At 38.6% G+C, this 140,432-nt stretch overlaps 10 protein-coding genes and 1 pseudogene across 20 annotated transcripts in view; 5 read left to right on the forward strand and 6 right to left on the reverse strand.

The window, feature by feature from the left end:
• The first annotated feature begins 1,297 nt into the window (after window positions 1–1,297).
• On the forward strand, window positions 1,298–5,221 carry dsn1 (DSN1 component of MIS12 kinetochore complex). The gene is made up of 11 exons (XM_004559579.4): window positions 1,298–1,412; window positions 1,662–1,698; window positions 1,778–2,051; window positions 2,168–2,241; window positions 2,528–2,600; window positions 2,693–2,774; window positions 2,897–2,953; window positions 3,066–3,137; window positions 3,246–3,393; window positions 3,739–3,826; window positions 3,929–5,221. Exons 1-11 carry the CDS (start codon window positions 1,309–1,311, stop codon window positions 4,009–4,011), a joined length of 1,092 nt encoding a protein of 363 aa, XP_004559636.2. The 5' UTR covers window positions 1,298–1,308; the 3' UTR covers window positions 4,012–5,221.
• Window positions 5,222–6,744: 1,523 nt separating this feature from the next.
• On the forward strand, window positions 6,745–33,644 carry pbx4 (pre-B-cell leukemia transcription factor 4). 4 transcript variants are annotated; one of them, XM_076883278.1, is made up of 10 exons: window positions 6,745–7,683; window positions 9,769–9,882; window positions 11,383–11,456; window positions 24,472–24,716; window positions 25,214–25,404; window positions 25,573–25,708; window positions 25,912–26,068; window positions 27,695–27,792; window positions 29,422–29,508; window positions 30,270–33,644. In XM_076883278.1, the coding sequence occupies exons 1-10, from the start codon at window positions 7,499–7,501 to the stop codon at window positions 30,357–30,359; spliced, it is 1,377 nt and encodes a 458-aa protein (XP_076739393.1). In that variant the 5' UTR covers window positions 6,745–7,498; the 3' UTR covers window positions 30,360–33,644. The 4 variants fall into 4 exon arrangements, with proteins under 4 accessions (XP_076739393.1, XP_012776841.1, XP_076739394.1 ...); XM_012921387.5 differs by lacking the exon at window positions 27,695–27,792 and having other exon boundaries at window positions 6,749–7,683; XM_076883279.1 differs by lacking the exon at window positions 9,769–9,882 and having other exon boundaries at window positions 6,749–7,683.
• Window positions 33,645–33,695: 51 nt separating this feature from the next.
• Window positions 33,696–38,998, reverse strand: lpar2a (lysophosphatidic acid receptor 2a). 2 transcript variants are annotated; one of them, XM_004559580.5, is made up of 5 exons: window positions 38,835–38,998; window positions 37,219–37,490; window positions 36,267–37,013; window positions 35,417–35,679; window positions 33,696–33,914 (listed from the first exon to the last, which is right to left on the reverse strand). In XM_004559580.5, exons 3-5 carry the CDS (start codon window positions 37,009–37,011, stop codon window positions 33,867–33,869), a joined length of 1,056 nt encoding a protein of 351 aa, XP_004559637.1. In that variant the 5' UTR covers window positions 37,012–37,013; window positions 37,219–37,490; window positions 38,835–38,998; the 3' UTR covers window positions 33,696–33,866. The 2 variants fall into 2 exon arrangements, with proteins under 2 accessions (XP_004559637.1, XP_004559638.1); XM_004559581.5 differs by lacking the exon at window positions 37,219–37,490 and having other exon boundaries at window positions 38,835–38,995.
• Window positions 38,999–43,635: 4,637 nt separating this feature from the next.
• On the reverse strand, window positions 43,636–81,203 carry brd4 (bromodomain containing 4). 3 transcript variants are annotated; one of them, XM_024802219.2, is made up of 19 exons: window positions 81,064–81,203; window positions 54,509–54,890; window positions 53,419–53,556; window positions 53,189–53,324; window positions 52,471–52,811; window positions 51,962–52,342; window positions 51,746–51,874; window positions 51,143–51,373; window positions 50,835–51,058; window positions 50,127–50,449; window positions 49,871–49,966; window positions 49,364–49,765; window positions 48,327–49,115; window positions 48,112–48,218; window positions 47,863–48,013; window positions 47,632–47,762; window positions 47,308–47,513; window positions 46,341–46,617; window positions 43,636–46,218 (listed from the first exon to the last, which is right to left on the reverse strand). In XM_024802219.2, the coding sequence occupies exons 2-19, from the start codon at window positions 54,734–54,736 to the stop codon at window positions 46,150–46,152; spliced, it is 4,359 nt and encodes a 1,452-aa protein (XP_024657987.2). In that variant the 5' UTR covers window positions 54,737–54,890; window positions 81,064–81,203; the 3' UTR covers window positions 43,636–46,149. The 3 variants fall into 3 exon arrangements, with proteins under 3 accessions (XP_024657987.2, XP_004559642.3, XP_004559641.3); XM_004559585.4 differs by lacking the exon at window positions 81,064–81,203 and adding an exon at window positions 65,381–66,044 and having other exon boundaries at window positions 47,638–47,762; XM_004559584.4 differs by lacking the exon at window positions 81,064–81,203 and adding an exon at window positions 65,381–66,044.
• Window positions 81,204–82,797: 1,594 nt separating this feature from the next.
• pet100 (PET100 cytochrome c oxidase chaperone) lies at window positions 82,798–85,560 on the forward strand. Its single transcript, XM_004559586.3, has 4 exons — window positions 82,798–82,930; window positions 83,105–83,191; window positions 83,297–83,329; window positions 85,170–85,560. Exons 1-4 carry the CDS (start codon window positions 82,904–82,906, stop codon window positions 85,257–85,259), a joined length of 237 nt encoding a protein of 78 aa, XP_004559643.1. The 5' UTR covers window positions 82,798–82,903; the 3' UTR covers window positions 85,260–85,560.
• Window positions 85,561–87,111: 1,551 nt separating this feature from the next.
• Window positions 87,112–96,089, forward strand: stxbp2 (syntaxin binding protein 2). Of its 2 annotated transcripts, none has more exons than XM_004559588.5 (19): window positions 87,112–87,251; window positions 89,145–89,194; window positions 89,274–89,355; window positions 89,509–89,585; window positions 89,731–89,806; window positions 89,915–90,018; window positions 90,232–90,380; window positions 90,484–90,568; window positions 91,139–91,269; window positions 91,392–91,499; window positions 91,618–91,675; window positions 91,785–91,850; window positions 92,261–92,341; window positions 93,702–93,843; window positions 93,968–94,074; window positions 94,166–94,264; window positions 94,360–94,445; window positions 95,134–95,291; window positions 95,391–96,089. In XM_004559588.5, the coding sequence occupies exons 1-19, from the start codon at window positions 87,215–87,217 to the stop codon at window positions 95,468–95,470; spliced, it is 1,776 nt and encodes a 591-aa protein (XP_004559645.1). In that variant the 5' UTR covers window positions 87,112–87,214; the 3' UTR covers window positions 95,471–96,089. The 2 variants fall into 2 exon arrangements, with proteins under 2 accessions (XP_004559645.1, XP_004559644.1); XM_004559587.5 differs by having other exon boundaries at window positions 87,113–87,251; window positions 95,131–95,291.
• A 106-nt stretch (window positions 96,090–96,195) lies between these two features.
• LOC101485927 (uncharacterized) lies at window positions 96,196–103,527 on the forward strand. Of its 3 annotated transcripts, XM_004559590.4 has the most exons (16): window positions 96,196–97,911; window positions 98,011–98,072; window positions 98,444–98,555; window positions 98,641–98,732; window positions 98,829–98,972; window positions 99,120–99,264; window positions 99,410–99,570; window positions 99,822–99,998; window positions 100,152–100,296; window positions 100,443–100,612; window positions 100,736–100,876; window positions 101,116–101,269; window positions 101,348–101,499; window positions 101,988–102,170; window positions 102,459–102,497; window positions 102,590–103,527. In XM_004559590.4, exons 2-16 carry the CDS (start codon window positions 98,022–98,024, stop codon window positions 103,034–103,036), a joined length of 2,313 nt encoding a protein of 770 aa, XP_004559647.2. In that variant the 5' UTR covers window positions 96,196–97,911; window positions 98,011–98,021; the 3' UTR covers window positions 103,037–103,527. The 3 variants fall into 3 exon arrangements, with proteins under 3 accessions (XP_004559647.2, XP_076739396.1, XP_076739397.1); XM_076883281.1 differs by having other exon boundaries at window positions 96,196–98,072; XM_076883282.1 differs by having other exon boundaries at window positions 96,196–98,072; window positions 98,444–98,972; window positions 99,124–99,264.
• Window positions 103,520–115,012, reverse strand: LOC101485656 (myosin heavy chain, fast skeletal muscle). The gene is made up of 40 exons (XM_014408884.4): window positions 114,961–115,012; window positions 114,619–114,839; window positions 113,815–113,958; window positions 113,573–113,729; window positions 113,455–113,482; window positions 113,255–113,366; window positions 113,078–113,170; window positions 112,926–112,989; window positions 112,730–112,828; window positions 112,177–112,280; window positions 111,957–112,095; window positions 111,558–111,676; window positions 111,299–111,448; window positions 111,044–111,214; window positions 110,641–110,947; window positions 110,214–110,290; window positions 110,033–110,120; window positions 109,826–109,943; window positions 109,588–109,711; window positions 109,366–109,502; window positions 109,010–109,265; window positions 108,505–108,747; window positions 108,187–108,363; window positions 107,945–108,090; window positions 107,763–107,853; window positions 107,288–107,677; window positions 107,061–107,187; window positions 106,781–106,899; window positions 106,312–106,508; window positions 106,028–106,211; window positions 105,780–105,945; window positions 105,565–105,689; window positions 105,177–105,485; window positions 104,900–105,103; window positions 104,641–104,766; window positions 104,354–104,524; window positions 104,134–104,238; window positions 103,953–104,048; window positions 103,729–103,860; window positions 103,520–103,629 (listed from the first exon to the last, which is right to left on the reverse strand). The coding sequence occupies exons 2-40, from the start codon at window positions 114,820–114,822 to the stop codon at window positions 103,609–103,611; spliced, it is 5,820 nt and encodes a 1,939-aa protein (XP_014264370.1). The 5' UTR covers window positions 114,823–114,839; window positions 114,961–115,012; the 3' UTR covers window positions 103,520–103,608.
• Window positions 115,013–119,697: 4,685 nt separating this feature from the next.
• On the reverse strand, window positions 119,698–134,330 carry LOC143412336 (uncharacterized; annotated as a pseudogene). The gene is made up of 13 exons (XR_013098191.1): window positions 134,307–134,330; window positions 133,141–133,527; window positions 132,892–133,057; window positions 124,123–124,247; window positions 123,700–124,008; window positions 123,430–123,626; window positions 123,017–123,149; window positions 122,710–122,880; window positions 122,239–122,343; window positions 122,075–122,163; window positions 121,892–121,972; window positions 119,927–120,006; window positions 119,698–119,761 (listed from the first exon to the last, which is right to left on the reverse strand). The product of XR_013098191.1 is annotated as an uncharacterized LOC143412336 (transcript).
• Window positions 124,432–126,178, reverse strand: LOC106675073 (myosin heavy chain, fast skeletal muscle-like). Its single transcript, XM_014408883.2, has 7 exons — window positions 125,805–126,178; window positions 125,560–125,612; window positions 125,229–125,451; window positions 124,966–125,109; window positions 124,716–124,872; window positions 124,574–124,610; window positions 124,432–124,501 (listed from the first exon to the last, which is right to left on the reverse strand). The coding sequence occupies exons 3-7, from the start codon at window positions 125,430–125,432 to the stop codon at window positions 124,432–124,434; spliced, it is 612 nt and encodes a 203-aa protein (XP_014264369.2). The 5' UTR covers window positions 125,433–125,451; window positions 125,560–125,612; window positions 125,805–126,178.
• Window positions 134,331–138,094: 3,764 nt separating the features above from the next.
• The window catches only part of LOC101468597 (myosin heavy chain, fast skeletal muscle-like), a 13,169-nt gene continuing 10,831 nt past the window's right edge, over window positions 138,095–140,432 (reverse strand). Inside the window, exons 29-36 of the mRNA XM_076882798.1 lie at window positions 139,826–140,005; window positions 139,537–139,740; window positions 139,331–139,456; window positions 139,074–139,244; window positions 138,834–138,938; window positions 138,655–138,750; window positions 138,408–138,539; window positions 138,095–138,218 (exon numbers count right to left, since the gene is read on the reverse strand). Coding sequence (XP_076738913.1) covers window positions 138,201–138,218; window positions 138,408–138,539; window positions 138,655–138,750; window positions 138,834–138,938; window positions 139,074–139,244; window positions 139,331–139,456; window positions 139,537–139,740; window positions 139,826–140,005 — 1,032 coding nt within the window. The 3' untranslated portion in view covers window positions 138,095–138,200. The remainder of the gene's footprint in view (window positions 138,219–138,407; window positions 138,540–138,654; window positions 138,751–138,833; window positions 138,939–139,073; window positions 139,245–139,330; window positions 139,457–139,536; window positions 139,741–139,825; window positions 140,006–140,432) is intronic.

Raw genomic sequence — 140,432 nt, forward strand, 5'->3', positions numbered from 1 at the left:
TAACAAATAGTTCCACTATTTTTTGAAAAGGTCATTTAAAAAAAAGTGAAAAAAATCTTTTGAAATGGTTGAACTTGATTATCACTTGAATTTTTAACATTTCACACTGTTTTGTATATGGATGGTGCATCCAATTTTATATATTTTTGATACATATGTACACTTGACATGAAGGTGACTTGGCAGCTATGAACACATTCCAACCAGGGGCCAGTGAACCTTAAACTCTGCTGTAAACAAATGAAGAGAAAAAAAAATGCTTTCACTGCAACTCTCTAATTTTGACACTATGATAGAGATAGAGATCTAGAAAGATTACTAGGATGTGAATATGCAGATTTGAGTGACCAGTAGGGGAATGCTGGATCCATTATGGTAAAAATTAATTGCAATGAAAAGAGTAAGCACAGAAACTGAAACCTTAACAGGAAAATCTAAAAGTGACATGCAATGTATCATCATAGGTTAGTGGTCTGCTAAAAAGCTTGGGTAAGTGTTTGTGCATGATTGGACAAAGGGAGCACATGAATGACAAGATCTGTGCAATAGAGGTGGTTGCAATATTAATCACTTATACTCCAGTTTAAGTAGGTGGCTTCTGAAATAGAGGAGAATTTTTGGCGTAAATGTCCCAGCAAGAGCTGATTGTCATCCATAGTTATTACTTAACAAAATGAAATGTACTACAGAGTGCTTTTGACAAATAACAAGGGTTTAACTTAAAACTAAAATTGCCAGCAGTCAGGAAATGCCATAAAGGAGATTAAGCAAAAGGCCTAAAATTCAGAGGTCACAAAACACCAGAAAATCATCAGATAATCCAAAAGAAATTCAACCAGGTTTTACAAAAAAGACCAGGTATGGAGCTGATCATTTACATTGGGCAACCCCAGTAGGTCGAGCTTGATCCAAGGAGGTGTCAGAACTTTTATCCTGAATTTCTACATGTCATTACAATATAGGCATATTGTGGAGCCACATATTTTACTTCACTGTGATATTCAATATGTAAAATAAAAAAGAAAGAAAAAGTGACACAACTCTTTGGGAATATGCAAACTACATGTCCTGTGTCTTGTGTTCTACACACAGCCTTTGTACATCCCGTGCACCACACGGCTCCTAATAACCTTACAAAGTTAAACACTTTTCCCGAAAACCATCATATCTCTATTCAAAAGTCAATGTCTGTAACTACACTGAAAGTAAAGGTGGACTGCTTTGTCAACTATGTTTAAATGCTTCGAGGGCATTCGCTATGTTGGCCGCGATCTCGTTTGTATATGTTAATGCAAAACTACATTTCCCATGCTGCTTAGTTCCCTGGAGGGGTGTGGTTTTTTGGGCGCGCTGGGTGAACAACTATTTGAAAGAAAAATGGCGGAAAAGGATTTGGAAGTTGGTCAAGACGGGTACGTATCTTGGTTTATAAAGCCAAACGCAAGCAGTTTATTATAAACAGGAGTTGATGAATTAAGTATTTTTTCTTAAAGGCTTATGGCTGACAGAGGTTTGTTGAACGAAAATCACTGTAGTTTGCCGTTGCTTAGCAAAGTAAAGTTTTCAGCGATACGTAATAGTATTTTTTTTATCCAAATGTATATTATTAATATTTTTGCATATGTGTCGTTGTCTTTTAAATTCGCAAAATATTCTTACAGTTGCGGAAGTGTCGCCTTAGCTGACAGCCAGAGTGAGGTAAGGCATTTTAACTTACATTTAAGCTAACAACGTCACTCGTGCTAAATATAATGTTTTTCAACCTGTGTTTACCAAGGCCAACCCAGGGAAACAGTCTTCGAAAAGATGCTCTCCCACAAGTCCCGGTACATCTCCCCCACCCAAGTCTCCCCGTACCGACATGATATCACCCACAACAGAGACGCCAGATGTGGCAAAAGGGCAACCAGACATAGACGTCCAAGAGGTTCAGCCAGAAAATAGTGATGAGCATACAGGGTCCTCTGTGAGCCCCACTGCACACAGGAAATCCTGGAGGAGGTTTACTATAAGCCGAAGATCTCTCCCTGCCCTTCCCAATCCATATCAGGGTGAGATGTGAGGCTTTATGCCCATTGTAAAGTATGGTCATGGAGTGTTTTTTTTTCTTCTTCCTCTTCATTTTTTCCCCCTGCAATATAAACATTTATCTATGTGTTTACGACAGCTTTGTGTGGAAACATAAGCACATCCTTATCACACCATGAGAGGATCGTGAAATTAATGGAGGCTTCGATGAAGGTATGATCTTAAGAACATTAGCTATAACAAACTGAAAATTTAAATAACTAGGGGCAATGTTATACTGTTCATCTCACTGCTAAAGCTTGTGTGTGTGCTTTTAAACGTACCGCACATTTAGAAAATTGACTGAATAAATGGAGAAATAAAGCCATTTGTGTAAAATCATTCAGCTACAATCACAGTTAACTGGAAAGATCTTGGTTGCATTACTTTAGTGGAGCACATGTAGTGAATTGTCAAGATTCCTCAAGGTTATCCACCTAATCATCTGTTTTATCCCTAGTTGGCAATAGGAAGAACTCAAAATCAGCTTCAGTCAGTGCCAAATGCCTCATTGGAGACTTTTCAAAAACAAGGTTGGTGTTCATTTGATATACATTGGATTTGAGGCTCTTTATTGTATGATACAGAAATATTCTGTCTATTTTCCTGGCCTTTCTTTGCATAGTTGAGCACATCCAGAAAGAGTGGGGTTGCCTGGCCGATACATTACATAATGAAACACATCAACAACCTTCTAGTGCAGCCAGGTATTGTAGTTGTAATTTATGTATCCAGTAATTCACATGGATTATAATTTTTTTATTTTTTCCATACTTACTGATTATTTTCTAGTGTTTTTTTTTTTTTTTTTGCTTCTGTTTGCTTTTAGATCTAGTAACCCCGCAGTGCAAAAAGCCATGGAAAAATACCAAAGAGCCATTAACAGGCATGTTGTTCTTTATGCCCTTATAGCCATTTAAAGAAATTACGGTACCAGTCAGCCACATGGTATTCATTAAAGCAACATAAATTTTTTTCAACTAACTCTTGTGTTTTAGGCTTCAGGCTGAAAGCGAATCTTGGGAGACACTGCTGAACAAACACAGAAACAAAGCAAAGGAACTGGAAATGTGAATATATTTGTTCTTATTGAAGAATTACTATATCACTGACTCATTAATGTTCCATTATTGTCTTCTCAAAACTTTCTTGGTAATCTGCTCCTTTATTCATTTCAGGAAGGTGGAGAATGGCCAGGAGACGGGTGTATCGCTAGAGTCTACATCAGTGGCCCAGTCCTCACAGCACCTTTTCATACAGAGTAAACCTGACTACCAGGCTGTCCTGTGTAAACAACAACCCCTACTTCACACCATGTCCATGATTGTATGTTGGATTATTTTTTTTTTTTTTTTTTTTTTTTTTTTAAATCATCATCACTAGAAAACTTGAAAGCAATGTGAGCTACACATCCTTGATTAACCAGAGTACATGTGCTGGCTTTTGGGCACTTAACATCTAAGTTACAAACTTTAACTCTTATTGCTGCTTATATTTTAGTGTGAGTTTAGTGTGATTATTTGTGATTATTTTAAGAGCATATACATGAACAGTCAAATAGGAAGAGGATCAAATCAAATAAAAACGCCTTAACTTCAGAACTATATTCATCTGTTTTGCAAATGCTATGCAATGAGGTTTTGTTTTTTTCTTCTTCTTCTTTGCCTTTAGATGGACACACAATGTAAGATGGTTAGAGAGCTTCTGTCTATCAAAACACACTCTCAGTTATTGGTGAAAGAAACTAGTGGCCGGCTGGGTAATAGTTTTGTCATTATTTTTTTTTAGCATGCAACTGTTTAGGCATATTAGACAAGGGTTTAATGAACTGACTGACCAATATGATTTCTTTTTCTACCAGCGGCAAAGGCTGGATTTCAGGATCTTTCATCTGACGTGCTCAGGAATCTTATGACAGCACCTTTATCCTCTGCAACTTCATAAGGAAGGAAATCATTAGCAGTCTGGCTTCTGGTGGACCATGGCTTTGTTTGGCTTATATAGTATGCTTGTATGTGTCTCTGTTAATTTGACCAGTATGTGATTTTTCTTGATTTGATGTCTTGTTTCATGACAAAGTCAACTCTAATGTTTTCCAAGTCAAATAAGGCTGTTTCAGTCAGAAGTAGAAATGGTGATGGGCGTTGTTCAGGTAATGCTTGTGCTTGACCAGCAGATGGCAGTAGCTGGCTATATAAAGTTGTGATAAGCTTGGTAAATCGCCAGCGCGGTTTTTACGTCAAGGTTTAATTAAGTACTTCTCACCTGTAAAAACCGGTGACTGCTAAGACTGGCAGATAATAAAAAGTTGTTTGTGAAAGATTGTCACAATCCTGCAAAATAAAGGTTACTGCTTGTTCATCAATTTAAAAAAAAAAAAACTGCAAGAAATCCCCACATCCAGGAGCTGATGACCTGTCTGAGGTGATTTGTATCAAAGTCAAAAACTAATATTGTATTTATTGAGTGAAGAGTAATGGCGTGCATTTGATGTGACAGCTTTTGAAGTGGTTTGACTATTACTATACTATAATTATTCTCACCAATGATAACCGAAAGAATTTGGTAAGTACACATGGTCAGTATAGTATAAATGATGTCAGTAAACTATGCAGAAATGAAATACGTTAGCAGCTTGAATTGACTTGTACTACTGGAAAACCGCAAGCGATTGAATACAGGTGGATTTTCATTTGGGATTATTCAGGGTTCATATGCTCATCCTCAGTCACATTTGCTCTCCTTTCGGTGCCGCATCTATTTCACTTCATCAGTGTCCCCTGACCATTCAGGAGGAGGCCCCTCCCCCACAGTGACTCACCCCCATCTCTTGCGTTTGGCTTGGTCACTGATGCAGAACGAAGCTTTGACATTGTACCAGTCAGTCAAAGCTTTGTTCGCTGTCTCTCCGATGTCTTGGACTCATTTACTCATTAATGTTCATGCTTAATTTGCTTCTCTGATGACTACAGCAAGAAATCCCACCGCCCCCCTTTTGCCAGCATTAAATAAGAGTAAATTACTTCCTCTGCTTTGCAGTTGTGATCTCAAACATGGAGTATGGCGAATTTTCCATCTAAATGTATTCAGGAGAGTGATGCTTGTCCCTGTGCTCTCTAGCATAGGAACAAGCAAAGAGAAGACAAGTGGGGTTGTGACCGTGAGAGCTGTGAGTAAGGGAGGACGGTGCACAGCAGGAGAGATCGATTCTTATTTAGATGAAAATGAGGCTTGATGCTTGTGGGGTGAGAGGAGGGCAGCTTTAGCATCCAAATGAATAGAAGTTTCACAGAAATGATCCTTAAATGAATCACCAACAATAAAACAACCAAAGTTTACAGAGCCAATGACAGCCTTTTTACTGTCAAGGGAGGTCTCTTGACAGTGACGGAAAATGACTTTAGGGGCCAGTTACTTAAAATTGTATGATACACTGCTGCTTTAAAAAACAAAAGAAACTTCAATAACTGGCATGTTAGAAGCGTTTGATTTTGGTGCAATGTCTATTTAAATAATAGGTACTTTAGAGTGTCTTCTTCTATAGAAGAAGACACTCTAAAGTACCTATTATTTAAATTATTCTGTATACAGGCTTCCTTCTTGTTCTTATACTATTATTAGAAGCGACAAGAAAAAGTTCATTAACCCGTTTTATATTTGTTATGTAGTTTAAACCCAAATGTTTATATGGTTAGAGGTGTGGTTGTATCAAAAAGAAAAAGACAACTTTGTAAGAACTGCACTGTGTACAGCCACTGTGTATAACACCTGAACCATGACTTGTACCGCCTGCACATGCAAAGACCAATTACTGTGTAGGTTTACTGTATATTCTATTCTTGTTGTCTCTAACTTTAGATTGATTAGCTACAGATTGTAGTGGATGGATGGTTGGAGAGTCAGCATAAACCACTGCCAGTTTGCTCTATACTCCCTCATGTACACCCATCATCTCTTCTCAGTATAGCAAGGCTGGGTGCAACTCTCCTCCACATCCATTCAGTCAGCCATTCGTCTTGGAAAGCTGTCTCTCTGATGTGAGTGATAAACTACAGCAGAATTGCCCAGTTTGCAAAAAACAAGGACACTTGTTTTCAATCTGCTGTCAACATTTTCATACTGAAAACTGATGGGTTGTTTCATTCATAGGGGGTTCGGGACAGGCGATATTTTAAGCCTGGGCTGTTCTGCTTTGGGATTTAATATTGCAAGTGAAATTGGCATATATATGCGTACATAAAGTTAATTGACTTTTAGGTGCACCTTAATACAGTGTGTGACACCACACACGAGGAACAAATCATTCCTTTAATACACTTAACTTACTCATGGGCAAGAATAGACTGTGGCTTTTTAGTAGCATGCACCAGCATACTTTGCACTTGGTCCAACAAATATAACATGGCACAGTCACTGAGGCGGTAACACCTTATTTATTTGTTTTATTTACAGTGTTATATATATATATATATATATATATATATATATATATATATATATATATATATATATATATATATATATATATCCATCACTATCCCCATCCCTGACATTTAAATGTGCATGATTTTACCCGATATCAGTGAGGGAGAAAAAAAAAGCTTTAACCAATTACAATAGAACAAGCAGTTCTGGTGACGTAAGGGGCTATCAATTTGTAAAGGTCGTGCACGAGGTGAGCTTGGTCACCTGAAGGAATAATCCAGTTCTAGTATCTGGAAGCATGTGCTTTAAATGTAATGTGGCAGTGTAGTGAGGTTATCTATATCATTAGCTTTCGTTCCTGTTGTACTATATGGGCTGCTAATGGACCCACCCGCTAGCTCGCACTCTGTGGTGCTATGAGTTTAATGGTCAAGGCGACTCACACCACTCGCGCAGATAAGAACATCCCACGTACTCGCGCGACATCAACAACAATGGCAAACCGTAGTCTGTTTTGATAGGAGATTTCGGATTGGAGCTACATGATCTGAAACTCTATTAATCCTGTTTTGTTTTTTCTTGAATTGGTGGATTTTATTTTTAATACCCGCGTGTCCGTCCGTGCTTTTATTTTTTCGCTTTACATTTTTTCCGACAATGTGCGAGACGCTGTTGGCAAGCTCACACAGTCTGTGCATGTGTGTCCCTGCTGCTGCTTTTCTGCTGGGCTACAGCTACTAACCTAGCTGCTTTTCAGTCGGTGGTTAGCTAACTTTAGCCTGGCCGCGTTTATTGACTGGAGGGGGGGGAAAGACAAACGAATGTAAAGCGTATTTGTATAGTCTGTTTTATGACAACAGTCCCCAATTATTTGCTGATCGTCACTGTCGGTACCGTAAGCGGTGTTGTATGATTTGTCGTAGAAAATACTTTGCTGGCTAGCTAATAGGCTAGCTATTTGTGTGTATTCTTCGACGGAGGAAAACGGCGAGTTTCCTTTGAAAGTATGGATGACCAGACCAGGATGATGACGGGTCTCACCGGACTAGGTGGACTAGCACAAGCCGATGTTGGTGACCCAGACTCGGTCAGAAAACAACAGTCCCTCGGTCAGCCTCAACAAGACATAGGGGATATCCTACAGCAAATAATGGCCATCACTGACGAAAGCCTGGACGAAGCACAGGCCAGGTAAGACAACCGAAGAGCCATTTTCCACACATGATAGCTAAGCTAAAGTGAGTTGTATGTCTTCGTTTTTAGGTTCATTTGTTTGTGTGAAACATTCACGTAAGGTAATGCGTAATTGCAACATTAATGCAACTTCACGTTACAGTGTATTTTGCAGCTAAAGCAGTAACGTTAAAGTACATTTAGAATATCTCTCGAATAGTCTCATTACAGTGTTGTAGTTTGTTAGAAGCTCTTTGTTACTTCAGATTGGCTTTTTTGTTTTGTTTTTTCAAACTGTAGTTTGTATACATGCCCATATGGTTAAAATAACGTTAGGGGGCTATCGTTAATCTTAACTGGGTAATCAATGAAGTATCAGATTTAAGAACTACCCCATTTCTGGGTCAGTCGTTGCCGTTTAAAACGCACACATAGACACTTTGGTGCAGCCTTACCTGTACTTTCGTTGTATGGAAAAATTGTTTTAAAATAACTTGAAATATACTTTGTAATAACTTTATATGTTTATATATAAAAACCCTCTGCCCACTGCATCTTAGGAAAATTTATGAATCGATGGCGCAGAATTATCAAAAGTAAAAATGGTTTTTAAGATGGTGGATTTTTTGCAAGTTGCCATAGTTAAGTGTAATTATGTCTTCTGGTTATGATGCCAAATCTTTTGTGCATTTTAAACATTACTATTCTAAATTAGGTTAGAATAATTATCAGTATGTATCTGAAATGTTGTTTACATCAAATTAGTGTCAGTAAAATTGGGTATTGAAGTGCAAATGAGTGGATAAATTAAGGTAAAGGATTAGTCAATTTTACAGACTAGCCAAGTGCCGTCTGTGACAGCAATTACTCATTGAAATGATGCATCAAATGATGTTTGTGTTAGAGGTATCTTTTTAAGCATGATTCCTATAGAAATGGTGCGTTGCACTGAGTGACTGACCCACACTCATTTGCCATGTGGCTTGAGGAGCACAAGGTCAGTTTCAAAAGAAGCGTCAGTATTTCAACAATAGGCAATCGTCCACTGCAACACTGTGGCCACAGTGTGATGTGTCATTAGCTAGTGATTTTCCACCCAACATTTGACCACCTGGTTCTCTTAATTAATTCACTCCTCTTTCACTCCCTCCCTCCCTGGTGTTCATCCTTTTCATTGTGTGCTGGGTGCAATCAATTCTCCTATAATGTGTACGCGAGTGCAGCTGTCCGCAAATCGAGTTTCTATTAATGAGATGGTGGTGAGGGGGAGGGATGATGCTGTACTGGCAGCCTATGATCATTGGGATATTACCTTTCTTCACTAAAAGTTTGAAGACTTAATTGGGCTTCACTTCATTAATTCAAACATTTTTACATTCGTTTTTCCTTTTTAAGGTTAAATTTTTTTCCCTTCCTACTTTGTTTCTTCAACTTAGAATTTTTGTTGAAATTTTAAAAAGGTTGAGTCGTTTTCTGTAAGATAATGTCTAAAATGAGTATTTGTATTTAAAAAGCCAAATATAGTTTTGGAAATCATGTAACACAATTATTTTGAGGTGTTAACAGGGTTTTCTGAAAAATAAATTAAAGGTGTGGCTGCTTGCGGAAGTGCCAGAGGTGTCCCTGCCTGTGTGCTTGTATTGATCTAAACTCCTGCTAATAACAGTCTGGCGTTTCTGAGGATAAAACACCTTCAGAACCGTATGCTCAACATTAACTGACAGTCTTGCTTGCAGTTAGTCTGTATTTGTTTGGCTGTTTTCTATTTTACATCTCACGTAACAGACTAAATCATAATCAGATTCAGGCTAACACAGACCATGTTGATACACATAGATTTGTTAATACAGAGCAGATGCCATGGCTGTTATCAACATAATTCTTAACTTTGAAAAAGTTTGCCGCCCACACATCTATCATTCCTTCAGTTATGATCCACTAATTACTGAGGGGGCTCGCATGTGATCATGACGTCCCTGTCATGCAGGGTGGCAGTGTGTTGGGATGGGGAGTGGCCAGGGCAGTGCAAGAACTCGGTGTTGCAGAGTACACTTCCTGCGCACCATCCACCCTCATCCTCTCACCCTGTCGCCATATGTTCAGATACTGGCCAGAGGAATCGCCGGCGCATTGGGGTGGATCAGACGACCCCACAGAGGGAGGGAGAGCAGGGGGGGGCATGGCAGGGGGTGGCCTGCCACTCAACTTCCAGCACAGGTCAGTACAGGACCGCATGAGCACCCCCTTCTCCCCCTCGTGCTCATACCCACCATGCTGAAGGCAGCCCTCCCCCCAACTCAAATCCAGCAGTGACTGAATTGGTGGATAAAATTACACATTTAGTGCTAGACACATACCTTACACATATAACAGCTTGCACAGTGGGTGCACTATTTTCTAGTCCCCTCATTAATACTGCAGTGAAGATTCACAACTGGAATTGGTGTTGAGGTCAGGTGTAGCCAAATCATATTCATATGTGGTTGTTTTGAATGTGTCATCAGTGATGTTGTATGGAAAGAAATGCTTTATTTCTTTATTATAAGGAGGATCATAATTCATTCTCATTATTAACAGACTTCATGTTGACTTTGCTGTTTATCACCTAAATTAACTGTATATTGCTCATGTAATTGCATATCAACATTGTTGCTATTTAAACCCATTTTTACTATAAATGGTAACTGTGGTGATTTGTGGAACTCCCCATTGAGCACATCCAAATGGATTTATTAATTTATAGGTCAAATCTTTAAAAATACACAGGGTGCACAAATTTACAGCCATTATTCCAAGATAATTAAATATTGCAAGAGCACTGAGGGGGGCATTAAGAACACCTCCATGACCATCTCAACTTGATTAACAGGGCACAGTAGTCTATTGCATGCTTACTGTAATTAACATGTTTTTGTTAATTACAGATGCGTGGGGAAAAGAATACAAACTTTTGAACTATAGCTCCATATTCGCTCAGCAACTAACAGACTCACTCTTTCTGTACACTAATTGTACACTGCCAGTAAAAGAGTTTAGATATGAAACAATGGTGTAAAGTCATTTAGGGTCGTAGTAGGATCAGGGCTTTTCTCCATCCTTGCAGTTTTTAATGAGCTGTATGGGTGTGTGTGTGGGTGCATGGATGTTTTTTGGCAGGAAATTCTGTTGCTGAGGTGTTTTGATTATTTGATTACATTGAAGTGTAGAAGTTTTGCCTTATCTCATTTAATTGCCGTTAGCCTGTCTGGCAATAAAGAGAATGCCTTTGATTAAATTAAAATTGCATTTTAATCCTAGTCATCTCTATCAACTCACTGTCTACTATCATGGAACAAGTATTTCTCTAAGAGGAAGAAATTAGATTAGTGTGTATTAACTCTGAAATCTGGTGCTCAGTAATGATGACCTTGAGGTTTGGCATCATTACCTGCCCCATAGTGCAAAGCATTCAAATGACAACATTACTCTTGCTAGTTCGGATTGATGCATCAGGAATGTTTTTTGCACCGACAAATGCATTTGGCTACTGAAAATGCCTTTAAACAATATGACTCTGTCCCGCTGAGTTGCATGGCATTCTTGAAATGCTCTATTCATAATACATACAGCTCCTCTACCTGTTTTATAGAGGAGGACATGGAATGACTTGAGATGGAGGTCTGTTTATTGTAATCCTCCTCGCTCTCTCCCCCTCTTATTCCCTCTTCTCTTTTACAGGAAGCATGCCCTGAACTGTCACAGAATGAAGCCAGCCCTCTTCAGTGTTCTCTGTGAGATCAAAGAGAAGACGGGTAAGTTTCTACTTCACTCCTTACTGTGTTCTCCACTCTGCACAAATTGTAGCAGTGTTGAGATGTAGTGCATCTTTTCCAGATTCCCCAGCACCAAGTTATTGTTATAATGGTGCCATACACAACTGTATTGATAGTATTTATTGTCAGGTATTAAACACACAATGTGTGTGTGTTATGTGTGCTTTAGTGTTGTATGTTCCGGCCTTGTATTTACAGTTTCTTCAACCTATTTTTGGCTACCGTCCAGACTTTGCTCTGACCAGCTGAAACTATTCTTAGTGGATTAGTGCCTTTGAAACTTGAGTCCTGCAGAACCTTTTGCAGAACATGCTAACAACTGTTATCTTACTTATTGGACTGTAACTTGGTTACCACGTTTCATCTGTGGCAACACAGTCACAGTTTTACATTTTGGTAAGTTCCCAGATGATAAACATTTGGGACAAAAAATGGTCTCAGTTGATTTGATGTCAACAATGTTTGTTATATTAAGGCATGGAAAACACCTACAAGTACTACTAGTACAAACCACTATATTGCGTTTAAATAATCAAACCTGTTCCAGATAGAAAGCTTATGCACAGCTGTTCAGAAGCCGGCAGATATGAAAAACTTCACAGGGGTTATTGCTTTACAGTCAAATTGTTATGCCGTTTCAGTACAAAGATTTTCTTCTCTACACCACTATATAAAAACTGCTACACCACACAGTGTAGGGTAATTGTATATTTGGAATAAATTGCTATGCATATAAATGCAGTACTCTTACCCAAACACAACATTAAAAAGCTACTACTGTGACACCATCTTAACAAATAATGCTGACTTTAAAATACACATAATCTGATGCAAATTATTACCTACGTATATGTGTATTCAAAGTAAACACGCTGCTTATTCTCATCTTGTTAGCTATTCCAGTCAGCTATCTGACAGATTTTAGTGTCGTTCAAAGGAGGAGGCCAGGGATGGATGGCAGATTGATGGTTATGTTAGTTTGAATGGTGTGGGTTTTCGAATCTTCTCCCCTTGACTCTCTCTGTCAGTTTCTCTCCCTTCGTGTGTTCTGTATGCTTTTCTCTCTGTCTCTGTCTTTGTGTATCTTTTAACTGTAAGCCTCTGTTGTTCAAATACAATTTGAAAATGCTGCACTGCTGCCTGTTGTGGCCCTCTGTCAATAATGTATTATTGCTCTCCAGTGATTGGAGAAAAGTAAAGGCTAGGCTTGAGTGAGTGGGGCAGGGTACACTGTTTCCCAGGCAACCAGTGGTCTTATTTACCCTAATGCCATTCACTTTGATTTTCACATTTAGTCTCCCTGCAAACTACAGAGAGGGTCTATGAGTACTTGTACAGTAAACTGAGCAGAAAAACAGACCAAGGAATAAGGGTAGGTTAACAATAGATTAATGCTTGAGGTGAATATGGCACCAAAGAGAAATAGAGATCTGTGGCTTTGCCTGTACTCTGCTGGCCATCTGCCACAAAGTGCCCTCCTAACTGCACTGTGTACCTGCTTTGGCATTTCACTGCTACTCAGACCCCCTGTAGGCCCCATTGTCTGCCTCTGGAATGTGAATTGACTTCTCTTCATTGCAGCTTGTGAAAGACTCAGTCAGTAGTCCTTTAGTATCTCCACTGATTTTTCTACAGTGTTTTCTTGCTAACAAACATAGACTTGAGCTGGCACACCCGCATACACACTCTGTCTCCCTTGCACATATACTCGCACACCAAAGAGGGATAAAAGCGAACTCAGTCTTGGGTCTACTCCTACTGCCTCGGTCTTGTCCTCTCCCCCTCCCGCTCTCTGCCTCGCTCCCATTCTTGAAAGAGAAGACTTGCTCTGAACTCGGGGCTTTGATATGGTAATGTAATGGTGGTGGTGGAGGAGGGGAGGTGGGGCATGGGGGATGGGAGGTGAATTCCTTTGAGTGCTGCAGTTGGTTAGATTGTTTTCATTGTAAAGGAAATGTTCTGCGCAAATGCCAGTATCCCCCACCCTCCCACCGCCACCACCCCAAAACACCCCTTATTTTCAACAGTGCATGCGTTGTCCTGAGCTCTCACATTAAACATGACCTCCGTCTGTGTGAAATTTGATTCTTGTTAATACTTTTTTAAAGATACACTTAAAAAAAAGATATTAAAGCACTTGGAAAGAGACTAGAAATTATCAAAGTTGAGAACCAGTGGCTTTGCTTCAACTCAGTTCTGTTCCCCCTTGCTCTCATGGGTATTTGCTGTAAAAATAGCTCTTGGTGCAATGGGACAGCTTATGCCAAAATCTCTCACAAGCTACTGCAGTTCACTCTCAGAAGTTTTTTTTTTTTTTTTTTTTTAAATTCAGTTCGGGCATGTTTCAGGCATTTCTCCTCACTTTTATGCATTCCTTGTGCTTTACACATGACAACAGTGAATCTGTCACTCACTCTGTTTTGATAACCTTCTTAAGTCCCTGTTTTTCAAGCATGAACATTCACGTTGTTTATTTTTGGAAATGTTTTAAATGAAAACAAAAATAGAGTTTCAAGTGAAATTTGAGCTGTATAGTTTTTAGGCTTGGAGACAACACAGCGGTATAATGAGCCTCTCCCTCCTCCCACTCACTTGGACAAGTTCACACTCCAACACTTGCCACTCTTGTTGATAAGCTGTCTGATAAACAACTCTGTGGCATAGTGCCATGAGTTAGTTTGCCACCATTTATAAGAAGCTAACTACCATCCTACCTGGCTAAGACTGAAATTGCTGGCCCCTAATTGTTGGCCCTAATGGATGTGAATCATATGCAAGTATCTATTATCAAATCTTATGGGCCATCAATCCTTTCAGCAACAACAAAAAGGATTTAACATCAAGTTTATTAGCCAGTGTGATGCTAACCTGAGCCGGTTACTCTGGTACGTGCCCAGTTGTGCCAGTATTCAAACAATGCGTTATGGGAACCGGTTAATTGGTGCTTGGCTCTGCCACATTTCCAATCCATTTTCCTGCACATTTAAAAAAACAACAACTTTTTAGTCACTCCATTTTTAGAATAGAGTCTTAATTTTCAGGCATTTTATAACTCATGCCCATGTTTATAATTATTGTTGTTCTTTCCAGAGCTCTTAAGGTATTTAATAAACTGTTAAAGTTGTTCATGCCTTATCTTTTACCTATAACTTATGACACACCAGTGCAGTGTTTGTGCCTCAGTCAGTCATCGGGCGAGAGTCCTTTAATTCATTAATTAAATTATTACCTTCAATTTATTTGCATTATTCAAGGTACTTCTTTGCATTACAATGTCATTTCACAATCCAAATGGACCCACTGACATATTAAGTGAATTATGACCTGTTTGTTGTTGTTGTAAAAACACTGAAACAACACAAGTAAATGTCGCACATAGTTGTTACACGTTTATTTGCCACCGGGCTAAACACCTTATAAACTTGAGAAATCTAACTTTAATTTTAAAAACGTTTTGTTTTGGACCTGGCCATGCATAAAATCTAACAACAGAATGTCACACAGTGGTGTAATCAAGTTGGTAATATTCCCATTATTGTAAAGGAAAATCCCTTTTAGAACCACATGAATGATTTATATGTTTGTATTCTACAGACTGAGTACAGTTCTTCAAAGTCTAGTGAATACCATGCCTCATTAAAGAGACTTAATTATTATTAGTTTTCAGAGAGCCCATTTTTGAACAGCCATAACATTTTATGTGTTGTTAGAAACCTGAGGGAAGCATTTCATTATTTTTTATGAGGAGAAGCATGCATCTTTTAAACTCAAAAGCATTAAGAAGATAAGAAATTGATTGTGACTAAAATGTAATGTAGGTGAAACTACCAAATTTACATTTTCAGTTCTATCATCTGTCCAATCTGAAAAGAGAATAGGTGAACTTCTTTCTCACTTGATCAAAAAAAATCAGTGATTTCTCTTTTAAAAAGTCTGTTTCATAGTTACCTTCACTATGCATTAGTACAGGACTATTAGATGGGCTTTTCAGGAATCTGCTTTGATTTGTGTTGTCCTGCCACTCAATTGTTTTGTTTTTTTCTTTGCCTGGCTCATTTGCAGAAAAGGATGAAAAAAGATAAGGGTGTGTGTTGAGGGGGTGCAGGAGCGATACAGGGAGATTGATGAGGCAGTAAGAGAAGGAGTAATTACTTGGTGTCCATTCCCCAAGCCAGATTGGCAGACGGCTAATATCACACAGACCCCTGGCCCTGACAGACACCCCCACCCCACACGCACATAGCCTAACTCTAACTGGGGAGTCAGAGCTCTCCAACCTTCAGCAGAGGCCTAATGGTGTGCGGGCCAATGGACTTCTCAGTGTATGTTTTCTTTTCTTTTTTCCCCCCTCTGAAGGCCCTTCTGACAGAGTTGTCACCAGTGGGAGTGGTTTCTCTTTGGTGGAAATGAGAATTTTCTCTAGTGGATGTACCCCTTTTTTCTGGGTTGAGTGTGCTTTGTTGTTTTGTTTTAATAACACAATTTACACATTATGGCCAGAACAGTGGGTTTATTGGAAAAGTTGAGACCATTGGACAACACAGATCAAGCATTTCGCCAAATGCTTTGCTGTTAAGACTACTATGTTTAGTTTGTTTTTGTTTGAAGCGAGATAACCGGTAGAACTGCTGCTGAAACGAAACACTTGTAATTACTTCAACATTGGTAACAGGCCATGCTAGTTCCCAGAATCAGTTTTATGCCAAACAAGGTAACCCATCAGTGTTTGTTGAGGATCATTAACAGGGAAGTCTCCTACCTCTCATCTGCCCTCCCTCTCAGCATGCCTGCGCCTTACTTTTCTTTTAGGGTTTGCTCTTAAAGGAAGCTGGCATCTCTTTAATTAAAGATATGTAAATGTGGTCTCAGCTGGATTGCACTAGTTTGGTGGTGGTGGGGTGGGAGAGTGTCAGAGCCCAGTTCCTAATCCTGACTAATTAACAATTAATTACAATTGATGGGTGCCTTCCACCCCTCTGCAGCAGTGCTCATTGCTGTCCCAGACAGTATGTTTGTATATTTCACACCATGTCATAAATGCAGAGGAGAAATAGAAACATCAGGGCTGGTAGAGGGAGGGGCTATGCGTTCCACCCTAGATTAGCAATATGCATTGGGATGCTGCCTTCATTAGTGTAGCTAGTTATTGTACCACTGTTGGTTAATGTATATTAAAGCCATATTCTGGGAACATGATTGGTATGCGCTTCAGTATCAGGTTGTAATGTAGACTAATCTTTGTGCGTGCAGGTTAACAGACTCAATCCATAGTGCTGTAAAACCCATTGCTATATTCTTATCGTGACCAGCCAAACATATTATAGGTACAGTGGTTTTGTTCCTCACAAGGGTGGAACTTTGAACCTGTTCAGACTAACCATGTAGCCTCACTTCGCTCTAGCACCATCTGACTGTGTCATAATGCTTGTTCACTTGTTATAAATGGGCACTGCTCTTCTGATCTATCGCTTAATTGCCACCTAATTTGCATAACAGTGCAAATTAACGACCTCTCAAATGAGCGTTCATTTTTCACAAAGTCTTTAGGAGCTCCTTAAGAGTCTGTGCTAATGAGCACAGGAGGCAGCTGGCCTGATGAGAGTTGACTGGGGAAAGATCCTAGCAGTGCTATAACAAGCCTCCTGCTTAGGTGCTCTTCGTCATCCTCCTCTTCCTCCTGTGACATTTAGAAAATTTTTCTTCCATGTCTGTCTTTTGTTATGTGCAGAAATGCATTGGACTCAGGATATATTAGAGATGTAATTACAGCTGCTCGCTTGTGCTTAATATGCACTTTAAACATTACAGATTTTAGGTATTGTACCTTATTGCCAATAAAATGTTGTCTAGAAAAACATCTTGTATTATTCATTCCTATAACAGCTCAGTTTGGTTACAAACTGTGCTGGAAGTTTAATTCACGCTTTGTCAGATGACTAGCTGTGAGAAAATACCAGTATACCTACTGCATCTCACAGTCTGCTTGTTTAATGTCTGTGTTATCGGCATAAGCTTAAAGCAGAGATGGAACGCACATCCCTCCCCCTGAAATCATAAATATGTACAATAAACAATGTTTTGTGGTGATAGTTGGGTAACAAACCAGACTGACCTCAAAAATTTCGATTATTTCAGCTGTTCAGCATGCAAACATTTGAAGGACTGAAAATTTATCTCTGGATCTCTAAGCATGACTGCTCTGTTATGCCAAAAGTTGGTGAATAGTTGTAATCTTAGTTAGTTTACATGATTATCGATTGTTTTAACAAAGGGATTCCTTGACCTTTATGCTGGTAGGGAGATGGCCAATTAATAACTCATTTGGACAGTGTTGAAATTGGAGTAAAACATGGAAATCTGGAGACCAAAGCAATTACAGACAACTGTTAATGATTCACAGATTCATCTGTAGAAACCTTGTAGATTTTTTTTTCTTCTTCTTCTAAATAGATCTTTTTGATCTCTTCATAATCATTGGATTTTTGGGTAGGAACTAAAATGTACCAGGAAATGCTTGTGCTTGATTAATAACTCAAAACAAAATGAGTGCATTGTGTTGAAAAGCCAAAAAAGCAATAATTAGTCCCAATTTTCTTGTCTTCATAGTCGTTGGAAGCCGTAACATTGATTACATTCAAATTTGTTACATTGTCCAGCTCTGACAGTTGATATTTCAGATTAAGATATATACAATATAAAAATAATTTTTTTACATTTGTAATTGTTGTCACGGAAATTAATTTCATTATTTACCTAAAATACAAATATAGATTTTAGAGAAAGAAAAGCTTTGTTGATCTTTCATTAAGGGACAACACAATTGATATCCTTCAGTGTTTGTGTTGCATTTGTTGTTGTCCTTGTCCAAGCCTCTCTGTTTAGTTAATTAAGGGCTGATTGATGATGTGTTGGACTGAAGTGTTGTTTGCTAAAGGTGTGAATTCTCCAATTCACACCTTCGTAAAACCACAGTGTTTACTTTAAATGCTTACCTCTCAGTGTGTGTTTGTGTCAGTGTGGGGGGCTGTGTGCTACAGGACTCTTGTAAACTACCCAAACAGATGCTGATTAGTGTGAGCTGCTTAAAGTATAAATGGACATATGGATTGGGCTCATTAAAGCCCCATTCAGACATGCACTCCTTTCTATTAATCTGATGGCATCTGAACGTGTCAGTTTCATGTCCGAAGGAGCACCCTGGTCAGTCTGTAAAAGTTGCAATCACAGTTTAGCTAGGGGCTTCTTGCAGAAAGCTTTTTCTTTTTTTTACTTCTTTTAAAATCTAAAAAGATTTTTAAAAATTGATTTTTCATTCCATAAAAACTTAAACTTTGTGCCAGCTGTTAGAGTAACAGAAGAAAACCTGCCATTCATTATTGAAGAAAACCTCATATTATTCTGTATTATATTTCTCACTTCAATGGTTTTAAAATGTAGTTTGTATATCTCTCTCTTTTTTCTTTTTTTTTTCTTTTCTCTTTTCTTATCACCCACACAGAAACATATCTGCGGGTTGCATACACTTAGTTGATTGAACAAACTTAAATCACCATCTCTCTCATTTAAATCTCTTAGTTAAAAAAAACAAAACAATCAGAGTTCAGGTTTAATGTTTGGAAAGCCAGGCCGTACCTGCTAGCATTTACTTATTTTTAATAGCTAAACTTTGGGTTTGAATGGGTGAGGTAAAGAGAGGATTTATACTCCTGTGTAAAATGTGTAGAAAAGTGTAGGTATGTCGCAACTGTAACCTGACTTCACTTCCCTGGAAATGTAACTATACTCACCACGTCCACAGTTTGCACAGGTACAAATACTGGCAATGGCATTGGCCATTTGCCGAGGCTACGCCATAGGCTCTACGTAGCCATCACACCAGGATAAATTAAGTGTAGCAAAACATATTTATGCATTGCTGGCAGCACAACAGGTTGTTGTATGCACAGCCTATGTTTTTAAGTTGTTCAGCTTCCTAAAAAACCTGATTGTTTTGGAGACGAATGGTTTTTATTAACATTTTAATGTTTTCACAACTTATATCTAGCTCTTTGTATTAGCTTCAAATGTAGTTAATTCCTTTTACTTAATCAATAATTTGATTTAAATCCAAACAATTCACAATTTGTCAAAGAAGCCAATGGTGTGATGAATTTTGTTAATATGATCAAAAAGCCAAGTGTAAACTTTCAAACAAACTGGTAAGTTCAACTTCAGTATAAAATGCCAAGACTGAAATATTAATTGTAATAATATTGTTGTAAATAAATCAGGTAGAGCACACTTAATTGAGGAGTAGGTTCAGTTTTGGTCAAGTCTGGTTTTCTTTGGTCAAATATAGCTCTAGTTGCATTAAGCATATCCATGTCTTGTCAAAGGCTGTTGTGGGTTTACTTGAATTTAGTTGTGAAGAAATTTGAGGTAAGTGTAACATATGACCTAATGGGAAAAAATGCCATCACTCACTCGATTACAGGATTAATCCTGTATCTGAAAAAACTTAAAATTACTGAATAGTACAAAACGTTTCCTTTTTAGAAGAATAACTGAATATTTTTGTGTAAAACTACACTTTTCACTTTTGTTTTTTTATACATCGCCCATTTAGCATAAAACTCAGCAGGGAAGTGATTCATTTTTAATGCTAGTTTTACAGTTTGAGTGCCATATTTTTCAACCTGCCTAAGGCACAGTTTTGTTCACACAGGTCTTCTTTTTTCCTTTTTGAGCAACCCATATTTTTACCAAAATTGCATGGTAAATCAAAATGGTTCACACAGAGAAGAGGTTAGGTGTGAATATTGACATTAATCATTATAACCTATGGTTTTGTAATGAAATTGCTTTTGGCATCCAGGTAATTATTTGTCATATTGCATATATGGATCTGGATTTAATTAATAGAAAGTTTGCATTTCATTCCATGGTTTGAAAACTGGTCTCTTAAATAGTACATTTCACTCTTTTTCTGCAGAATGAAAGTCAAACTCATCCAACAAAAGATAATTAGGAGTCTGTTCCAGTTTCATCAAACTTGCATTTACCGTACTGTTGGTTTTTTTTTTTAATAAATAATTTGTGGAAATCAAATCAGTCAACCTGGAGGGTTTTCAGCTGCCGTTTGGTGTCATGCGTAGTTCAAGAAGAAGTTTATTTTTCCCAGAGGTTTTGTTTTTTTTCATCTGATAAAATAGTGAAAGAGTAGTTTAATAGATAGATTGGCCCCACTTCTTATTTCCCTTCACTGTATTTCTATTACGCAGGTGCTATTTTATCACTTGCAGTCAGTTTTAGTCTTTTATACATGGGTTTACCTATCATAACACCAGAGCTGGTGCTGAGATTTGTTTCTGCATTTTTATAAGTCAAATTAGCATATTTATGTAGCAATTTTTTTTTTCATTGTAAAAAAAAAAAAAAGTCTTTCTATGGGCCATTCTCTTTATCTGAATTCCATATAATGAAAGGAAAAACTGATGTTTTCACAGTCCTATCTTTTTTTTCCCTTTCTGGCTCCCTCGCTCTCTGGCACGTCTGTACTCTGGATTCTGTATATTTGTGGCCCCTGTCTCTTTCTCTCCCGCACACATATCTTCTCCTGTGACTCCTTTTTTCAATTCTCCTTGGTTCTCCTTCTACCCTCTCTCCTTACCTTTTTTCCCCCTTTTTTTCCCTTCTCTATCCTCCTCTCTCTCCCGCTCCCTTGCTCTCTCCCAGTGAAAGGCTGAGAATACCCAAGGGAGCTGATGCAATTAAAATGCTAATCCTGTCTGTCTACAGAGAGAGGGAGAAGGAGGGGGGGGGCTGACAGCATGAGGGATTGCGGCTCACATGGAGAACTCGACTGAAATGGAGAACAGGGGGGTGGGGGGCACTGGGGGAGGTGTGTGTGGGGAGGGGGGTGCGCTGAAAGGGAGGGGGGAGGGGACGTGTGTTGGGGAGACGGAGTGAAAAAGGGGATGCTAGCGAGGGAAAAGACAGACAAGGATAAAGCTTGTGCTGTGAGCTGAGCAATGATATACTGATTACGTTTAAGCCTTATCTATGCCTATGTGTGGAAGGCATTACAGTTAATGTACAGCACTATACTACTGGTTAGGTTGTTCACCCTTACCTGCAGCACTTCATATATTGTGTTGTCTGCACAGCACACCATTTCCACATTGGCTGTGCAGAAATGAGAATGATTATGTATGCAGTGAAAGCCCAGCTGGATACCCTGAATATTTCATAGTATGTGTTGCTCGCTTCGTCTCTCAATACCACACCGCCCAGCTTGGCTGGTAACGTGTGCATAATAGTGTGATTTCTAAGATCTTTGAATGCAGCGTATGGGCCTTAAGCAGTCGTACTATTTTTTTATTTTTTATTTTTTAAAGGTGAATTTAAGTATTATTACTTATAGCACTGCTGAGTTTTAGCTTCTCGGTAATAGACCCAGTCGGGTATTGGGATACATTTGATCAAATGGAAACACTGTTTAGGTTCTAATATGCAGCCAGCTTTCAGACCTGAAGACTCTTTGTTGTTTCTAGTTTTCACGAGTTGTATTGGTGGCTTCAGAGTCAAGGACTTTTTAAATTATTCTTTAAAAAGTCTTTATATGTGTCTGTGTCATATGGTGTTCTCTTCTGCGTGGTATCTTAACTCATCTTAACAGATGCTATAATACCACTAGACCACTAGACTGTGCATGAGTGTGATTCTGGATAATCACAGCTTAATTGGAGTAATTAGGGGAATGTAGGGGCATTAGGCTACAGCTGGGGGGCCATAATGAGTGGGGGCAAAAGGGAGGGGGAAAGAGGTGAGAAGCTTCAAGAGCCACAGTTGCCCTCTTAACTGTAGGTCAGTTGTACATCTCTGTAAATGGGCTGTAAAGAACAAAGCATAACTACACATAGTTATGTAGTTATAATCGGCATACATAAAACTTAGGCAACACTAATAATTGCGTAACCATTAATATATTGGATACAAAAAAGATCTTGCCATTGATATGCAATTTGGATATACTTCACATAGCTAAAAATTGTACAGTTCTTTTGTGAATTACAGAAAAGAAAGGAAAAAGAGGAGGGAAAGAGATGGGCGAATCAGGGTCATTAGTTCAGGCGGCTGGGTCTGCTGCATTCCTGAGCCCTGAGATGGGGGAGCAGCAGAGCAGGAATGTGCCTTGGAGAGAGAAGAGACCTAAGCAGAGGGAAAAGAAAAAGGCAAGAAGGAACAAGAAATAAAAAAGTGAAGGGTAGGAAATGGGGAAAGTTGGACACTTGACTACTTACAGCCTTGTAAAATGGTGGAACAGACTCATTTATCAAAAAGAAGTTATGAAAAAGAAAAAAACTCATTTGCTCCATTGCACTTGGAAAATTTAAGCAAAACTGTTTTTGTCCTCATTTCTTCACATCTGTTACCCTACACTACAGCTCCAGTCATTTGTTAGCTTTGACTTCTCCACAGCTGCGGAAAACTTGTTTTTCATTGCGACCCTTAAGGACTCCAAGTAAAGACTCACAGGTCTCATAAGAACTGAACTTTGATACGCTGACAAACTAGAGTAATCCTTAAGGAAGACAAGTGCCTAATGCCACTCAGTTTCCACAGGGATTAATCTCATCATCCATACTCGTAGAATCTGTCTCCCTTAAAATCCCTGTTAACTTTGTCTGTTTTCAATTTTTTCTTTTTCTTATTTCTTTTAGTCTCAAGTTACAAAGATCAACATAAATGTGGTTACAGTACTGGTTTTATATGTGACTATGAATCAATATTTCCAATCATAATGTAAATATGACCTTAAATGTATTTATTTTACTATTGTGCAAAAGCTTAGGTGTGTTAGATTATTAGTAGTAGGGAGGGGGGGGGGGCATCATAATTCCTTAGTTTTTTTTTTTTTTTTTTTTTTTTTTTTTTTTGATGTCCTTAAATGGCTTGATTTCTGTGACCAACAGTCAGAATATTCACTTTAAAGTGATGGGAAACAGAAAATGTATTTTTATTTATTTATTTATTTTTAAATCATTTATGGTCAAAAGATTAAAAGAGAAAAAATTGCTGTCAGAATTTTTTTTCTTTCCTTTTAAAGTCAAATAGGCATTCATAGCTATTTTTTAAATTCAGTCTTTTAATCACAGCAATAAAAAACGATTCTTTAATTCATGCATTGTTATTAATATAATGTATAAGATTTCCCAAAAAATGTAACAGTTTGTAAACGTTCAGCTCGAGACACTAAATTGTGGTGCCAAGTTTCTACTCTTACTTTTTGAAGTTGAATGATTGAGAGGCAAAAAAAAAAAAGGGGGGCAAGTGAAATTGAATTTAGTTAAGTGTTAAAAGCTCCAGGCTCTGAAGAAAAGATGGTTGTCTGGAGTTAAAACTTTTCTGTAACAAAGGTGTCTTTAAGGGAGTATGTGTTTGTGCACATGTGTGAGGGGGAGAGAGAGAGATGAGAGCATGGCTGCAGGCTGACAGAGGTCCTGGTATAATACAGTGGTGGAGAGCAGCGACTGATAACTATACTTATGGCCACTGGGGCTCATAGTGACAGCACATGCACTCCTATTACTGGTCCCATGCCTCATGCCCTTATCTCTGGCAGTGTGCCACTGAGGGACCACACTGCCCTCTGCTGTTGGTTTAGAGGAAGTTCAGGCTTATTGAGAATTCAGTCAGGCATTCATAGCAATGACTCAGGGGAGAAACTTGTGACTGGGTTTTGACAGTACTCCACTTCTTTGAATTTTAGCAGTGATTTATTGTCTTTCTGTGCATTCCTATAAGCCACAGCAGTATACCTTCGCTTGGAAAATTGTATGGTCTGTCTTTTTCTCTGCGTGTGTGTGTATGTTTTGGTTTTTTGTTTTTGTTGTTTGTTTTTTAACCAACAGGTTTTCTTAGATCTAGATGAGTAGTTTAGCAGGTGTTTTCTCAGACAGGTAAATGCTAACCTTATCTGCCTAAATCACATTGTCTCTCTCTTTTTTTCCAGTTCTGAGTATACGAGGTGTGCAGGAGGAGGACCCCCCAGATCCTCAGATCATGCGGCTGGACAATATGTTGCTAGCGGAGGGTGTGTCAGGACCAGAAAAGGGCGGCGGATCGGCTGCAGCGGCTGCAGCTGCAGCGGCAGCCGGAGGCTCCCCCACCGACAGCAGCATCGAACACTCTGACTACAGAGCCAAGCTTGCCCAGATCCGCCAGATATATCATTCCGAGCTGGAGAAGTATGAGCAGGTTTGTGCTGAATGCACATCGGGGACATGCATATGTGACACATTCCTTGCTTGTACAAAAAAACATTTTGGCAACCCTTGACCGTAAGATGAAAAGTGACTTTGTTTGTTGTTTGGTCAAACACAAGATAACTGGAAAAACAAGATACATTTGTGAAACTGCTCAACAGGGCTAGTGATGTGTAATAGACAAAAAGTACAATGGACAAAAGAAGTGTCCAGTTTATTTTCTAGTGCACTGGGAAATTATATATTTTAGGTCCACATGGAAAAAAATGTACAGGAATTAAAACTGGAACAAAGTATCTAATATTTGTTTTAAAAGAATGTATTTGTTTAATAATTTCTATTATCAGATGCTATATTGTTATTCAGAGTAGTCTGAAAGCAGATGCTTCAAAACGATCCCACTGGCACTGGGCAGAATTTGTGCTTTGTCCTTCTTTTGACAATAGTATTCAACTGCTCTCTCTCCCCCTTCCTCTCTCTTTGTTCCAGGCCTGTAGTGAGTTCACCAACCATGTAATGAACCTGCTGAGAGAGCAGTCTCGCACACGGCCCATCTCTCCCAAGGAGATTGAGCGCATGGTGGCCATAATCCACCGCAAGTTCAGCTCCATTCAGATGCAGCTCAAACAGAGCACCTGTGAGGCTGTGATGATTTTGCGCTCACGCTTCCTTGATGCCAGGTCTGTCTGTGTGGGTCTACATGATATGTTTATCATCTGTGTGTTGACTGGCTGGTTACCTTCCTGTGGGCAGAAATGATCTGAGCACTTAGAAATGATTGTTTTATCAGATGCACATTCCAAAGATACTGGTCATTATCTTGCTGTCTCTCTTTCTCTGTCTCTCAGACGTAAGAGGCGTAACTTTAACAAGCAAGCTACGGAGGTGCTGAACGAGTATTTCTACTCCCACCTTTCTAATCCTTATCCAAGTGAGGAAGCCAAGGAGGAACTTGCCAAGAAGTGTGGGATCACTGTGTCTCAGGTGAGTTGCCAACATAACTGTCATCCGGTATAGAGTAGAGATTATATAGTTGTTGAATCCAGGATTTTAGCCAGTTCATTTTTTTTTTTTTTATATATAAGTAAAATAAGACTGAATAACTAAACAATTGTGGGGTGGGGGTGCCAACAGATGAGATGCACGGCAGATAAAATAAATGCAAATGACATCTGTCTGGTCCTCAGGTCTCTAATTGGTTTGGCAACAAGAGAATACGCTACAAGAAGAATATTGGTAAGTTTCAGGAGGAAGCGAACCTCTACGCAGTTAAAACAGCGGTGGATGCGGCCAATGTGTCGGCGCAGGCCAGCCAGGCTAATTCTCCGGCAACGCCCAACTCAGGTACCGCATGCTCCATTTCTTCTACCCACATAGGCTTCACCTTTCTTGTTAACAAGCTTCTCTTCCTTTTGTATAAGCTTTTGTCCTTGCATAACTGGACCACAGGATGAGTGTATAGTGGACTGACATAATGGTTCACAGGAAAATTCACAATGCAAACTGCAAATAAGCTCTCACTCAGCTACCACGCTAAGTGTTTGTAGTTCTCTGAAATGATCTCATAGAAAGAAGGATGTATGCTGGTACATATTACATTAGTTATAATAATCAGTATTGAGGCAGTAACATAGTATGCACTTTTACATTCTGAAACAGAAAATTGCATGTACCATTTGGAAAATTTGGGCACATACCTTCAGCTTGTTTATTTTTTTAAAGAACCTTGCTTATCCAAATATTTTACAAGAAACTATATGCTTATATTTTCTGAGCAGTTCCTTCACCAATCTGTTTAAGTAATTATATTTTGTCATTCAAACATAAATTACCTTTTAATGGAATGAGCCACAGTACTTACAGGATATTATGCTCTGTAAGCAATATTGAAATGACATAATGCATTATGTTATGCATTATGTCATAATGCATTATTACCCCAGTTGCTGTATTTTTTTATAGTTTTGTATTTTTTAATGATATGTTCTATATGTAGATATGGGACTGCATCCATACACACATGTAAAATGTAGATGGTACATTTCGTAACTCTAGTAGTGACAGCACTAAACTGTAGCTTATAAAATGCGGCTCTGAGCGCTCACCTGTCTGAAGTGTTGTACAAAATTTTATGTGCAAGATTCTCAATTAATATCTACAGTCTGTCATTGTGACTTTGTGTATTCAGACCTGTGCTATGTTGAATGTTTTACTTTCATAGTTAATGTACGTACAGAGATCCTGACATGATAATACTTACATTGCGACTTTAAAGTTACAGGGATGTAGAGCATATTAGAAAGGATACTTGATGTTGTTGATACACTGACACAAATGGTCCCCCATAATTAATTCGTTTTTTTTCTTGAACTGTTTTTGGAGTGGTCTACAAAAATCTTTAAAATTATATATGCAAGCAGCTTAAGTGGACCTTTTTAGGTAGAGGCTCTGGTTCATTTAATCGCTTCCCTTCTTGGGGCTTCTGTGTACTGAAACATACATTTTCCTTTTGAATTTTAGCTTTTTGGCTTAATTTCGTCTTAATTTCATCTAATAAGACACAGGATAAATGCAGCTGTCTGTGCCATCATTTCCAGAGCTTTAAATTTCAGGCCATCTGGACTAAAACGCAATCCTGGAGTTTTCACATTGAAACTGAGTCAGCTACATTTTCAAAAGGCCCCGTTGTAGTGGTGTGGAAATACCAGTTTAGTGCAGGCATTACACATGGAGATAACAAAACCGACTTATTTCAAAACAAAAAGGTATTTGTGTTGATGTTTTGCTGTTTCACCAGTTAGTGGACACTGAAGCATATTCTGCGCAGAATCTTCCTTTAGGTTTTATAAATATGAGAAAATAGTAACAATGACCCTGATTTTCAAAGCGTTGTCCCTGAGCAATGGTAACCTTTTGAGTCCATTACAACGTGGTGAGGCTGATTGGCTATTGGATATACATTGCCTGCAGGGTCACCAGGGTCATTCAGCTTATCTCACACAAGCGACACCTACCTTGGCCTACGTTCCCTCAACGGGGAGGGTCTCAACATCGCCCCCTCTCTACAGGTATGCACTGAGGACAGCTGTGGAGTTGGCAGTTGCCCTCAATGCTGTTAACCTAGCCACCCCACTTCCCCAGATATCTTCCCTTAGGCTAGCTCCTTTTGACCTCTCCTCATTTCCTCCCCTTGGCTTTGTCTTTATCACCACTGACTCCTGCTCCACACAGACCTATGTAGAGGAAACCTTGAGGAGCATTTGCCTTTACTCATGAGAATGTAGGCAATGTAGTTTGTGTCATATGTTAAATAAATGTTCAGCAAGCATAGGACCCGGTTCAATATGGAAACGTCTGTGTGGGGTCATCGGGGTTCTTCACAAAGTTGTCTTCATGCAGCTGGTATATTCCTACAAACCAGGTCTGGGGATTGATCCTGTAGTCCCTCTGGTTAATCATCTGTTTCTCTATGTCTAGGTTGTCCTATATTTCAAAGTGTGTCACAGTATCCTGCCTTTTTCAGTCCTTGTTTTCCCCCAAGTGTTCCAAAAATCCTGTGTCTTTATATAAAACCCATTTCCAAAAACACTGGGTCACTATGTAAAATGTAAACAAAACAGAATGCAGATATCAGCAGACAATTTAAGCCTTATATTTAATTGAGAATTGTACAAAACCAGCAAGCCAGATGCTGAAACGGAGACACAGGGCATGTTTGTGACTATTGCATCACCTCTTCTCCAGTTACTGTAATTTTGAAAAGGAATTGTTTACCCATTTTTGCTTGCTTTAGTATTTCAGTTGCTCAACATTTCAGGGTGTTCTTTATTTTACTTTTTTGTTTGTTCTCTGCCAGATATTTTCAATGGGTAACAGATCTGGATTGCGGGCAGGGCAGGTCAGCATCTGGACTCTTTTATTATGGAGCCAAGCTGTAGTAATTCATGCACAATGTAGCTTGGCACCGTCTTTCCAAAATAAGCAAGGCTTTCCTTGAAAAGGATGTTGCTTAGATCGAAGCACATGTTGCTCCAAACATGCACATATCCTGTTAAGGGACCTGTTGCCAATTAAATTTATTGGTTTGTGGTTTTCTTGTCATTTTACTGCATTTTGTTACCACGTGTCAATAAAAATCCAAATTATAGTATATGATATGTAATCTTCATTCAACTTTCACTTGTATAGAATTTTAGTTATTGCAAATCATTGCATTCTGTTTTATTTGCATTTTATACAGAATCCTAGCATTTGGAAAAGGTGTTGAATTCATAGGAGTAATGTGCACCATACTCACGTAGATGCAGAAGAGATTTTATTAAAGTGAATTGTTCTTGTTACTTGTCTGTGAAAAGAATTGTCATTTTGTTGTTTTGGATGGATCCACAGATTTCTTCTGTTAAGCACCAGTATAAGAGGAGGTAAAGCACTGCATTTTGGCTTCAGCTGCAGTCTTTCATTCAGACCATAAGTGGTTTAATGGAGAGTCATGAAGCTGATTGGTGAGCTGCAAATTTTAGTGCTCGCACTGAAACAGGGTAGTAGATGAGCTGTATTTTTGAGTAGTGCAGTCTGGCTCTGATGCCTACAGGAGAGGTTTGTGGATGCTGTAACTTCACTGGTCAGTCTGTGGAAAAAATATTTGTCTAATTGTGCTAAACTGTGTGTGTGTGTTTTAAATGTTTTGTCTCTGACAGGTGGATACCCTGCACCCTGCTACACACCTGACGGGCGGCTATGAGGAGTTGTCAGGTAGTGGCCTCTACACCCCTCATCGCCTGGATGTGAGTACCAACTTAAACTCATGTGGTGTAGCTGATCAATAAGTATTTGGGATGCCTGAATACTGCTCTGTACAGTGCTCTTAAAGTATAGAACATTTTAATTGTGTTGAAATTGTCAACTTTTTAAAGGTCGATGAAATCCAAGCACTTTCGCTGAGTTTCAGTTCATTTAGCTTTTGACTTGGTTACTTAAGAAAATGACTAAATATATGAATGTAAGAAGAAAAATAAACTTTGCTTCATGCAGGAAAAGTAACAGCAGAGAAAGAGAGAAATTTTGCTTTGCCCTCCAGTTTAAATTAAATGTGGGGTTGTATGTGCCAGGATTTATTGATTTCTGCAAATGTGTGTGTGGAGAGTTCTTTTCAGTTTTGAACTTGTACATAAACTAAATGTTTTACAAATCAGTGTGTTCTGTTTTGATGTTGTGCACCTATTGTTTTTTTTTTTTTAGAAACAGGTTGGTAACTTTACTTCTATTACTTCAGTAATACCCACTGCAAGTTAAAACATGCTAAAACATGAGTTACTGTAAACATGTTCTGGAGTTACGCCTCTGGATTTGAGCACCTTCACTTAGTACATTCAGAAAACCAGGAAGAAGCAGTACTGTGTTTTAACAAAGTGGTTCCCTATTATTTGAACCATTTTGTCTTGCGGATGCATCCTTTGATTACTAAGCACAAATGTAGCTGATTAAGACTGTTATTTATTAAAACCTCCCTTCTCATGTAGAATCCTTCCTCTGTTGCTTTTTGCAGGCTAACAGCTGGCAGGACACCACCAACCTCCCCTCGGTTACCTCCCCTCCCGGTCCTCCTGGCAGTGTCCACTCCGACACCTCCAACTGATCTGTTGGCTCTTCCTGCCATCACTTCAGTCCCACCGCAGTTTGCTCTGACTACCATCTTCAGTCCCTCTTTTATTTTTTTTATTTTTTATTTTTTTCTCTTCACTACTTTCTTGTCTCTCTACTCAACTAGATGGCCACACAAGGCTTTATTTGCATTTCATAAACACACTGTGCTGGAACACAGGACAGCCGAACAGTAGCTAGGAGGACTTCTCCATCCAGCTCTTCTGAATTCAGCTCTACCCTAATGCTCAACGCTTCGTAACTCAGATTTGAAAGGGGGTTGGAGTTTACTGAGGCTGAGAAAACATGTTCTGTTAAGGACATTTCTGAAGACCACTCACCCAGCTGTGTAGATGATCATGATGTCTGTACATTATGTGTATATGCACGTTAACTTCACACAGTACTTACAGTTTGTTCACGTGCTGTTGACCTCTGCACTTAACCCTTTGCTTTGGAAAACTGTGTGTGATTGCCTGTATCTCGTGAAGCCTTGGCATTTGACAGCCAAACTGTTGATACGGATCACCAGGGAGCTCTGCTCACCTTGCTCGTACCAAAGTGCTGCCCCAGTAGTCGTCAACACATCTCTTCCTCAAAGATCACCTTCTGCCAACTCAATACAAGAGACTACTGTATCTTCTGGTCCTTATAGCTCGATGTTTCATTCTGTTGGAGATTTCAAAGACCCTTCCACAACATACACTTTGCAACTTTACAGTCGTTTTCATAGTGAGCTGACATAAAAGATGTGTCAAGCACAAAAGTTAGCATCCTTGTTATGGGTGTCTCTACCTGTAAAAGGGTAGTTAAGGGGATCACTGTTCTAAACCAGGCAGGACAAGTGATAATAGGGCTGATGAGAAGAGGAGGAAAGGGCAGAGCGAGGACAACATCTTTGGTTGAGTGGATGTAACTAATAGCCCTTTTTGTTGCTAACCAATAGAGGGTGTTGGTAGATGGCTTGTAGACTTTACTTCTTGCTTTCTGTCCACTAGTTTATTTGATTGTAGGCTATTTTCTAATGCTGTTTCACCAAGAATGCACCAGCCACCACCAAAAATTTGCTCAATAAAGCATCTAAATGACGATAAAAGAAGGGTGGAAAGATTTTGGGGCATTGATGTGTTATTGGGACAAAACGTGTCATGAATTTAGAAACGTGACTGTCTTCCATGCATGTAGGACTTCTAGGCGTGATATTGTTTTCATTTAACCTTCCGAGTTTTTAGCTTCATTTTTATTAACAAAAAATAAAGGGTATAATTATTACAGTCAGACCAAAAAGGAAAAAAGTGCATCATGTATTGCTATGATGTGTGTGTCTCTGTGGGCGTGTGTACAGTGTTCTTGGGATGTCTTAGTCAAAATGGCTGGTGCCCTCTGACCTTTGTAAACATAGAGACTGGGTGCTTCCACCAGCCGATCACACACCAGATGGGGTTCAGCTGAGATCTCCCCCCAATCTTGAAACATTTAAGCTTGTGAGCCCGAGGCAACACACTACAACCTTCTGTTGTACCAAAACCAAAAATATCAAGTTCAGTAATGTAATAATGCTACTCTGTGTCTCTAAAGTTGGTGCACAGCCACCTTCTCAGTTTGAGGAGAGGAGGGAATTATATTTGTATCTGTGTCTCTCTGTGTGGTGTTGTCATGCCTCAGTTGATTTGATTTTTGGGGCTTTTCGTTGTGGGGCGAGTAGTGTCGTATCACACTTGTAATTTGATTGTGAGCATAGAAGGAATGCTCTCCTTTTTACCCATCTTTTAATACCTTCTGGTAAAACTACAATTATTTTATCTTTAGTTCTATGGCCAATTGGGCAAGGGCTTCTCTCTCTCCTCTGTTACCAAAAAAGAGGCAGTCCTGGGTGTAGCAAAACTCTTAACCCACATTTCAGACAACCCCACAACATTTTGGGTGATTTCATTGTTTGGAACTATTTTATACATTAGCTATTATGTGAATAACAAAGCATTTTTGATAGTAAGGTAAAGCCTTATGAAGATTTAAGTGTCAGTCAAGACTTTGTTGAAGCATATGTTACAGAACAAAACTTGAGCTTGAACGCTGATCACATGTGATAACCCTGAGTACTCGTTTTGTTACTCATTGCAGTTCATATGACTGTAACTTATGTTATTGCCACACCAAATTATCACGCCCCCGCCTTTTTCTACCTGTTGTAATGGATGTCACTGTACAGTTTGTGTAATGTTTCAGTAATTTTTCTTTTTTTCGTATATAAGTTTTGATGTTTGGTTGAAATGCCTGTTTATTTTTGGCCTTTGTATCACAGGATTCACAATAACTATCAGTTTAAAATATTATTTAGGTCTTTTGTTACATACTTGGGTTGAAATGTATGCTATACAAATGTAATTGTATTTGGTGCTGTGGAAAGATAACTGTATGAATTGAGGTTATAAACATTTTATTTCATGTATTGATTTATGGATCCACTTCCTTTCTTAATCTCCTCCAAGTTTCCTCAGTTATACAGTCACTTTTCCAAATATTCCCCAATTCTGGTGAAATTTTTACCTTCTCAAAACATTCCAAGAAACAGAAAATTGCAGTTTAAATACAAAATTGGTTCTTTTGAGCTGTAATAAGCCTCTCAGTTATATCTAAAATGTAGATACCTGTAATTTCAAAAAATACAGACAGCAAATTTGCAAACAGGAGTCAATGCTTTTCAGGTTTTTTGTTAGAAAAAAATTGTTTTACATTTAATCTGAAGATCTGTTTTTGTGTGCCACACCATAAACAGTGAATATAGCCTAAATACAGTTGTCCAAATCCCGTAATGTTGATACATACACTGTATGTCTCCTTGACACATTTCAGCCTTATGATTGTTTGGATTCTGTAAGTGACTAAATGACTTCCACAGCACCAAATGGCTTCTTAACCCTTTGATTTCTTTGATTTTTATTAGTCAATTTGTATCTCCCTTCTTTCCCTTGTATTTACCCCTCTCTCTACCTCTGTCTTTCCATTTCTCTTGTATATAACCCCCACTGTTTTCAGACTTGTGAGTCTGTATGAACTCCTTTTATACCTCAACTTTAGAATTGTTCTAGAAAGAGTAAAACAAAAAGGAAGAATATGACAAATTGTAGTGTTCTTATTAGAAAATTAATAAAATGATTTAGTGTGATTTTTTTTCCCCCCTTCAGTATTTGATTTCAGATTTTAGAAGTGTTTCATTTTATAATTTGTCACAAATGCTCTTGTGATAGTCAAACGTAATAAAAGGAGAGATTGCACCATCTGATGATTATGTGACTCTGTTAGTCTCGTGGAGACTTAAAAAAAAAAAAAGTCTTGTTCAGCCTTTAATTCAGTATCAAAAAGCAAACATGGAAAAGTGAGCTTTGCAGAATTTGGCTGATATCTAGAAGAATTAACTGATCTATACATCTTACTTATATTATTTTTGATCTGCCGTTTATAACCTAGTCACTGACCAGGCGTTGTCTTTCTTGATGTCGTCCTAACACAAGGCCTCGGCTTCTGACTTCAGGCCAGAGCCAAGTGTTTCCTGTAGGAAAGAAAATAATTTGAAGGTAACATGACACAGAAGAAATATCTTATGAATTTCAAGGTAGAGTTATAATATTTTATAGTGAAAATGGACTCAATTTACATTTAGCAGTTTAATTCAGTGTTTCCTTTAACCACTTTTACCCAGTGGTGTTTAAAGATTCAAAACAATTATTCTGTATCTAATCGGGGCCTTTTCCAGGAAGCAGGTTTAGTGAAAACTCTTGTTTGTTAATACTTGGATGAGACAAACACTTGGTCTTCTGTTTCGGGAAGAGTACCAGTTTTGAGTAAATGACTGAAATTAACCTGCTCACTGGCAGGCTCTCTCTGAATCCCATCCCCAATCTGCATGAAGCTTTTGAGGCAAAATACTGTTCAGTGAAGACTCGTATGTTGTGTTGGAGATGATGTGTGAACTAAAGACAGTCTTGTACTTTAGTTTTTTAAAATCCAGGTTACAGAAAGGAAATAGTATCTTTGTAGATTTAAATACAGTTAAATTCACAGAAATGTAAACGTCATCAACATTTACACAAAGAAATCCTAAAATTAAAAAACCTAAAGGAAATAAGAAATCAATGAAAAAAAATCTTATTGGGTCTGTCCTATATCATAAAACTGCATCTTATGTGTTTGAGCCACATCTTTATCTCAAGTTTCTACAGGTTACAGCTAAATAATTAGATTTCAAAATAAAATGTAAATCTTATGTAAATGAGGACTGAGCAGATGACTCTTGATCCCTTTTTTGTTTTTCGGCAATGTCACACAAAGAGTTGGTGGACTGATCCCCGACTCCTCCAGTCTATATATCCTTGGGCAAGATACTGAACCTCAAGCCGTCCCTGATATTGAAATAAAAATGGAGGCTCATCTTCTACCCATTCCCATGGTGAATCTTGGCATCAGAAAGTGGTTGTCATATGAACATACAATGAATTGAACCAACTATGATCAAACCTCTTAGCTCAATGTTACACTCTGATTTTGCTGAACCTGCTTTGTGGAACAAGGCCCAGGACAGGAAACAATACTTTTATGCATCATATTGTTCACTTACATATAGAGCAGATATGGAAAGTGAAAGCTCTCATGACTCATTGTGAAGAAATGTGAGAAACACAAATGAAACCTGAAGCAATGAAGAATAATCTCAAGTTTGAAAAAGATGCCCCAAAGACTATTTTGGGGTACCTTTTTTAAAGTGCTTTGAAGGTCTAAGGCAGGCAACTCCAGGCCTCGAGAGCCAGTGTCCTGCAGGTTTTAGATGTCACCCTGGGTCAAAACACCTAAATCATTACCAGGCCTCTGGAGAACGTCAAGACATGTTGAGGAGGTAATTTAGCCATTATATCAGCTGTGATGGATATAGGACACATCTAAAACCTGCAGGACACCGGCTCTCAAGGCCTGGAGTTGGCCACCCCTGGTCTAAGGTTTACATTTCACAGGTTGTATTCTGCACCACCGGGTCAACACCCTAATAAGTGAGGGTACCTCTCGCAGAGATGTGCCCCTCTTGACAAGTGAAAGTTGCCTCTGCTGATGAACACCTCTCCGACACAGAGAGCACAGGATCCACTTGAACGTCGTCCGCATCTCGTCGTCCCGTAGGGAATAGATGATAGGATTGACCAGAGAGTTGCACTCAGCTATGAACAAACAGTATTTCTCATAGCGGTTGGCATGACTCTCTTTACCCAACAGTCCATCCAGTAAGAGAGTCACGAGGCCAGGCGTCCAGCAAATTACAAAGGCACCTGCAGAGATGCAAACTGTTGATAAGAACTGGAAGTAAACTTTATTTAAAGATGGGACATAATGACACAGCAGAGTCTCTTGGGTCATACTGGTAGCTTGCTTGCTTAATTTCAAGGCTAGTTGCCAGAGAGAACACATTTATGCTCAGGAGATGAGTCACCTAAAGAAAAAGTTGTATTATGACGATAACCCCATGTCAGTTTTACTCGGAAATCCTAACAATCTATCAGCTTAAGAGATCAGCAGTAATCGGGTATGATCTGACAAACAAGAGCTGCAAAACTGGTTGATAAATGACTGGGTGTACACACGCCAAGCATTATAACTAAGATCAGTGAGATAAAGCACATCAACAATAGTCAGCTTTACTACAGAAAACAATACTGAAAGTTCATATGAAGTGAAATTCAATAAAAGTCACTACGCTTTCCTGCAAAAATCTGAAAATAATGCCGCCAACGACTATCAGTATGTTGAAGTTTTGTACCATGTACGTTAGTAATCTAAGAGTGCTAAAATTTTCAAGCTTATTAGAAATGAAACTATTCTAACTTCCCCTTTGACCGAAAAGTAAACAGCTCCTCACCCAGGACCATGGATATCGTCTTCATCAGGTTGACAACAGTCTGCTGTCGGATCTCTGTGACTTGTTGAGACGTGTTCTTACTTTGGTTCTTCACGTAGATAAAGATTCGAGTATACACGGCCACCATAACGAAGAACGTGAGCAGGTTGAGGACTGCCCAGAAGATAAGGAAGCGGCGGCTGTAGAGCGGCGCAAGGGTGGAGCAGTCCTTAAGATCACACTCGCAGTTCCAAAATGTCGGCACCAGGCCCATGATGATACCTGTGGCCCAGATGCATACTATCAGCAGCACCACACGCCGCTTTGGCATAGTGCTGTGAAGCTGCATGGTGATGATGGTCTGGTGTCGCTCCACAGCAACAGCAAGGAGGTTGGCCACAGAGGCTGTCAAGCTGATGTCAATCAAAGCGCCGCGGATATACCACTGCTCCTTGGTAAGTGTTCTAGTCCACGGGCCTGTGTGCAACATCAGGTTGGTATAAGCAATACCTGCAAACAGGTCTGCTGCAGCCATGTTCCCCAGGAGATAGTAGATAGGAAAGTGAAAGCGGCGGTTCATAAAAATGGCTATCATCACCAGCAAGTTGGCCAGGAGTACAATAACACATACTGTCAAGCCCAGTCCAATGACAACATAGTCCCGTGTATTCCATCCTGTACTGATCGTCTTATTCACCACTTTGTAGAAGAAGGTGACATTCTCGTTGTAGTAACAGGTATTCTCCACAATGCTCTCTGTGGCCATATCTGCAGACACAAAGTACATGTTCAAGATGTTAACCTGCTGTCTACAAGTAGTGAGTCAACAAGGAAATTTTTCATCCTTGAGCCACATCCCATTTGCTTATATTTTGTTTGGAAAGTGTGCAAACATGCATAAAAATTTCGTATATGAAACAAAAGAGTTTAAGCAATTCTAACAAGCTTTGAAGTCAACGTTTGGAATGAAAACCTTTGTTCTTCAGCACAGCTGGAACGCTCTTAGGCAAGCTCTCAAGTACACTTCAGGAATACTTCTCCAAGCTGCTTGAAGGACAGAGCTCTTTGGATGTTGGTTGCCTTTTGTTCCGTGCTCTGTCTAGATGATCCCACACTGTTTCAATAATGTTTGAGGTCCAGGCTCTGGGGAGGCCAATCCATGTCTGCTAGTGTTCCAATGGGGAGCTTTTTCCTATCCAAATATGCTTTTACTGCATTGCCACTGTTTTTTGGATTGCTGCAACGCTGAAAAAATGGAGACATCACTTTCCAGAGTATTCCATGGTGGATCAAAATCTGACTGTACTGTCTGTGTTCATAATTACATCAATTTTGACAAGCTCCCCAGCACCACAGACTAAAATGCAGAAAGGAAATGGCTTTAGAATTTTAGAAAGTGCTGAAGACACCCACTGTTGTACTTCTGTCTTGACCTCATGTGTACACGCTGACAAGGATTTAAACCAAAAATGCAAAATTTGGATTCATCACTTCATAAGGCCTGTTGCCACTGATTTTCGGTTTAGTTCTTGTGTAATTTGGCAGACCTCATCCTGCTCTCCCCGTTTCCACCGAAAGCATTTCTGATGAGACTTTAGTGAACAGTTGATGGATCAACTGAAACACCAGCGGCCCTCCTGTGTCAGGTCTTTCCCATTTCTTAAGGACATTACTTTCAGATACTGTTCATTTTATGTTTCGTTTTGACCCCTTCTTTTTTGGTCCTACACTTATCTAGTTTCCTCATTTTTTGAAGGACACACGGAAGAATCACCTTATTGGTGTAAGAATATACTACTTTTCTGCCTGTCCAATTCTGTTGTCATCGACTAAAGAAACGAGAACAAATTATGCGTTTTAACCACAGGCTGTTAATAACAAATGGCTACAGATCAAACTTAGAATTTGCTCAATTTTGCTATTTTTTTCTGTTGACTCAACACTGGTTCATCTCACAAGTTGGAGACCTTTTTATGCTTGAATAATTCATGTTAAGTGACTTCTGAGGTAAAGACATTCTTCTACAAAGACTGAACTGAAAGTGATTCTTTGCACCCATATCACTTGTTGTAAAAACACCTGACACGATTGTGCAAATAATTCCCGTATCTGAGTCATGGTACACCCAGCAGTGACTTTAGACTCAAGTGTTAAAACATGGACGTCTCTGCATTGATTTAGGGCTGGATTGGATTGTTAATTGGCCTCGTCCAAGTGCAATGATCCAAAACAACATTAATAGTAAAAAGTATTACAAAAGCAGTAAGACCGTGCGTACGTGCGGCTTTAGAAATCTGAAGAAAGAAAATGCGCAAGAAATTCTGGTTTTGTGAGCACACGCAAGGCTTTCGTTGTGAATTTAGAGTTTCAGGTGTGCGCTTAGAGTCTAAAACAGTGCTCTTTCTGAGACCGCTGGGGTTAAAGGAGATAAAAGTCGGAAAGTAAGACATTTCCGTTAATACAGCCTGTTCAGACCTGAAGTGAAGTGACCTATGTGTCACTAATACCCGCTCGTGCAACTTAATCTCATGTAGACTTTTAACATGTAAAATATATAATAATTGTAGTAAATTACGACATGAACCCTACCGTCCGTCTTAGCGTGTCCTCCATCAAGACAGGTCCGACATGAAACAGGGGGTGTTGGGTGCCATTTGAAAGGAAAACAGAAGACCCTCTGGTTATTCTCACTGTTAAGTGTTCAGGCGACCGCACGTTTTCAAGCCGACGCCTTTTTGAATGAGGATCAGCTGGACCTGACAGACAGGTATCGGTGCTGCCTCCACGTACAGCTTGAAAAATCAGACAACAGAAACTCTGTTTAAGGCTAAACATGAACTAAATTTGAAATAGCTTTGGGACCTGCTGGAGGAGTTTTATCAGTGAGGAATACAAAAGAAAATGCACCTCGAATTAGAAACAGTAATGCAGAAGAAACACACGCAGACCCCCCTCATCTTTCTGAGTTCAAATTCTTAATTTGGACTGACTATAGAAAGACATTTACACTGAGGGAAAAATCACTATAGTGATAACAACAGAATTTTAATAACGTGGACTAAATTACCAGAGTACTGCACATTTGTTGAGAGTATTTGTATTTAATGGTTATTTAATTTTTGCAGTATTAGAACAGTGTGAATGTTGAATCGCGAAGGTTTATTGCCCTCCAGTGGCCGCGATCACGCATTGCAGTCGGAGTGATTTTTCCTGTACTCCACACAATGTTGCTCCAGGTCAAGAAATGAAAGTGACTCATCACTGTTGTAAATTCTAATAGCTTTGGGACTTAAAATCATTAGGAAGAAAAAAAAAAGGCTGGAAAACAGTGACTACCTGATATAAATCTAACGTTTAAAACAGTGCAAAACTAGTATCAAAGATGCAGATTTGCGTAAGTGGGTGGCTTTGTGCTATCCCGTGAGTTAACAGATGTGTGAGAAGTTTGTTTTCTGATAAAAAAAAAAATATATATATATTTCTAAGACACGTTTGATATATGTTAAAAATATTTATAAACAGTCTTTTCATTGTTTAAATCTAACCATGTTACATATACAGACTGATGATACTGAAAATAACACCAGCAAATCAACGATGCTGCTCTTTAAATCACCAAAACCAGATTTCTGACAGCATTTCTCTCCCACGACCTAATGTTTTCACCAAGTTGCAAAAAAGTATGACATTTCTGATACAGCCATGAACACACACTGCCCTAAAAATACAAAATTCTCGGTCACATTGAGTTATAGCTTTTGATCACACCAATGATACTATGTGGAGAGAGATGCAACTAAATATCAAGGCATGTATACACCTTTGAGCACCCTGAAACTCTGTGGAAGGTTAATCTTTAGATGCATGAATGGCTGGACCCTGCACGTTTCCATCACTGGGTCAAAAATGTCTAGAATCAGTGTGTTTTTGTTTTCATTTGGTGTCATTTTTGGTTAAGAAGAATCATTTGTATTATATGTTGGTCTACACAAGAATCAATCATTGTTTTAATTTTGTATTTTTCACTATTTTTACATTTTTAAAACATTTTGTAAATTGGGACAAAAAGAGACAAACCAACAGCATCCACTTGTGTGTGTGTGTGTCACTGTCCATACAGTTTCTCTCTCTTTTCACTTGTGAGACACTGTCTGTTTCTGACTGTAATTACTTCACACAGGTACATGGCATTTGGTTAGTCCTGTCTGCTTTTTTCCTGTGGCTGAGTTGTGGCTTTTGTCACCCCACAACTTACCATTTCGCTGATCAGGGTTTGCAGTTGGGTGCAACCTTACAGTCGACTTCTCATGTTTGTTGTGACAAGCTCTTTTGAGAGCGCAGTGAGGAAGACCTATCTTGCATTGGTGATACCATTCTTGAATTCAGGGTGCTGACCCATGAAAAAGGTGTAAGCATTCAGGCTGGTGATGTCCAGTTGTACCACAGCACCATGGGCAGCCTCTATTGTGACATTTGCAAGTGTAGATGCCAACATATTTGGTCTATGGGGTCTACACCTCCTTTGGCCTTGTTGTAGAATGTGATCAGTTCTGTTTATTTCTTTCTGGTATTTTTATCCACCATTGATATTAATCATCACAACAACCTTTCCTTTCTTTCTGATATAGCTGACCACAGTAAGGTGGACACTGAAGCCAAACTCTGTGCTGTAAACCTCCCTGAACCTAGAAGCCTGGCAAAATGGCATGATATCAAAAACATGTTTTTTGAGGAATAGCTGGAACATGAAGTGATAGAAAGTTTTCATTAAGAAAACAGCCTGACTGGTTGATTTTATGCATCTTATGCACCTTATGCACATCAGAGCAGAAAACAGATGATCAGGAGGAGGAAAATGCAATGCTGTGGAAGACTAAGCATGAGATGTATCAACAGCAGATAAGACGAGGTGGTTGACATAAAGAGGGGGTATAGCAATGCCGACAGGACCCAGGTTGCAAGCCGTGCAAACCCTATGGAACATAATTGAAGCAGGTTGATAATACCACCGGTTGGACTTCAATCAGCTGCTGCAAGGCACAGTGGTCTCTTTTCTATTGACTACAAGAAAAGGGCAGTTGCAATACATGTGATAATCCCAATACCAAGAGCTGAACGAACAGCTGAAAGAAATGTGGAAAGCGACGTCCAAGTCAGATCCTGTGATAAATCCCGAGATCTGTGTAGATGAGTGTAGTAAGATACTCTTGATCTGTAATAAATACACAGTAAATTTCCTGTTCTAGTTGTGTAGAGTAATATTAATAAGTAAGTAAAGCTATTTATTAAATGAATGATACACCAGTAATAAATACATGCTATCTCACTTAATATCTGAAACAGCAAACACGGTGGTAGAAGTTTATTTCTGTTATTGACAGAGGTGATCAAATAGCATTACTTAATATTTGGTCCCTCTTGCGGTCATTTGTGGAACTACACTACATTAAAAAAGCATACTGTGGCGTATTTCGTTCATTAACCTCTGAAGGCTGTAACGTGACCATAATTATTTTAATTTTCTATCTTTATACTTTTAAGTATTGTAATAAAAGAATAATAATAACAGTAAACCAATGTGTTGTGTGAGGTGAGTTTTTCAGTCGCAAGTAGAGCTCTGTATTGCTTGATTTGGATGGGAAAACGGCAGCTCTGCTACAGTAAACTGGTCAACTGTTACTATTTCATGTAATAATCGCACTGACAATTTAAAGCACAGCGATGTATAGACTGAAACGAAGGGTAATATTTACTTAATTTTAAATGTACTACTTTATTTTGAAATTAATTAGCGGAAGTGATGGCACGTTTCCCTTTTATAATGTGACCGCAAGAGGAGAGTTTTCACTTAGCCCAAACTGGAAATCACTGATGATAATTTTATACAGAAGTGTGACACTATTTTTGATTGATTTAGAAGTAACAAATATAACTTGATAAATAACAGTTAAATTGATACAACTAATAATTAGCCAAATTTTTTTTTACCTTACGTTTTTACTGTTATTTTTTTTAAACACGTCAGTTTGTTTGCTACAGTTATTTTGAAATTACGTACAGGAAATATACGTTTTAAATTGTTATTTGCGGCAACTTGACGCAACTTGTGCAGTAGTTCCGCATTTTGACCGCAAGAGGGCAGTAAACGTTCACTTTAGTAAAGGACTATTTATTAACCCAAAGAAAAACAAACTGTTATTAGCTGCGCGTGTGAGCAACGTCCATTAATGTAGCTGGATATATCTTCGGGAATCTGTGTTTTAAATTAATATTGTATAATAACTAATAAAGTCACGGGGTCACAATCTTGTGCACTTCTATTGTAGTGCCTGTCCAAAGCATGCATAAATGAGAGGGCTAAAAGAGAATGCCCAAAGGTACTCAGCAATATAAATAAATATAACCTGATAAGTTAAAAATCACATTTAATTTAGGCGCTTTCATATGAGTATGCTTAATACTTTTTCATTAAATTAGGTTCAGAAATGTTAGTCCCTTATAAGTTTGTATTGACGGCGAAAAGACGTGTTGAAATGTAGTTCCTGCCTTTGACCGCCAGAGGGCAGTGAACTTTATTATTATTATTATTATTATTATAGATATTGACCTTTCCTATCTTGACTAACCTAAAAGCAGTTATAACGGCGCATGTGGGCCAAGCCCGCAGTTAATTATTTGTAATGCCCCTCTAGTAAACATCTGACGTGACCTTATTAACTTCAGTCTTTATTAACAATTCTTATACACGTATTCAATCTGACTTGTTACACAATGCGCTCGCTCTAAATTTTCCAATGTGACCACCAGAGGGCGTTTGGCATTGTGCCCAGTTTGATGTCAAGTCAGACATAATACAATAACATCACTTCCGACAAGTACCTTCAAAATAAGACATCCTAAATTTCTATATTTTCCTACTTGACAACATTAGTAAACAGCTTGAAATAATACATTATCAGTCTGAAGAATGTATTATTACAGCAAGAACCGTAAGAAAACCGCTTAGCCAATGTTTTCTGACTGATTAGCTGTGCCCCATGTACAAAGTGCTAATCTTGACTTTGATACGTGCTTTCTGCAGGTATGTTACAAAAGCTGTCTCTTTGACTTTTGACTTTTTGTTCATACCTGTGAAGTATGATGCAGAACTCAATATAAAAATGCAATTTTTTAAATTTCATAAATACAGGAGATTGCATTATTTTTTAAACTGGGGCTTTCTTGAGACTAAATAAGCAGAGCCCCGTGCTCATTTAGTCTGTGTTTAGGGAAAATTAAAGCAACACATTTGTCATTCTTCATAGTAATCCCAACTATCTGCTCCCAGTTGAGACTGTGCTGCACACAAGCTCCATTAGATTTCAAACAGAAAGAGACTGGAAAGGGAAAATCTTTGTTTATTTTTTTATTTTCTATAAAAAAAAAAATTAAAAAAAAAGAGAGAGATGAGTTTATTTAATGATCATAACAGACTTAATCAGAGACCTCGATAGACCACTCACATACGATAATCGAGGAAAATGTCTGAACAAAACCCCCAAAACAGAACAAATGTAACACAAAATAAGATACCTGAATAAAGCAAACTCTGGGCTGAGCTGCAGGTCAGCACATTCTCCGTAAAACTCATGGCACGTTATGTCCAACAGTTATTATGACAAGGGAAAAAAAGGCTAAAAAGGAATGACATTTTGTTTTTTACCCTTTCAAAACCAATCTAATAATAAAATTATATAGTTATATATCGTGGACTTCATAGAAATTAAAAGATGTGACTCAAGCACAGAAACGAGTTCTCCTGAAGTACTCACCCATCTTTTTATTCTCCTCATTAACAGACTGCTTATCTACATCGGGAAACAGACCTCCCGCACCACACACTGAGAAAAGAATGAAAACACACACACACACACTCATACAGCCATCCAAATTTATAATCACACTCACAGACCAGACTCAAACGATCTATCTAAAATGTGCTGATTGAACAAACTGAGAAAGTAGTTGTCAGGTGTGTACACTCATAGAAGTCCAGCTAAAACTAACTTTAAAACCCGAATATTGGTAACGGGTAAAGTATAAAACGCTGTCTTTTCCTTTTTTATTACTTTTTTCTTTTTTCCCTTTCTTTCTTTTTTTCTTGTTGTGTGTTTTTTGTTTTGTTTGTTTTTTATACACAAACTCCTTCAAAAAAAATCTCCCACCCCACTTAAATATTACACCGCCCACTGCTGACTCGCCCCTTTCTAAACCCGGTCAAAGTGTAATATAAGCCAACGAGAACTGCAATACAATACAGGCACTGGAGAAAAAACACCATAAGAGACAAGTAGAGAGGACGAGATGTGTTCGGATTTCAGTCAATCCCCGCTCAAACAAATGTCTCCAAGAACATAATTAGAAGAGTCACATCCACAATTTTATCAAACAAGAACAAAGATAGAAATCAAAACTGTTTTTTCAGCATTTTCCGTTTCTTGACTTGTGTACCGGTAACTGTTTCTTTTTAGTTTATACCGTCGACACTGTGCCCTCGGTGAACTAGAAGACGATTCGATGTGAAAAATCTAACAGGGAGCTCTCTCCAGTCTACTACTTTACTAACCTGATTGAAGTAACAGCTACAGAAAGATGTTTGTCTAATTCCCCTGATAGTCCCAGCTTCATCAGAGGGAACAAAAGGGGGCTTGACTGACCCAGTAGTTACTGTTGTGAACCGGCCACTCAGAAAAACTTCTCCAACAGTGTATCTAAAAGTGTAATGCAAACGATGGTGCGACATTTGTAGTGAAAACTCAGAACTAAAGCTTAGAAACGACCAGACTCTCTCCCTCTTCTGCTACCGATTTCCTACTGTAGCTTTAAATTAAAAAATAAAAGGCAAGATGGAAAAAACTTGACTGACTCTGTCTTTGATAAATACTTGCTGAAACTATGATAATGCATATATTGAGGGTATTTTTTTTTAAGTTTTTTTTTTTTTTTTTTAACTAGCTACCAAATGTTTTAGGACAAGTAATTTAGCATAAAAGATATCAGGGGTTGTTTGGCATAGAAGTAGCTGGCGGAGTGTGTTGGTGAGAAGATTCAAAGAGGAAGGAAAAAAGAAAGAAAAGAGATTCAAAATAAACAGTTATTGTAGTATAAGAAAATACTTCTTTACAGTAGATACTAGATAATGAAAAAAGGTCTGCACTGCTCCTCGCCTCGTCTGCAAATGTTTGTTTGTCCGTTTGTGCAGGCCACAGAAGATAATGGTCAGTTTAGGAAAAAGAGGTGTAAGGCAAACTGTACCTTCTCTGCTGAGAAATATACATGATTTACAGTATGGAAGTAGCACCCCCCCCGAAAAAAAAAAAAACCCCAAAAAACAAAACAAAAATGTAATCTTTTCACTTACAAGAAACAAAACAGAACACATAAAGATCAGTCTTCTTCACCAACTCAGACATCTGGCAGTTCTCTCAGTGTCTCTGCAGTCTGTCTGAACGTTATCAGTGGGATGTCTTCACGCTTGTGGTTACCGTTGTACCCACAGACACACACGCACACACTGTAAAAACCAAGTGTGAAAAAGGCAGCGCTGCCATCAGGGGTCCGCTTTTTTCCTGTTACGCGATATCAGCCAGGTAATGCTAAATATCCAGGAAAACGACATCCAAAACTAAGCGACTCGTCCCCGTGTGATGTTTGTGTGTTCAGTCCACGTGGGCAAACCAAGCTGTGACCGCCCGTCCAGTGTTTGTACTCAGTCTCAACAGGGCCCGTCACATATACGTACAGTCCGTGTCCCTCTCTGCTGCATGATCTCCACATTCTTACTTTAGAGGAGGTTTACATCTTTTTTCTCCCTTTCTTTCTTTTTTCTTTCTTTTTTGCAGTTTTGTTTCAGTTGCTCTTCTTCTCAAAACAGGTTCTCCTCAAAGATAGCCATTAAGTCACTTTGGAAATTCATGTCAATAGTCGCTGCCATCTGTAGAGAGAGAAGAGAACAGCCATTATTGTTTATGTTCAAACAGTTCACTACCTTTTGTTTTACATAGCTCAAGACCCCCACAGATCCCAGAAGGGTTAAACCTAGAAAAATCATCTCACCGCTTCCCGCCTCCTTCTCTCTTGCTCTCGGAGGCGGGCCCTCTCTCTCTCTTGGTCTAACTGGTTCTGTGTGGTGAGCTGAGGCGGTGTGGGAGGTTGAGGAGGCTGCTGAATGGCGGGAGGCTGGGACTCCTGCTGCACCGACTGCTGCTGCTGCTGTTGCTGCTGCTGATGTTGTTGTTGTGACGGGGCTTGAATGTGTGGCTGCTCAAGACGTCTGCGAGGCTCATCGTGCATCCTTCTGCTTTGCTCCATGACCTCCTCTTCATCCCGACCTCTGGAAAGCAGAGCAACAGCCATCAGTCAAACGCTCAGCATGTTGCTGAAGGGGGTTCATGGCTGCATAAGCGATGTCCTCACATATACATGTGGTGCCCTGCTGGACACTTAAAGCCCACAAAAACAGGATCATCACAAAGATTACTACAAAAATGTATTTATTTTTAAAAAGAGGGTGTTAGGACCCTTATTATTTACTGGACTATTCCTAATTCATGAGCAGTTCAACATCTACAATAGATGAAAAATTAAAAGCTCGTTCAGTGGCCTCTTGCATGAAAAACATCAGACAGAAGTGGAGGGTCGACAGGCTCATGATTAATGATATTCCATGATAACCTTGTCAGATCTGATCATTTTTAAATCAATTTCCTCTGCTACTGTGCCCTTTCAGTACACTTTAATCTCTGTGGCTGGTGCAGTCACAGAATATGACCACAAGAGGGCATACGATATCTTTAAATCCAGGAATTCACACTGTGTATTAAACATCAAGCAGCTCAAACAGATATTTGCAGTCATTCAAATTCATTGAATGACTGCACATTGCTATACACAGTTAACTATAATATACTTTATATTATTCTGTCATGACTTTTTCAAGCAGATATACAATAAATACGGGACACGAATCTCCTCAATCACTGCTGCTTTTTGCCCCTTTTGTATTTGTTACTGACGATCTCACCGTAGTTTGTCTTGCTCTCTGCGTAGCCTGTCTTTTTCTGCCTGCTCAGCTTGGGCCTTCAGGGCCTTCTCCCTCTCCTCTTTCTCCCGAGCAGCACGACGGAATTGTTCAAAACTGTCACTCGAGGATTTCACTGCCGATAAGGGCGTAGACGTGGATTTTTGTGCCAAACTGGCCCACGAGCCCATATTCTTCAGTTTCACATCCTGAGGAACAGACACAGAGAGATCAAATCAAAAATTCTGGTAGGTGGAATCCTTTTGGGCTACAATCAGATGTATATAGAGGTATGAGTTACTTTTATAAACTGACTCTTGCACCCACCTGTACCTTTTTGGGGGCAGAAGGAGCCTTGGACTCCTGCTTGAACTTCTCCTTATCTTGCAAAGAGGTGGGTGGCCCACTGGGCTCAGCGGAGCGGATAACAGGTCGCGAGCCTTCCATGGACTTCACATCTGCTCAACACAAGAAGAATCAATATCCTGCACAGTTTCTTAATTCTTAATTTCATTTTGGGGGGAAAACATTAAGGAGAAGTAGTTAGGGAGCTCTTACTCTGTTGGCTGTGGCTTGGTTGACAAGGCTTGCTCTCAGGATGTTTATGATGATCTGGTCTCATTGCAGGATTAAATGGCTCCCCTCTCATCACTGGTGATGGAGGAAGTTTCTCCTCTTTTAACACACCTTGGGTCCCAGGGGCCCTTTGCTGCATGGCAATCAAATTGAATCAAAGTCAGACCTTATTCGAGCCTCGAACTCTGCCTCAGTTAAAAACAGTTGCCAACCTGACAGAAATGTTCTCACCTTTTTAGGCTGCATGTTGTGAGGTGGAGACTGGTGCGACACAGGTGGATACTGGGGAAGTTGGGGAGAATTCATCATGAGAGGGGATGGGTTGTCTCTCATATGACCTGTAAACAGTAGAAAGGGAAATAAGATGTCTGCAAACATGATTCATTTGGGAAAAAAAAAAAATCCAGGTAACAAAATATATTTCTGTCCTATTTCATTCGACCAACCTGTGTTATAAGGGTCAGGCTTGGTCGGGCGAGGGGAGGGCTGCTCTTGCTGCTGCTGCTGGATAATCTGTTGTGTTTTATTGGTGGGCATGGACGCTTTGTGTTGTGTTCCCTGGGACTGAGGAGGGAGTATGGGACAATGTTGGTAGTTCACTTGCTGCTGTTGTGGTTGCTGTTGTTGCTGCTGAGTATGTTGCATGTGGCGGGCCTGGTGTAAGGGCATCTGTTGGGACAGCGTCTGATGTGACGGGGCTGACTGAGCCTGGGACTGAACAGGGTGCTGGGCAGGAGCCAAGGTAGTCTGAGACGAAAGCTGAGATTGTGTCTGAACAGACTGCAGGAGTGAAGTCTGTACTGGTTGTTGCTGCTGCTGACGAGCCTGCTGGGTCTGACGCGGTTGCTGAAACTGCGGTAGGAATAACTGGTTAATTGGCGTTGTAGACACTGGCTCTTCATCATCCTCCAGCAGCATCTGGGGTGGCTGAGAAGACAACAAGCCTTGGGGTGTGAGTGTTGGGGGGGATATAGGCCGCTGGTGTAGAGGCTGAGTAGAGTGAAGAATCTGTGAGGGGAGTTGGTGCTGTTGTGGCAGTGGTGGTGGTGCTGTTGGCTGGGGCTGAGGCAGAGGCTGAGGCTGGAGCTGCTGCAGAGGTGGCTGTTGCTGCAGAGGTGGCTGCTGCTGTTGCTGCGGCTGCTGAGGTGGCGCTGGTTGCTGAGGGGGTTTGGGATGAAGAGGGGCTGCCTTGTGACTGGGCCGAGAAGGCTGCTGAGGCATGGAACTGTGTAAGGCTAAGGGTAGAAGACGCAAAACTTTATTAGCGTGAATTTGTTGGCAAAAATACAATTTTTAGTATATGTGCTCTATTAGAACATAGGTTTAATAGGAAAAAAGTGAACTAGTGGTCATTTTGTAACCTGCATTACAACTGTAGGATTCCGTAGAGGAGAAATGCAGTTGTAGCTTCAAAAGCAATAGCAACCTAGGTAGTTATCAGGACTAGAGTCATCAAACAATTGGCCTCTGCATAAAACCTTACCTGGAGATGGGAGGACGGAATGCTGGTTGAGGAAAGGATGTGTCTCAGGGGACACTGGCCCAGCAGAATGAGTGTTGAGGTGAGAAGGTGCAGGTGACGAGGATGCGTTGCCTGTGTGGTGGGACATGTGCATGATGGGCTGACCAAAAGGTGGCAGGGAGTCAAAGCTCGTCTCCAGTAACTGAGAAGACTCGAGAGGAGCAACAGAGGGCGCCATGAAGCCTGCAGGAGATGGCTGGTGGTGGTGATGGTGCTGCTGTTGCTTCATCTGACTGCTGGACTGAAGGCCTGCAGCTTGAGACTGATGTGTAGCCTGAGCGGGTAGAGTCTGAATATGAGAATGTGTCTTCCCCTTCCCCTCCTTTACAGCATGGTTCTTCTTTTTCGGCTGTTTTATCGTTCCTGGGAAAATAAACATGTACAAACATAAACATTTCATACTTTTCTCTTTTTTTGGGGGGGGGGGGGATTATGTAAATCTGAATGCTCATATCTGGAGTAACTCACCTGGCACCTCCACTTCACTGTCTGAGCTGGAGCCACTGCTGTCTGAAGAAGATCCGGTCTTTTTAGAGGTAGCCATGGGCTCCATAGTCTTATCAACTACAAAACAATGCACATGTTCATACATTTCCTGATTTCATAGTGATGGTAAATGGCAGAATTCTGAATGTTTTCTGTCAAGACTAAGTATTTTTTTTTTAAAATAGATTTGGAGTTGGTTCCGATGTTTGTTTTTACTTTAATTCATACACTGGCTTACCTGAAACCCTTTTCTTCTTGCGGAGGCAGGAAGACACATATCTCTCTAGTTCACGCAGAGTGGAAGGCTTTAGCGTCTCAAAGTCAATCTCAATCTCATCAGGGTTTGAATTTTTGAGTGAGGGCTCTCTGGACTGGATAATGTGTACTACACGGCCAAGCTTGTCACCAGGAAGCTTGTTGATGTCCAGGCTTAGCTGCCTCTTCTCCTCATAGGTCATAGGTTTGCACTTTTCCCCTGTAACTGATGACAGAGTGGCTCCCAGGTCATCTTCCAGACTAGGAACAGGCTGCAAGCTGGCAGGTTTCATCGTCTCCTTTTTGCTACATAGGCAAAACACAAAAATTTACCAATGCTGACTAAGCTCTAGTAAATCAGTCACCTTTTCGAAATGGTAAAAACAGAAAATACATACCTACAGCTAATCAGTTACAGCTGGAGACTAAAACTCTTAACATGAATAAAACTGTCCACTCAAAGTTACCTAATAAGCTGGATTACAACAATCAACAATTAAGACTCATAATTTATAAGAAGATAAACTATGTAATAAATGTCATAGGATAACCAAGCCTCTTGGCATTTATTGAAAACATAACAATAAGCTGTATATAAAATGAAGAAAGGGTAATTAACAGATTGTGAAATGTCAGGCTGACTGCTTTATAAAGGTTTTGTTCAAGCTTTAGGAGACCGCTTAATACCCACCTGGGTTTCTTCTTGGGAACAATCTCTTTGTTGTTATTGTTACTGGTCTTAATCTTCTTAGACGGCTGCGAAAGAGGTGTAGCATCCTGGATCTCATCGACAGGCATGCTTCCTTTCCTTTTATGCTTATCCTTTTTCTTCTCTTTCTTTTCCTTTTCTTTTCTCTTTGGTTTGCTGGCTTGTGGTTGGGAGAGGGCAGCCAGCTGCTCGTGGACAGCCTTCAACTGCATACAGAAATTAGATCAGTTGTCAACAAAAGTTTTCAGGGTGTGGACAACAACTCAACTGAATTTTCTTAGACAACCGACCTGTTCCTGTAACTCTGCCAACCTCTGGGCTCTTTCCTCTTCAGAGTCATCAGTGGAAGACTCAGACTCAGAGGATGAGTCACTGGAGCTGTCCGAAGATGAGGCGACGTGGGCCAGAGGAGGCTGAGGCTTAACAGGGGCAGGGTGATGAAGTGCAGGAGCTGGGGCAGAAACTAAAGGCTTGCTCTCTGGTTCATCTGGCATCTTGGCAAAGCGCATTTCAAAGACATCCTACAAATGAAAAGAAGCAAGCATACTATCAAAATTGGTGTTTTACACACACATACATTAGTTGGGCAGGATACTAACATATTAATGACTTCTGCTCCCTGTTCAACTGCAGCATGTGAGACTTGATGATTTATTGCAGTGTTATTTTTTATTTGCTTTTTTTTTTTTTTGCAGAGGAGCCCTGTATAAACTAGCAAATAAATCAAATAATTCCAAAACAAAAAGTTAAATTCAGTAGAATGCAATCAGAGATCAGAACGGCAGCAAAACAGCCTCCCCTTATATTGGATACTTTAAGGCTAGTAAAACGCTACATAGATCAACTTTTTGCCTTGCATCTTTTTTAAAAATGTAACAATAGCATGTACGTACCTGTAGTTTGCGAGCCATGGCTACCACCTCATGGTCTGGAGGATTATATTTGTAGCAGTTGGAAAACATTAATCGCACATCAGCAGCAAACTCCTGGGGATCCCGGTATTGCCTGTTCTCCAGCTTGGCCTATTAAATACATCAAGGGTATTAATTACTTGCCATCAAAAAATGCCCCCTGTTTAGTTTCTCTGAAAATATGTGTTTTCTGCACACCTTAATGGTGCTGAGGTCCATTGGATGTTTGATGATATCATGATAATCATGTAGTCCCAGTGCATCCACATCAACTGGTTTGTAGAATGGCCAGGCATAAGCAGCATGTTTCTTGGACAGCATCTCTCTAACCAGACTGGCGCAATACCCCAGCTGGTCCTGTGGTTTGGGGCTATGACCTCCACTCGGTCCGCTTAGTCCCATCCCCAAGCCTATGTGATGCTGAGAGTCTGGAGCGTCCTTTTTAATCTTCGTAGGCCGTGCGCTCTCTCGCCTGGGTAGTGTCTTCCCAGACTTAGATTCTGCTGGCGATGACTCACTCAGCTGGTCATTTGCAGTAGGCGTTGTAGTGTCTGCTTTCCTTTTTTGGCTCTTTCTTGGCTGGATAGCAGTAAAACAAGAAAGGGAATTAAGCAGTTATTATATCTTATCTACATATGTCTGATCCAAGCATGGTCAAAGATGAGTCTTCATGCCCAAACATTCATCCATTTGTCAAGTACACTCACTTTGGTCATGGTCATGGAGGTCTGCAGCATGGGGGCAGTGCTCTGGATTGTTGCTGGGGGAAGAGAGGTCTGGGAAGGGGGAGGCACAGAAGTCATTACAGGAACTTGAGGTGGGCAGTCTGACTGACCCAGGGAGAATGGCGCTCCGAGCTGTGGTGCATGGCTGGATAACGCTGGGGGCACATGGCCTGCCAGGGCCTGCATCAAAGGCTGGGGAGGTAGTGAAGGCGGACCCTGCACTGGTCCTCGAGTTTGGAGCCCTGTTGGGAGGGCTGATAGGCCACGTGTTTGAGGAGTTGTTGACAAAGGATCCATAATGGCCCCGGGTTTCAAGTTTAGACCTGGATGTGAAAGAACAAAACGGTTGTTTTCTCATGAAAGTTTTAGATTAAAAACTCTTCTTGCATATAGAATCAGAAACAAATATCAGAGTTTTGCACACTCTCTCTGGTCTTTATAATAATGTAGACCAAAGAAATGCCTATCCATGTGCACACCGAAATGTGCAGCCACACTGAAGTCAAATAGGGGTAACATGATTACTCAGAGGAAAGAAAAATGTTGATTCATTGAGTGCCTTTTTAAAAGGTGCATTTTCTCAATCCTTTAATATAACTCAACTGAAATAAATAAATAAAGAACCCTAAATATACAATCTTAAAGAGGAAAAACTAGGAATACATGCTAACTGGTAGAAATTAATTTTAGAGACCCATACCTCCCTCTCTCCGGCCTCGGCCACGTCCCTTTCCTGTCATGACAACAATCTCAGTTTCTTCCTGTGGCATTTCTGAGACTTTCTGGAGGAAAACCTTCTCTAGAGCCTCAGCCATTAACACTATATCATCGCCAGGCTGCAAAGGGAGAAAAACAGTCTTAGTTCAAGTGGAACAACTTCAGAATTATTGCAACGTTGTATTGATAAGGCTCTGTTGTACAACTATGTACCTTGTTGTATATGTAGCAATTGGTAAACATCGTGTTGAAGTCTTGGATACATTCTTGGGCATTCCAGTAGTAACTGTTCTCAAGCCTTTTCTTGATTGTTCCCATGTCCATAGGGGTTTTGATTATTGTGTAGTAGTCCTGAAATGGTTACAAATAAGTTGGTCAGAAAAAACTCAAGTGGAAACTCTTCAATGCAATCTGGTTCTTTACTAAAGTGAACCCCTTAACACCTCCTGTATTATATTTGGCACTTTTATATCATCATTGTCAGCCCCATCACGAAAAACCAAAATAAATTGCACAAACAAAAATTTTTTATTTAACTAATTTTAAAAAATGTCAGAAGGTTCAATAAATGTTCAATTTCTGGCAAACATTTCATTATTGTGGCTTGAGAGATGACTGATAATTAATGATAATAATAATAATAATAATAATAATGGATTGGATTTTATATAGCGAGATGCATATCATTAAACATGATTACTCAGGGCTTGGAAAAAATGTGGATTCATTAAACTTAAAAAAAGAAATGGCTTTTCAATTGGATGATAAATGTAATTAGATTGAAAAACAAAATAAATAAATCAACATAAATGAGTCTGCCACAGTTTTCTGGGGACTAAATTTAGATCTTTATAGAGGTGCAAAAGGAGAGTGGTGTGCTGAAAGGCAAAGCAAAAGAATAGCATACAACACAGTAACTGTTTAATCCCAGTTATCTTGCTCTGATTGTTTTGTGGAAGCCAAAATTGTAAATTAAATTTAAATTCCATTAACTACAGATTATAACAGCTGAGGATGATATAATGTGCGTGTGTCTAATATGACTTCATACTGTGCAATGACAAATGCAACAATCTAAATGATAAAATAGAAATAGAAAAAAAGAGCCCTGCTATTCTCAATCTTGCATATACATGCAGAGAACAGCTCTAGTCAGTTTGCCTGCATTTATAAATCATAAAAAAGTACAAATAAGTAAATACAGGACATTAGATTGTGTAGAAGCTGGGCTGATCTATGAGACATCTACTCAGTCCATGAAATCTTGGAGAAATCAAGCATTTTATGTTAAAACAAAGCTTACAGGCAGGTTGAGTTTCAATGCATCCACTGGTGCATGAAAAGGCCAGGCAAACTGGTGCTTCCACAGGGTTTTCACAACCACTTTCAGCAGGTACTGTAGCTGATTGGTCTGGCGCTTTGGCCTGTTGGGATTGATGTATTCTGGGGGTGGGGGGTTACACTGTTGCTGAACCTGCCCCTGGCTGCTGCTGCTGCCCGACATCTGCGCTGTGTCCAGGCCGTCACCCATTCTGATAAGGCAGGACCTGGGCTCGGGCCCTGGAGCTGAAGCAGGGGCAGGGGTAGAGGTAGTGGTGTTGGCAGGACACCAGTTTAATCTTGGCCCCGGCACAGACTCCACTGACAGAGCACTGCTGATCCCATTGCACTCCTCACTGGACTCTCTAAAAACAGAAAAGAAGAGTAATTAGCAAAACTATAAACAAAGTCTTTGCTAAACTAATGATTTTTGTTACACAGCCAATAACATTTTACATTTCAACGCAAAGTTTAGTTAGACCCCTTATACCATGTTTACAATCAAATAAATAAAATAGCTGCAAGGCTAGTGGTATACCGGCCATTTAATCACAACACAATGAGTTAGTTTCTTCTATCAGTTGAAAAAATGTCCACTTTGTCAGCTCTGATTGTGAGTAGAGGATGAAACATGCACTGTAATGTTTACACAGTCATATTAAAAATAAGACAAAGTTCCCAGTGATGATTTCATTCAGAAAATCTGGCCTTGAACCAGAACACACTGTTGGCGGGGTGAATTTTTTAAAGATCCTTCATAACTGAATATGTTAAATACTTTATCTACTTTGGTATAATAGGGAAGAATTAGTATTAACTGTAATTAAATGCTATGACAGACTTGGTAACATGGAAAAAAGCAAAAGTAGTAACTGGTGTTGCAGATGTACATTAAACTGAAGCTCTCCCTGGCTTCCAGTCTTTGTTATATAGATACCTTTGGCTAGTTTAAATGTACAAATGATTACAGAATTATAAAAGCCTTCAAAGTAAGACTACACAATCCTCATATTTAAATAGACTGTGAAACGCGCAGTTCAACCCTGAAATGCAGAAGGTTTGCCTTCAAAGTATTGCAACAATGTTTCAAAACGTCTAACTTTTACTTTAATTTCTGGTTCGTGTCACAATTTTTCACAAGTTGTGCTACCACTCAGCAAGCAGTTAGCAAGTATTTACAGACAAAAATTAATAACAACAGCCAACTGTGGAAGTCTTCTGGCTACCAAAGCAATTATTCAGTTTTCTTTGCATTCTTTGCAACCCAGCAACAATTAGAAAACTCCAAGAAGCATTGCCAGCAATGCATGTTTTTCCTTAGCAAAGAGTGGTTGTATCGTGTCCAATATGGCAGACATTCTTAAGCCATCTTCTAATGTTGTCAGGATATATAAATCTCATATGAACTAACGTGGTTAAAAAGTAATAAACAAATGTTAGAAGTACCCTTCCTTTAACTTAATGGTATCATCTTAATAAGCTACACCATATGATTGTTACAAATGCATATACAGTTTAATATGGATTTGCACCCTTCCTTATCCCGTACCACCATCAGAATCAGAATACTTTATTGATCCCTGGGGGAAATTATTTAAAAATACAAGTCACCATCCACACATGGTGAGGGGACGGGTTGTGACTAGAGTTTTGTCCAATGTGAGAGTTACTGTGATATTATACTCTGATCTAGGGGTACTGTTCACAGTAATACCGGAATAATGTTAGGCAATGATAAGAAAATGAAATATCGCGATAGAATATGGGTAAACGCGCATGTGCAGTGCCTTTGTTTTAATACGCGCATGGTGGAAAAAGCATGGCGGCAACGGAGAATGAGAAGGGCGAAAGCGGATTGTTGAATGAAACAGATGAACCAAAAATGGTGCAACTTCAGTGGTATGGAACTGGTTTGGCTTTCGTCCATCAGATACACACCAAAGCACATTTTTTGGTAGAGCATGCAAGCAGGCCGTTTTTATTACCAAACTGTTTTTATGTGGTACATGCTGCTCAAAAATCTGTCAAAAAATGTTTTAGTACGACTTTGCTAAGCTACGAAGCCGCACCGCTTGATGGATTGTTGGAGCATTATGGCTACCGTAGTCAGGAACCTCGCGGAGTGATACGTACTGTGCTTCAACATAATATTACCGTATTGTGTGTGGATAACCTCTTTTTAAATTTTGTGGATATCCTGAGCATAACCAGGTATAATATGTCGGCCAGTTTCCACTGGAAATGCCTTTTGGTTAAACTGTCAGCAAGAAATTTGCATTTGCACTGTTAAATTTGTATATAGCTTTAATGCACATAAAAAACAGCTGCTTGTTTAAGTGAAAATACATTGATGGGGGGTTTTTTGCACTAATAAAGTTGCGGAGTTGTAAAGTATTTTGTCTTGCGTCAATTATATCGTCAGTGATATCGTTATTGCAAATTTTCAAATGTATATCGTGATAAATATTTTTGGCCATATTGCCCTGCCCTACTCTGAACTACCCAGACACAGAAAATTGCACCTTTTTAACCTGGCACAGTTCTTGCCTTTTCTTTTGCTCTATTATTTTCTCACTTTTCTTTGTATCTATTTTTGAGGTAGATAAGTAAATTGTCCCTGACTATATGTAACCATGGCAGCAACAGACGTAATGTAAAATACACCTAGATCTGCAAATCATTGACTAATCTACTGGGGATTTTGTCAGCATAAGAATTGACCACATGATTTAATTTCCTTTATGGTTTCAAACTGTTAGTTCAGTGAGTATTATGACATAGTTCCACCAACTCACAAATTTTCCTCTCAACCGAAAGAAGAAACACTACTCAAATGAAAACCAAAAACGAACTGTCTGAATTTTACCATAACAGTTTCTCTATCTGTTAATAGAAATGTTATTTCCAAAAAGATATCACAATCAGATGCATTAACTCATGATTGATCATAGAAAGTGTATATTATGGCGTACTATATAAAATAAGAACCGTCTACTGATGTGAATTCAATAAAAATCATAAACTGTTTCAGTTTTGTTTTTGTGTGTGTGTGTTGTTGTTGTTGTCGTAGTAGATCTTTTGTTCCCACTCTGTCTCAAGACCTGGGAGTGCTTTTGGATGTGAGTGGGCAGGGGGTGGAGAGTAGAGGAGAATTAGCGTCATCTGGCAGCCGAGGGACTGTGTGTTCCACCGCACGCTCAGTCCTACATAATGTACTCTCTCCCAGGCAGTCAGGGACATTACATTCAAATTACACACAAAGGCTGTTAAGACAACAGTCCAACTAAAAACCAATCTAGACTAACAGAGTAAAAATACAACAGCAGCAGTATTCTGGGGGAAAAATACTGATCATCAGATTGTGTATTCAAGCTTTCCAGTCTGATACTCTGAAATCCGCCTTCAAAGATAAACACATGCACACACACAACTATATGGATCTGTGACTAATCTCATTCTTGGTGAGTCACTTTCTGAGAAGGAGGAAGCAGTTTGCACACCACATGATCACTGTGTTGCCCCCCCCCCCCCCCCCCCCGAGGCACTAAAGCACAGTGGAGAATCTGAATAACTGCCAATATGTTGAATGACCACAACCAATAACACATAAAAAAGAAGCAGTACTGGTCCAGGTGATATGGTACATTTGTAGCTGGAGGCAAAAGTACCATACCCTGTGAATAAGACCAAATAAAAACAAATTTAAAATAAACAAAGCCACAGAACTTGTCTAGACTCAGCACACCGATGTGCAAATCTAGCCAAGCAGGGATTAATTTACTAAACACTAAAATACAATTTGTTTGTCAAATGATCAAAAATAATATGAAAGGTTGTGGTAGACAATACACGATAAAACATTATATCACAATATTCAAGGTCATCTCCAAAAATGACACCTGTGATGATGCAGATACAACTTGTGCACCGCACAACTTGCAGAACACATTTTTGTGTTCTGCTTTAGTGATTGTTGGACAAATCATCCTTTTTGTGCATGATTTCAGTCTACTGACTATCAGATGCCATTCCTGACTAATGATGGAAACCAGAACGAAAATCAAACTTATTGTCATGGATATTTTGTACACCAAAAGCACATGCAAGCTTTTTTTCTGCACTTTCTACACTGTGCTCAGAGAAAATAATGTTGCAATGATGCTGAAAACCTTTGGAGACCTCTCTCGCCTCTCTTCCCCCAAGAAAATTATATGTAAAAGTTTGCAGTTATTACAGCATTATAAATACTGGCATAGTTGGAAAGACTATTATGTTGCTTTTTTCAGAATCAGTATTATCTTCAGCTACAGTACACTTTTATGTTTGCATCAGCCTTCATACAATCTCAATCAAAAGTTTAAGACCACTTGAAAAATTGCAAAAAAAAAAATAAATTAAAAAAAAAAAATAAATCATACTTGATGCAAGAGTTTCCATGAGATGAGTGGGAATATTTCTCTAAGTGGTGAAGATGGCCGCACAAAAGGCATCTACTGTCTGGAACTGTTGTTCATTTTTGTAAACTTCCCCTGTCATCCATACCCGAAGGTTCTCAATTAGATTTAGATCAGGGGAACATGCAGAGTGGTCCAAAAGACTGATTTTATTCTCCTTGAAAAAGTCCCTTGTCCTGCAGGCACTGTGTACTGTAGCACTGTTAAAAAAACCCAGGTGTTATCATACAGACGAGGGCCCTCAGTCATGAGAGATGCTCTCTACAACATTTAGAAATAACCAGCAGCTGTTTGACGGCCCTGCACCACCTGAAGTGCCGTTGTTCCACTGAAGGAAAAAGCACCCCAGACCATGGCGCCCCCTGAAATGTAGGGCGTAGAAAACATGTCAGGTGGAATCTGCTTTTCATGCCAGTAACATTAGAAATCATCAGGACCATTCAAACGGTCAGTTCTGTGGCGTTCAAGAAGACACGGCCTTTGAAGATATTTTTTGTTTTTGAAGCCCTTCAGTTTCAGGTGCCGTCTGATGGTTATGGGGCTGCAGTCTTTACGGACAGCCAATTAGATCCTCTGGCTCAGTGCTGGCAAAATTTTGGGGGGTCTTCCACTTGACGTTTTTGTTCCATAACCCTTAGGGTCATTTAAGAAATTCCAGTAGACTGTGTTACTGCATCCCAGCTCAGCAGTAATGGCACATTGCGGGAGACCTGGTTTATATAGCTCAAAAACCCGACCACGTTCGAAAAGGGAACATTTTTTTGCTTTTGCCATCAGAACGTCATGACAGTGTGACTACATGACACAAAATGACAATGAAGCCTCATTTTTGCACAGATTTGGCCTTTTAAAGGCATGTGGTCTTAAACTTTTGATCAGCTGTAAAACAGCCTCTCTCAATGTTGTTTTTAATAAATTGCATGCTCAGAAAAATGTTTTGTCTCACTCCCATTTCTTAATGTTGCATGTTGAAACTCTGCTTGGAACCTTGTTAAGATCCAATCAAGCAAAATATGAATGTTTGCCATTTTTCAAGTGGACTTAAACATTTGACTGTATATGTCTAACTGACCTCCCTATCAGGGCTGAACATAAGCTATGATCACATGAACTCCACTCAATCTGAATTCGCTAGATGATCACTTGTTCTGTTGTCACGTTAAATCAGAACGATCTGACATCACACAGGTCAGAAGACAGTAAGCAGGTTAACAAAGGTTAATGCCCAATTTGACTGCATCCAGCATTTGCATGCATTCCTGTGAAATAGTGTCTTTGAAACCTAAAGGCTGCAGTGAAATTGGCTGAAATGTTTTGCCATCTTCATTTGCAGAACCATCTAGCTCAACAACATAAATGAAACACCATTTTAAAACATTGGCTGTAGTCTTAAATTTTTCTCAACAACACCTGGGAAAGTTTAAATCAGAATCAGAATACTTTATTAATCCCGAAGGAAATTAGTGCTGTCTACGACTATTTTTCTTTCCCTGTCTGGCTTTAAAAAAACACAACAGTATCACTAGATGTGTAGAAAATCGCAAACATTAAAAGAAATATTTAAATCCGAAGACTGAAGATGCCTGGCAGACTAAATGTCACAGGAAAACAATTAGCCTAGTAAAACCAGAATAACAACATGTGGGTAAGTTATCTGGACATCAGAAAGATCATCTTAGATATCCTGTTCTGACTGTCATCATGACACATTTACAATCACTACTGTAAACAGGTGGGTGTTATGTATTTGACAATTTGCCAAAATATCTTCTCCTCTACATGCTAATAAATGAACATTAGTCTTATATTGTCTCATGACCTTTTTTGGATACTGTCAAGAACAATCAGTACAAATGTGTCTACTGAGAACAATATCATTCATGTTTATGTCAAACAGGTAAGTATGTAGATTTCTAGTTATTGCATTTTTTCCAGGCCTGAGCTTTTTGTCTACATCCTTACTTATTACTACAAGCGCATTATAATACAATGTTTCCAGGAGATGTTCTGAAAGCATAAATGTCATGTAGATCTCTTCACTCAAACATTGCAGAGAGCAACAAGCCTCATCTCTAGTGTTTTTAAAAGCTCCTTCATTTCACCTTTCTTGGCATCTCCAATTCACCTATATTGGTCAATTTACCTAATATTGAGCATTTTGTTATTTAATAACCGTGCAGTGATTTGGTTTTTGGCCTGCTGATCATTTGCACTAACAGAAACACAACATGGACAAGGTTTGCGGTCTTTGCAATTTAGAACACCATAAATGCTGTTGACAAAATACTTAGGAAGGAAACCTGTTAAACCTGTTCTGTCTGGTTCCCTTCATGTTTTAGGAAGTAACCAGTAAAAGTGAACCGAGTAAAATGAAACTTTGGTTTAATACATGTAAAAAAAAAAAACTTTTCCAACTACATAACCGTCTTTAAAACATAAACAACATTAAACAGTTAAATAGTGTTTCCCATAGATTTATATTCAATTTATGGAGGTGAGTATTTGCATATGTGACCAGTGCAAACGGAGGTGCAGTCGCTCTCTTAAGTGAATTATCACTTCCGTTTACAAGTTTCTACGCCAAAAATAGGTGTAAAGTTATTCGTGAAAACTATGTAACTGAACAACATTACAGGCTATATATTCAGTGAGCCCCATCCTGTAGGTGAACTCCAGCTCCACAGTCTTGGACTGTAGTAGTGGTCATTCTGCTCTGCAGCCTCAGTGAGTTTGGTGTTGCAGCACTTGAATCAGTTTTCTACCTGTTACAGGTCCTTGTTAGACTGGGGTCTAGCTCATAACAGATCTCAAGAGCTGAACATGAACTGTAGTCCATGACAATTGAGTTGGAATCAGTCTAACTACAGGATGAGACTGCCACAACAGTGTCAAGCAAACCTGCCACTAGGATAAGAGGAAAGTGCTGAGAGTACCTGGTTATCAGCAACTTAACATTTAAAATATGAGCAAAGGAGATTCTCTACTAGTAAACTGATGAGTTGAGTGACTGTTCAATGTATTTGCAGAGTAAATATTTATTTAAAAATATGCTACATCAATTTCCCCCCATCCTTACTGTATATAAAGCCAATGACAGCACTCGCACAATATCTTCATGATGAGTGCCAAGTTTATCATATAAAAATGTAAATAAATACATCACTTTTATCAGTGACTATTTTTTATTGATATCTCTGTGCAGAGGGATTCCACTATTTCTCACAATTATTTGCGAAAGTTGTGGATCAGTCAGTTATGCTTTTCACATGCTGTGATGACACTTTTGTGTTATGCTGTAGACTGGCCAGAGGACACCATGACTTGAGGAACCCTCCGATCAGTACTCTCATTTGTATACATAAACATTCTAGCTTGAAAGTGGGTGACTAGAGTGCAGCATTTGAGGCTGATTCACAAATTTTTAGACTGACTGCGGCTTAAAGGGAACATTAGCCAATTCTCCATTAGTCTTCTCAAGGTTTCAGGGTTTTCCATTAGGTCATGGAACCTGGTTAGCGGGGTTCCAAGCGATCCAAAATGAAGTGACTGAAGATGTCACATGCCACCGATTGGCTGGTCAGTGGTGTCACTCCATGAGTCATGAGAGTGTCTCGTTCACAAAAAGCAAAACCGCCATTTTTGAAACCTGGCAATGAGGGAAATGGCTCCAAAAAACAGCGCCATGGTCCCAGAGTCTGACGAAAAGCCACAGACAGAGCGGTAGGTATACAGCTGCCTCGACATCCACCTTTTTTGTAGCATTCGTATCAGATATTAGAAAGTCACAAGTTGATCAGCAGCATTTATATGATTGACGATTATACACATTAGGTGGTATTCAATTGGGATGGAAAACCAGTCGATCCAAGTAGGTAAATGGAAAAGGGGCTATTATGCGCAGGTGTACATATGCCTTGTTTTTGTGAGTGCCTTTTCCAGCAATTTCTTTTTGCCCTCACATGTTTTAATTTGGATGCTGCGCACTTCAAATAAATTACATGCAAGACAAAGTTGCTTGCTCAGATTTTCTTAATATTAAACTGCACAAATATTAGCAAGCACCAATTCACATTCAGTTTGTCTCTAAGAGAAACTTATATAACAAGTTTGAATGACCTGCTGTGATAATTTAACAGTAATATTTGCATCTAAGATCAAGGTTCCAAAAGTCCCCAACACAGGTCAAGAGGCTTGCTTCCTGTGGCTGCATGGTTTAGGCCTGGAATAATAGTTGACTTTTGACCTGGACCACAGACTGCTGTGGAATTTTTTTTTTCTTGAGAGGAAGTGGTTCTGGTTACTGGGGTGGGGGTTACAAATCTCAAGTGAGGATATCTAGTCCTACATATAGCATCACCGACTGTCCTACATAGAAGCAAAACACAATATAGCAAGACATCAGTGCTCCCTGTAAGAGTAAGCTATTAATCATTCATGTATAAGGTTAAGGGGGGGGGCTGCCCCAGGAGTTCGAATGATGGCTTATGTTGTCTGAAAGCATGAAAATAAATAATTAATTGAACCACACTGACAAAGCCAACAGCACAATTTCCCTGCTTACACACCAGCCTTTTCAGCTCCTCTTCAGGGAGGAGCTCCACCCTAATGCTACTGTCTTGACAGTCAATTTTCAAGTTTGTACTGATTCCACCTATGTTTTTATTTCTCGGGTCGTTAACACTCTTGTTGCATATGTCCTTTTATTCCCCCTCTCCTTTCGACTGGTAAGACAAGAAATGTAAGTGTACTTTTGTTTTTGAAACTCAACATGGGTTTAGTCAGTTTCAATTTTAGCCCTTTCCACTAGTGCTTGCTTGGCTTGCCTTGAGTTGACTCAGTTTTTAGGGTTTTTCATTAGGTAGTAGTACTTGATACCTGGCCGGGGTTCCAAGCGCTCTGAGACAAAATGTGACATCAGCCTGAATGCCACCAACTGGCCAGTTAGTGGCGTCACTGATGAGTCATTAGAGCGACCCCTTCACAAAAATCAAAACTGATAAGTTTTTAAACCTGGCAATGACAGAAATGGGTCTACACAAACCAGCATACTGGTCCACTGGCTGTGTTGCTATAAGGACACCAAGCATAAAAAGGTGGTACTTGACTGTAATGTAAAACAACCAAAACCAAGAAGAGTAGAGTCAAGCTCAGTACGTACATGTGGAAAAGAGGCACAAATATAGTTGTTATTATTTTGAAAGCACTGATGTGAAAAACTTTTATAAGGTAACGAGTCATCCATGAATTAAGGGTGTTTCTGATTGTAAATCCCATCTTGCAAGGGCAAATACTTGTCCCAGTGGGCGTGCGATCACCACGTGAAATTTACAGGTGCAAACAGGGCTCAGATGGCACCAGACATGCACGCATCAGGCTGTGTACAGCAGCCTCATAGTGAGCAACAAAAAGCCAACTATCAAGAAAAGCACTAGAAGAACTTACAGTAAAATTATGCTTGATTAATAATAGTTAAGAATAAGATTGATTATAAAAATGTATGTATTAATCCTCATGGTACACCAGTGGAACAAGAAACATACCAAAATAAACTTGAAACGCTACAGCATATGACAGGAATTTCAATTTCAAGGTGTTGAAGCAAAGAAAAAACAAATTTTGCCAATGTTTCTATGGGAACAATTCAAGACTTCTTGGCCAATGCACTGTATTTTTACTCTTGATACCTCCAAATCCTAGTTTTCGATGACTATCAGTAACCACCCATAACCTGTGCTACTTCAGTTTCATCACATATGAAAGTCAAACAAAATTTGTCTTTGTTTACATTTGTTCTATGGAAATTTGAAACAAAAGTAATGACTTTTCAATAATTCAGTGAAAGGTCACACATATAAAAAAAATTCCCCCTGTGCTGATTATAACCGCTTACTACATGAGTCATACAGACTGACTCGAATAGACTAACCATGAGTCAGACACATAACAGGAAAAGGCAAGAATCATGTAGTCTCTTTTAAGTTAAACTTCCAGCTGGTTAGGATAAGCAAGCCAAACCCTGCCAGGAATCAGGAGACACACACGCGCGCACACACACACAAAACCCTACAGTCTTCCTCTGTACTCCCCCTTCCTCTCTCTCTCTCACGCCAGGAGGTAGGCTTCTGGCTGAAATCTAGATACCAAATACAATTCAGAATAAAACTGAAGACATATTTCTAAACAGGATTGAATTGCTGGGTCCCGTAAAACTCGTCTTTCTAACCACATGATAGTCCCAAGAACCATGACTCCAGGCTGTCCTTAGTGTTTTCTATTATACTTTTTAACCATGTACACAAATTTATAACATTTTGTAAATATAAGACTATAAAGACCTTCAGTGACTCAACAGAGTTTCTGAAGAAAAATGTAACATACTCTAAGTAACCAGATAACATTACCTTTTAACAGAGACTGAATGCGCAATTTTTTCCAGAAGTGTATCCAGTATTTGGAAATCCAGTAAATCGTTTGATTTGGCATGCATCTTGTAATCCATTTACGAACTCCTCTAAACAGAAAGAGAAAGCAAAAACCAAAACAGGGCACGGAAGAATTACAGAGAAGTTAGTTTTTCCCTTTGTTCAATCCAAAAAACATAATAGATTTATTCTTCAGGCTCCAGTATGTATTATAAAATCCCACAGAACACGGTGAGTAATCCGTAGTGTAGTCCAAGTGTAGTTTGAGGGTGGCTGTTCCAGGAAAAAGAGGCCCCAGCCGGGAAAGAGTAGGTCCAGGCGGGAGGACAGGCTGCTGGAAACCTACAGCCGGCAGGCTGTGTTAGCTGTGTGAACCGGTCCTCTCTCTACACCATCCCCCTCTCAACAGTACAACAGCCCAGTTGCCAGAGGCTCTTCGCTCCATTGTGTGTCCTCTCCAGGGCCTCCCCAACTTAAATAGTCACAAACAGCAATCAAGATGTATACGAAACTGAGAGGGGAAGGTGAAAGAGAGGACTGAGCTCTGATAAGATCCAGAAGAAACACTTTTTCGTCCAGGTCCCGCTCTCACCCTCTCTAACACAGGCAGGCCAGCATGCAGTTACTCAACAGTAAAAAAAAAATGGCTCAACTGCTTCCTCATTCAGCAAGCCTCAGCCCACACACTCCTCCCTCCCTCTCTCTCCCCCTCCCTCTCTCTCTTACTCCTACGTGTTTTTTTCTTTTCACCCCTCCCCACTTCTCCATCAATGGCTTGAGGTCCATGCTCTCTCTCTCTGCCCCCTTCCATTACACCTTTAAGACCCCACCCCCTTCCTGTCTTTTTCTCAGTCCATTTCATCACGCTCCACCCCCATACAATCAGTCTCTTTAGAGTAATCTTGTATATGCCTTCCCCCACCAATCTAAGGGCTCACTTATCTGTAGTCCATCATCTCCTCGTCTAGCACACAGACTGATATCATGATGGGACTTTTTTTTGAGGAAAAATAACTATATTCGGCCAGATCTATGAGGCAGATTCAAGTTCCAACTGACTGCTTAAAACAGGAGATAAACTCATGACTAAGTCAAGGCTTGAACTTAAGTGCAGGATTGCAATCATTGCGTGGAAAACTTAAACTGCAAATATTGAGAGTATTACGTAATAATGTTTAGCATTCAAACATTGCATCATTGCAAAAAGTGGGCTGGCTCGCTGAAAAAGCTGTAAGGGTGGAAGTATTGGTGCATTCCATCTTAAGTCAGAAGTCGTATTTCTGGCACCCCACTCAAAAATTTCAACCGGAACACCTCAGACTTCTAACTGGGAGATTTAGAGTGGTGATTGTTAAATCACAGCCCCAACTTTACAATCCAATATGGCGGCAGTGCACAAAACATCTGTAAAACAGTGAAACATTTCAACTGTGTGGCTGTGCAATTGTGACTCATTAAATGAACCATATGCAGGACACTGCCCAGGCTCTAAATGGGATTTTATCACAATATTTAAAGAAAATTGGAAATAATAAAGTAGAAAAAAAATTAAGCTATGTTTTATGGATTGTAAGCAGCAGGATTTATACGTTGATGGATGAAGGGCAGCTAGCTTTTTCCCAGTAAAGGTTTGAATGGTGATTACAGGAACAGCGCTGTTGTTTTAGACACTAGAACAGGGATAGGCAACTCCAGGCCTCGAGTGCCGGTGTCCTGCAGGTTTTAGATCCCACCCTGGGTTAACACACCTGAATCAAATGATTAGTTCATTACCAGACCTCTGGAGAACTTCAAGAAATGCTGAGGAGTCATTTAGCCCTTTAAATCAGCTGTGATGGATCATGGACACATCTAAAACCTCCAGGACACCGGCACTCGAGGCCTGGAGTTGCCTACCCCTGCACTAGAAACACATTTTCTTTTACTCAACCTGAGCTCAACATCTCACTAACATTTCCACCTCTTTGCTCTTCATGGTGTGTAAACAGACTCCGACTCCATGTTAAACTACGGCACCGTCATCATGTCTCCTGCTGTTGGGTTATCAGTGTCAGTGAGCTTAATGTTATCAAATGTTTTACTCATACGCTGCTCCTAAATACGCTTCTATTGCAGTCTGTTTTTAGTCGCCAATGTGGATCGCATTTCCAACTCTGGTGCGGTATGGAGCCGTGTGTTAAATGAAGCAGCAAAGCAAAGAATTTGTGTCAAGAATTTTTTAATAATCAAATTATTAAAATTACTCGATGAATCGTTTGAGCCCTAAACACAGCCCTATCTATGAACATGCTGTAATGGTGTTTTTAAGCACAAAAAATAAATAAATACAAGAAAACAAGCGCTGTGCTATGCTGCAAGTGATGCACGAGAGCGAACAGCTCTACCTTGCTAAGGACTAAAATAAGGCATTTTTCCTTCTCTTCTGACTTTACTACTAGAACGTGTGTAAGCTGAGAGTGACATCACTGCCAGGTTTTAAAGATGTACAGTTGAACATGTGGATTTACAACTGACCTTGCTAAGGTAACCACTAATGAAGTGTAATGCTAACAACATCTATCCTTGGGATCCTTAGTATCATTACTGTTACCTGTCTAAGGTAAAGTAACATTCCCAAAGATGCATTTTTGGGCATCTGTCTCAAAATAAGTTTGAACCACAGATGTAACCTATATTGAAATAAGATGCTTGATTTGCAAAATATACAGTGCTGAGGTGCTAATGCTGACCAAACAAGAAAAGAACAAAGAATGTTGTGGAGGAAAGAGAAAAGAAAGCTTAGGTAAATCTCTCTGAGGTAAGAATAGGATACAGGATATTATAAGACCTTTAGTTAGTGCGGCAAGAAGTATCTCCGGTAAAGTGAACGTGTGAGCATTTAAGAGGTTAAAACCCTAGACATGCACTTTTTTCCTAATTAATCTGATGGCATCTTAAAGTATCAGCTTAGTGTCTGAATCTGTGTTCTAGTCACTTTCCATTAGAAGCTGTAAATCTTCCTAACTGATCTGACCTAATATCATTTCACAAGCCTGAACGCATACAGTTATATTAAAAGATAAGCGGACACAATTATTGTGCACGTGCATGAACTGTTCAGCTTAGTAAAGCATGCATCACACAGCAAAAATGTGTGTCTAACACAATGACACTTTATCACACTAATTTTGTTTTTAATTTGCACTAAGATTATATGCTCATCTACACATTTTTATAATTCACAATCAAGAAGAGAACCTTAGTTTTCTAAAACTGGACTAGGTGCTGTAAACAACTCTTTCAGTATTGCTGAAGCAAATGCATATTCACACTATTGATATTTGATATTAGTGACAACAGTTAAACTTCACTAGTTCATATTGACAATGGCTGTCACAGATGCAAGTGTGACTAATATTGCAAACATACTGTGGCACTCTTAAATCAGTGACCTGGGTATGTCTGATTTCAGCTGTTAGGAGGACTGGCGTTATGTGGTCTATGTCTAATTGACAGTGTCGTGTGACCTTAACAGACTGGTGTAGCAAACAATGTTAGGCATCCAATGTCTGTTACACTGTGTGATCATGGGATCACCTATCAGTGTAACAGTGAGTGTACAATAGTGAGTTTGAAAAAGCAGTGCAAAAAGTTGACTTTCCAGAGCTGTATAGTGCACATGCGATGAAAATAAACTCTGTGCAATAAATTATTTTGCATACATAGCACTCGTGTGACAGCTTTGCAAGCCGCTTTTTTTTGTTGTTGTTAAGGAATGGCTTGCTGTAATGCCGCAGAGTAGTTGTAGTCTGTTGTGATAACAAATTGTTAGCATATCAACGTAATTAGCCTTAAATTCCACAACAATTCCCACAGTTCCTTTGTGTTTGCTGCCAGTCCACTGGTAGACGTATGTGCAAATGGCTCAGAGAATCTAATGGAATTTGGAAGCTGTACTTTCATACTGAAAAAAATGGAGTGATATTTTAAACACTTAAATGAGAACGTAAGAAAACAAGGCCATCGGGATAAAAGACACATAAAACCTGCACCAACTGTCTGACTAGAAAGGAAAAGTTTATATAAGTACAGTGTGGCACATCTTTTATTTTGTTAATATTGCTCAGAAGCAGCGAAAAAGGGCAAATCAAGCAATTCTTATGTCGGGGGAAACAAGATATTTAAAAGAGATAATGTTAACAAACACCCAGGGATGCAATCATCTTTAAACAACAACCAGAGCATGCTGGCACTATCGCCCACTCACTTAAGGCCGTAGTGCCAGAGTTTTCTTCCTTCCTTTTTTCCTTCTGTTACTCTATTAACAAAGTGGTGGATATCAGCTAGAGCGGGTCCTTCGAGAATGGCAGCTGCTGAAAATGCTCGTCAGGACCACCTTTAAGGACAAGTCCTAACTAAGGCTGTGGTAGGCAACCCTCACCAAAGAGCCATACTGTTGGGAGTTTGAGGTGTGTGGACAGAATTTGACATTCTTCAATATTTACAAAGCCATGTCTGTGCTATGTAAAAATAATTGCCTTCTTATATTTCAGAACATCCCACAATTGGTTGAAATACTGCTTGTACTGAAAATCTCCTTTGCTCAGTGTGAGTGAGGATTTTCTGCACAAAAACATATTAAGAACACCACTCACAGCAGCCTTCATGTGTCTACTACAGAAGATATGGTCAGAATCAATAGGGAAGGCTGCCCATTTGAATAATCCAGGCCAAACAGCAGAAACAAAGGTTGTCCCCTTCTGAGAGGACATGGAAGCCTCGATTAAAGCAGTGGGCAGCAGATGTGCTGGTGGTGTAACTTTCCACACACACATACGGACACACAGAATTATGGATGTGTTGTATACAGACACATACATCTCTCTAAAATACATATACATACATGCAGTATGACACAAACTTCTCAACACATACCTATGTATTACACATACACACTAATACAAGTTATTCTGTTTAAATTTTCACTAACAAATAAAAATGTTTGTCTGAAAATATTTTTGTTATTGTGTGTTCATTGTATGCATTACTGTCGTTTGTCAGTGTGTTTAAGTAATGAACTGCACTGTTTTTGGTTTTTAGAGATTCTAACAGACATTTCATTTTTGGGCTGCAACTTTTTGGTCTGTGCTACATGGAACTCGCAACACTAGTAACCTCTGTAACACCAGTGTTATAAGCTAACAAAGTTAAGCTAAAGCCCTGCTTCCCAGCATATCACTTAAGCAGTTTGCTGGTTTTAGTGTTCAGGCTTGTCAATTTGCTGCTGTGGTAGCTGTCAATCAATTGTCCATCAGCTTTCTCAAGTCTCTCTTCAAGCAGTCAGACAAGCTCTGACTCTACCATCCACTACAGAACTACAGCTGATGACTACAATTCTTCTGTTTCTGAGAGCTGTAGGCCGCTCCAAGAACCTGGAGCAGGTGGCAAACTTTAAAACGTGCTGGGAAGCAACTCTTCACATGCATGGAATGCACTGAGAACGCATTCTCAACATTTCATGGCTTTATGTTTTTCCTTAAAGCATTAAAAAAAGGCATCCTAGAATTTCAGTCTCCAATTCACCATATACCACCACATTATATAATTTTGTACCAATACATAATATAATACAATATATTATATAATTTTAAGCAAGTTGACATCTCTCTTAAAATATCATGTTCATGAAAAGGTAGGCACTTTAAAAACGGTCAGATGTCAAAACACAAAAACAAGAGCCACACTGTGCAAAGTATACTTGTCAAGTGACTTGTGAGTGCAACGCACAATGTTTATTTTTGCTAAATAAAACAAGCAGCATCACTTTCGTGCAACAGCCAAACAATGATGCTGTTCTCACAGACTCACTTCCCAGTCCATGTGCCATATGCACCATTCCCAGTTACAATACAGCAGCTGCTAGAGTGACAAAGCTCCAATCTACACCAAATACAGAGAAGGCCAAACCAACGGCTATGACATTGGAAGGGTGGGGGAGATCATATTCAGTCACAGCAAAGAAGGAAGGAAGGGAGGGGGATGATAGCAGAGAGAAGGGGGATGCAAAAGAATTGCATTTAGACTGGGGGGCTGGGTCAGAAGAAGAGGTTGTAGCACACAGAGATTCTGCATGAACGTCTGAGAGTGCTTCCATTAATCATCAGAGTATTGGAGTAGCCAAAATCTACGGGGTGCAAAATAAGAGAACACATGGAACAGGCAATTTGCCAACTTTTACACTGAGTTGTGTGTGTGTGTGTGTGTGTGTGTGTGGGGGGGGGGGGGGGGGGGGGGGTAATTACAATTTCAAGAACAAAAAACTTAAAAAGATAGTGAAATGGGTACCTGGTAGTAACAATTAATTGGGAGTTAATTAATCTAACAAATATTTCATCTGTAGTAAAATGTTGCATTTTATACCAAAATGTCATCTTCAGACATCATCATTTAACAGTCCAGTTACAACAATATTTCTGGCATAGTATATATATTTAACTGTACTATATATGCTTGCATATTGTTTAGAATATTGTGAAGACTATTGACATGAGATGCACTAGGGCTGTATATATAACAATATATATTGGATGACGATATTAAAAACATCTGTCGTTTCATTTTACGCTATCGTTTGTGTCGTGGTGTCGCAAAATAAACTGTTTACGGCAAGATTTTTTTCATCGTTTTGATGGTCACTGTAGTGGCTCTATTAATTTCTTAAAGTTCTCTCTTTCTCTTATATTTAATATAACCACATAAAAAACGGGCAAGCACCTGTTTTTATGCGTTGTCGTTAGCAAGAACGACAGTAAAACCATCGCGAGTCCGCTTATGTATTTTCCACATAAACCTTTCACAATAAAGCTCAAGATCCTGTTGAGACTTTTCAAAATAAACTGAATCACGTGAAAGAGTATGCAGAGTATTTACGGATGAGAAGCAAAAAAGAGCCCTCAGGTGCTAAAAAAATACACCTTAGACTCAAACGTTAGAACAGGCTTTTCCCTGCAGCACGCTGTGTGATAAATACTCACAAAGAAAACGGCAGCCGTTACAACTTATGTCTAAAAATGTATAATTTCATGCATCGGTTAAAACACTCAACTCCAGGTAGGTACATGACGCTCAGCTGGAAACACTTCACGCAAGTTGAGCTGCCCGAGATTCACAGAATTTACAGAAAATGTAAAATTTTTGTGATTTATATCATTATCGGGACGATACATGTCTTATATCGGGATATAAGATTTTGGTCATATCGCACAGCCCTAAGATGTACCAATTTATAGTGGGTGGGTGGGGTAAGAATAAATAAATAAAATTAAATAAAATCAGTATCAATTCAGAATTTCATTGCATGTCATCCCAGCTAGCTGATCATCTATAATTTTTGACAAGAATAGGTAATTCCAATATAAAGCTACTTTATATATCATATTTCATCTGTTATTTTGTACTGCTACTCAGTTTCATAAGCAAATTTATCCCTGACCTTAAACAAAGTATGTAAGCGATCACTCAAAGGACAAACCATACTGTTCACACTTAAGAAATATGCAAAATTGAATCTGCCTTATTATATTTTCATCTCATTTCATCTTCATTTCATTACCAACACTTGTGACATAAATGTTTCAGGGTACACGCACAGACTCGCACCTCTGTCCTCTCTGAAAAGCATTTATGTGTATCTTTTTATCTTGTGTATATTTACCAATTGAGGTGATATCCATCTATGTAAAGGCACTGATGTTTTCATATGAACAACACACAGACTCTGATATGAGTAACTACATTCCGTTACTGTTACCGTTTAAAAAGGTGGTATTCAGAATACAGTTACTTTGCTGAAATAAATGGATTACACAGCGGTCTTTTCCTGTTTCATATGTTAGGCTATGTCCTCTCTATCTTTGGTAAGTCCACGCCAGTGGAAACAAAACATACAAAACACACATTAAGAGGCTCTAATGCCTGTGTCTCAATCTCGCGGGCCATGTCACCTCTACTTGCAGATCGCATAATAACATGATGAAATATTTTTTCAAAATGATTGTTCTAAAAATTATTTAATATGAAGGCAATAGGCAGAGCGTAACAGGCATAGCCTTAAAGAATGTAGTCTCATGGGCAGTTTAGCCCAGTTTTAAGTAAGCTATTAAGACTGAACAGTAGAGCAGGGCGATATGACCAAAAATATTTATCACGATATACATTTGAAAATTGGCGATAACGATATAAGTGATGATATAATTGACACTAGACAAAATACTGTACAACTCCTCAACTTTATTAGTGCAAAAAAAAAAACAACACATCAATGTATTTTCACTTAAACAAGCAGCTTTTTAAAAGTGCATTACAGTTATATGAAAAAATTTACAGTGCAAATTCCTTGCTGACAGTTTAACCAAAAGGCATTTCCAGTGGAAATTGGCCGACATATCCTCAGCATAACCATGTATAATATCCACAAAACTTAAAAAGAGGTTATACACACACAATACGGTAATATTATGTTGAAGCACAGCACATATCACTCCGCGAGGCGCCTTCCTACAATAGCCGTAATGCTCCGACAATCCATCAAGCGGTGCGGCTTCGTAGCTTAGCAAAGTCGTACTGAAACATTTGACAGATTTTCGAGCGCCGTGTACCACATAAAATCGTTTCCAGGTCAGTAAACACAACCAGAATTCATACATAAGGCACACGGGATTATAAGGGGAACTGTCGATTTTCAGAAAATCAAAGGATTGATTTTAAGTGTGCCATATTTTCCAAAAAAAAAAAAACACGGCTATAACGACGGCCCACTAGCATGCACTACCAAAAATAGTGCTTTGTTGAATATCTGACGGACGAAAGCCAAACCAGTTCCACACCACTGACATTGCAGCATTTTTACAAACCAATTCTGTTTCATCCGTTTCATTCAACGATCCACTTTCGCTCTTCTCATTCTGCGTCACTGCCATGTGCGTATGTAAACATAGGCACTTCTCATGCGCGTTTTACCAATATTCTATCGCGATATTTCATTTTCTTATCGTTGCCCAACATTACACCGGTATTACCGTGAGCGGTATGATATAGCCCAGCCCTACTGAACAGTACACTGTGTTCGCGTTTTCCTCTGAAACAATAAGTTCCGTTGGAGCAGCCTTTCAACGCCTCTCTCTGCCTCTCACTAGCAAAGTTGACCCAGACAATAAAGTAAAGCTAGTTTTCGTTTGCGAGCCCAACACAGAACCCGAAGTATTAGCCAGAGGTCACCTTTAATACGTTTTATATACGCGTGGAATAGTTTTCTATACGAGACTGCTGCAAAAAGTGCAGCCTTATGTAATGTCCACCCTACTGTTACTCATTTATATTAAGATTTAAAAATGTAGTTGGTATTGGTATGGCGAGTATTCTTCAGTAATAGTAATAAATCACACATCAATAGTAGATTCATGTAGTTGTAAAAAGCTTGATAATATATTAAGTAATCCAAAGTATTCAGAATACGTTACTCTCATTGAGTAATGTAACGGAATCTATTACAAAATACATTTTGGGGCATGTATTCTGTAATCTGTAGTGGAATACATTTTAAAAGTAACCTTCCCAACACTGGTTGTGATGCAGCACTTTCATTCTACTTTGTTTCCCTCTATGGTAGAACCTTATTTCCAAGTTGAAAGAAACTGTTAAAAAACAACAACAACAACAACAACAACATACACTTATGCCTTGATTGACTACACCCATGTCACTCTAAGTTACCTTCATGCTGGCAAATTAGATAGTTCAAAATAGGAGTGTTAAAATACACTGAAATATATGTCCTAAAAACTACAATGTCTCTATTTCACTGTCTTATTTTTTTTTAACATGAAAATGTTCCTTAGGTCCTCGAAGCCCAAAGTGTCAATGGTAGGCATAACTACTGTTCTGTTATTAATTTACACCAGGAATTGAAAAAAAAAACATCAACAGACTTATGGAAAAGTATAGGTATTGATAAATAATTTCAGCATTGAAATCCCGACAATACCCATTCTTGGCTGCAGTGAAATACTTGATGACATTCTGCCAGAGAACAATGCAATATATACTATAAAGTTCCTAATATCTTCTGTAGCAAAAAAAAACTTTCTCAACTATGAAATAAAGAATCCAGAATAAATAATCTAATAACCTCACTATCATCAGACATATATCAACTTAGCCTTGACATGCAAGTTTTATCAAAAAGACTGCATTTGAAAAAAAGGAGGGCACTTAAATAAGGTCTAAAAATAGAAAGCCTGACTGATTCTAGAGACTACTACTTTCTGTTTCAATTTTGACAACTTTCAATTTGTTTCAATTAATGTTTTGTTTTTACTGTCTCTGCATATCATGCCCCTATCCAAGCAAAATGTTATTTCAGCCAGGTAAACATACACCCCTTGCAATAATACATTTTTACCCCAAAGTAAGATCATGTTTTTCTTATCTCTACCCTACACAGATTATAGATTTTTACAGTTAATAGAAAATAATTAAAAATGTTTTGATAGATATCATGCCAACACTTTCTTCTTCAACTTTAGGTTTCAATCTTACAGCATAGAGAATAACGCAATGGAAAACTTTCAAGAAAAAATGTAATACTGGTTGGTCTGAATAAAGCAGCGTTAACAACAATGTATCAAATACCTTCATAGTAAAAGGTGGAGCATAGCAGGAATTATCACTACAATCTGCCACGGCCAACAGTTGTGCATTGATGTAAGCTTATGTTTAGCTACCACGCTCTCATAGTGTTGATAGCTACATAACAGTAGACTGTTATTTTCCCCAAACAAGCCAACACTACTAAACCACAAGGGCAGACATGATGCAGTCAGGTTCTGGCATAATAAAAATGACAATACATAATAAAAAAAACCCGAAAATAATAAAAACTAAAGAAAGGATATATTAAGGCAACAGATAGAGATACTCCCTAAAACTTTAACCAAATAAAAATTGCTCTGACCCCAGAAAGTTGACTCTGTTCATCTGGAAGTAGCACTTTCAGCAGGAGAAATGTCTCGTCACACCTCCAAGTGACTTCTTCAGTATCAGGTGTCAGTGGAATTCTCAACCTTTTAAACTGTACATCTGCATAATGCCCGAAACTACCACCGTTGCCTAACAATGGGCCGTGAGCTCAGTTTCATGATCGTTAATATGCAAATTGTCATGGCCACAATCACAGCATTGTAAGACAGTGAAAGTTGCCCCCTCCTCAGTTCAGAGACACTCTCTCTCTTTTTCACATAAATGGCATCCTTGACTCCTCACTCAAATTAGGATTCCTCACTGTCCAGGATGTGCACATCAATCATTGGATGGATCAACATCAATATTGAAAAAGTGACCACTGGAGTGCAGATGTAAACAGACTGCAGAGTCCTGGCCTGGGGCCCGTTCTTCGTACGTCGCTTACTACATCCAAGATCAAATGACACATCCAAGATCAAATCATCGCGCTAACCGTGAGCTCGCTAATCCGGTTCCCCGAACACACCTGCTGTTGACGATTACTACAGCTGGACGCAGGAATGTGACATCACTGGGTGTCGTAAAAGGGGCTACGCATCGATAGTAGAAACATTGATCGGCAACCCGCTGATTGGTCGGCGAAAATGTCGAAGGGGCGTGCTCGGTATTTTCCGGCAGCAGAGCAAGAACTCATGAGTGAGGGATTTCAGGAGTTTCAGAGTTTAATTAAAACGCAAGAGAACACTGCAAAGGCTGCAAAAGCAAGGAGAGAGGGCTGGCAGAAAGTTGCTGACAAATCAAACTCGTAGGTAATTTAATAATAATAATAATAATGGATTGGATTTATATAGCGCTTTCCAAGGCACCCAAAGCGCTTTACGATACCACTATTCATTCACTCCCACATTCACACACTGGTGGAGGCAGCTACGGTTGTAGCCAGGCTGCCATATCGCGCCATCGGCCCCTCTGGCCAACACCAGTAGGCGGTAGGGTAGATCTATCATATGACACTATATTGTCCAATATCATATGGCATTATATTATATTATAATATGTTATATTATATCCCCTTTCACATTAGAGCCACAACAGGACCCACAAGAAAATGGGAACAAGTAAAAGTGGAATACAGGAGTATTCTACAGAATGGTAATATTTATCTCTTAGATTGCTTTGCGTCTCTTGGCAAGGTAATACTGGCCTGTAATACTCTGTTAGTTTGTTCATAACAGCAACCAAGAAAAGGGCAGAGGAAAAAAAGACAGGTGGTGGTCCTGCACCCCCTCGTCAACAAGTTGGTTAAGTAAATAATACCCTCACGGGAATATCGATATCTCTCTATGAGCACACTGTCGCGCTGAGGTAAAGGATCCTGTCTGTCCCGCAATATACGCTGAATTCTGAGGACTCTCCTTATCAATCTTGCACCTTCCGCAATGGGTTGGTCGCGTATACGGACAGGACATGGCTGCGACAGGCTTCCCAAATCCACCTTCACTTTTATAGCCGTGGTCTCTCATCTTGATTACACGAAGTAATTTACAATTACTACTCTGAAATATGAATTACATCTGTAATAATCACATACATGTAATAGAATGTTAATAGTTCATTTCCCTTTTTTAGGAAATGACCTGTATGTATCTGTGTGACATCAATAAAAGGATCAAGTGCTGCATTACCTTTAGTTACATTGATAATATTTATTTATGGTGAAACAGTGGAAAAATATCGCTGTTGCTTTCGTATAAATGAAGCGGACATACCTGCGTGGCCGCGATCTAATCCTGTTTACATAAAGTAAACCTGCTCCCGAGCAGGTTTACGCTTACGGCTCTGTTGCTATGACAGCAAGTCCCGGATGAGCTTCGGGGAACCGACTGATCCAGGATCACGCGAAATCGTCAACAATCTAATCCGGCTAACCTACTTAGCGAGGTACGAAGAACGGGCCCCTGATGAGGTAGTTCTGTGTTGTGCTTAGCCAGAGGGTGATTGGTTTCTCTGATAAATAACTCATTGTAATGTCCATGGCACTTAACAACATAGATTATATTACTCTTTGTTGGGGGAACTAAATCTTGGGGTCTACCAATTTTCAGTGTAGCACAATTTGGTGTTTGAAAACAACAGTGACAGTGTTTTGAGAAAATGTGTCTCACCTGTTCTGATATTAAGGGATTAGTGAAGGTTTTCATTTAGGAATTGGTTGTCCTTTTCTCTGGTATCACTTTGACCATATTTAAGGTACTTTCCAACTTTTGACAAATATCCAGCTAGGGTAACCACATTTACTCAGGGCTTTTCGTTATGATGTTCTTCTGTGGCATGTCTGTGTCTGTGGGGATGATGTTAGCTCTGTGTTGTAGTGCCCTAGTGATATCTAGTTTTTGCTCCAGTGGATGATTAGAGTCAAACCTTAGTGATCCCTATGCAGTGGTTTACTGTTGACTATAAAACTGAAGAAAGCTAACCTATTATTTTTCATATCCTCCTGGGTGAACTTGCTGTGTTTGTCCACCAAGTTAATGTGATCACTGAGATTTGATTTTCACCCAGGTGTCCTAAGAGTACGTCGTTCACAATCACAGAATCCAGTGATTGCAGCCAACTCTCTGTGAATGGTACTGATGGCCACTAATCAACAGTCATGACAATTTGCATTTTAAAGATCATGAAACTGAGCTCACAGCCCATTGTTAGGCAATAGTGCTAGTTCTGGTTATAATGTAAATGTACTGTTTAAAATGTTGGGGAAACCTGCAGTCACTGAGACTGAAGAATTTACTTGGACCAGAGACAAAACATTTCTCCTATTCCAAACGCTACATTCAGATGACCATATTCAACTTTGGGATTCTTTATATAAATGATTAACCGTGCACAAAGGCAAATTGCTCTGACATGCAATAAAACAATGAATAAACATCTCAAAATTGAATGGGTAACACAAAGGTAAACCTCAAAAGCAAAAAACAACATAAATTATTAATACTGTGTATTTCACCCCAAGATGTCACAATGTAATAAACTGATTAAACCAAAAAGATCATGTTGTAAGCTATTAAGACTCCTGTCAGTGATTCAAACTTAATAAATAAAGGAAATACATTCACAACCAGTAGGATACATTTTGTTTGCTTGTTCATTTGTTCTCAGACTACACGGTTTTTGATCTAGGGGTCACTCACAACTAGGCCAAGGATGTTGTTACCATGGCAACTAAACCAGAAAGAACAGGACCAAAAAAGGTGCAAGAAAAGTATGTTCAGCTCTAGGAATCCCTCAGATATACTGCCTACCCGATTACTCAAAGGACTTTGACCCAGTCTTTCTTTGCTAATTTATGGTGCAGATGATAAGTTTAGACAAGGAAAACGAATTAGGAGTAATGTGATCAATAGTTCAGCCCCGTGAGCTTGTTTGACTTGCTCATTGCTCAGTAACTAGCCTTTGACCCAGCTGGTCCTATTTATTTACACACACAGTGTACACACATGAGAACATCCCTTAGATTCAGGTGAATAATTTATCTCCTCAGTGGTGATAAGTTAATCACAAAAATCCAAATCCAACCATGGCTTTTAAAGTATATACATAAAACAACAACCTAAAAGATACTGCTCAAAGAAAATGAAAAGAAAGTCCATAGGTAATAACCAGTAAATGTTATGCTAAAGCTTTAAAATGCTGTATGACTTCATGATTACTCGCCTCTAGGGAAAGAAGCTTGTACAAATAGTAATTTTTAGATTACTACCCTGTGCATGGTCACACACTTGCACCCCAAAATACTACAAAGATTGAAAGACTGAAAAATAAACTCCCAAGTTTCGTATCTGCAAAGCCTTAGAATGATTAGCTAAGTAACGGGCCTCAGCATGAGCAATCTCTAGAAGAACCCAGTCGGATGAATGCCCGTGCTCTGTGTCTATAATGCTCAAACACATCTGTCTGGAATGGCAACAATTACCAGATGTGGTGAATAAAAAGAAAAACTGCACAGTAATGACTGCTGGCGAGCAACAATCGTCGAGGAGCCAAGATCTTAAAGTTAGGCCACAGGGCATAGATTACTGCCTGGGTTTCGTAATGGACGTCGGTACCATGCACAGCAGAACAGAAAACAAGACGAAGATGAAGGCGTTTGATTTCCGAAATTATGACAGCACCGCTTTGGAAAATGCACATAAGGATTGTGTTTTTTTGTTACACGCTCAACTGACTGCATTCCCAGCAAAAAAAAAAAAGCTCCAGTGTGCGCCATCATCACCGTGACGGCGTCACCGTCTCCCACAACACAAGACAGTCGACGAGCAAACTGGCAATAGATGCCAAACATGATGATCGCATCATCACTTATTTAACTATTTTAGCGTAGTTGTGGCTAACATTGAGTGAGACAGACAATGAGTGTCATGTACACACACATTGTAGGTGCGGTTATTGTGTCTTTTGATCCACAACCACCAACTAGCTTTAGCAGCAAGCTAGCTACCAAAAACAGGCCGCCGTGCAAGAGAATGGTCTCAGTGGGCGCCGGTCATCAGTGCGCTCCCTTAGGCCTTTCCGCCGCTGTTACCGTTTCTTTTGCAGGTTATTCATTCGGTTTACACAGACAACATGACTGGCACAACAACGTTTTAAACAAGAGCCTTTACCTGTGTTTCTCAGGTTGCTAGGGCGCGCGGGATCTTTCTTTCCGAGGAACCTGAACACCTCTCGTTGTTGATGACGTCACGCGTAGGTCTTTGGATGAGGACGTAGAGAGCGCGTCACAAATGTCGCGGACTGCAACTTCAGCGTCAAATGAGGAGCTCTCGTCTGTTGTCTTCTTACCCTGTGCAGATGGCATTCATAACGTTTGTTTTTCCGGCAAGTAAGTTGCCGGAAAACTTGTTGCCCAATACAGCAACAGTCTGTTATTATATTGATTTAAACAAACGAAAAGATCTTTCTAACAAAGTTAGAAAGTTAATTCAAAGTCTCATTTAAGCGGATCCATAGATTCTGTCCAGTTAACAATTTCTTTCAAAAATTAAAGAATGAAAATCTCGTGAAACGTGTTCCTTGGTCTTGTTATTTTTACATAAGGGTTCTGGAAAGGTGTATAATGTTATAATTTTTTTTTTAATGTTTCATATGGTATTCTCTTTTCTATAGTAATTTTATATTTGCCCGCTATGATTATTGAGACAAACATGTTGCTGACCTCTTGATTTGTTCCACACTGACAAAAGAAGATTTTCTTTTTTTAAAATTACTATTATTGATATTTTATTATCTTGATCTAACTCAGTTATTTGTTTGTATTTTTTATTTTTATTTTTGCATCACCTTTCTTGGTTACTTAAAAGTTTAAAAAGCGGCAACTTTGCATTCAAGTGAAGGGATGAAACTGCAATTAAATGTTACTGAAATATTTCTTCTATTTTTTTCTCCTCCTTCTGTAACTGTGATCGATTTGTATGTATTTACAACACATAGCTATTCTGTTACCTTTCTCAGTTTCTTCAAGATTCGAAATAAAGCTTTGGGGAAAAGAAGGCATCAACTGAGTTTTTGCATTTGAAGGAATATATTGGTGAGTTTAGACACCTTTTAGGGGTGCTCAAGCATTTAAAAGGACCTCTGTCCCTTTTCTCATACAAAATGAGGGAGAGCAAAAAATAAACAGGTAAGAGTATAAGTGCACGGTGGCGCAGTGATTAGCGCTGTTGCCTGACAAGGAGGTACTGAGTTTGATTGTATCATCAGGCCAGGGCCTTTCTGTATGGAGTTTGCATGTTTTCCCTGTGTTTGCGTGGGTTCTCTCCGGGCACTCAGGCTTCCCACATTCCAAAGACATGCAGTTAGTGGGGTTAGGTTAATTGGTAATTCTAAATTGTCCATAGAATGGTTGTCTGTGTTATCCCTGTGGCAGACTGGCGACCTGTCCGGGGTGTACCGTCCCCCTCCCCCTATGGTAGCTGGGACAGGTGATGAAGGAATACATCACGTTAAGGACTGAAGCTATAATAAACATAACTATACCAAAGTATGGTGCTTAGCGTGCACTCGTTGGTTCTGAAATTACTTAAAAGATTATATCAAAGTTACAGAATTGCAGTCACCATTCAGGTCGGACCAAATAAAGTTATCTGAAATATCCGCTTGCAAATATTACTCAGAAAGGACCGATCAACTACATTTGGACAGAATCGGTGGTTTTGGAGCCCCTCTGTGGACAACCTCGGTTTATAATGCCATAATCCAAACATTAGTGCGATGTAAAAGTGTTTGTCTGAAACAAATTTGATTTGATCGAGGAGCCAAAATGTGTACTGTGTAGTATATTGCAGCAGATTTAGTGACACATTCAATTTTTATCTATTAAAAATATTTTCTCACAACCACCAACGCATGCGCCATAGTTTTCTTGCGCTAGACGTAACCCGGAAGTAGTTTGAAGGTCTTTGCTTATAGTAGGAGTTTGGATAAGGTTGCTTGTTCACTGTGAAAATGGGTGTTAAAATAGAGGTATTTCGAGTAAGTATTTATTTTATACTAAGGCCGTGGACATGTATATTTTCCCTACATTCTGAGACCTTTCGACTTTCTAGGGTTTAGTTTTCGCTCTAGTTAGCCATTTTCATTATGCTAGCAGAGGTACAGTTTTCTACTCTATGTTAAAAACCGATGCGTGTAATTTGTTTTGCACAGATGATGCTGTATCTCTCCTTTCCTGTGACCATGTTTTGGATCTCAAATCAAGCAGAGTACTTTGAAGAGTATATAGTGAAGAGAAAGGTTAGAAATTTATTTTATGTATCGGTCTTCTCTAGATAATTATTCTTGTAGTAACAATTTTTGCATCTTTCTCTGTGCCATGTTGTCTATTTTTGTGGTATACAGAGGGAAATCTTCCCCCCCGACGAGGAATCGCAGGTAAGAAAAATGCACACAAGTTAGTTGCGATCAACACAAATCAAGGGTTGTATTTTTCTTATCTGCATTGAGTACCTTTAGGAATCACTCACAGTGCAGGCTGGAAAAAACGACGTTAATTGTTGAATTTAGTAACTTGTAGAACCTCAGTGGCGAAAAAACCCCATCTTGTATTGATGTCCGTGCGTATTTTGCTGTGCCTCTGTGGGTTTTTTCACTTCTATCAGGTTTGTATGTTGTGATCTTTGACCAAGACCCACTGTTAGAATGAACTGGAATCCAGAATTTGTATAGAGTGTGTATTGGCTGGCAAATACCCTCTTCTTAAGGAATGCTTTGTAGTCTTTCCCAGCTTTGTGTATCTGTAAAGTTTTTTCTAGGACCCTGTGAAAGGTTTTATCATCAAGTCACACCAACCAGTCCTTCTCGAGAAGGGAAAGGCTTTGTCAGTAATTAGACTTTGTGCTTTTATTTATAAGGAGGAGTATCTCAATAATGCCATAAACACATGTACTCTAGCGCAGACATTCAAATATTTTATTTCCAGCATGGACTAATGATGACTCGGTGTGTTTAATAAAGACATGAAATGTGTTTCTCTTCCTAGTCAAATCTGTATTCATCAATAGTTGTGACTTAGATGAAGAGCAAACAAAATAACTTTGGGCATTGTTTAAAATCTAAATAAAATTGAATAGAATAATTTGCAGATTTCAAAACCATATTTTATTTACAGTAGAACATAGAAAACTGTCAAATATTTAAACTGAAATGTTTTACTGTTTCATGAAAAATATTAGCTTATTTTGAATTTAATGGCAGCAACATGCCATTAAATTCAAAAGGTAAGTGGTAATAAAAAGAAGCAGGTGGAGGAACATTTTGCAACCAGTTTGGTAAATTGGCAAAAGGTGAATAACATGATGTGTGTGTGTGCTGTGTGTAAACATAAAAAAAGACATTTTAAAAAGGGAGGTAAAGATGGGCAGAGTTTCACTAATCTTCAAAAAACTGCATTTAAAATTTGTGGATCAATAATGTTGAAATAATCGTCCTTAATTTAGAATTGAAAAGACTTTGTCATATTTAGTACATAATATCACCAAAAGTGTCAAAGAATCTGGAGAAATCTCTGTGAACAAGGGACATTGGCAGAAATCAGTCTTGGATGCTCATGATCTCCAGGCCATGAGGTGGGACTGTGTTAAAAATAGGGAGGATTCTGACATGAAAATTGCTGCAAAGGCTCATGAATACAGTTCACCACACCATTCATAATTGCATGTTAAAGTGCTATATTGCAAAGAAGAAGCAACTTGATCCAGAAACACTGCTGTCTTCTCTGAGTCAATCCTTATTTAAAATGAACTTGAGCAAAGTGGAAAACTGTTATGTGGTGGAACAAATTGAAATTTGAAATTCTTTTTTGGAAAACATGGACACAATGTTCTTTGTTATTAGGAGGAGAGGAGCTATCCAGCTTTTTATCACTGCTCAGTTCAAAAACCTTTATCTCTAATGGTTCAGGGGTGCATTAATGAAAACATTTGGCACGACATCAACCAAAAACATATGACAGACAGGACTGTTGAGCAGCTAGAATCTTATATCATCCCATAACATAGCAGTCTTCTAAAAAATTTGAATACCTATTGTCCTCAGTTCCCAGATGTTTATGGACTGTTCATAAAAGAATAGGGGAGTTGTAAATTTTGACTTGTCTGTCAATAGCTCAATGTCTTTGACCTGTTCAAAAAGAACAGTATTTTCATAAAGACTGCTGAGTTACTGCTAAACAGCACATTATTTGATTATGGTTGTTCTATATATCTGTTTTCAGAGAAAAGAGTTGGAGGACTTCAAAGAGCGAATGCGTGTTCGTAAGGAGCAGCGGCTATTAAAAAATATTCCTCTAGAATCTGAGAACTGAAAATTACATGTTGAAGAAAATGATTTTCCACCCTTTACCAATGATACCAACTGTCTGGCAGTGATTTTGAGGCCCAAGGAAAAAAGTTGGACTGGAGTATGCCCATTTCATGTTGGAAATTTCTGCTAGATTAACTCTTCCCAAAGATGCGCTGGGTAATAATTATTTATGCCTAATAAGTTTATTGTGCTTTCATTTGTGTGCAACTTTTTTTTTCCCCACATGGTTTTTCAAATGGTACAATTGTTTTCTTAGCTGTTGTTTTTACATTGCCTTAAAATAAATACTGAGCTGCACATCAGATTGAATCTAGTTTATTATTATCTATTTGCAAGGTGCAGTGCCTAAATTGTTTTTACCTTGTCCTATTACTTATATTGTAGTGTATTGCAGCATTGTATTCTAGATAATGGTGCTTCAGATTAACAGAAATAAAAACTAACTATTAATCAGTTCTCCACAAACTCCTCTAAAATAATTAACAGAATAAACCAATTGTTTTCCAGTTAGCACAACTTGATGTGCTTTCTGTTTGAATGAATGATGCTAGTTGGGTATTTTTAATAATGATGATTAAGTTATGTCATATTTTGTAAGTGCATTTTCCATGTATCACTGTGGGGAAGAATTTGCTTGATTATTTGATTATTCATATACTTAGCAAACCATATAATTATGTTTTTTTTTAATGTTTTATTTATTAAAGCAAAAGCTTTTATTTACTGAATGAACGACAGTGATGTTATATGAAAGTGCATCTCATATTATGCAAAACGTAGGACATGTTTTAAACAAAATTACACTAATAATGGCTAATAACTGCTTCATTTGCAACACTTAGAGTTTGTACACCTTCAGTAAAGGCTTGATACTCTACTAAACCATATCTCCTTGAATGAATGTGCTGCCCAACTTTTCATACTACTTGTTTTAAGAGGTGAGACTTGTTCCCACATCCTGAAGATTTGAAATCATTAATCATTTTGAAGGAGTCGTACCAAATGGAAATATAATCTTCTAAGTATAAATATTTACATCTGAGAGAGCCAACAGCTAAACTTTTTATCAATGGTGTTGAAGTGCTGACAGATTTTCCCCTTGGCTTGTCAGCTCATATCCTCAAATATATTTGGCAGTACAATACAGCCAGCTGGATCCCTCATGGCTGTCTCCTGGGCCACTGGTGAGAGAGAGTGTGAATTTCTTTCTTACTACTGTTTATCTTTTACAACTGTCATTCACTTCTGAAGCCATATTTAAGCTCTCTGTTTTATGATGTAACAAGCAGGTAAGTGCTATTCATTTTATGATAATAGATGTAAATGACAGAAGCCAAGCGGTGATATATGGATGTAGCCTACACTTGAACCAATCAAAACGACCATAGAAAGGCTTACTAATTTCATTGTGTCCAGTTGTTTAAGGCGAAAATAACTCATTAATGCAGTCTAGGATACTTCTACATGTTTGTTATTTAAATCAAAAACTTAAATAATAATAATAATAATAAACTTTATTTATAAAGCACACTAAAAAACCAAGGGTATACCAAGGTGCTTGACAAAAATAAAATAGGAAAAGGGAGATGGGAGGGAAAAGAGAAAGGACCTGGCACGTATCAATTATAAAAACCTTGACAATCATAAGATATAAAAGTAGTTCACAAGCATAACGGATAAAAATGTACCAACGCACACCAAGCGTTAACTAGGTGGAAAGGCAAGATTAAACAAATAAGTCTTCAGCCGTAATTTAAACAGTGGCATAGAGTCAGACGCCCGAATAGCAACAGGAAGGTTGTTCCATAAGACCGGGGCAAATAAAAAGTCCAAAGCACGAGACTCTTGTAATGGTGATATATTTGACAGTAGGGGGCAGTATTTAGCTTTCAAATGCTTCGAAGCTTTGCTTAGACCACAAGGAAGTGACCAACTCTCTAGAACACTGCTGTCAAGATGGCACCGATTGGGCTGAAAGCTGTAGTCGGAGAAAGTAAGTGACGTATTTATTGTATCTAATCTCACTGTAGCAGTTTATTACAGTTAAAAAAAAAGTACTTTATTGTAACCTTTATCGCTGTAACTTGATGAACTGACGTTCAATTTATTAAAAAAAATCGTGTTGTGGATGACGGTTCACCAACTCTTCCTGCTTCACTCCTAATATATATGCTAACGTTGCCGAAGGAACCGATGTCATCATTTAAAAAGTCATATATATATAAAATAATAGTGTTACACGTAGTGATAGCAGTATTTGCTTAATTTGCTGAAGTTTCATGTGTTTTGTGACATTAGCCACACTTGAAAGTTAAAAGTCGCGACGTTAGGGATTGAAAATGTTGTGACAGTCCAAGTTATAGGCTAACCCAGGCTAGCTAATCTGAAAGGGAAGTCTAGTAACTTCGCTTGTGATCTGTTAAATCATCCTGGACATTTAGGCTGTAAAACGTCAGGAAGTCACAACTTTTGTTACACAATAACTTGTAGTACATTGCGTTGAAAGTAAAAAAAACAAAAAACAAAAACAAAAACGCATGCCGGGGTTAAAACATTACGTATTCACAAGGCTCATCTAGTAATGCTTATTTGTAATTATATGCTAATTGCTTCTGCTAGACTTTAGAAGCATTAAATTTGGGCTTATGTTCCTTCATCTCACATTTTCACTTCTTTTAAGAAGTCTGAAAAATAAAAAACAAACATACCATTACAAAGCGGTATGATTTGTAATTTACTATCTGCTATTATTAGCTGAAAACGTTGTCCATACAAGATGACTTAACCTATTTGGAGTATGCCAAAAATATCAAATAAAATCTCATATTCAATATTGTATTTACAGCAGAGACAATAAATCCCAATAAGGAAGTTTCCTTGCAAACTGGTTTTTTTATTTTTTTTTTATTTTTTTTTTAGATTTAACAAAACTCTTCGAAAGTATAATCTTTTCCAGTTCCCTGTATGAGCGACCTGGAAAATCATTAGTTAGTGATGAAGGTCACACTTGGTGCAAAAAAAGAAATCTTTTTTTTTTTTTTTTTTTTTTCCCATTTCTTTCTCTCAAAAGCCCTGAACCATAATACACATATATTCAGTAGCCACCATAATACCAGGAACCTTACCAGGATTTATACAGCAATCATAAAATAGTGATTACAGTGATGGCTAACTCGGAATAAAGAACACTTTTTTTTTTATGAACTCCCATAACAAGCTATTTATGTCAGCTATTACTGTGAAAACAGTGAGTCATATGTCTTAGGGAGCAGAATCTATGTTTTTAATCAGGTTCAAATCGTGGTTTAACAAGGAAGTGAAGACATCATATTGGTGCAGTTCAACTTTTGATGTTTCCTACCACACTGCTTTCTTCTGTACCCTAGTTAATTATTGTGTGATTCAATGAAAACTTCTTTTGGGAACAGTGGCCCACTGCAGGAGACTATTTGGCTGTTTGTTTTAACACACGTACCACACCTTAGCTGTTGTGCTTAGGACGTCAGTGGAACAATTGTGCTTCTGTCTATATAAGACCAGGAAGTTGCACCCAAGCAAGTTTGTTACTGCAAGTGTTAAATATGTTTAAAAAGGGTTCCTGTTTTTTTTAATTTTTGACAGTAGAGCTGACCTTTGACTTTTGTTGTTGTTTTATAAGTCACACAAATTCTTTGGAAACTATTCAGTAAGCTACATTTCATGAAAAGCTCAAATTACTAATGAATGCTGCAACAACAATCTAGAGCATTTTGACTATATGAATGTTTCATAAAGTATTTTTTTATTATTATTGTTGCTAAATTTACTCCACTTGTGACCCGTTTTAGCTTGTTTTTGTTATGAGGTTATGGGTTCTTGCATCACAAAATTATCTTTTCATCTACAGAAATCATCAGTGGTGTGATCAAGAGTGTGAAAAAGGATGGAGAATGGAAGGTAACGGTAGATACAAAAGAAGAAATTCTTTTGATTTTTGTTGCACTGAATTTATTACCACTGTGTGGCCTTTGTTTAGGTTCTTATTGTGGATCACATGACCACAAGAATTCTGTCCTCTTGTTGCAAGATGTCTGACATTTTGGCGGAGGGGGTGACCAGTAAGTATGGATATAATTCATAGTTTTTAGTTTAGTTTTTTAAATAAATGAGAGATCAAACCTTTAGCTGTTGAAGAGTAAAATGTGCCAACTTAATTCATTTTCTGCGTTTAAATGACATTAAATTATCATATTGTCTTTTCTGTTTTTCAGTTGTGGAGGACATCAATAAACGCAGAGAACCCATCTCCAGTTTGGAGGCCATTTATTTAATCACCCCATCTGCAAAGGTTCAAAAGAGTTCCGTCTTTTAATGTTGCCATATCTTCAAGATTGTTCTCATGTGCATAATATTTTAAAGATAACTATGTGCATAATATTTTAAAGATAACTATGTGCATAATATTTTAAAGATGAATATGTTTTCAATTACAGTCGGTTCATGGTCTCATTGATGATTTCAAAGATGCAGCCTTTACATACAAGGCAGCACACATCTTCTTCACTGACAGTAAGAGTGGAACTATAAATATGAGAAATGTATTTTTTTTTCCAGACTTCAGTGTAAAACGCTAAAACTGACATTAATTCTTTTTTTTTTTTTTTTTGCCTTGTTTAGCTTGTCCAGATCCTCTCTTTGCTGATATTGGAAGAGCCAAAGTTTCAAAATTTATCAAGACTTTAAAAGAGATCAATGTTGCTTTTCTTCCATATGAGTCGCAGGTGGGTAATTCTTATATTTCATTGAGTCCAAATTGTCTTTGGACATTTCATTAGAAATGTTTTTGGTTTTGGACAAAACTTATTTGACAGTTAATCATGTAATTGTATGGCAAAAAGACAAACGTTTTCCCGAGCTGCAATCAGTTATAGTAATATTGTCTGTCGGTTTATTGTGACAGGCAATACCTTTCACAGTTTCTCTTGTCCCCGTAGGTTTTCTCACTGGATGACCCAAAATCCTTGTACTCCTTCTACAGTTCAAAGGCAAATGAAACAAGAGATAAAATGATGGAAAATGTGGCAGAGCAGATTGCGACCCTGTGTGACACTCTTAAAGAGTACCCTGCAGTTCGTTATCGCAAGTATGGGCCCCTTCATGAGAAGAGAGATAGATTTAAACAAATAAATCTTTTCCCACTGAATGTATTATGCTGATTTTAAAGTTGTATTCTACTTTGTTTTTAGGGGACCTGAGGAAAATGCTAGACTGGCTGAAGAGGTCTATCAGCGCCTCATTGCTCACAAAGCTGAAAACCCAACCATGGGAGAGGTAGGAAATACTTTGGTCTTCAACCACTCGATTTCTCACATTCTCTGCTGTGTAATTTCAAATCTTAAAAAAATGGTGAACAAAATGTTTACACTGCTTTTCTTTCCTGCTAAATCATCTTTCTCATGTAAGAGAATAAACCTCTGTTGGGATTCTGCAGCTCTTCAGCTTAACAGGTTGTGAATATTTCTTTGGTTTCTGGGATTTATTTCCTGATGATTATTTTCTCATCCTTTGCTGGACCTGTCCTTTTTTCCCTTCTTTTCTGTTTTTCTTAGCTGACATTTCCTTGCTCCTGAGATGAGTCTTAAAAGGCATGTATTACTGTTCCCTTTTTGCGTCTATGCATGTCAGGTGCTTTATCATACTATGCTGTACGTATTTCTTTTTTTTCTTTTTTCTACATCTAGCTGTGATGCTAAATTATAATAATTGATAATTAATTGATTTCATTGCATGGCATTGCAACAGTTAATGTGTACTTTCAGCCAGTCTCTTTTAATGAATCTTTAAATTAAATCATATATTTCAAAAGTACTGGATGATATCCTTAATTTGTATTATTTTTAGGGTCCAGATAAGGCGCGATCACAGCTAATCATTGTTGACCGTGGGTTTGATCCCGTCTCACCTGTTCTTCATGAGTTGACCTTCCAAGCAATGGCTTATGATTTGCTAGACATCAAACAGGACATCTATACGTAAGGGACTACCTTTATATTTTTATATTGCTCTGTCTGTTTGGTGTGGTGTCTTTGGTATACCAGTCCCTCCATTTGTGGACTTTTAAACATTTTTTTTAATTTATTTTTGGATATTAAAGTTATCAGACAACCGGCATTGGGAACTCAAAAGAGAAAGACGTCTTACTGGATGAAGATGATGAACTCTGGGTTCAGCTCAGACACATGCACATCGCTGATGTCACCAAGTATGTTTGTCACAGTAACATTTCTACGACTGCTACAACTTGATTGTGGAGTCATTGTAATTCAGTCAAAGTTTTCCTGCGTTAGGTGTCTACTAATTTTCTCATTTGATTCTTGTAGGAAGGTGACAGAGCTTCTTCGCACATTTTGTGAGAGCAAGAGGATGTGCACTGACAATGTGAGTGTTATGTGCATTATCTTTTCAGGTGTTTGAAAAGTCCACGGTAGACCCTGAGTATTGTTTTTGTGTTATGATGGAACTTTGGGGAAAATGTTTCTCTTTTCAGGCCAATATCAAAGATCTGTCTCAGATGTTAAAGAAGATGCCACAGTATCAGAAGGAGCTGAGCATGGTGAGTTACATTAACTAACAAACAAACAAACAAACCCTTATGTAACTTCTTATCATTATTTGTTTGTTTTAATTTATCTAATCCAAAAGCGCTGTCTGTTCAGTTTATTTAGACCTTTACTTAAAAATAGGGAAATGTTTTTGAAGCATATTAGGATACATTTGTGATGATAAATTAGATACAATTTAGACCATGGTTGTTTTGCCCAATTAAGCATTAGCTGGGCCAGCTAAAGTTTAGTTGGCCCAAATTCTAGTTATAATCTGACCATTATGACAAGACTTCCTAGAAAACGTTTTTTTCTTATATCAGAGTTGTCAGTCTTAATTATGTTTAATTTTTTTTAATAAAAATATGATGCCATATGTTAAAGTAATTAGTAATGTATTTTAATGTAATTTTTTTTACAGTACTCCACTCACTTACACCTAGCTGAAGCTTGTATGAAGAAATTCAAGGCCTCACTTGATAAACTTTGTGAAGTGGAGCAGGTTAGTAGCCTTGTGCACAACATAATTTTTTGTAATAAAATGTTTGACTTGCAGCAGTCACCATAGTGGTTTTTTTTTTTTTTTTTTGGTAAATTACACTTTGAAAGTCCAGTTCAGTTTTTGGCTTTTGTTATCATGTATGTCTACTTAAAAAATGTAATCAAAATTATTATCTTTGAGGACTATTGAACCTAATAGTTTTCAAATATTAATTATAATGCAATAAAAGTCTATTAGGTTGTCACATTTCTGCCACATATGGTCAAATAGCACAATGCAATACACTGACACAGACTGTCTAAACAAAATGCCTGACATGGAATAACTACATTGACTCATCACATTCAGTGACCTGAAATGTATCTTTGTAATTCCTGTGCTTCTTTGCTTCTGGTCTGTTGATATTTTTATTTGTTAACTAAAAAATAATAATATTTCATAAAACGCTTTAAACTACACATCAGCAGCGTAAATCATCGTAGATCTGTGAGCTTACTGTAAGCTTAAAGGCATGTAATAACACAGATGTACCACTTGGTACAGTAGAAGTTCTTCCACCAGCAAGACCTGGGAAAAAAGCCACAATCCAAACTGGAGCCAAACCCCAGTGTTTTAGTTATATGTGCCAGACATGCCTTGTGTTCCTGAGGGGAAATGTTTGGCCATATCTAGTCCAGTATCAGATGAGTGACAAGCACATGAGAAATGATAAGCTATGCATGGCTGTGGCATTATGAGGTGCAAGTGTTAATGGGGCCTTTTTTATGAGTAAATCGCTCAACTGCCCTAATGGATTGTCAGCATGTCTGAAAGCTGTCTCTTTAATCCATTGGGCATGCTTTGGCTCTTAAGATGTGCAGTATGATCCAAATGGCAACAGCTCTCTGTCAGCTGTCATTTGTTCTACATTGTTTGGAAGCCCATTACAAATGTGTGTGTAATGTTGCAAATAAAATAATCTTTCAGTTGCTCGCAAAGTTTTGCTGCTGGCTTTAATGAAGTTTAGTCCAAATTCATGTAAGGTTAGCAAAATTATTTAAGGCAGTTACACAGTTCCAAGTGACCATTTATTGGAGGATTGCAAAAAAGGGGAAATCTCAAAGCTACATATAGCTAGTGTACCCAATATTTAGCTTTATGTTGACATAACGTACCTGATTACAAATGCAAATCTGGAGATTTACTTTGCAATCTGAGATTTTCTTGTTGCAATAGTCTTATGGCAATATCATGGCTCTGAAAGAGAACGTGTGTTGGGGGAAAGGGGAATAAAGTGGTTTCATTCACCTCTCTTAACTGCCTGTCTTAAGTTGATGATATTCAGTAAAGGTTGATCGTAAACTAGGGCTTTCTTCCACAGGACCTTGCAATGGGAGCAAATGCAGAAGGGGAACCACTGAAAGATGCCATGAAGAGCATTGTTCCTGTGCTCTTAGATAGTGACATTGATGCCTTTGACAAAATCCGCATCATACTGCTGTTCATATTTCACAAGAAGAAGGGTAAGAAGATCTCAAAACATTTTAAATCTTTTTAAGTCCTAATCTTGTTACATTGAAGAGAAGCTTTATTTGTCGTTACTTATTTATAGCAAACAGTGTTTTCATTGCCTGGTTGTCTATTCAGGCATTGGGGAGGAGAACCTTGCCAAGCTCATCCAGCATGCAAATATTCAGGCCGACAGCAACATTATTTACAACCTGCAGAACCTAGGCTGTAATATTATAGCTGGGGTAAGTTTGGCTACAGTCTCATGCTGTGGAACTGAGAATTTTATAAAACCTAAAAAAAAACCCTGAATATTTGACATACATTGTTTTTCAGGGTCGCAATTCTGGGAAAACACTGCCAGATCGTAAGCAGCGTACAGAAAGCACATACCAGCTTTCCAGGTGGACACCCACTGTCAAGGACATCATGGAGGTATTAAGCCCTAAGTGAGGTTTCAGATGTCACTGGCAGACCTGCTCACCTTTGCTCACAACACAGCTTTTATAACATCTGTTTCTGGATCACAGAATGCCATAGAAGACAAACTGGACAAAAAGCTGTGGCCATTCATCGCTGAACCAGCACCCATCAACACAACTCAGACTGCAGTCAGGTCGGGCGGTGCTCTCCCTCTATCTGAGAAATAAATAAATATATATAGATAGATGGGTAGATCTCTTTCCAAAACAGTTTGTATTTAGCAACAAGTGGGGTAAATGACAGATAATCTTATAAAATAAAACCTTTTATCCCCTTAAAACCTTTTAAATGAATCAGAGCCGAGCTTTTGACAAAGTGAAGTAGAGTTTAAAGGGTAAATTTCAGTCATTTTTGAATACTCTATAATCCCTAGGGAATTCCCATCATAATGATGGTGCTAATACTGACCACGCTTGTAGATCTAGATTTACTCATAATCTGTGGAGTGTTCCGGTACTTTTCTACTTTTTAAGCAAAATGCAGAATTAAAATGGAGAAGTTGATAATAATATAGACTGGCTATAACCCCCCCCCCCCCCCCCCCCCCCCCAAAAAAAAAAAAAAACCCCAACAAAACAAAAAAAACCCAACCAACCAAACAAAAAAACTCAGGAGTTTCTGTTAGTATTTTCACATTCATACTTATTCATCAGGGTCAATTTCCTGACAACACGGTATGAAAATGAGCCATTGTATGACAATTGTATTAATTATTGTTTGAAATAATAAATGTCAGAAAATCAATAAATAGCTGAAAGGGAGCTGTAGTTTTAGTAATAGTTTTATGTTTCTCAATCATTTTCGAAATTCTTTTACAGCAGTGCACGTTTTGGACACTGGCACAAAAATAAGTCTCCAACGGAGTATCGGTCTGGCCCTCGTCTCATTGTTTTTGTGATTGGTGGGGTGTCATACTCTGAGATGCGTTGTGCTTATGAAGTGACTCGAGCCACAGATGGGAAATGGGAAGTCCTGATTGGTAAGCAATTGCTAATTAAGAAGTTATGACTGATGAACCTGACTGTTGAACTGCTATTTAAATATTGTTGTTTTTTGTTGTTGTTTTTTTCCTTGACAGGATCATCTCACATCCTAACTCCAACCAGCTTCCTCAATGACTTGAAGACTCTGGACAAAGATACTAATCCTGATCCGTAATCCCCAAGTCGGGACAGCAATACTGCAGTAGGAGTCTGGTTGTTCCTTTAAACTGATGTCTTTCTGTTGTCCTGTTTAGCTTCTCTAACATCTCTGATGTGAAATCTTAGATGTAGTCATGTAAGAAAGCAGTTGTGACTATTCTATTATAGTGTGCTCTTTTGTTGTTAGTTGGGTTCTGTATACTGCTGTGATTGAAATTGTATTTAAGTAATAAATGAAACAATATTAATATTTTCATTATTCTATTCATATTTAAATTCTTAATTTTGTTGTAATTGACTTGCTTAGTTATTTAGTCAGAAATTCCAAAAATTGTCACAAAGAAAGAGCAGCTCTCACCTCATAGAAATCTCTTAATTCAAGTATATTGTAGTTGCACACAATTGAAGGACATATTGTATATAGATTTAAAAGTAGATTAAAATTATTTTTTTTGGTAACTCTCTCCCTCAACCCTCTTCTTGAAATATTCATCTCAGTAATAATGTCAGAACTGCTGTGTTATGACCGTTGCACATTTACTAGATACTTTAATATATTGCTGGGCGCTAGAGCAGTGGGTGCTTGTTTATTTGTTGATGGAAATGAGCAATAAAATAAAAAAATATATATTGAATTTAATTTGTCTTTTTTTCTTTTCTATAGGACCTTTTAGTATGCTTCAATATGCATAATATTTTCATTTTGTTAAAAAAATTATAGTTTGTTCATATTATGCTAAAAAGTTTGCTAGTATTCTCCATATAGGCAAATTTTAACTTTATTTTTTCAAAAACTGCTGCTGTTCTGTATAGGCCTCAACCCCCTAAGCCAGCTCATCACTAAGAGCGGATACATGATTAAGGTGTGGAGTGATCATTAACAACATGTACATGGGTGACATTAATCTGTATGCTAGGAATAAGTGAGACATCAATTTACTGATCCAACTCACCAGATCCACAGCAAGGATATCAGGATGTCATTTTGACTATATAAGTGTGATCGAAGGGTCACAAAGAGAGGAAAGGTGATCCACACTGGAAGGGGTGGAATTTCCAGAAGACAGAGTAGCAGAGTAGTCCTTACCGGTCATTAGATACCCAGGTGGAATAATAAGCAGGCTTCAGGATGAGATAGATGTCACTGATGTCAACTCATAAAAACTCCTCATAATGAGAGGTCCCCACCCAAAGTCCAGCACCCTTGGGGTCTGTGGCCAACAGGAAGTAGGAGAGTGAGGTTAGTGAGTGTTGGAATGGCATTCCAGGATGAAACAAAGAACAGTTTGCACTGACAGAGTGCTTTGGATATATATTCTGGTAAACAGTTCGACGTCATCCATGTGGAAGAGATGGTAGATGATTGCTCCATTCCGTAGTCTGTATCCATATCCATGTTAATGATCTGCCTGAGGGGGTTCAGACCTATGCAGAACAGAAATTCCACACTTGATGGTGACTTGTAGAATTGGCTGCAAGTGTTGTTCTCTAGTGTTGATTGCTAATTCCCCATCAAATTCATGATGAAGGCTCTTGGGGTCCTGATGATCTGATATTTTAGACATTCTAAGATTCATCTATGGGGCATTGAGTCATAGGCTTCCTTGTACTTAATCTGGACAGTGCACAGGTTGGTCAGTATGGTTTTATGGTCTCGAAATACTGCTCTAGGTAGCAGTAGCTGGTGTTTTGACACTGGTGTTTTCTGGGATTTCATGTATTGGGCCATGTTCCTCTTCATTTTAGCTGTTATGATGACTGACTGGAGCTTCCATGTTGTACTGAGGCAGGTTACTGGTCTGCAGGTAGACTGGGGACTAGTCCCTTCTGGGGATCGTACACCTTTGATGGTATACATTTTTTTTTTTTTAACCAAAGCTGCGAGTCTTTTCTTGGCAGTTTCTGAGGCCTAAAGGTATGGGCAGCTTACAGTATTTCTGAGGAGGGTGGAGATGATGACACTTCCCACTGACCTGAAGTCCTGGCTCCCCCTTCCTGTATCAATTGTGTTATACCACATAAATCTCTAGTTCTGATAGCAGTTGCTTCTTTCGCGTGTTGGAAATCTGAGCTACTAGTTGTTTCATTGTCAGGTCCCACATGCTCCTCATGTAACCCCTTGCCTTGGGATTGCAGTCATAGTACCATTCTAGGATTCCCGTTTGTCTATCTGCTGCCTGCCTGCTTGCTTGCTCTATGTGAAGTGAAAGTGGGGCCTTTAAAATGTAAACATGAACCTTAAGTAAAGTGTTAGGTCAGAAAGGAGAGCATGCGCACCTACCACGAAAAAAAGATCATCCCTCTGAGGATTATGTTTTCATCTGGGATTACAGATGGCAATATGAAGAACAGGGCAGACGCTGAGGTCTTAATGGCAATCGGTTTATACTAAGGACTAAACCATTAAAACCTTTCTTCCACTTCATATCCAGTACACACTGAGAGAAGCATCATTCGGTATCATTTCATTTATGCATAGTTCATCTTTTATAGAAGTTTTTTGTAACACTTTGCTTGCATCTAGTTTTCATTTGGGGTTTATATATATTTTTTCAGTTATTTTTTTGATGGCAGCTGCTGGGATGGATTCAAAATCTAAACCCTCTGATGCTGTGCTGGTAAGATGTCAGTGCAAAACTGATTTCTATGTTCTTGTTCTAATTATATAGGGAGGACTATATTCTTTAGATTTTAGAAATATATTAATTCTTCTAATTAGTTAAAAAAAATGTGTGTTATCATTTTTAGTTCTTCATAATAGATACATGTATTGATGTAATACACTATAATTAATTTGTTTTTAATGTTCAATGTTAGCTTTACAGAACCTTTATTGTGATATTGGAAAAAGATTAGCCATTAGGATGAATTATCTTTACATTAAGATTCACATTTGACCTTGAGTCAAGATGGTCTGAAAAAACTATTCATATTGAGAAACTATAATGTTGACAGTTCAAACAATTTTAACAATCTCTATACTGAATAGGAATCCCCAGAACTCGAGCAGATTCTGGACATAATGAGTTACTCACAGCGTGGACGAATGGACGGACAGTGTTGCACTCTAAGTCCTGCTAAAATAGAGACGACATCTGCAGGTTGGAATAGTGAAAATACCACAGTACAGTATACATCTCCCTTTTTTGGCCTGATTATTGATTGTTTCATTCTTGCTTCCCACAGGGTCAAAAGATGAGAGATCATCCCATACTTCAGATAATAAACAGGGACAATATGTCAACTCGCATTTATCGTTGCCTGGATTTAATTACCAAGTACTAGACTTATGACTATAATATGATGAGGGATACACTGTACAAGTAAAACATGATTAAATTACATCAGCTCTCAATTATTACCTGTTTTCTCAGGAAAGTGGACGTAATGATCATCATGTCTCTGCACCTCATATCTCAGTGACTGAGAGTACTCCAGATAGAAACAGGAAGCATCTGTCAGTTCCAGTTGACCAATTACAGATTCCTTCTCAACGTGAACGCTCAAATTCTATAAAGGTCTGTTAATGTGTTAACAAGTTATAACAGTGTTATTCTGATAGCTGTAACAATTAGATTTGTTGATGTTGACTTGTTTAATAATTGTTATCACATATACATCACCCCATTCATTGAAGCTTTATCATGCTGTTTTAACCCAAAAAGTCAGAATCATCTGCTGAACAGCAAAAGTTCATGGAGATGATTGCCTATGGACAGCGTGGACGCATGGAGGACCAGTGCTGCTCATTGGATCCAAGCAAGAGTGCTCCTTGCACACCCAGATACACAGAGAAAACAACTGTTGCAAGTATGTTAAACATGGCTGAAAATTCAATAATTTCTTGCCATTTTAATAAATTGCATTCATCATTTTAAACTTCCTTTATGAATCTGACTGTTTCAGGTTCTGACAGATTAAATATTTATATTGAAAATTTGCTGTATTTGACCAGTGACAGATCCTGAAATGTTCTTCAATCTGTTGGCCGACACTCAGAGCCGACGGCTCGATGACCAGCGAGTGTCGCTTCCATCATTACCAGGCTTACAAAATGAAAAGGACACTGCTATGGGAGATTCAAGCTACTTGTGTTACATGGTCTCTAAAGTTCAAGTAAGGAATTTTCTTTGTTCTCTTTTAATACAAAGTATCAAAATGCTGCATGGAACTTGACTGCTTGAAATTATGATATTAACTGCTTTGAGTCTGTTTTAACAGGAATGCCACATTAAAACATTTGAGGCAGATTTTCCACAGCTGTCAACTACAAGTGTAGCTTTTTAGTTAAGAGTTTAATAACCATATTATTTTATGTATTTATAGTCAACGTATTGATCAAAAATGCTGACCTAATCTATTTTCAGGGCTCCAGAATGGATGATCAAAGGTGTTCATTACCTCAAATCCTACCCCCAGAGACACCGTGTTCATCAAACAAGGATCAGTCTGAATCCGGTTTAAACCCATTACGCTCAGCCTCCTTCAGCTCCAGTTCAGACATAAAGCAACTAAAAAGTGAGGATAAAAATCCTCAAAAACAGGTATATCCGCGCTTTCAGTTTTAGCCCCCCAAAAGAAATTGTAAATGGCATCGACACTATACAATGAGGTTTTAGATCACCCCATTTCTTTTTGCATGTGTTATATTTTTGTATTATTCATTCACTTAACAAAATTCACATTATCCCATCTAGTTCTTGACTCCAGCTGAACAGGAAGATCTTTTTACCTTAATTAGTAATTCCCACCATGGCCGGATGGATGAACAGCGATGTGTCCTAAATGCTACACCCCAGTCCACACCTAAGCACCATTTCAGTCAAAGTGAAATCCCCCAAGGTCAGAAAACAGGAAATTTTCCCTTTGTTTCTTTTTTTGCATTTGATATTTTTTCTAAATTGTTTTGTACGTTGATATATAACAGCGCATACATTTCTCAATGAAGCTAACAAGTATTTTATTTTTCTCTAACATCCAATGCCCAGATTCTGATAATTTCTTCAGCTTACTGGCCAACTCACAGGGCCGACGGCTGGACGACCAGAGAGTGTCCCTTCCTTCACTACCTGGAATACAGAATGGAGGTACCACATTAACACCCACTGCTGCTGAGACGGATGCAAGCTACTTGTGTTATCTGGTTTCCAAAGTCCAGGTTGGCCCTATATGTAACATTGCGAAAAGTTATTCACAGCTTTTGTTTCTTTGTTAAGTATCCACGAAGTTTTTGCACATATAGATTTATCAGTTTTTCTTTAATCAAACTTTTTACCCACAGGGCTCAAGGATGGATGAACAGAGATGTTCTGCACCCCACATCTTCCAGAATCTGGGTACCCCATCAGCTCAGCACACATCTGGTAAACCTCCTTGGAGGTCTGCCTCATTAAACCGTGACAAAACTGAACAGCGTGGGCAGGTCAATGTTCATACCACATATCACTCAACATTGTTTTACCTATACTTTTTCTGCCCTGTAATTTTATATTTCTTAAGCAAGCCACAAAAACTATATAGTGATTGACTAGAACTTTTATTATCTAGTCTTTTAAAGAAATAACATAGCTGTATTGATTGCTTAATGGCAGCCTCTGTTTGCTATGTCTTTTTGAGAGTTGTCCCATTTCTTATGACATATCTTTCTGTAAAAAAATTTAGGGAATATCCGCAGCTGAGGAGGAGCAGTTCCTTAAAATGATAAGTCGAATACAAAGTGGACGCATGGAAGAGCAACGCTGCTTTTTACAACCCAGCAGAAGCACACCTTCCTCACCTACACACAATGGCAGTGCTTTGAATAAAGTACCCATAGGTCAGAAAAATGCACAGTGCACTTGAATATGAGTATTTTGTCTCTGAAATGTCAAGAATAATTATTTCTCCATTATAGGTGCAGAAGCAGAGGCGTTCTTCAAAATCATCACCTCCAGTCAGTCACGACGACTAGATGATCAGCGCGTTGCACTTCCTACCTTGCCAGGGATAAGTGGAAATTCTGAAGGAAAAGTAGACATACAACGACATACAACAGCTGAAATCCCAGTAAGTTACACAACATCTAAATTATTGGTACTGTGAAAATTAAGAAAAGTGTAATAAATGTGGTTTTATTTATATGTATATATATATATATATATATTTTTTTTTTTAACTCTATATTTTTTTTTAAAACTTTTTTTAACTCTATGCACTCCCACAGAAGTTAAGTGCATGCAGGACACCATGTCTCTCTCTCTCTCAGTTTATCATACTTAGAGACCCATCATATCCAACCATGTAAATGACCATTATGTAGACCTTAGGCTATCTCTCGTAACCTTTGGCTTGTCTACAGTACTGTAACTAGATAATCATGACCAAAATTTCTTTCATGGCTCTAAATTTAGTTACCACTCTGTCAAAAACCTCAATTAAGAGTGTTTTTCCACCATTCTACTGCTGATTATATTTTAATAAATTGCAACTGATCATTTGTTTTTCTGCAATACACTTGCCAGTTTAATGGTCTCTCATCATTTCTGTTCTGTAAGGTCTCTCCACTACCACAGATCACAGTGGCTAAATGTACACCTACAACTTCAAAAAAGTGTCCTACACCTGCCTCACAACCTCAAATGGCATATGGAAAGCCTGGTTCCACTGAGGCCTTACCCAAATCTGCTTCACTTATTCCCAAGGGAGAATTTAAGAAGAAGTCTAATTTCCCAGCTAAGGTAAATTCTTCACTTTTCCATTTTTTCAGTACATTCAAGTTTGTAGACAAATATATAACAAGTAATGTAAACACACATTAGTAGAGTATAACAATTTACCAGTATTTTTATTCTCTAAAATATTATATGTTTCTGTATGGGACAAACGGATTCTCCTTTTTGAAAGCCTCCTGAATTAGAAACACAAAGGCTGATATCCTAGTAAATGAAAAAACAGAACAAAACAAAAAAAGCTGATAAGAGATTCTGTAACACTGTTTGAGTTCAGTGACTTGTGACATGTTACAGGTAACAGTGAGTGTATCTGTGAGCTTCACACCTCAGGAGGTAAGTTGTAAGATAACTTATTACCCAAAGGTACTGCCATAATAAAAGAAGTGCCTTCAGTACTACTCTTTTCTTCTCTGGAAAATGAACAGAAGAATGCCAATGAGCCAGATGCATTTCCAGATGTCTATCTAACTCTTGGAGCCCCAGGGGACAACCTTGTGATACCTCTGAGTCCAGTATGTGGCAGGCCCTTGTCCTTTGACTTAAACCTTGTTATGAAGGAAGATGTTAAGTTCAGGCATCGCTCTCCAAGCCATTCCAGTCCCAGAAAAAACAACTCCAGGCCACCATCTCCCAACAAAGGTGCGACTGGTAAAGCACATCCTACATGCTCACATGAACAGGGGAAGCTTGTGACCAGCCACATCAGTGCAGATGTAAACTCCTTCTCCCCAACTGAAAAGACTCACCTGGAGAAAGGAATTGCTCAAGAAGGACAAAAGGGGAAAGGAGAACTTGGAAAGGTGAGGGAAAAGGCACAGCATGGAAAAGGAAAGGGCGCTGTAAAGAAAGACATGAAGAAGAATGGCAAATAATGTACTTGTAAATTATGGGATTTAAATGTAAAAAAAATAAGTAGCAAAAAAATTGTATTTGTATTGCTAAAAGCTCTTATTAGAAATTATGTTGATTCTGCTTTATAGGGTCATTTGAAGGATAGTCCTTTGCTAGCTAAATTTACAGTACATATTGTGTCTATTGTTTTCAGTTTTGCAAATTTTCTAAATGTAAATACACTGTAAGGAATTCTATTCTTTCTGTCAATTATAATTGTAATCTTGAATTAAAACCTTTGGTCTGTTAAACTCTGTGAAGATGTGACAAAAACCAAACCAAAACAAACATGAAAAAAAAACCCCAACAGCAATAAATGGGGAATCATTTCCTTTGGTCTGAATTCTGAACTTTGACATCTGCATTTAGCATTGGAGCATATGGGTCGTCTACTCCACCTACAGAGCTGAAAACATGACCATATGAAGTAGAACATGCTAAGCAATAAAAAGAAAACATAATACTTTGGAAATTTTCACCATTTATTGAGGATTTACAGAGTAAGTTGTTCATATTGTATGAACTCTTAAATGCTGCAACTAGATTGCATTTCCTATTCAGCCGAGTCACTTCCCTGAAAGCAAGAGAGAGATACAGACCATAGAGTTAATGCTTATAGGGATATACTGCAGTAGAAATAAAATAACAAAAAGTATTGCAAATGAAATACCACCTTTCCGACATCACGGCTCTTGGCTCTCAACTTGTTGACCTGGGACTCAGCAATGTCAGCACGCTCCTGAGCTTCCTCCAGCTCATGCTGGACCTTCCTGAGCCTGGACATGTGAGTGTTTGCCTGCTCCTCCTGTAAAGGATTTACAAAAATACTGACTTAGTTATAGGGGAGTCAATGAACCAAGCTGAAGCAGATTTGGCATATAATTGTAGTTGACTTACAGCCTCCTCAGACTGTCTCTTGTAAGCCTTGACTTTGAGCTGCAGCTTGTCCACCAGATCCTGAAGTCTGGTCACATTCTTCTTGTCTTCCTCAGTCTACACAAAATACAGCTGTTACTTTAGAGGTATTTGAGAAGAGACAAAGGGCACGTTTGCTTGTTGTTGGCAAAAGAAGACTTACCTGATAAGTGAGCTCTTTCACTCTCCTCTCATATTTACGGACTCCTTTAACAGCATCAACACCACGTCTCTGCTCAGCTTCAAGTTCAGCTTCCAGTTCACGGACCTTTAATGCCATGATAAAGAATTAACTTTGCTTCAAATATAAAGAAAAACTTAAATTCATATAATTTAATCAAAATATATTTTATGTATATAAGCATGCAATATACACTTCATACCCTGGACTCCAGTTTCTGGAGCTGCTTCTTGCCACCCTTCATGGCGAGGCTCTCTGCCTCATCCAGACGGTGCTGCAGGTCCTTGACTGTGACCTCCAGGTTCTTCTTCATCCTCTCCAGGTGAGCACTGGTGTCCTGCTCCTTCTTCAGCTCCTCAGCCATCATGGCAGCCTAAAATAATTTTCTCCATTTAATTAATCTATTTAAAAATCTATGGTAAGCTTTTATTATCACTGAAAGAATGTGAAGTGTTTAATAGAACAGATTACTTAGAGAGTTAAACTCACGTCAGTGATGGCTTTTTTTGCTTTCTCCTCAGCATTTCTTGCTTCCTGCACAGCATCATCCACCTCACTCTGGATCTGCACAAAATCGGCTTCGAGCTTCTTTTTCGTGTTCAGAAGACTGGTGTTCTAAAGGTTTAGGAAAGATTATATGATATAAATATGTTGTAAGTTCACATACTAGATATTTACAGTAAATTTACAATGTATTTCCTAATTAAAATTACATTAGGTTAAATGTTTCTTAACATTATAAACAAACCTGAGAGTGAAGCAGTCCGACACGCTCGCTAGCATCAACCAACTCCTGCTCAGCTACTTTGCGTCCTCTCTCTGTCTGCTCCAGAGCGGCTCTCAGCTCCTCAATCTCAGCCACCATCAGACCATTTCTGCGCTCCACCATGGCGACCTGCTCCTTCATGTCTTCCTGTCCTCTGAGAGCTTCATCAAGGTGCAGTTGGGCATCCTGATGAAATAAATCAATCAATAAATAAGTACCTATTCTGTTTCTTTAACAAATGATCAGGAAAAAAGGTCACCTTGAGCTGTCCTTGGACATTCCTCAGTTGTTTCTGGGCCTCAGCAGCCTGTCTGTTGGCATGGCTCAGCTGAATCTCCATCTCATTCAGGTCTCCCTCCATCTTCTTCTTGACTCTCAGGGCATCATTCCTGCTCCTGACCTCAGCATCAAGAGTGCTCTGCATGGAGTCAATCACCCTCTGGCTGTTCCTCTTGATCTGCTCCATCTCCTCGTCCTTCTCTGACAGCTTCCTGTCAATCTCACTTTTGACTTGGTTCAGCTCAAGCTGAACACGAAGAATCTTGGATTCTTCGTGTTCCAGAGTGCCCTGCGAGATAAGTCAGATAAGTAACAAATACCAAGTAGAATCATCAAAATAAATAATATTGATATAAAAAATATTAAACCTCTGCTTCTTCAAGGGCAGTCTGAATCTCAGCCTTTTCACTTTCTACAGTCTTCTTGGCTTTTTCCAGCTCATGGATGCTCTTTCCAGTCTCACCAATCTGCTCAGTCAGATCTGAGATCTCCTCTAAAGTAGAAAAATTAACCAAACTGTTGTTATTATCTTAGATCCAGATCTATATTCTTTGACATTTTTTGTCAAGTTATGGGTGCATACGCTGCAGGTTCTTGTTCTCTCTCTTCATGGTCTCAAGATGATCCAGAGCCTCTTCATATGAGTTCTTCATCTTGAACAACTCAGTGCTGAGAGAACGAGCCTCCTTTTGGGCTCCTTCCAGCTCTGCCTGGCTCTCCTCATACTTCTGCTTCCATTCTGCCAGGACCTAGGTTTATATAGGTTATTCAGTTAGTTGTCATTATGGGTGTATTCCTCTTGTTAGTATATTGGTTATGTTTAAACTTTACTTTATCAAAGTTCCTCTGCTTCTTGTCAAGGTTGGCAGCCAGAGCATTAGCTCTCTCCACATCAATCATGAGGTCCTCCACCTCACCCTGCAGCCTCTGCTTGGTCTTCTCCAGTGAGGCACACTTGGAGTTCACAGCCTCAATGGATTCCTCAGCCTCCTGCAGGCGCTGGGCAAGCTTTTTCCTGCAATTTGCAAAAATTTGCTTGTATTAATTCCATTATGTATTAAAAGTAATACAGTATTACATTTTTATTCACAAAAGAGAAGAAAGCATTTATGTACTTGGCCTCCTCCAGCTCCTCAGTGCGCTGGATGGCATCAGTCTCATATTTGGATCGCCACTGAGCCACCTCACTGTTGGCCTTGGACATTCCTCGCTGCAGCTCAGCCTTGGCCTCCTGCTCCTCCTCAAACTGCTCTCTGAGCAGATCACAGTCATGACGTGCTGACTGAACAGCATGAGCCAGGGCGTTCTTGGCCTGGATTTTAATAATAATACATTTTAAATAATAATAAATAATAATAAATGTCTTTGCTTTTCTTTTATCTCTCAGAGAGCATGTTGACAAAGTAATGTAAAGTTATTCTAAATCTGAGATATAGGTTGTGAGATATAGTTAATGTGAGATAAGTTGACATTAAGTAACTTGCATTTATTCTTGTTTTCACTTGCAGATCCATGGTTCATCAATGTTCTTTTACAATGTATGTAATGCTGAATATAATACTTCTTTAATATGACATCTGGTACCTTCACTTCCTCCTCAGTATGTCGCTTAAGCTCTTCAATCTGTTGAGTGTAAGCCTGTTTGCCTCTGGTAAGCTGGGAAATAAGAGCTTCCTTTTCCTCAAGCTGACGAGAAAATTCACCTGGGCAAAACAGATTAAAGAAAAATACTTTTCATAACTGAAAAATCACCATGTATTTTAAACACAAACAATATCATCTGTTTGAAACTTAAATTGTTTCTGAACTTAAAACGGCTACTAAATAAAATACAGTTACATACTTCATATCTTTGGATACACACCATTCTCAGTTTGGAGTCTTGCCCTCTGTGCACTCATGTCGTTCAGCTGGCGAACATTCTCATCATTTTTGGACTTGAGCTCACTTAACTGGTCTTCAAGAGTTCGGCACATTTTCTCCAGATTGCCCTATAAATTGCACATAATTGTCATGACTCAAATCCAGGAAAGATATAACTGTTGCGCTCTTTCATTGTTTAGATAGCCGCTTTTTCTCAAAATTGCATACCTTTGCTTTGGCAACAGCCTCCATATTGCTGGAGAGATCATCAATCTCCATCTTGTACTCGCTCTTCTCTTTCTCCAGCTTCTGTTTGACACGCTGGAGGTTGTCGATCTGCTCTCCGAGCTCTGCTACAGTGTCAGCCTGCTTCTTACGGAGAGCTGCTGCAGTAGCTTCATGCTGCAGAGTTGATTCCTCAAGATCACGACGCAGTTTCTGGAACTCAGCCTCTCGCTTCTTGTTCATCTCAATCTGAGCAGCTGTTGCTCCACCAGCTTCCTCGAGCCTCTCACTGATCTCTTCAAGCTCCCTGGAGAGGTCGGCTCTCTGCTTCTCTACCTTAGCCCGAGCTGCCCTCTCAGCCTCAATCTCCTCTTCTAGCTCTTCAATACGAGCCTTTAGGGTAATAACACCACAAAGACTTACTGAGTTGACATGTTTTAGTTTTACTGAACATAATATTCACCTAAAATAATGGTACCTGGAGTTCTTTGATCTTCTTCTGGAGCTGAGTACCAAGAGACTGCTCATCCTCAATCTTGCCAAGAAGCTGACTGATTTCAAAGTCCTTCCTGTAAGTGGAGAAGACAAAGAAATGACTCTGACAGCTCTGTGGCTCTTCTGAATGCACGTGTAGGAACTTTATCAGTGACTGTTTTTTACTTTTTGATTTTCTCATCAGACTGCTGCTTGTCATTCTCCAGATCCATTATGGATTCCTGGGCCAGTTTCAAATCTCCCTCCAGCTTCCTCTTGGCTCTCTCCAGGTCCATGCGGAGCTTCTTCTCTTGCTCCAGGGACCCCTCAAGCTATTAAAAAATGTTACATATTTTTTTACAACTGAATAATTCATAATAATATAAAAATAAGAAATCTCCTTTTTTAAAAAGATGATGTTTTCTTACATCATCAACTTGCTGTTCCAGTTTTGTCTTGGCTTTGGTCAGAGTGTTGACTTTGTCTTCCTCTGCCTGGAGATCATCCAGTGTTTGTTGATGGGCCTCTTGTAAGGCTTTCTTCTCCTTGGTTAACTTGGCAATTGACTCATCTTGAGATGCCATCTCCTCTGTCAGGTTTTTCACCTGACATAAATAATAATTGGGAATTTCATGGGAATTTCCCATGAAAGTTAATAAATTAACATGGCAAAATAAGCCATTACAGCATATAAACATATTATGTGTATGTATTTTGGTGAAAACTACAATCACTATGAACTGAACCTTGTTTTCTGTGGCATGTTTCTCCTTCTCCACTTTGGCCAAGGTGAGCTCCAAGTCATCAATGTCCTTCTTCAGCTCAGAGCATTCATCCTCCAGCTTCCTCTTCTTAGCAGTCAGCTCAGCATTGATTTCCTCTTCATCCTCCAGTCTCTCACTTGTCTCTTTGAGTTTGGCCTCGAGCTGGATCTTGCTCTTAATGAGCCCCTCACACCTTTCTTCAGCATCAGAAAGATTCTCATTTTCCTGTGACAAGGCAAGAAATATGGGAATTATATTATTATAATATAGTATAAGAAGAATAATTATTATCATACTTTTATAAATAAAGGATATTATCATGTTTTTAATTACAGCAATTGAGCACAGTTCTCAGTTACAGCACATCTCACAGCCAAACACCAGCCAAAAAGTCATACTGATAAATAGACTAATATGTGGTTATTTTTCAGCTAATTGAGCATTATTATAATAGAACATGCATTTTCTCCTCCCCCTTGTTACTCACAGCTGCTACTTGAAGTTGCAGGTCATTCTTCTCCTGCAGCAGGCCGACCATCTTCTCTTCCAGTTCTTTTTTCTTAGCCAGAGCAGTAGCCAGGTCTGTCTGCATCTTCTCATAGTTCTCCTTCATGTTCTGCAACTCCTTCTCAGTCTCAGCACTCTTCAGAAGAGGCTTGATCTTGAAGTACAGATGCATCCATGGCCAGTTCTTGACATTCATGAATGAACGGATGTTGTACTGGATGCTGAAGATAGCATCTCTACAAAAACAACGCAAATTACCATGCTTTGATATACTGCTTTTGCGTAACATCACATGATATTTAAATAGTAATTTGACATATTATTTCTGAATTATACCTCCTCTCCATCATCTTCACAAACTCTTTCCTCATGAGGTATCCTCTGCAGAGAGCCTGAGTCATGGTCACCAGCTCAGCCAGTTTCTCATCTCTCATCTCCTCAAGAGTGCCCAGCAGACCAGCTTTGAAGAACACCTGTGTTGAAGTGAAACAAATTAGTTCACATGAATTAGTTCTGTTTAATACAACTGGAGGTTGTAAAGGTCATCATAAAGTGTACCTTTGTGTGCCCAAACATGTACTGTGTGTGATCCACATCAATGGAGCCAAGCAGCTTCTCTGAAGCTTTCTTGTTGTCGATGAACTGTCCCTCAGGGATGACGCTGGCATTCAACACTTTGTATCTGTAAGAAAATATAGTGATGTTACTTGGATTTTGCACCCATTGTCCTTGTGTTTTCCCTTTTCCAGTACCTTTGAAGTTATTTTAACTTTCTTATAAAGAAAACAGAAGTCACCTCTGCTTGAAGTCACCATAGAGGATTCTGCTGGGGAAACCCTTTCTGCAGATTCTGATGCCCTCCAGTACACCGTTACACCTCAGCTGATGGATGACCAAATGATTTTCCATAAGACCTGAAAGTTAAAAATTCATATAGTTTAAATCATTTCAATATGTCACTTTTAACATTTTTTTAAAATCAGTATGACTGTGTGCTTTATACCTGGGGTCTTTGACTCATTGGGAATCAGGCAACGAACAAAGTGAGGATGAGTGCTCCTTAAGTTGGTCATCAGTTTGCCCAGGTTTTCCTGGGGGGGGGGACGGACATATTTAAACAAATGATAGCTGCTTAAAATAAACCAATACATTTGAATATATTTTTTTGTGGCGGTTCAAAATACCCTGAAAAGAGCAGACACTGTCTGGAAAGAACCACCCTTCTTCTTTCCACCACCCTTCTTGCCGCCACCAGCAGCATCTGTTGTTCAATACACTTAATTAAGAGAACTGAATAACTAATGCTATAGTGAGTGTTTTACAATAATTTAATTTTAAACCATATTTTCAATGAAAACAATAACTGTGTGATCACTGATTCAACTTCATTTCCTAGAGGAAACATATTTAATGAGTATTCACAAATGGTCATAATAATAATAATAATAATAATAATAATAATGGATTGGATTTATATAGCGCTTTTCAAGGCACCCAAAGCTCTTTTACAATGCCACTATTCATTCACTCTCACATTCACACACAGGTGGAGGCAAGCTACAGTTGTAGCCACAGCTGCCCTGTATTTTTTTTACATTATTTATTTCCTACCATCAGCTCCAGCATGGGCTGCATACAGGAAGCACAGCAGTTTGTTTGATGACTTCTGGTAGAGCTGCACAACTGAATCATTCAGTGGGTCCTTGTTCTTGTCCAGCCAGCCAGTGATATTGTAGTCCACTGTACCAGCATAGTGAACCAGGGCGAAGTGTGCTTCTGCTTTACCCTTTGCAGGCTTTGGCTTCTCAAATGCCTTGCTCTTGCCAAGATGCTGATCATACAGCTTGTTCTTGAAAGAAGTGTCTGTAGCCTTGGGGAACATGCACTCCTCTTCAAGAATGGAGAAGATGCCCATTGGCTGAAAAGAGAAGTTGTATTCAGGAAAAATCTGTATTTTAGTACCTAGTCAGAAACTGCCATTTTAGTCCTGAACGGCACATCTGAATGGTCTTACCTTCTCAATAAGCTCAATGCAGGCAGCCAAGTCCATACCAAAGTCAATGAACTCCCATTGAATGCCTTCTTTCTTGTACTCCTCTTGCTCCAGGACAAACATGTGGTGGTTGAAAAACTGTTGCAGTTTCTCATTGGTGAAGTTGATACAGAGTTGCTCCAAGCTGTTGAACTGTAGTAACAGAAAGCTAATTCATATCATGAAAAAAAATCATATTTATCTTTAAATCCAGTCTCACATTTTTGAAATGCTCACATCAAAGATCTCAAACCCAGCGATATCCAGCACTCCAATGAAGAACTGTCTGGGCTGCTTTGTGTCCAGCATCTCATTGATACGGATAACCATCCACAAGAACATTTTCTCATATACGGATTTGCACAGAGCCGAGACAGCATTGTTGACCTGGAAGAAGAGAATTCAACATTCTCCTAAATTCCTGGATAACACTGTAAAAAGTATTTTAAAATGAAACTTTTTTTTTTTTAATCCTTTCAATTTTTAAAAAAATTACCTGTGGGACAGTCTGACCTTTGGTCACAAACTCATTCCCAACCTTGACTCTTGGGTAGCACAGAGCTTTCAACATGTCAGCTGAATTCAGGCCCATGAGGTAGGCGATTTTATCAGCCACTGATTGGAAAAACAAACATGTTTCATTATGTAACAAAGAAATGTTAACACTATGGAATGAGCTAAAACACAACTAAAATCCACATTGATAGCAGTGCTAAAGATTTATTTTACATTTTATGAACAATTGCAGGCAGTCACTCTGCTCAGTCATTATATTAGTATGATATTTATCTGTCTAAATGGGAATGGTTAATGCTATGGATGTCACTGTAGTTCTAAGAGTTAATGTGAATTATTACTTCATGAGGATGTAATATTACAAAATCAATTTGATTACCCTCAGTGCCATCAGGTTCAGCCTGCTCCTCACGCTGCTTCTGCTTGAATTTCATGTTTCCATGATGCATCACAGCGCCAGTCAGCTTGTAGATGCCCGCCTTCTCGTCAGCACTGAAGCCCAAGATGTCAATAGCAGTCTGTAATCCAAGCACAGCATTAATTTTTAAACAAGTTATTGTGACAGTTTGCCTTTATTCTACACATTACCATCAACTTACATCTGTTGCAATGAACTCCTCCACATCATTGATACTTTTGACTGTGATTTCACCCTGACTGATCATTGGATAGTCATAAGGGTTAGTGGAGATTAGAAGAGACTCTAGAAGAAAGTAGAAGAAATGCTTGAGTGGAACATGGTTATTTCCTTATTGTTTTTTAATTGTGCAAGATTAGTGATTGACATAAGGATTTATATAACACAGAGAAGAAAGTGACTAGGTTAGGAAAACTGGGGGAAGAAAACAGTAAAACCAACAGTAACTTCAAGATTATTATATGTTAAAAACACAACTTTACACTATGAAATTATGTGAAATTATATGTTTGGGTGGGTGTAAGGATATAGTGGGTTGAGAAACAGAAAGAGAGAGAGAGAGGAGAGGTAGCACCTTAAAAAGTTATTTAATTAATAATGTTTTTTTTTTTCCCCAAACAACAAAAGAAGTAGCTTAATTGGAGTGGTTCCCAGATAAAGACTATTCTTTTGTTTAAAACAACTGGGGGTATGGAAAGTAATTTACAGTATGTCTTGTTCAGTTCATCACATACCCAGGAGCTCAGGCTTATGGCCAGTCATCAGCTGATAGAAGATATGGTAGCTTCTCTCAGCAGACAACTGGAAGGTGACACGGGACTTCTCCAGCAGATCTGTGAACAATTGTTGAATAGGAAGTGTGATGATCAAACAGTACAGGCATTTCATTTGTATACTACTAACTACAAAAGGAAAATAAGGCTAACTTACATGTTTCAATATCAGCTGAGGCTAGCTTTCCAGTGGAGCCAAAGTGAATTCTGATAAATTTACCCTGAACATTTACCACAAAATGTCAGTTTGGCTCTGGATAACAGTAGGTGTAAGAAAATAATTTTAGAGTCCAGAACACGAATACTTACAAAACGAGAGGAGTTGTCATTCCTCACAGTCTTGGCATTTCCATATGCCTCCAGCAGAGGGTTAGCTGCAATGATTTGATCTTCCAGTGAACCCTACACAGAGACATCAAACAGCTGTTTAAAAACAGCAGCAGCAATCACCTGTGACAAACACATTTGATTTGAACACAATTTTACCTGTATTTTTCCTGAGGATGTTTCAGCTTTCTTAGCTCCAGCTACTGCAATTGTTGCAAAATACTGGATAACACGCTTGGTGTTTACAGTCTTTCCTGCACCAGATTCTCCACTGGGGAATTAAAGCATGATTTTTACTTTGCAATACAATTATGATTTTTACTAAAGAAGTGTTCTTGTAATGTTTATATTATACTTACGTAATGAGGATAGACTGATTCTCACGATCTGAAATATAAGAGCACACGCATATTAAACCTACAGTTGACAATCCTCATTGTCCCATGCACCTGAATCTTTAATCAACTTTGATTTTACCAGTGAGCATGAACTGATAGGCATTATCAGAGATGGAGAAGATGTGGGGTGGAGCCTCAATCCTCTTCTTGCCTCTGTATGCCACAACAACCTGAGCATCGTACACAGGAAGCCACTTGTAGGGATTCACCACGACGCAGAAGAGGCCGGAATAAGTCTGTAATAACAAAGACACAGAAACATATATATAGTTGTTACTCTGAGAAAATACAAGCAAAGTATATTATGAGATTAAAGCTTACATAGATCATCCATGATGAAAAACGCTCTTTGAGGTTAAACAGCACGGCAGGCTCATTGAGGTGGGTCATCATTGCCATGTCCTCAATTTTATCAAACTTTGGAGGATTCATGGGGTGGATGTCATCCTCTTTTACAGTGACTGTCTGCATTTGAAAAAGAATAAAATTAAACAAAACCTTTTTTAACATAGTAAGGCAAGGCAAGGCAAGGCAAGTTTATTTGTATAGCACAATTCAACAACAAGGTGATTCAAAGTGCTTTACAGAGACATTAGAAACAAGAACAAATAAAAAGCATGATTTAAAATTGAATAAAACAAGCAAATAAACTAACTAACTAATTAACAAACAAACAAACAAACAACAGTATATAAAATCAAAACAGATAAAATCAGAACAGTAGATAAAATCAGTAGTTAAATGTAAGTTTTGAAATTTAAGCTTAAAGTGTGGATTTGGTGCTTTATTCAAATGCAGCTGAGAACAGGTGAGTCTTCAACCTGGATTTAAATAAACTGAGTGTTTCAGCTGATCTGAGGCTTTCTGGGAGTTTGTTCCAGATATAAGGAGCATAAAAGCTGAATGCAGCTTCTCCGTGTCTGGTTCTGACTCTGGGAACTGATAAAAGACCGGATCCAGATGACCTGAGGGATCTGGATGGTTCATACTGGGTCAGGAGGTCATTGATGTATTTTGGTCCTAAACCATTCAGAGCTTTATAGGCCAGCATCAGAACATTGCATAATCCATAAAGTTGAGTCTAATCTTTTCTAAGAAAGTTGAAGAATTAATTGTTTTACTTACCTTTCCTGTAAGTGTCTCAACAGTTGCCTTGCCACCCTCTCTTTTGACGAGTTTACCCTTCACGTACATGTCATCAGCATCAGTTACAAAGTAGGCACTTTTGGCATCAAAAGGAGTGTTCTGAGCCTCTAATCTCTCTTTCTCAGGTTTTCGGAGGTAAATGGCTGCAGGGCCATAGGCCTGCATCTCTGCATCTGTGCTCATGATGGAACTTTAGGGGGCTGAAATTGAGAGGTTGAGAGGTTTTGTTTTCTTTGTTGTCTTTATTTTCATAAACATCCCCATGCTAATGTGTGTGTTTGGGAATTGTTCAGATATCACAGAAAATACACTATAATGTACCTTCCTTAGTCCCAGCAGAAAACTGTAAACTCTTGATTCTGTTGCTTGAATCCTAATAACAAACCATCAACTGTTAGAGTTTGTATTGTTGATTGTCATTTATGCTTAGAAATATTTAACCATATATGCTTAGAGGTGTATAATCACTTGTGTAGTGATAGGATGTGTGATCTTTAGCAGGCCCCAAAGGCTTGGTGTGCATTCCAGGAATTGTCCGGTTCTCTCCCGTGCACGAGTAACATGAAGAAGCTTGCCTACTTGAGTCTTGCTTTGCAGTGTAATTATATTGTCTTCAACGTTCCAGCGAATAGGTTTATGCTCTAAAACCTATCATCAACTATAATAAATATGGGTGTCCATTAATTTCAAAATATACTACTACTACTACTGCTAAAATTATTATTATTAGTTGTAGTAGTAGTAACCGTAAACAATTCTAAAAGCATTAAAACGTGCAGTGTTAAATATCCCAAAGCTATGATAAAATTGTGTTTCACAATGCAAAATAGCTGAAGTTAATGTTCTTACCTGAGTTGGAAGCCTATCAGTTGCTGACTCAGACTGAAGCACCCTCTTTTATAGAGGGAGAACTTTTTCCTCAGTAGGTGTGCCTTGCTCAGTTTGGTCATGTATTCTTGCCATGTTGCCGTTAATCCCGTGACAGTGACAGTTGCTGTGATTAAACTGCTTTGCAAGAACATTTATAACAGAAGGTGGCCAAACTGAGCAGTCATAAGACACAGTGCTGATTGAAGATGAAAGAAAATTACTGCAAGATCGATTACTTTGAACGATAACACAGCAGATATTTTACATTTGATAATTTATATAACTTACAAGGCATGTAACAAGGCTTTTCTTAATTTAGATGTGTAAAATGCTGTTCATATAAAAGATGAACTCGATTTATGAGCATCAATGTTTTTATTAATAATACATTTCTATTATTACTTCTATCAATAATAATAATAATAATAATAATAATTATTATTATTATTATTATCATCATAGCAGTAGGAGCAGAAGGTATATTAGAAGTACTTTTTACTTTGGAGAAGCACCAAATGTCACTGGTGTACAGTTGCTCTTCACACATGTCAGATTTGGTGGTCCAATAAAAAAAGGGGGCAGCAAGTGAACAACTGTTCCATAAAGCAAGGTCAAAACATTCAATATAGATCGACTGATTTAAACACATTTTAGTATCAACAGATTAATGAGTCTTTTTCTCCTAATGCTCACTCATTGTATCATCTGATTTAGCTCTGTAATGTGTAGAACAGTTGTTGCGCACGTATCAAAGATTCTAACCATTTGTAGAAAATATATTCTTATAATATTTAATTAACATACAAGCCTGTCTGGTTCTTGCTTCTCTACAATGTTATTATTAATCATCCTAGTGGAACATGTCATGACACAGGCTGTGATTTTGGAGAAGCATATAAATGTCACTGGTGTACAGTTGCAGGACAAGCATACATCTCAGATGTCTGAACTGATATTGAGCGCCATTCCATAAAAGCTTAGAAGAGATTACATATCGTCTTGGAATGGAGTGGATGAACAGTTGCCATCTAGAATGGGATAAGACCCAAAATAAGACCTGTGGCAATAAACAAGATTTTAGAGATGCCAGGACTGTAATAGTAAAGTGAATGAAAACTATATCCGGGATTATTTTTACATTTAAGGCTTAGCTTAATAATAAATTCATAAAGGTAAAAAGGAAAACAAAGCTGTATTTTGTTTGTTTTTTTCTTTTTGCCTTTTTGAATTTAGCAATCCTTCATTCTTCAAAAGAGATGACCTTGAGGTATGTAATCCATATAACCTCTGTGCACAGGTGGGTTTTCAGAGCAAACATGCAGAACACGTGCTTCCCAAGTAAAGTCAAATGTCTTCAGTTTTTTTCAGTCACCCTTAATAGCATTTGCCATAGATGTTTTAAGATCTAACAGGGTCAACTTGCTTGTTAAAAACTTTGTATGCATGATCTTGATATAGTTATGGTTACACACTATTTCATACATATCATACAAATATAAATCTGTGATTCCATCCATGTTAATTTAGCAGCATTTTTTTTTTATTTCCTAAAACACAAAAACAAAAACAAAACAAATAAAGCTGTGCTGGGCTACCCTGAATACACGCTGTTTTTCATCTCTGGTGACAAAATGTAACAACAGTTCCAAATACACACAATTGACAAATTAAAGGAAAAGCACAAATGCATGACCCCCACAGTGAGGGGATCCGGTGGCTTTGTTTTGCTTTGGGAGGTATTTTGTTGACAATGTTTGGGCCCCCTTTAGAGGAAAGCCTTGTACTGTAAATCACTTAAGAGTTGTTCTGATTGATCACCTTTGTCCTGTGATGAAACTGTTATATTCTGATGGGACAGAATGGGAAGTTGGTTCTTCCAGCATCACAATTCCTTCATCCACATGGTGTGAGGGGTCAGCTAATGGTTTGATGCATTTGAAAATGGTATGAATCCGATCTCAGCTCAATGAAATACCTATGGGAGGTGATAAGCAGATATGTTAGACTGTATTCTCCTCTGCCATCAATAAAACAACAAATAAATGAATCCCTGCAGTAGAATTACAAAGACTTTCAAATACCAGTGTGATTAACCCCAGAGCAGAAAGACTCTAACCTGCTTCAAGTTGCAGAATTAGTTTTAAACTGACCTTTGATAGTTTTAAGTACGGTTTGAAGTTTGCATATGTATACAAATGTAAAGTTTTTAATGATTTCTTGCTTAAACTTTTTTATTACTGTGAATCCAAACATCATACAATTTACACTTAATCTGCTGGGATACAGTGAATAAAACAAGCCTTTTTTTAGAAGGTGCCAATGGGTACATGGGCAGAGATTGATTGTCCTGACTAATGTTCTCCTTTGAATGTCCTTGGGTGTGTAGATGCTTATAGATGGCCCTCTGCACTAAGCCCTATACTGAGTAAAAACATGCCAACCATGTCTGGCAAGGAGGAGCCTAAGAAGCTTTAAAAGAGTGTGAGATTATTCCATGATGGGGTAGTAGCACTGGGAGAATGATGGGTAGTGTCTTTGGCTTTCGTTCTTTGACTTTAATCTTTGTTTTATGTTTTCAGAAAAAGGGTACAGACAGAGAAGGGGAACATTCTAGAGTGCCCCCTTTATAAGATAACTTATTAGTTTAATATGAAATGTAGTAACTTATAAAGTGACATAAAAATACAAGAAGGAAAAAGAAAGCTTGAAGAGGTGAGACTAACTATAAAACTCTCTATGTGTGCTTAACAATATTTTTGCATCAGATCATTAATAAGCTAATACTAATTAGCATGCTGGAACTGGAGCTATTATATGTTATATATGATCATATAAATAAAAAGTACAGAACACAGTTTTAACTGTTTGAGAATATTGTGAACTAAACAGTGCTTGCCTTCTTGCATACTTGTAGAATGTTTCCTATGAAATGAGAAAAAAATGCCTAACACTTCAGTAGTTTGAGTGAGAAAATAAATAACATTAAATTGTAGTAGTTTCACTCCTTGTTCAAGCAGACAATTGCTGCTTGCCTAATTGGTCAGTTATTCATTAGAGACATGCTAACAGCTTTGTTTAAAGGAACATAGTTTGTGTCAGTCATATGAGACTATATCTTTCAGCTGCTGGGTATGTGCACTACAATGCTCAAGCTAACCCCGAAAAATGTACTGGCTCACAAATTCACATCCTGCTAGTGTAATATGATCTCATAAATACAATCTGTCCGGGGGCTTGGAACACCTGTGCCTCCTCTGGTGCCAAGCACAAAAGCTCCTTTAACTGCATCTAATTAATACTTCCTTCATGCCTCCTGTAGCCTGCTGTGTACAATATTGAGTTATAGCCATGTCCTTCACATTGTAGTTTTCCATTGTAGCAGACACCCCAGCTGTACCACAAATAAAAATAAAGAAATAAGAAAACAACTGTCTTACATTATACTCCTCAAAGATAATATAATGTTGAGTAATACTATATTAATTATCAATCATTTTACAAACATTCATAAAGTTCTTTGTCTTGTTCTGATTCGTCTTTTTCTTCTTCTTCTTACCAACACTCACAGGAGCACTTCAATTACTATTGGCCTGTGTGACCTTTGATGAAAGCTGGGTTCATTTAAAATAGGTCACTCAGCAGTCAGCACTGTGTTTACAAGCAGGCTAAGTTGGCAACAAATACTGGTCCTGGTCATAAATTTAGAGCACTATTAGGATTCCTATTAATTTGCTGTCATACTGCTGAGCTTTCATAGCATTGACAATACTGGCCAACAAGAAGCCACAAGAGAGTACTTGGATTCTTGCAATGGTTTTCAGCTTATACTAAGCTAATTGTCATTCCAGAACAGCAAGTGCCTCACTGTTACAAGTGCCGTTGAGTCCCCGTTAAGTCCTAACATCTTCTTAAACACTGGCCTGACAGTGGTTGCTGTTGGGAAAGTTTTAATTACAGAACTTTATTATTTTCTGTTTACTTAGTTCTTCTAAGAATAGTAAATTGGAAAACAACAATAAACACTTCTTGGAAGCTTGCTAGGAAATTGCGAAATGCTTAAAATTTGTTTCACTATATTAAATAATAAAATGATTAATCCATGGTGGTGTTAGTCAGACTCAAATCTTTTAGTCATTTTTTTTAAGCTTTTAACCAGCAAAGTATGTGTGAACAATTCTAATGCAATTATTAGCTATCACCTGAATAAAAAGCTCCCTTTCCAGCTCTCAGCCTGTGAACCGGGTACTCAAAACTGGAACATTAAGAGACATTAAGAAACATAGAGCCAAATTGCACTTAAACTGTTTTATGGATCAGTAGAGTACACTTTTCAACAAACATAAGTGTCATTAAATTGTAACTTTACTCATAAATCAGGTTTTTGACTTGGAAATGGAATGACAAAGAACAACAGTACAGTACAAAGAACAAGATACAGTACTGCAGTTTGACGGCAAGATCCTGAAGCTTGGTCACATTCTTCTTCTCCTCCTCAGTCTATACAGATTACTAACTGTAATTAAAAGAGAACTGACTCAGCTCCACATCTCAGCTTAGTTTCGACTTCTAGTTCCCTCAGCTGTGAGATACAACACACACGAACAATGAAAAACTCTAATTATTCCCAAACCCTACCATGCATTCATGTCCAGTTTATACAGATCATCATATCACACCTCAGGCTGACAAGTAAGCCATCAGCTTTTTCTTAGGGTTAAAAAACTAAAGTTCTGAAAGTTTAGAAAAATATGTTCACAATAAAATATTGTAAATAAAAAAATACAACTTTTAACTGTTTTCTTTTTTTTTATTCTGTCTTATGCTATTGCTCTGACCGACTGTGAAGCACAACTTAATTGTATTATTATGTGCTATAGAAATTAATTTTGATTTGATTGGATTGGGGTTTATATCTAGATTATACTGTTTTTGTCTCTTGTCACTGGTTACCAGGTGGTTTCAGAATTTAACTGATTTTCCTGTTCAGATTTAAAACATTGCAACAACAGAGGGTTGGTTGAAATGGTTTGGTCCTTAATGAAACCTTGAAAGAGAGGATTTGAAATATACTAGTGGTACATTCATGTAAACTTTTCCTCCTCCTTCTTAACCAGCTATGTGCCTTTTCCATTGCGTGCCTTTGACATGTTTACTGAACGTTGAAGGGTTTTATGGTTAAATTCCCTCTGTCACAGTGACCACCCGAATAGAAATTGTGTTTTTAAATATTCAACAGTATCTTTTTTGTGTACCAATATACCATCTTTTCACTGTGACTTTGCCACCCTTTCTCTTAATCAGTTTATATTAGACATACAGCTCATCGGGATCAGTTATAAAGAAAGTTGTTTTGGCCTCAAATGGTACGTTCTGAGTCAGACTTCTCCTTACCTGCTAGATGTGCACTGTAGTAAGAGCTAGTTACTAACAGTAACTAGCTCTTACTACTGTTTATTGTTTGTACACTAGACTTCTCCTTTTGTTGCCCTGTGGAAATAGATGGCCTGTGAGCTTCATCACTGTGCCTAGCTCATATTTAGTGAAGCCTGACCAACACATATATAATATATGTCAGATATATATATATATCTGACTGCACTCCTTAAAACTGGAAAACAATTAAATAACACTGACAGGTTAAGGTGCTGACCATGAACAGTCCCTTAGTTATCAGCCCTATTCTCTTGTTATTTAGTCAATTCATAAAATGAAAAGCTGTCAAATGAAAATAAATAACTTCCTTATACGTACAATAAATACAATAAATTTGACCAGTTCTTAGCAAATGGTTTCTGTCTAAATATTATTACTTCTTAGATATTTTCTGCATTATATGGCTATCTGTAGAGCTAATAAATATTCCTTCTGAATACTCCTTTTCAAAAGTGGCTACTAAGCAATTCAGTATGGCTTTTTATTTATTACTTTTAATAGCTCCCTCTTAATTGATTACATTTACATTCTAAACATTATTTTACGAAAGCAAAGAAACATTAAAATGAATGAGTCATTTTCAAAACATTGATTGATATTTTGCAATATGCATTAAAAGCATCCAACAGATGATTCATATTTTATGAAATCTGTTGAACAGCTTCATTCAAGTGTGTCTTATTCAGCAGACTCACTCTGAAAAAACAAACCAACAGAAAAAAAGAGTTATTTAAAGGTTTTAAGTTATTTGAATCCTCTGAAGACTTTTTCTGTTTTAACATATCTTGTTTTAATAATTTTTGCTTAACTGCACAAAGCATTACAATGTGTCTCACTTATAATGATGTGCACAATTGTTTTTGGTTTTTTTTTTGGATATTTGGACAGAAGTTGCTACCTTTCCAGTGTCACAGCTCTTGGCTCTCAACTTGTTGACCTGGGACTCAGCAATGTCAGCACGCTCCTGAGCTTCCTCCAGCTAATGCTGAACCTTCCTGAGCCTGGACATGTGAGTGTTTGCCTGCTCCTCCTGTAAAGGATTTACAAAATTCTGACTTAGTTATAGGGGAGTCAATGGGCGTGCGATGAACCAAGCTGAAGGAAATTTGTCATATAATTGTAGTTGACTCACAGCCTACTCAGCCTGTTTCTTGTAAGCCTTAACTGCAGCTTGCTGACCAGATCCTGAAGTCTTGTGATGTTCTTTTTGTCCTCCTCAGTCTAAACAATTAGGGTTGTAAGTGAAAGGGAATGGGCACAATAAATTAGATCATTTTTAGTTAGATAATTAATTACCTCGTAAGTGAGCTCTTTCACTCTCCTCTCATATTTCCGGACTCCTTTAATGGCATCAGCTCCACGTCACTGCTCAGCTTCAAGTTCAACTTCCAGTTCACGCACCTGGAATTTGATAAAAGAATATAATATAATAAAACAATGTAGCTACATTATTATTGCCATGGTAAAGCATAGAAATAAAAGTGTCTTAATTCTACCTCATCATCATCATCATCTTTACTTAAAAAGCACTTTAAAATAACCATAGTTGACGCAAAGTGCTGTACACCAAAACTAAATAATAAAGATACATATATAAATATATATAGATATAAATAAATAACGAATAAAAGAAAACAAGTAAATTAATTAAAGCATAATTAATTTAATTACAAGAAAAACTAAGTCTCGCTGAGGGCAAAAGAACATGTCTACAGAAAGGTAGACTTCGATTGTGAAACTAGTTTTAGTACTGTGTATAGTTTGTACCCTGGACTCCAGTTTCTGGAGCTGCTTCTTGCCACCCTTCATGGCGAGGTTCTCTGCCTCATCCAGACGGTGCTGCAGGTCCTTGACTGTGACCTCCAGGTTCTTCTTCATCCTCTCCAGGTGAGCACTGGTGTCCTGCTCCTTCTTCAGCTCCTCAGCCATCATGGCAGCCTGAAGTGATGAAATATTTCCAAAATTTAAAATCTGTTCTACATTAAAATCGAACTTAACATGAACTGCAAATTAGAGATTTCAGAACCCTGTAATAGTGAAAAACAAAATAGAAGAAAAAAAAAAAAAATCTCACATCAGTGATAGCCTTTTTGGCCTTCTCCTCAGCATTTCTTGCTTCCTGAACTGCATCATCCACCTCACCCTGAACCTGGACAAGGTCAGCCTCCAGCTTCTTCTTGGTATTCAAAAGACTGGTGTTCTGAATGAAACAAGAAAAATATATTTTGGTTTAAATATTGGATGCTATATCAAGAATCTACATATATAGAATATATCAGAATCGATACACTAATCATCATCATAATATCAACAACAGTATTTATGTTTTTTTATGGTTAGGCATTTATTTAATTATTGGTTTATTTATTTATTAACCTGCAGTTTAATTCTGTATTATATTATGTTTTTGTTCCCTAATCCTTAAGTGTGTTAATTCTGGTTCAGACATGCAAATAATGTATAATGCAAATAATAATAATGTATATATGTATATGTCCAACACGCTCGCTAGCATCAACCAACTCCTGCTCAGCTACTTTGCGTCCTCTCTCTGTCTGCTCCAGAGCGGCTCTCAGCTCCTCAATCTCAGCCACCATCAGACCATTTCTGCGCTCCACCATGGCGACCTGCTCCTTCATGTCTTCCTGTCCTCTGAGAGCTTCATCAAGGTGCAGTTGGGCATCCTGATGAAATAAATCAATCAATAAATAAGTACCTATTCTGTTTCTTTAACAAATGATCAGGAAAAAAGGTCACCTTGAGCTGTCCTTGGACATTCCTCAGTTGTTTCTGGGCCTCAGCAGCCTGTCTGTTGGCATGGCTCAGCTGAATCTCCATCTCATTCAGGTCTCCCTCCATCTTCTTCTTGACTCTCAGGGCATCATTCCTGCTCCTGACCTCAGCATCCAGAGTGCTCTGCATGGAGTCAATTACCCGCTGGCTGTTCCTCTTGATCTGCTCCATCTCCTCATCCTTCTCTGACAGCTTCCTGTCAATCTCACTTTTAACCTGGTTTAGCTCAAGCTGAACACGAAGGATCTTGGCCTCCTCGTGCTCCAGAGTTCCCTTTAAATGATTAAAAGAGTTATGTAAAAAAAAATTTTTATTGCAACATAAACTGGAGAAGGGATACTTTTTAAAATTTGAATACAAACAGTACATTTTTATAAAATACATTACCTCAGCTTCCTCCACAGCTGTCTGAATTTCAGACTTCTCTGTCTCAACAGTCTTCTTGGCATTTTCCAGCTCATGGATGGTCTTTCCTGTCTCACCAATCTGCTCAGTCAGATCTGAGATCTCCTCTACAGAGCAAACACAGCCAAGAGTTTTAGTACTTGGAGCTGATATATGCAAATGTTTTTGCCACAACAAAAGCTGTAAATGACATTAGAACATTAGAATCGTACTTAAACTCAACCCACACATGGGTCTATCATAAATAACCAATATTACCTGCATCTTGCCAGGTGATGATTCCTTCTTAGCTCATGCAATTGTTGCGAAGTACTGGATGACACGTTTGGTGTTGACAGTCTTTCCTGCACCAGATTCTCCACTGGAGACAGTATAAGAGACATATTTTCAAGATTCATCCTCTGTATCAAGTTTTAGAGATAATCATGTGTGCAATACTCTCGTAATCAGAACAGATTGGTTTTCCCGATCTGGAATACAAACATTAAAGAATTTTATCTAACTGCAGCAATAACCTCACATTTAAGGCATCTTTTAGTTTGTATTCACAAACTTTAACAGTAACTACTACTTACCAGTGAGCATGAACTGATAGGCATTGTCAGAGATGGAGAAGATGTGGGGTGGAGCCTCAATCCTCTTCTTTCCTCTGTATGCTGCTACACATGTAGCAGCATACACAGGAAGCCACTTGTAGGGATTTTCGACGACGCAGAACAACCCAGAGTAGGTCTGTATCATAGCAGAGAGCATAAGGGTTGCTTACATTTCTCATTTTTCATTTGCATTTTATTTCTTTTAGATAAACCTTCAAATAAAACTTACGTAGATCATCCATGATGCAAAACGCTCTTTGAGGTTAAACAGCACAGATGGCTCGTTAAGGTGTGTCATCATTGCCATATCCTCCATCTTATCGAACTTTGGAGGGTTCCTGGGGTGGATGTCTTCCTCTTTCACAGTGACTGTCTGAATAGAAAGCAATTTTTAAATAATCAACAGGGTGTTTGTTGTGATATAGCAGACAAATGTTTACATAGACAGGATGACAAATATATAGACGTAAAATGGAAAGAATTTTTACCTACCTTTCCTCCCTCTGTCTCAACAGTGGATTTACCACCCTCCCTCTTGATAAGTTTACACTTGACATATACTTCATCAGGATCAGTCACAATGAAGGCCATCTTGGCATCAAATGGGGTGTTTTGAGCTTTAATCCTCTCCTTTTCTGGCTTCCGGAGGCAAATGGCTGCCGGGCCATACTGCTCCATCTCCGCGTCTGTGCTCATGTTGGCACTTTACTGGAGACTGAAAATATGACATAAATTGAAACAATGTGACCATTTATGAGTTCTTGAAATTTTCTTAAGCAGATATCTTCTATCATGAAAATGTCATTTACATCGAACCACTTACCTCACTGGACCCCAACTGAAAACTAATAGTATCCTGTGTAAAGATGCTGCAATCTAAAGAAATGCCAAAATTAAGTTGCTTTGCTCCTTTGTGTCTAATATTTCAACCATCATATTTCAGTAAAAATATTTATTCATTCAGTTGACTGACCAAAGTGCCACTACACTCAAACAGCAGCAACATATTTAACAGGAATGTCTAAACCGTTAAAATATGGTATCCAGTGAATACTTGACCACACTCACCTGTGTCACATGCCTGTCAGCTGGATTGGGTTTCCAGAGTTGCTGCTCGAGTGTGTCTGCTCAGCACAGCTTTTCACTTTATTAATCCTTTATTTATCCAGGTAAAAAATCTCATTGAGATTAAAAATCTCATTTCCAAGAGAGACCTGGCATCATAGCAACAAAAGTCACATACCACATAGGTATAACATTTAAAACAAATACAATATCGCATACAAACATGTGTAAAATATACAATAACAGATCAAATACAAAAAGAGTACATTAAAAACAATCACACTGAGTAAAAGAGCTGTTCTCTCGTTCCTTTAAGACAGACTTAAACTCTCCCAAGGTAACCAATTCTGATAATTTCAGTTCCTTCTGCAGATTATTCCAGGAAGCAGGGGCAGCGTATTTAAAAGCCCCTTTCCCCCATTCTGTTCTGATTTTTGGGACAATCAAGTGTATGATTTTGTTCGAACGAAGGTTGTATTGGTTGTGGTTTTTACACATATAAACACATAAATAAGATGGAACCAGCCCAAGGAGAGATTTATAGATAAAAATCAACCAATGGGAGAGTCTACGAATATGCAAAGATGGACATTTAGCAGCAGCATACAGAGAACAATGATGTACACGACTTCCATAGCCAGTAATAAAACGTAAAGCACAATGGTACACAGTATCCAACCTCTTTAGGTAGTGGGCAGGTGCATTCATAAAAAGCAGGTCACCATAATCCAATAAAGGTAAAAAGGTTGAACGAATCAAATGTTTTCTCACTTGGAGGGAGAAACAGGATTGGTTTCTAAAAAGTAACCTAGTTTTAGTTTTAACTTCGACACAAGCCTTTGAATGTGAGTCTTAAATGACAAATTCTGATCTATAATGATCCCTAGATACTTGTAAGATGTGACCATTTCAATTTCAGATCCTTGAATTGTTTTAATCTTAGGAGACGTAGCTAACAACTCTTTGCCATTTGAGAATAACATAAACTTGGATTTCTCTGGATTTAACACCAACTTAAGTTGAGTTAAATGGGACTGAACGACATCAAAGGCAGACTGCAGAAATTGCAGGGTTTGTGCTACTGAAGGGGATGAACAATAAATAATTGTATCATCTGCATAAAGATGAAATGCTGCATTTGACAAATTATCACAAAGGTTGTTTATGTAAAGAGAAAATAGCAATGGTCCTAATATGGAGCCCTGCAGAACTCCTTTGGATACTGGGAGAAAAGAGGAAGAAGACCCAGCAGCACGGACACACTGTTTTCTTGCTGACAAGTAATTTGAAAACCAACTTACAGCATTTACAGATAGACCAATATTGTTTAGTCTATTTAATAAAATAGCATGGTCAACTGTATCAAAAGCCTTTGACAAGTCAAGAAAAAGAGCCGCACAGTATTTTTTGCAGTCCATTGAATCAACAATGTCATTAACCACTTTAATAGCAGCAGTTATTGTGCTGTGTTGTTTTCTGAATCCTGACTGATGTTGGGAAAGAACTGAATTTTTGTCCAAAAAATCTTTCAGTTGTTCACTAATGAACTTTTCTAGAACTTTTGCTAGAACACACAATTTAGATATGGGCCTGTAATTATTAACATCTGAAGGATCACCTCCTTTCAGCAAAGGGAGAACATAGGCAGATTTCTATATTACAGGGATCTCACTGTTCGAGAGGCTAAGATTAAAAATGTAAGTTATTGGTTCTGCTATAAAATCTGCAGCCAACTTAAGAAAATAGGGATCAAGTTGATCTGTTCCTCTGGACCTCAAAAACATTTAGCGGAGAAAAACTGAAGGGTTGGACCACAGATTCAGTTTGAGCGGTTGCAGAGAGAGCCTCTTGTTGATTAAGCTGTTTTAAATCTGGATATAAAGATTCAAATAGAGATCCTGAAGAAACAAAATGCTCATTAAAGCAGTTTAGAATGTCGCATTTCTCTGTTAAAGTACAGGAGTCTTTTACAACAAAAGTTGGCATCTCATTTGTAATTATGTCCCCATAAGAAGATTTTATTATTTTCCAGAATTTTTTAGGATCGTTCAAATGTTTAGTAGTATTTGAAAGATAGAATTCTGATTTGGCCTTTTTAATTAAGGAAGTTGAACGGTTTCTAAGCTGTCTAAAAATCAGCCAATCCGCTTCGGATTTAGTTTTTCTGGCCTTAGCCCAGGCAGCATCCCTTTTTTTGAGTAGACTAGAGAGCTGAAGAGAAAATCAAGGGTTGTTTCTGCATTTTACTCTAAATTTGCAGATAGGGGCATGTTTATTTGTAATTTTGATAAAAGTATCATAAAAATAATTCCATGCCAGCTCAAGATCAGTTATCAGGTAGATTCTACTCCAGTTATAGTCCCATAAATCATGAAAGAAAGCTTGCTCACAGAAATGCTTAAAATCTCGTTTAAAAGCTATCTGTGGCCTTGATTTTGGGAGCTTCGATTGCCTGACTACTAGGGCTGCCACAAACGATTATTTTGATAGTCGACTAGTCACCGATTATTTTTGCGATTAGTCGACTAATCAGATCATCATCCATTAGACGTAAAACTACAGCTTATTGCACCAGCAGCATCTGCTCTTATATAACTATCATTAGCTTACAGCTTTAAGTGTTTAAGGTCTGTGCTAACTAAAAATAAAGACAAGATGATAGTTTATTGAATTTTAATGAAATTTGCAGATTGTTTCGGTGAAGATTAATAAACTCCTTGCTATCTAAAATATAACAGGACACTGGAGTATATTCTGGAGCATCTCACACTTCTGATAATCAGCTGTCTGCTTGACCTTTATTCAGCTGTGTAAAAACTATAACTTTAATCTCAGACAAACTGATTTACTCAGGAACAAATAAAATACTTAAAAAAAAAGCCAAACAACATTTTGAAGTTATCTAAGTGACTCATATATATTTAACCTGAGTAGCGAAAGACGGCGGTGGGTTTGAAAACGATTTGCGGGGAGTCCGGTGTTCTCACGGCGCTAGTGAGCCTAGCCCCCGGCTCGCTAACGAGCTAGTGGGTAACAGATGTCTCCGAAAACGTCGGAGCGCTTTTGAAAATATGTGGTGTCCTGATAAACTGAGCAGATATTTGAGGTTTACACAGCTACATTCTCGCCTGAAAATATGTTAAACGTTTATTTTGTGACCCAGAAAGAATAATAAGAGTAACATTAAAACTAACTAGCTGCCGCCATTGTTGGAAACTGCGCTGGGCTGCGCTATGAATTCTGGGACACAGCTGCTTCTTCTTCTTCTTCTTCGGGGTTTAACGGTAGCTGACATCCTTGTACATGCAGTGCTGCCATCTTCTGTTTCAGTCCGTTATTACACTCTTAAATCCTGCCACTTATTCCTGCGTCTTTTGTGATCGTACAAAGTTTCAAACGACGCGTCGACTATTAAATCAGTCGTCGACGATTTTGATAGTCGACGTAATCGTGACTAGTCGACAAATCGTGGCAGCCCTACTGACTACAGCTACCACACAGTGGTCACTGATATCATTTGCGAAAACCCCAGTGTGAGAATATTTATACGGCATATTAGTTAAAAATAAATCAATAAGTGATGACTTTTCTGGGCATTTAAGATTTGGACGAGTTGTGCTGTAAATTAGTTGTGTGAGATTATATGAATCACACATGGATTTAAAACTGTCTGAGGCAGAGGACAACCAGTCCCAGTTGAAATCTCCGGCCAGCACAATTTCATTAAAATCTAAAGTAGATCGTTTTTCACTAAGTGAAACTAAAGCCTCACTACTAGCTGAGGGGGGTCTATAACAGCCCACAATGGTAATAAAATAGCCCTTGAAAAGTTGGAGTTTGAGGGCAAGAAGTTCAAACTGCTTACAAACAGATACCGATGAATCGACAGTAACATGGAATTTGCTTTTTACATAAATTGCAACACCGCCACCCTTTCTGGGGCGGTCGCAACGGAAAAGATTATAGCCCGTTATTGCAATGTCTTTGTCAGTAATTGATTTAGTAAGCCAGGTTTCTGATAATATAAGAATATCAGTATCTAACTCTTTCATCAAAATTTTCACAAAATCAAGTTTGGGAAGAAGACTTCTGACATTTAAATGAGTGATACCAAGACCTGTTCAAGTTTTGAAATCACAAGGAGTACTTAAGCATTTGCAGTCTGGATCGGGATTAGGTTGCACATTTCCAGATAAAAGAAGCAGAAGAACAATAAAACATTTTCTTTTCATAGATTTTTCTTGTAGGATTACAGACTGATTTCTCTTAGGGGGGTGAGAAGATTGGGAAATAAACCAGTAATATGGAATGAATAAATCAGTTAAATCAGTTGAAATGAGATCTCTGCTGATAATCACGTTTGAGAAACTTCTAAAAGATGTAAAATCCCACCTTGTTCCCTTTGAGAGGAGTAAGAAGTATGGTGTCTCTTGCTCCACAGACTGTTCCTGCACCTCATGTAGGCAAAAAGCGGTCTTCATTACAGGGTGGTTCTGGGACTTTGTTACTTGACAGTTATCGACTCATTGCTGACACCATGAGTACTTATTAAAATACCTCTATGTTACTTTATGATTGACAGAATAGTTGTGATTTTTGATTATGTTCTGTTAAACATGAGACAAAAAAAAATGCCAAAAATATTTTTTAAACATAATTTTATAGTCAATTTCTCTATAATAAAGAAGATAAAATACTGTTGGATCTAAAAAACAAATATTAATTAAAAATTTCTCAACTTTACATATTCTAATTAAGTACTGGTAAGTCAATCTGTATAGAACTGTATTCGACTATATTATACATTCAGATATATATTATTAATGCATTTTCTTATAATGTTATTTTACTTTTAACACATCATTTTTAACTGATTTGTAAATACAGTATTTACTACTCTTATTATGTTCACAGTTTATTCAATACTACATAGCAAGAGTGCACAGCATGGTTTGTGAAGTGTCTGCTCCAATAAATCCAGAGAAGTACTTGGGGATCAGATTTCAGTTGACACATTTTATGATAGGCAGTTGCATCAATTTAATTTTGATATGACAGCCAGGACTGAGTGCTAATGTTGGGGAAGCGTCAGAATGTCACTGGTGTATAGTTGCACAGTATACATGTCTCTGGTATCTGATACTAATTTCATACTGCTGTACTTTCCATAAAAGTTAAAAGAGCAACACATGATTCCTGGAAACGTAATACAAGAAAAGTTGACACCTCAGGTAAGGCCTTAAATAACAGCTGCACAAATAAGATTTAAAATGAGTGTTTTTCACTTATGATTGTTGAAAAATGACAATTTTGGTACAAGAACATAGTATTAGTTTCTATTTAAAATGTTTATATTCAACTTTTACTGAATGAGCAGAGATGAAAAAGTATCTTGACGTTTGGAATAATTTCCAGTGTCCTCTCAGATTACGTGCTGAACCTGTTGACAGGTGTGGTTTATCATTTACCATCTTAACAGAGGATTACAAGTCATTGCTGTAGTCAAAAATAACAACAACTAAGGGACAGAGTTAGGATACCACTCTTGCACTGAGAGGACATTTGTCCGACATATCCAGAGAAGCAGGTGAATTTTGTGTTTTTATGTTATTTAATTTCCATAGTTTGATAGAAAATCTGTCAACTTATTTGTTTTGAATTCCCCTATGAAGTTTCACACAAAAGTAGGGCATTTTAGTCACAAAAACTGACTGTTGCTTGACATTTTCAGAAGTGGAAATCAAAATGAAACCTTGACTAAAGTTGAAAAATTAAAACTTTAATTCTCCAACTGTACAATATTACAAAAGTTCAACAAATTTCTGATATCGCTTATTATTGGCTATTATTTTACATAATGTAAAGCATACATAAAACAAGATAAAGTCTTTTATGCTCTTCCTGTCTATTTAGTTTACTTTAAGGTGTGATTCACACTTAAATAGCTTGAATATACTGAATGCAATGTTTGATGGAGGGCATAGAATTTTCAGTTGTTTAGGATATTATGTTTTGGCACTGGAAGTTGCCTCAAAGGCTACTTTGCTCTCTTAAAGTGATTAAAATCTCCTTTGGATTAGAATATCAGTTTTGCAAGTATAATATATTGCGCTACACAGTTTGGATTGAGTTAAACAAATCATGGAAATGACCCAATTTTTGGGGTATTTTTGGTGGTTTATTTTTAAAAGACATTTTTGAACTAATTCCTACTGGTCGCTCTATATCAATTTACTTCTCAGGCTTGAAATATATTCCAGTATGCAGTGAAGGAAGAGGATAATTTCTTTCAATGCAAAGGATGTACATGGTCTGCAGCAGTTCTTAGGTATATGTCAAAGTAAAATCCGCAGATGTTACATGGCATGATCAAACTCTTGGCTCTTAGCTTATTGACCTGGGACTCAGCAATGTCATTGCACTCTTGAGCTTCTTCCAGCTCATGCTGAACCTTTCTCAGCCTGGGTAGGTAGATGTTGGCATGTTCCTCTTGTAGTTGATGGGAATTAAAATGAGGGCACCCTCATTTATATATTAGTTAATTTAACTTCAGTTTAATTTAATATTTACTTTTCATATTTCTGCATTCTCTCTCAGGTAGTTGTACAGAATAGTATACAGTAGCTTTGTTTTGAGGAGCACTGTAAAAAGGATTTTAATATATTATTGTAAGTGTTAAAAACAATCAAACCTGAGGGAAGCAGTCTGACACGGTCACTAGCACCAACCAACTCCTGTCCAGCAACTCCTAATCCTCTCTCTGTCTGCTCCAGAGCGGCTCTCAGCTCCTCAATTTCAGCCATCATGAGACCATTTCTGCGCTCCACCATGGTGACCTGCTCCTTCATGTCTTCCTGTCCTCTGAAAGGATCATCCAGGTGTAGCTGGGAATACTGATAAAGTATTTCAGACTTCTCAGTCTCAACAGTCTTCTTGGCCTTTTCCAGCTCATGGATGCTCTGTCCAGTCTCACCAATCTGCTAAGTCAGATCTGAGATCTTCTCTAAAGAGCAAACACAGCCAAGAGTTAGAGTACTTGGAGCTGACATATGCAAATGTTTTTGCTACAACAAAAGCAAGATAAGCATACGCTGCAAGTTCTTGTTCTCTCTCTTCATGGTCTCAAGATGATCCAGAGCCTCTTCATATGAGTTCTTCATCTTGAACAACTCAGTGCAGAGAGAACGAGCCTCCTTTTGGGCTCCTTCCAGCTCTGCCTGGCTCTCCTCATACTTCTGCTTCCATTCTGCCAGGACCTAGGTTTATATAGGTTAATTAGTTAGTTGTTATTATTGGTGTATGCCTATTCTGATGATATTGGTTATGTTTAAATCTTTACTTTATCAAAGTTCCTTTGCTTCTTGTCAAGGTTGGCAGCCAGGGCTTTAGCTCTCTTCACATCAATCATGAGGTCCTCCACCTCACCCTGCAGCCTCTGCTTGGTCTTCTCCAGTGAGGCACACTTGGAGTTCACAGCCTCAATGGATTCCTCAGCCTCCTGCAGGCGCTGGGCAATCTGCAACACTGTCAGCCTGCTTCTTGCGGAGAGCAATTTCTGAAACTCAGCTTCTCGCTTTGTGTTAAACTCAATCTGAGCAGCTGTTGCTCCACCAGCTTCATTGAGCCTCTTGCTGATCTCTTCAAGCTCCCTGGAGAGGTCGGCTCTCTGCTTCTCTATCTTAGCCTGAGCCGCCCTCTCAGCCTCAATCTCCTCTTCAATATGAGCCTAGTTTGAAGTTTTATATTAACAGAGCTTGTCAATGGGAACTTATATTGTAATTGTTTTTCATATGAATGAATAATATTCATTATGAACGCTGTTCATTAGTTTTACCTTAAGTTACCTAAAGAATCTTGCTGAGAAGCTGGCTTAATTCCTTAAGCCAGCTTCTCCATCAAGTTTTTCCTTGATGGAGAAACCAATAGAGATTTTATAAGGTAAGTGTCCTCATAAATAGTGAGTACATCAGTAATGTCTACAGTATACCCAGTGGTAAATTATAATAGTGCACTACATGGTTTGTGAATTATTTATTGCAATCAATCTTGATATTAACTTGACAGTGATATTAAGTTGAAAGAGTTTATACTAAACTCTAAGCTCAAGTCATTTTGACATTATAGCCAGTACTGAGTTTTAAATTCGGAGAAGTCTTGAAATGCCACTGGTGTACTATTACAGGACATAAACACCTCAGCTATCTGAAATAAAATTCAGAGCAAGACTTTGTATTAATGCCAGACAAGTGTTATATATCTCTACTAGGAATAGAGTTTAAGAAGGACTGCCAGCTCAGATAATTCAATACTAGAAAATTGTTTGTTATAAAAAAAATGTTAATGTCTTTCTGCAAGGAAAAAATAATCATACAGTTTTTAAATTTTAATTTAGATGTACTGAGTAAGTGATAAATGATGAATGGAAGGAAAAGTCTGGGATCATAGCCAGAATTACCTTTCATTGCCAAGTTTTGCACAGACTTGTCTTAATGTCTGCTATCTTACCAGCAGGTCACGAGGTGCTACCATGGTCAAAAATAAATCCAGCAAAGAGAAGAAGCTGTGACTTGTCTTTTGCATAAGTGAAGGATATATTATAGGACAATATTCAGATATGTTGTTAAGACCATGTCCTAACCTGTAAGAGATTTGTCATCTTAAATAGTCTGTTTAATTTCCAAATGTATTTTCCTAAAAAAGCACATGTTTAAAAGTAAGATAAGTTCATTGTAAAATGTTGAGTAAAATAACATATTGTGCATGTTCACTGTGATCCAAGAGTTTGCTAGAATAGCAAGAAAAATGCAGAGTAGACACAAAGACAACAAAACAACCAAAACAGGGAAATTACTTATTTCCTCTGCTTCTTTTAGCTGTGGTATTTTAGAGGAACACATTACAGACAATGCAGTCTAATGTTTTAGTGTCTTGCTAGGTGTACAGTAGCAAGTGTTTAACCTTACTGAATTTTTGAAATTCTACGATACTGTTACTGTAGTACTGTTTTAATGAGCACAGATGAGTCACTTTGGCCTGCACTTCTGGAGAGACACAGTGACATTTCTCTAGAAAGATCTAGCCACTTAAGCTTCCTTAGGAAACACAGTATAAATGGCTACTCATTTGCCTCTATGCTCACAATTTACTTTTGACTATATTCCATTTTTTTTTCTTTAGAAAATTTCTGTATTTGCAAATCCAGACATTAGGTGTCTCTGATACCTTCAACATTCACAAAGCCTTAAACTCTATGGAGAAAAAGCGAAGAGTGACATAAATAGGAGGTTATTGTCATCAAGTACTCTGCCAAAATAAAAGGTCTGAGGACAAGTAATGACCTGTATGAGAATGACTATTGGTATTTTGGAGACATGCAACCACTCCCCACGTAACGTTAACCTGTATGCCATTTTAGATATATAACAATTATGGTGAAAGTGTAGGATTGAGTGAATAATACCTTGGTCATACAGCCCTAGAGGCTAGTGGTAACCACCTGTCACTTAAGTAGTTGGTCTATTCCCCAACCAGTTGGCAAAAACCTTGTGTTTGCTTTGGCCACTAGCATATTTCTGCTGTAGCAATTTGAATCGAAGTGATGGATGTATCCAAAAACACTGTCTACTCTCCGAGTTGTACTGAACCTGCCAAAAGTGTAACATAAACTAGAAATGGAGGCAGTTGGCTTCAGAGTTATAGTGGCACTTTATGAAAAATTTTGGCTGAGGTGCAGCTTTTACTTTGAAGGCAAACCTTCTCCATTTCCAGTTTCCATCACTCTTTCTAGTATTTCTACTGCTGGGCCAGTAGTTAGGAAGTATTCAAAGCATTTTTATCTGAAGAAGTACAGCTAACTGTGGAAATCTGCTAGCAACCAGTGCAATAACTGGGAGGTTTTTGGTACAGAATCTTCTTTGATAATTTCACCTAGTTAAGCAACAACCTCACAAAGTGGCTAGAGAAGAAATAATTTATGAACCTTTTTAAAATAAATAAATAAATTTTAGATAAATGTGTGATTGAGTAAAGTGTGTGTCATGTCATGTGAGAAACCTCTGTAAATGTTAGACATAATTTAATGAAAGCTGTTGTTGAGTGCAAGGTAAGAGACAGGCATTTTCAGATCAGCAGGTTGGCACGCTAGAAAAAGATCACACCATATAGCTAAGGATACAGCAACAAGTGAAGCACTGCAGTTTTATACTACAGGCAAGTGTAAATGGGAACAAGGCAAGCAAGCGACCTCAAAAGTAACCTCTATTCCCTGTAGTTTAAATGTCAGTGCTTTTCTATAATTATGCCTTTGAGACATTCTTATTTACAAAATCCAATGCTGCCCATTTTATCATTATGGGGAGCAATCCTGTTGTACATCCCACCATTGCTGGGACACTATTCTGTTATGTTGCTGAAGTGAAGTTTAATCTCCAAACACTTTATTAAAGTTTATGGATTTGGTTTGTTGTAAAACTGTGTGTTTCAATAAAATATGCTGTTCTTTCTCTTTCTCCACTGTAATAACCTAGAGTAATATTAAAAATGCATGTTAGTTGCATCCAATCTTCATTAGCATTTTTATTGAATATAACTATAGACTTTGGTCTAACTTGACAAGGTGTCAAAAAACAAATATATACCCATTTCAATTATTTATTTTTACCAGTGAAACCAATATAACATCTCCACATTCACAAATATACATTTCTGACATTCAAAAACAAAACAAAAACAAATCAGCGACCAATATAGCCACCTATCTTTGCAAGGACACTCAAAAGCCTGCCATCCATGGATTCTGTCAGTATTTTGATCTGTTCACCATCAACATTGCGTGCAGCAGCAACCACAGCCTCCCAGACACTGTTCAGAGAGGTGTACTGTTTTCCCTCCTTGTAAATCTCACATTTGATGATGGACCACAGGTTCAAATGGGGTTCAGATCAGGTGAACAAGGTGGGCATGTCATTAGTTTTTCTTCTTTTATACCCTTTCTTGCCAGCCACGCTGTGGAGTACTTGGACGCGTGTGATGGAGCATTGTCCTGCATGAAAATCATGTTTTTCTTGAAGGATGCAGACTTCTTCCTGTACCACTGCTTGAAGAAGGTGTCTTCCAGAAACTGGCAGTAGGACTGGAAGTTGAGCTTGACTCCATCCTCAACCCGAAAAGGCCCCACAAGCTCATCTTTGATGATACCAGCCCAAACCAGTACTCCACCTCCACCTTGCTGGCGTCTGAGTCGGACTGGAGCTCTCTGCCCTTTACCAATCCAGCCACGGGCCCATCCATCTGGCCCATCAAGACTCACTCTCATTTCATCAGTCCATAAAACTTTAGAAAAACCAGTCTTGAGATATTTCTTGGCCCAGTCTTGACGTTTCAGCTTGTGTGTCTTGTTCAGTGGTGGTCGTCTTTCAGCCTTTCTTACCTTGGCCATGTCTCTGAGTATTGCACACCTTGTGCTTTTGGGCACTCCAGTGATGTTGCAGCTCTGAAATATGGCCAAACTGGTGGCAAGTGGCATCTTGGCAGCTGCACGCTTGACTTTTCTCAGTTCATGGGCAGTTATTTTGCGCCTTGGTTTTTCCACATGCTTCTTGCGACCCTGTTGACTATTTTGAATGAAACGCTTGATTGTTCGGTGATCATGCTTCAGAGGTTTTGCAATTTTGAGACTGCTGCATCCCTCTTCAAGATATCTCACTATTTTTGACTTTTCTGAGCCTGTCAAGTCCTTCTTTTGACCCATTTTGCCAAAGGAAAGGACGTTGCCTAATAATTATGCACACCTGATATAGGGTGTTGATGTCATTAGACCACACCCCTTCTCATTACAGAGATGCACATCACCTAATATGCTTAATTGGTAGTAGGCTTTCGAGCCTATACAGCTTGGAGTAAGACAACATGCATGAAGAGGATGAAGTGGACAAAATACTCATTTGCCTAATAATTCTGCACTCCCTGTATATGATACTGAAAGTATTTCTTTAATATCGAATTATTATCTTATTTGTTTAAATGATATGACAGTGGGAATTAATTGTCATTCTAAATGGACATTTTGCTTATTATAGAGCATTTATGTTTAAATAATCTTAGGTTATGTAAGATATGGTTTCTTTAGTAAAGCTAACCTTGCTAGCACTGATACTGAAAGCTAGGATGAATGTTAAGCAGAGGTGCTGTCCTCATTTGCTAAATGTCCTGTAAGTATAAATGATGATTCTTCTGTTGAATATTATATTTTCCAATGTGAATTTTGTAAAAAAAATTATACTGATTAAATGTAATGAAGTCACAGGAAAGAGTTTATTGAATTAATACATTGCAAACAGACAATTTAGCAGCTGTTTCATATTTTATGAACGCTGACAAAAGGTTCCAAATAGATGTCTCTTACTCAGCACTTTCACCCTAGAAAAAAAATCATAAAAAAAAAATCCAATTATTCAACACATATTAACATTTTACAGGTTATCCCACATGAGATTGCAGAAGGACAAACTAAATTCTATCAGTGTATACAAAATTAATAATAATAATATAATATAAAAGATAATCTATCTAAAGACAACTAATTTAAAATGGGATTAGATGAATTACCTTTCCAGCATCACGGCTCTTGGCTCTCAGTTTGTTGACCTGAGATTCAGCAATGTCAGCACGCTCCTGAGCTTCCTCCATCTCATGTTGGACCTTTCTCAGTCTGGACATGTGGGTGTTGGCCTGTTCTTCCTGTTCAGTATTAAAGTATGTTGGATTGTTAAAGAAATATCTGATCATTCATGAGAGCTATATTTACATAATTAATCATCTTTCAATATTTAAGGTCACAGAACATTTCACTCACAGCCTCCTCAGCCTGTCTCTTGTAAGCCTTGACTTTGAGCTGTAGCTTGTCCACCAGATCCTGAAGTCTGACCAAATTCTTCTTGTCCTCCTCAGTCTGTATATATAGCAAACTGTTATTTAGAACTGGAGAAGAAACAATTTAGGAAATTATGAATTTCTAGGTAAATGTGTAATCACCTGGTAGGTGAGCTCCTTCACTCTCCTCTCATATTTGCGGACTCCTTTAACAGCATCAGCTCCACGTCTCTGCTCAGCTTCAACTTCAGCTTCCAGTTCACGGACCTTTAATGCCATTATAAATAATCAGCTTTTAATAAATATTAAGAGTACAGAGAAGAAAATGGGTGGAGATCATGTGATGGAATCAAAGTGTTTTTTCTTTTTAAATATTTGAATAATAGTTCGAGAACAACATACCCTGGACTCCAGTTTCTGGAGCTGCTTCTTGCCACCCTTCATGGCGAGGCTCTCTGCCTCATCCAGACGGTGCTGCAGGTCCTTGACTGTGACCTCCAGGTTCTTCTTCATCCTCTCCAGGTGAGCACTGGTGTCCTGCTCCTTCTTCAGCTCCTCAGCCATCATGGCAGCCTAAAATATGGGTGGTATTGGAATTATTGATCAAGCATGAACAAGAATTTTGAAAAGAAAAGAAGGCTTGTAAAGTACTAACTTCCATCAGTGATAGCCTTTTTGGCCTTCTCCTCAGCATTTCTTGCTTCCTGAACGGCATCATCCACCTCACCCTGAACCTGGACAAGGTCAGCCTCCAGCTTCTTCTTGGTGTTCAAAAGACTGGTGTTCTGAATGAAAGAGAACAGTTTTAATGATGTGATTCTCACTCTCTTATATCTCAAAGTCTTGTAATGTAATGAATAACAACCTGAGAGTGAAGCAGTCCAACACGCTCGCTAGCATCAACCAACTCCTGCTCAGCCACTTTGCGTCCTCTCTCTGTCTGCTCCAGAGCGGCTCTCAGCTCCTCAATCTCAGCCACCATCAGACCATTTCTGCGCTCCACCATGGCGACCTGCTCCTTCATGTCTTCCTGTCCTCTGACTGCATCATCCAGGTGCAGCTGAGCATCCTGATGACAAACAAACAAAAGATATTATCATTGTTTGCTTGGAGGTTAATTAAAACACAAACATACACACAATCTACCAACTCACCTTGAGCTGTCCTTGGACATTCCTCAGTTGTTTCTGGGCCTCAGCAGCCTGTCTGTTGGCATGGCTCAGCTGAATCTCCATCTCATTCAGGTCTCCCTCCATCTTCTTCTTGACTCTCAGGGCATCATTCCTGCTCCTGACCTCAGCATCCAGAGTGCTCTGCATGGAGTCAATCACCCTCTGTCATGGTCCGCGGCCCGGCGTCCGAGGTGCTGATGGGATGCCCACTCCCGTGGGCGTGGCTGCTAACTCCACACCTGCATCCCATCCCGGGCGATCACCAGGTGGACTATTTAATCCTGCCCAGCCTGCTGCTCCACGCCAGTCCGTAGTCGTCCTTCAGCGATCGCAGCTCGGCGTGTTTGAGCTACCAGCCTGTCCACCTGCCTGTCCGGAATTTGGATCAAAATCAGCCCCAGCCGCCTCGACCTTTCTGAAGCTTCTCCCCACGGACCCTCACCCCTCCCTCCGGTTCCCTCGGCCCCGCTATCATCCCTCCCACAGTCCCGCTCTCGGCGTTCCTGCGCGATTCACCTCCCGGTCCCTCGGTTTTTCTGGTTCCGTGCGTTTTTTTCCCTTCTACACTCCCGGGACACCCTCAGTTATA

The sequence above is a fragment of the Maylandia zebra genome, linkage group LG4 (assembly GCF_041146795.1).
Source record: "Maylandia zebra isolate NMK-2024a linkage group LG4, Mzebra_GT3a, whole genome shotgun sequence".
NCBI classification, from domain to species: domain Eukaryota; kingdom Metazoa; phylum Chordata; class Actinopteri; order Cichliformes; family Cichlidae; genus Maylandia; species Maylandia zebra.

Excerpts from the sequence above, each read along its gene's own strand:
- LOC101485927 (XM_076883281.1), top strand. The coding sequence starts at position 97,926 with ATGCATAGTTCATCTTTTATAGAAGTTTTTTGTAACACTTTGCTTGCA. Across the intron at positions 98,556-98,640 it reads AATAGAGACGACATCTGCAG|GGTCAAAAGATGAGAGATCA; the intron begins GTTGGAATAGTG and ends TGCTTCCCACAG. Across the intron at positions 100,877-101,115 it reads AAACTGAACAGCGTGGGCAG|GGAATATCCGCAGCTGAGGA; the intron begins GTCAATGTTCAT and ends AAAAAAATTTAG.
- brd4 (XM_004559584.4), bottom strand. The coding sequence starts at position 65,478 with ATGGATTACAAGATGCATGCCAAATCAAACGATTTACTGGATTTCCAA. Across the intron at positions 51,059-51,142 it reads TGGCAGAGTTACAGGAACAG|TTGAAGGCTGTCCACGAGCA; the intron begins GTCGGTTGTCTA and ends TTCTGTATGCAG. Across the intron at positions 47,763-47,862 it reads ACCAAGCCACAGCCAACAGA|ATGTGAAGTCCATGGAAGGC; the intron begins GTAAGAGCTCCC and ends TGTGTTGAGCAG.
- lpar2a (XM_004559580.5), bottom strand. The coding sequence starts at position 37,011 with ATGGCCACAGAGAGCATTGTGGAGAATACCTGTTACTACAACGAGAAT. Across the intron at positions 35,680-36,266 it reads GACGATATCCATGGTCCTGG|GTGCCTTTGTAATTTGCTGG; the intron begins GTGAGGAGCTGT and ends GCATCTCTGCAG. Across the intron at positions 33,915-35,416 it reads GGGGCACATCTCTGCGAGAG|GAAACACTTGGCTCTGGCCT; the intron begins GTACCCTCACTT and ends TCTTTCCTACAG.
- pbx4 (XM_076883278.1), top strand. The coding sequence starts at position 7,499 with ATGGATGACCAGACCAGGATGATGACGGGTCTCACCGGACTAGGTGGA. Across the intron at positions 25,405-25,572 it reads TCACGCTTCCTTGATGCCAG|ACGTAAGAGGCGTAACTTTA; the intron begins GTCTGTCTGTGT and ends TCTGTCTCTCAG. Across the intron at positions 27,793-29,421 it reads ACATCGCCCCCTCTCTACAG|GTGGATACCCTGCACCCTGC; the intron begins GTATGCACTGAG and ends TGTCTCTGACAG.
- pet100 (XM_004559586.3), top strand. The coding sequence starts at position 82,904 with ATGGGTGTTAAAATAGAGGTATTTCGA. Across the intron at positions 83,192-83,296 it reads AGTATATAGTGAAGAGAAAG|AGGGAAATCTTCCCCCCCGA; the intron begins GTTAGAAATTTA and ends TGTGGTATACAG. Across the intron at positions 83,330-85,169 it reads CCCCCGACGAGGAATCGCAG|AGAAAAGAGTTGGAGGACTT; the intron begins GTAAGAAAAATG and ends ATCTGTTTTCAG.
- LOC101485656 (XM_014408884.4), bottom strand. The coding sequence starts at position 114,822 with ATGAGCACAGATGCAGAGATGCAGGCCTATGGCCCTGCAGCCATTTAC. Across the intron at positions 111,449-111,557 it reads AAGGTCAGACTGTCCCACAG|GTCAACAATGCTGTCTCGGC; the intron begins GTAATTTTTTTA and ends CTCTTCTTCCAG. Across the intron at positions 105,486-105,564 it reads CTGCCCTTGAAGAAGCAGAG|GGCACTCTGGAACACGAAGA; the intron begins GTTTAATATTTT and ends CTTATCTCGCAG.
- dsn1 (XM_004559579.4), top strand. The coding sequence starts at position 1,309 with ATGCTGCTTAGTTCCCTGGAGGGGTGTGGTTTTTTGGGCGCGCTGGGT. Across the intron at positions 1,699-1,777 it reads TAGCTGACAGCCAGAGTGAG|GCCAACCCAGGGAAACAGTC; the intron begins GTAAGGCATTTT and ends GTGTTTACCAAG. Across the intron at positions 2,242-2,527 it reads TAATGGAGGCTTCGATGAAG|TTGGCAATAGGAAGAACTCA; the intron begins GTATGATCTTAA and ends TTTTATCCCTAG.
- LOC106675073 (XM_014408883.2), bottom strand. The coding sequence starts at position 125,432 with ATGAGCACAGACGCGGAGATGGAGCAGTATGGCCCGGCAGCCATTTGC. Across the intron at positions 125,110-125,228 it reads TTGAGACAGAGGGAGGAAAG|ACAGTCACTGTGAAAGAGGA; the intron begins GTAGGTAAAAAT and ends CTTTCTATTCAG. Across the intron at positions 124,611-124,715 it reads CTATCAGTTCATGCTCACTG|ATCGGGAAAACCAATCTGTT; the intron begins GTAAGTAGTAGT and ends TTTGTATTCCAG.
- stxbp2 (XM_004559587.5), top strand. The coding sequence starts at position 87,215 with ATGGCACCGATTGGGCTGAAAGCTGTAGTCGGAGAAA. Across the intron at positions 90,569-91,138 it reads AAAACCCAACCATGGGAGAG|GGTCCAGATAAGGCGCGATC; the intron begins GTAGGAAATACT and ends TATTATTTTTAG. Across the intron at positions 91,270-91,391 it reads ATCAAACAGGACATCTATAC|TTATCAGACAACCGGCATTG; the intron begins GTAAGGGACTAC and ends TGGATATTAAAG.